Source organism: Erithacus rubecula (assembly GCF_903797595.1).
Source record: "Erithacus rubecula genome assembly, chromosome: 5".
NCBI classification, from domain to species: domain Eukaryota; kingdom Metazoa; phylum Chordata; class Aves; order Passeriformes; family Muscicapidae; genus Erithacus; species Erithacus rubecula.
Window position 1 is genome coordinate 22,189,866 of NC_136687.1, and position 144,179 is coordinate 22,334,044.

Here is a 144,179-nt window from a genome sequence, read left to right on the forward strand (position 1 = left end):
AAGACTAAAGAAGTAATTTAGGATCACAGCAGTTTATAGGAAAACTCATGTATCTTCAAAGCTTTCCAGGTTGGCAGTGTTTGCAGGATCAGTCCTGAAATCTGCCTCTGACTTATTTGGCACAAGGGACATAAATCCACTTGTGTAATTGAAATGCCATTTAGCCACACGAAAGTAAACCAACCACACACACTTGCAAACCCATACTTTAGAAACTCTTAAAAGAATTTTCCTGCAGGATGGAGAAATTTGGGATTCAAAAGAGAAGGTTAATTGTGCCCATTTGCAGGAGACCCTGCACAGCTGCCATCACCAGAGGGGAGCACAGAATAGCCTCTGTCTAAAGGAACATAAAGATGGGCATTTTTACAAACAATCCAAGCACTAGAGATGAAACAAACAAGGACAAATAAACCCAGGTCAAAGTCTTCCTAATGTCTGTGGGCTGGGAGCTGCCTCAGAGGCCCCACCCAGAACTCTGTCACTGCAGTTCCTATGGTATCTTAGGATCTGAAACATCTCTATATCTCAGAAGGCTTTTTTCAGACCACTTTTTTTATTTTTATTTTTATTTTTTTTTAAGCTGATGAATTAATTAACAAAATCAACATATGAGCTGTGAGATATTTACTCATTGAGTACCTACTCCTAAATGGGGCTCTCCTGCAAACCTGAGAGGATGGCTCTGTTGTCTCTCTTTCCTCTGCACCTGAGACAGCTAAATGCACCATGAAGACCTTACTGAGTTCCTGCTCCAAGCCTCATCCTGGTCAACACAGAGATTCCTTTTGACCTTCCTGGAAGTTGGATTAGGCCTTTAAAAGTCATACATTTTAAAACATTCCATGAAGGTTATGTTTGCTTTAAAACCACGGTGAAGTAAATGCAAAACTGTATTAATATTTAACATTGGCTTATAAAAACTAGGAACTTGTAGTCAGGACAGCTGGTAAAAGTTTAATTCACATCATCGTTTCTAAATGAAAATGCAGAGGACAGAATATCACATTTTCACTTTCAAAATATATTTGTTTTTCTTTTATATCTGTTTTTGTTGTTTCTATAGCCATATCTGTTAAATAACCATGAAAAAATATTTTTCATTTATGCAATTTTTAAATTTGCTTTTCTGATTTGGTGGTACTGGTTATACATACAGAAATCAAAACAGGGAAAAAAAAGCTCAGAGGAAAAAAAGTAGAACAGATTAGTTAAAAAAAAAAAAAAACCAAAAAAACTACTAAAAAAAATATAGTGCTTGTGGACTGTATTTAGGAGCTGGCCAGAAGTCTAATGTCTTGATAGATGGTTCTGAGTGCACAGTTTTATTGCTGGTACACAGCACACTTTGTTCCTTTTGTTTGACTAAACTTGCCAACTTCGGAAATTAGTGACATGGGCATTCAAAATGTTGGACAAGCGGTCAGACTCCGATATACATATTCATACCCCAGTGGTAAATGATGTCAGGAAGTTTCAGATGCAGGGAAAATGCATTTTTTAGTCCAGCACAGCTTTAATATAAGCTTCATAAGCACTTTCACCATTCGAGCAAGAGTGCCTCTTAGATACCACACAGGGGAGACATCATTTAAAGAAATGTTTCTTTGCTTGAACCAGAAGTCTAAATCTGCTCAGTTCATTTAAAACGTTTTTTTTCCTCAAGAATAAATGAATAAGCAGCTCCTTTTGTGGTTTTTGCTTGGTGACTTGCTATTATTCTTCCAGCAGAAAAAGGATTGGATTCTTATATGAACAGATGTGTTCCTCCTCCCTAGCCCCACACTCATTCTCTCCCTTTGGAAAACAGAGGTGACGGGCCTGGTGTTTGACTAAAAGAGGCTATAAATCTTCTGGGGATATGCTGTTATATCGTTGCACATAAAAAGTATTGAGGAAGGGAAACAGGTTAAAAAGCAAAAAGTCCTTGTAATAAATCATATGCTGTACTTGGTATTTTAACCCTTAGTAGCGCAGGGCCGCTTTAATAAATTGCCAGCGAGGAGATCCTTCTGCTTCGCGGCGGTCGGAGTCAGGGCACGGCCGGTGCGTGGGACGGGAGGTGCCCCAGCCCCGCTCAGCCCTTTCCCCGCGGGGGCCGGGCACGGCCCGCCGAGAGAAGAACCCGCGGAAAGGAAACGCGGATGTGGCCGCAACCTCACTCCCTCCGCGACCGGCCCGTCCGACCGACGGGTCCAGAGCGGCACCGGCCGGGCCGCGGGGCCGGGGCCAGCGAGGCGCGGGGGAGCGGGAGGCGGCGGCGGCCGGGGCGGCAGGTGAGCGGCTGGGGGGCGTGTGCGAGTGTGCGGGTGTGCGTGTGAGGGTATGTGTGTGTGTGAGTGTGAGGGTATGTGAGGGTGTCTGTGTGTGTGAGTGTGAGGGTATGTGAGGGTGTCTGTGTGTGTGAGTGTGAGGGTGTCTGTGTGTCTGTGTGAGGGTGTGTGTGTGAGGGTGTGTATGTGAGTGTGAATGTGAGGGTGCCTGAGGGTGTGTATGTGAGTGTGAGGGTGTCTGAGGGTGTCTGTATGTGTGTGAGGGTGTCTGTGTGTGTGCGTGAGGGTGTGCGAGGGTGTCTGTGTATGTGAGTGTGAGGGTGCCTGAGGGTGTGTGTGTGAGTGTGAGGGTGTCTGTGTGTGTGTGAGGGTGCCTGAGGGTGTCTGTGTGTCTTTGTGTGTGTGTGAGGGTGCCTGAGGGTGTCTGTGTGTGTGTCTGTGTGTGTGTGTGAGGGTGTCTGTGTGTCTGTGTGTGTGAGTGTGTGTGTGTGAGTGTGTGAGTGTGAGGGTGTCTGTGTGTCTGTGTGTGTGAGGGTGTCTGTGTATGTGAGTGTGAGGGTGTCTGTGTGTGTGTGTGTGTGCGAGTGTGAGGGTGTCTGTGTGTGTGTGTGAGTGTGAGGGTGTCTGTGTGTCTGTGTGTGTGAGGGTGTCTGTGTATGTGAGTGTGAGGGTGTCTGTGTGTGTGTGTGTGTGAGTGTGAGGGTGTCTGTGTGTGTGTGAGTGTGAGGGTGTCTGTGTGAGTGTGAGGGTGCCTGAGGGTGTGTGTGTGAGTGTGAGGGTGTCTGTGTGTCTGTGTGTGTGAGTGTGAGGGTGTCTGTGTGAGTGTGAGGGTGCCTGAGGGTGTGTGTGTGAGTGTGTCTCTGTGTGTGTGTGTGTGTGAGTGTGAGGGTGGCTGTGTGTGTGTGTGAGTGTGAGGGTGTCTGTGTGTCTGTGTGTGTGAGTGTGTGTGTGTGTGAGTGTGAGGGTGTCTGTGTGTGTGTGAGTGTGAGTGTCTGTGTGTCTGTGTGTGTGTGAGTGTGAGAGTGTCTGTGTGTCTGTGTGTGTGTGTGAGTGTGAGGGTGTCTGTGTGTATGTGTGTGAGGGTGTGTGTGCAGTGGGAGCTGCCCCCCAGCCCCCGGACGCAGCGCAGGAGGCCCCGCACCGCACCCGGGGCCGCCCCCTCGCGCCCCGTCGGGGCGGGCGGGCGGCGGTGGCGGGGAGATGGCGGGGCGGCGGCGGGCGCTGCCGCGGCTGCTGCTGCGCTGCCTCCTGCTGGGGCTGCTGGGCGGCGGCGGCGGGGGCCAGCCCGGCGGCGGCGAGTACTGCCACGGCTGGGTGGACGGGCAGGGGGGCTACCACGAGGGCTTCCAGTGCCCCGAGGGCTTCGACACGGCGGCCGCCACCATCTGCTGCGGCTCCTGCGCTCTGCGCTACTGCTGCGCCGCCGCCGAGGCTCGCCTGGAGCAGGGCGGCTGCACCAACGACCGGGAGCCCTCGGAGCCGGGAGTCACCGCCCGTGAGTGCCCGGCCGCGGGTCCCGAGGCGGGGGGAGACGGGCCCCGCGGAGCATCCTCCGGGCCCAGCCCGGTGCCGCGGCGGCTGCGGGGTCCGTGTCCCGTGCCGCGGGTGGGCTGGAGGCGGGCGCGGCTCCAGGTGCGCTCCGCGGTGGCGCCGAGACGGAGCGGGAGCTGGGGGTGCCGGGGCCGCAGCTCCGCGCTCCCGAGCGATCCCTCCTGACTGCAAGGCGCACTTGTATTTTAAGTTCGCACCGGCAGATTGTGCTGTGTCTGTCTAACTTTACTGCTGCCGGAGGTGTAAGCGGGCCCCGGTGCTCTGCGCGCACGGCCCCACCGTGCGAGTGGCCGTCAGTTTCCCAAACAAAAGAAACCCGCCAGCGCATACGGAGACTGGTTTCCCAAATCACACGTTCTGCGCTTATCTTCCACCTTAGGAAAGGAAGCAATTTAACAGCATCTGCAGCATTTGAGCTTCGCCCGCAAATTCAAGCTGTTACACTGGATAGTCCCGGCGATTTTGGGGGAGAGGGGTGAGATTCTTGAGCTATACCTAACAAAAAACAGTGAATGGGACACGATGTAGACAGGTTTTACCTTTGGTAACTATTAAAACTATCAACAGAAAGAAATTTTTACTGGAACCTACAGGGTTTAAACTGATTTTCAGTTGTGATGGTGCACTGTCTTCTGAGCAGGTTGGTATGTTACTTGGGCTGAAATGATGTGAGGCTTCATAAACACTGTGGAGAGTATTTCTGCCCAGAAGACCTGATAGTTAAGTGAGCTAATTTGCACGGTTTTTCTCCTTTCTTCTTCCAGAACCAATCTACGTTCCATTCCTCATTGTTGGATCAATATTTATTGCCTTCATTATCGTGGGCTCGCTGGTAGCAGTTTATTGTTGCACATGTTTGAGACCTAAACAGCCATCCCAGCCGATACGGTTTTCCCTGCGGAGCTATCAGACCGAGACTCTTCCCATGATCCTGGCCTCCACAAGCTTCAGGACACCATCCAGGCAGTCCAGCACCGCCACGAGCTCCAGCTCGACCGGCAGCTCGGCTCGCAGGTTCTCCTTCCCCCGGGCAGAGCCGGGCTGCCTTGTGGCATCCTCACCTCCACCATACACATCTGGCTGCTTCCAGACAGCCCACACAGTCCACCTGACCCAGCCATCAGGATTTCTGGTGTCTCCGCCGTACTTTGGGTATCCTCTCCAGCCAGAGCCTGCCCTGGCTGGGAAGAGCTGCTCTGATTTTACTCAGAGCTGAAAGGAGCTGTGGAGAAGTAATGCAGCCTTTGCAACCACAGGGACTGCTGCTGTTGGGTGCCACACTGATGTGCTCTGTGGCTGCAGAATTCAGAACTGTTCCTGTGGGTGAGTTGCCCTTGAAAAGTGAGAGGTATCACTTGAGATTGCATTTCCTAAACTTGGATCACACTTACAAAGGAATTGTAAAACACTCCAAACAGTTGCTCTAAAACCGGACTGTTCTGCCTGATTTGTGCAGAATGTGTTCAGAGACAAGTAAAAGAAGCGTGTTGGGACAAAGGTACTCAGTGTTACAAATGACATTTTACCCTAATGCAGTTAACTTAGTTAACAAACAGTGGTTGCATTCCACTGATAATAATCAGACTAGTTCTAAAGAGCGGCAATAAGTCTGAGAAGTAAGAGAGGAGTAATACTTACTAAAGACGATCCTTGAAAACATCTGACTGCTTACCACTTCCATGAGCAATGAAAGTAAGAGGAAGAATTTTATTAGATATCAAAATGCAGAGGTTTTTAAAAATACACATAATCTACCTGAATTTACACTGCATATTTGTATTAGCAAACTTAACGATGGTAGATAAAGCTAGTACTAATTAGGCTAGTTGAAGATCAGACAGTCCCACATAATCAAATTATCTGTGAGGAAAGCAGAATGTATTCAGCAGGATCACCAATAACTTCTCCACATAAATAGTGTTCTACTAAAGCATTCTTCAGAAGGAAGTATTTATTGTCAGTTTTTTGCTCAGCAAGTGTAAGTTGGACAAACTGATCATGAAGTTCTGTTTGTAAAATTAGCCATGTATAAAATGTAAAGACAAGTTTGTAATTTAAAATGTATTTACACCATTGACATCACTAATTATTTAGTAATAACTTGCAAAAAAATTACCAATAAACTGTGTGGTTGAAATGCTTGTCAGCAGTATGACTCTGTACAGGTAGTATTTGTTGAATTTGGTTGGTATTTTTTTGTATTTTTTCTGTTAAAATAGTTTATTCTGCTTTTTAAAAAAGATTTACAACTTTAAGTGCACCTGTTATGCAGATTTAATGTAATACAAAGTTCTGGCTATATAGCAAAATAACAGATTCATTGATGTCTTTTTCATGCAGCTGCATGTAAAAAGTGAAAAAGTGGTGAAAACGACACTGATTAGTTGGGTATTTTAGATTAAACATCCTGCACTAGGAATAAATTCTGTTTGCCCTTCTACATTCCTTCACCTAAGTAAACCAACAAACCAAATGGAAGAAGAAAAATAAGCATCTAAACCAAATACATGCAGTAAGCAAATGGAAAATACACAAGAAAAAAAAAATTGCAGTCATTAAAGGGCTTCTCTGTATACTTATTTTTGTGAAAAACTAAGTCATTCTGTGGGTCAGAATCTTTAGTATCAGAGGCTGAGCTTTCCTGTTTTATCAGCCTCAAACTCCCTGTGTGTACGATCTGTTGAAATACATTATAGCTGACCTATTTAACAAGTAGTTTGGAAAACCTTCATTGGTTCTTTCTCAAGAGTTGAATCATTTTTTTCATAGCAAATACCTAGTGATCAGTAGTTATGACAAAAATTTTTCAAAATAATCCTTTAAATAAGTTTCTTTACTGCACAATTAGCATTATAATCCAGCCGACATTACTGCTAGAAATGCAGTTTCTAAGCAGAAAGACAAGTTCTATATGATGATATTTTAAGTAATAGGCCCTAGCTTGAATTCTGTAATCATTAATTACAACCCAAATCATGATACACAGCTGTGTATATGGTTTGCAAGATACTCACAATTAGATTTTGCAAGATACTAAAAATTTTAGATTTTGAGTATTCAGGAAATTGATTGAAAGCTAAGTGTTCTGCCCTGTAATTTTATTGTAGAAACCATCTTCAAGGAAGGGGGCAAGAAAATTTTTGCTTGCCTTTGATGAAGTTTCATAGGACTCTTCCCTGCATATTTTGAATGGTTATGAATGGGACTGTTTGTCAAGTAACTTTTGAAAAATCATTGAATATTTTGAGAGGTATCAGCTGTCTTGCTCAGAAGCATACTCTGAGATGTGCTGATCACTCCTGTATACAGCAGAAACAGCAAACCAACTGTATTTTTTTACAAATTATAGCAAGTCTCCAATTAGAAGAAATCTTTATCTAGTAAACCAAGGCAACACAAAACCATTCTGGAAGCAGAAACTTGACTTTTAAATAAGAAGGGGCAATTTATATACCTTTAAAGAGTGATTAGTCATCAGAGCCACTGACACAGGTGCTTAGTGGCTGAAATTCAGTGTTTTCCTCAAAAAACAGACTGTACACAGCGAAGTGATGAGTTTGGCTGAGTCACTGCCCATTACCGTTTGGTGCTGTACAGGCCAGGCTGCTTCACTGCCATGGTCTCACAGGGCTCTGCAGCCAGTAAATAATGTTTTAACATAGAGACAGATTTTTGCTACACTTGCATGCAGCCTTAGATTCTAATGATTATTCAGCCAAAGGAGAGCTGTGAAGTTTGCCATGTACCAAGAAACAGCCTAGCAAGGAAGACCCCTCTGAACCACCTCCTTTCTTTCCCTGATGCTGCATAATGGATTTGTCCTGATAGAATACGTGAACTTGACACACAGGAATAATTTAATTTAATCAGACTTACATAAGTCTGTAAGTTTATAGACTGCTAAGTACTTCACAGATCAGTAGCCAGACTGCAACAAATCCTGCAGATGTGGTTCTTAGGGTGGGAAAGACCAGGTGTAGTTAAAATAGCTGTACTGGGCTAACTGTAAAAACAGCTCAGGTGGGCATTATGCACCATCTGCAAATAAACAGACAAAAAAGAAACTATAAACTAAAAAAAAAAAAAGAAAAAAACCCCAATTATTGTTCATGTAGTTACAGTAGCAGTGACCTATATAGCTGAAGGGAAAAGAGGTGGCCAGGATACAGCCCATGGATAGAAACGCTTTTGCCTGTGCCAGTAGTTTCCGACCCAGATGGATTCAGTGTGCAGATGAGAATGCTGAATTTTCTTCCTAATGGAAAGAACCTTTTGGCACTAGATACTCCTATGATTTATAGGAACAGGAAATTTTCCCAAAACTTGCAGACAGAACAGAAATGAAATTGTGATAGCACTTTAATGACTAATGAAAGTTTGAAGGGCTGGATGTATGCTTGAAGCAATTGCTTGCTGTCAGAAGTAACATTTACGGGCAGTACTTGCTTCACTGCCTTGTTAACAAAGTAGATTTAACTATTTCTTTTGGAATTCGGAACTCAGTTTGTACTCCTTTTACTAGCACTACACCAATCTAAAATAAAAATGAAAGAATATTCACACTTATTAAATTGATTACTGTCATTCACACATGATGCAACAGGTACTTTGATTGCCATTAACTGGCAATGACTTAGATGAAACCCAAGCCTTCTGTGGATAATGAGCAGTAGCAGCATGCCATTTGTTGTGTGTTTCTACAATTTGGGATTCTGAAGTGTGTATCTCCAAAACACATCAAGACTTTCCAGTGCTAGGAAAAACATTACAAGTACTTGCAAGAATGTCTGAAGGATTCTTTTTGAAACTAGGTAAGCAGTAGAGTTTGTGGCTATGTAAACTCATGGATTATTTGTAATACTAATCCCACTGGAATAAAAAAAAAGCAGCAATTTAAAAAGTATTTTGTCATTACTGCTCAGTTACAGCTTGACACAAGGACATTAAGGAACACTAAGGAGGTGAAGTTTTCTAGTCCTGTTTTGCTGCCTACTGCAATGGGCTGTCTGGACTTGAACAACTCTTAACAATGCATCTGCTTTTGAGGGAGCCACTACTCCACAACATCACTTAAAGTTTTTGATTCACAGTTACACTGAGGCTATAATTCCATACTATCCTGTTTTCATTAGCAAAGGCAGACAAGGAAGTGCTTTTCTGTTCTTTTTATTCTTTTAATCTATGACTTGTGCCAATCCAGGGGTCTGTACTGTGTATCACGTGAGTGAAATTATTTTATCTTAAACATAATGTTTTCTGTAAGAAAGAAGGGAGAGGATTTGACAGGGAGCCTGGATCACTATAAACCGATTATAAACGGAATAATTTCAATGGCCTCATGACTGCCAGTATAATAGAGGTGGTAAAATATGATGAGGTGGAATATCCTTAAACCAACTCTGCTACTACAGACTGGATTTTGTGAAACTAGCACCATCTAAAATGCATGCATTATCAAACCTGCTTGGACAGAAAACAAAACAAATTAATTGTCTAGTGTATATATAATCATCAGTCACCCATCTACTACCAAAACTCAGTTACAGTTTGGATATATTGATTTTTTTTCACAGGCAGGCTCTGTTAGAGGAAAGAAATACCAGCCTTTATCAAAGCCAAAGGACACAGTATTTACCACTGTTGTCTGAAAAAACGAGGTCACATTTCCTTATTCTTACTCTTACCATTCTTGTACTGCATACTTCTCTTTCAAAATGGGGTACAACCACCAGAGTATGTTAGTGCATGGGTGGAAGTCTCTACATTGTGGACTCCTGTGCTCCTCACTGTTTTTTTTTTTTTTTAAACTTTTCTAGACTTCACATGAGAACTGAAAAAGACACCTCAAAATAGGTGTTCAATAAAACAAAAACCCAACAAACTTTAAACCAATTTTCTACTTTTTCAGTTTACCGTAAAAAACATAACTCTATATTTGTGAAATACTATTTCTGCTATATCTCACTTTAAAGAATTAAAACCCAAGAGTGATGAGGTATGTTTTCCTTGGAAAGCAATCCCTAGCATTTCCAACCAGTCAAGTCAACAAAACTTGTTAATTTAATGGCAAAGTTTATTCATTTTTTTAACAATTAAAAGACAAAACATTTAAAATTTGCAGTTCAAAACATGCACATTCACCAAATGCCAAATGACATTTAACACTGCATAGAACCGAATGTGTTACTAAAAGAACTATTTAAAAAACACAGTGCATTTAACATCCAGTTAAAACTAAACCTGAGAAACTACCATAAACACCGAGTCAAAAAATCTTCATTCATGCAGCTTCATAATTTCCACAAGAGTTTCAGCAGTAATGGCTTAGTGGAGCTGTAAAACCTCACCTTATCTTGAATGCAAATGTTGCTGTTTCAGACTGACTGCTTTCTGCAGCGGTTCATACGTATCAAACACTGAAAATCGCAATGAAAAATTATGTTGAAGTAGAAAAACAATGCATTTATGGCTTCTATGCTACATTAAAGAAACACCATAAAATATGACTTTAAAAAACCAAAATAACTTGTTCTGGTCACAGCTTTGCAATTACAAATCACACTCTACATGGAAATACTTTCATTTCAGTATCAACCTTAAAAATTGTGCTCAACTTTGCACATCATTGCTCAGATGGGTACTCCTCATGCTCAAAAGCAGTCCAGTTGAACCCTATAGGAGTAGTGGTTTGCATAAGCAGGAACCAGGTTTGGAATGCTAAAATATTCCTTTGTTTAATAAAGATCTATTGGTTAACAGCGAGGAAACCGGGCGAGCGAGGGCACAGAGGGGGAAGGAGAAACTCATTTGTTGAGTTTTGTAACCAGTGAAAACATCCAGTACCAAGGAAGCTGAACTGACAAACTCATTTGCTCACACAGCACTAGCTTCTCAATATATTATGAGCAGACTTTGTTAACAAAGGCATTAAAAAACAGGGATCAACAACCACCATGCATCGCCTCAGAACACTTAGAAATAGTGCCTCATGCAGACAGAATGATAAATTCATCAGAACTACAACTGCTTTTACACAATACACAAGAAAAAAAGGGAAAAGACTTTTCTCCTTAAATTTAACACATATTCCAAATTACTCATCATTCAAGATGGGTTTAAATGTCATGATACACATCTCAAGACACTTAATGCTCATCTTTGTAACAAGGTGAATTTTATGGATGCATGTGGACATATAGGAATCTTCAGCTATCTCTTAGTGTTTCAAAATATTTTATTTATCATTTTATACAAATAGAATGATGACTAAGTATAAATCTGTTGAAACTGCTTTGCAAAAATATGTGTAAAATTAGGAAATGGCAAGAAAAAATTCCAGATACAAATTGTCAATAGGTTTGTTAAAATTTGTTTCCAGTTACTCTTTTGAATAATTTATATATATATATATATATGTATGTATATATTTAAAAATAATTAAGCAAAAGTATTTATATAAGATACCCGATTTTTTTAGTGGCACAGATTCATCTTTCAGATGGAAAATTTTAATAATAACTTGCAGTGCACATGAAACAGATGGAAAAATCATGTGAACTCTCTATTTAATACACTTTTGAATTTTCAAACAGTAAGAACAGAGGCATTGTTATGAGCATTTCTGCCTCAACTGTTTTTTTTCCCTCTAAACAAACACCAGCAGAATCCCCTTATTTTAACAAAGACATGACATACTAACAGGATGGAAACAGATTATGTTTCTGTGTACTTAACATGAAAATAAAGTGCATATTGTATACTTGGCCTGATTTAAAATGGGCACACAGAGCTAAGATAATCTTGTATTTAAAATGGAATTGTACAAGCATTCAAAACCCACCATTTTTTGCCACATTTGTCTTTTTTGCTATTTTTAAGAAGTGGTATCTTTCAACCACTACCAGAAAAAGTACAGAGACAGGAGAAAAATTCATCGAAAGTAGTAAAAAAATGCACTTTGTGAAATAGTACTTCAAATTCTGAAAGGATGTAAGCATGACATGCTGTGATAAGATTATCTTACAAACCTTTAAATTAATTTAAATTTAAGATCTTAGAGCTGTTTCAGTCCATTTCTTCCTTTTTAAGGTAGTTAATTTGGGATGTACTGTGTGTTGTTTTCTTCAAACTGTATTACAGTGGTAAGACAGAATTTAATTTCATAGGAAGAATAAGAGATCATGCACCTATCTCACTGTATATATTTCACAATGTATTCTAATCCATATCTGCATAATTAGCAATTCAACCAATTAGAAGAGAAAAAAAAAAAAAGCCCATGAACAGAGCATGTGTGTATTAATTTTATATGAGTTAAGTACACTGAAAGATTATAAAGGAGCAACAGTGTCATGGTTAATTTCAGAAATGTTTTGAAGTTGGTCATTGTCCCTTGGATGACAGAAAATAGGGACCCCATTTTAGAAAAGCAGCATGCCCCCAAATTTTTTCTTGCCTTAGGTCAAGTGATTTGGCCCTCCCATATTGATCCATCTATTTATCTATGCCTGCAATGGCTTTTCTGAAGGCAGTCCTTGTCTGCATGACTGACTGGCAGTCCTGTTTCCAGTGGGATACGTTCCCTTTGTCCTTGTGTCTTCTGTTTAGAGATCACTCTGGGCAAGTGAGAGGAAGACACTGTGTGACACACACGTGAAATGCAGACTGCCTTCCCTCTGGTACACCTTCCTAAATATGTACTTTCACACAGTGCCTTTTGTTGGGCTTTGTGTATTTTTAAGTTTCTCTTAGAATGGAGAATAAGAAATTTGGACAGTGAGATTAATTATATGTTAAGTGTTTAACTAGATGAAAGGCAAGGAGGCAAAGTCACATTTAGTAAGTATATGACAAATGAAGGAGGGCAGAGAAAAGATGGGACTGGATGACTTGTTATGATTTGGAGAGCAAAGAGGAAATACTTAATTTAACAGGTCACTGGGGATATAGTTGTTCTGCTTTTCCATCTGGTTGATCTCCACTGAAAGAAAAAACGTGATCATTCCTATGCAATGCATAAAAAATTTACTTAACAATAAAACCAGCTGCTACTACAGAAAATTGTATTTTTAATGTAATTATGGTGGCTTTTTAACCCAGAATTAAACATGGACTAAAGAATTGCAAGAATTAACTAAATTTCAAAGTTCAAGTAGCTTTTCTTAGTTTGAAACCTGACGGTTGTTGGATGGTAAGTTGAGAAATATCAAGTATAACTATTTAAAGAATATATCACTATGTTCTCATTTAATACCTCCCTCTTTTTTTTTCCCTCATACCAGGTGTGTATCATTCTATGCAGTCACTTCCTCTCCATTTTGATTAAAGGTGAGAGTATATAAGTATTCTGCATGACCAGTAAGTTGTAAAGAGACTGCTGCAATGTATTTCACACCCTTGTAGGAAGTGACTTTAGTGCAAATTAACCAGGATATACCACAGACTAGCGAAGGGCATGCTCTGCTCTGTATTTCAGTGTATGCATTTCAAATAATCTTAGTATAAAAATGTTGAAAATTTGATTAATTTTAAAAAATAAGTTTAAACAAACTTTCATTTCAACCTACAGTATAAGCAGATACAACTAAGCATCACAAAAATAATTAAGTTTGCTAAAGGGAAGTAAGGCAGAGAAATTCTTAAAAATTGAATAAAGTATTATGTGTACTCCATTATACAAGTTGGCAGCCATATTCAACATATGCAATACTAAATGAAAATAAGGGGAAAGCTTGTATAAGGCCAAAGGTGCAAAGACTTGCAGTTTTGAAAGCAAATGCCAAAAAGGCCACTCAAATTAGATTCATTTTACCTTCTCCTCAAGTGTGGAGACTCAAGCATGCAGTTCTGACATCAGGACCGGAGATAGTTTCCTTTCAAATTGTTTCTAACAGAAAACATTTATGGAACTTCTTTGGCAAATGTTTTTAGGTTAGTTTGACACAAACATCTATGAGAATCTTGACTCAAAATCTTTCTTAAAGAAGGTGAATTAACACCATTAAGATACTGGGTTTTTTTCAGCACTTTTTGAAATCAAAGGCTTGTTATCAACTGCATTTAAATATATTAACACTTAAAAACCTTCACAGATGCTAGTTGATCTGTCAATGTAAGGTATGTTTAGCAATCTGACCACTGCCCTTCTAGTATATGACCAGTATTGATTCAATTTCATTGTAAAATAAGCAAGCTGGCAAGATACAAGGTAATTTCCAATCTGTTTACAAAGGCTAAGCAAATACTTGTTAAAAATTTAGAGATGGTGTGTTACAGTATAGTTGCACAGTGCTTATGTCTACTGAATACACAAATCCAAACTTTATGGAACAAGACCATCATAGATCTTTCAATGTCTGATAACTGGACCATGGTCGCAGCTCACAGCCAAAGATCCAGTAGCCTGTCTCACAAAAGTAACAACTAAGGCCTAAATATCCAGCTGTGCTCCTTCACCATTCCTCAGGCCTTTGCTTTGTGGTATCATAAGCTCTTATTACTTCAGACTGGGAAACAATTCCATTTTCATCTTGAGAGAAGGCGTAGCCATCTGCAGATAGAATGCAGAAGAGAAAAAATTTAAGTTTTGATCAGTTTTATTCTTTCAAAGCTTTAATAAAAGCAACTTAACAAAGGTGAAGAGGGGAACAAACCTCTTTTTAACAGTTAGTAAAATCCTGTCCCATTTCTTACAGAGTTTTGGGGTTATAAAATAGCAGAAAAAACTCTAAGCGCAGTATCTTAGGTATGAAGGGCAACTGAATCACAGGCAAAGAACACGGTCTAATGAGTTTAGGATACTGCACTTTTACTATAAAGAAATGCAGTGAAAGGCAGAATTTTACTGCTATGTTATTAATGGATATTAATTGTTGCCAGGGAATACTCACGGAGCAAGTTTTGTTGCAAAGAGTCAGAGCGATATAAGTTCACATGGTTCTTCTTAAAAACATTCTTCAGTAGTTGGGCTCTTTCAGTTAAGCTAGAGAGAAAGTAGACACGTTAAAAATACTTACTAACTACCCTATCCCTTTATGTTTGAGTCTGCTCATTGGGAATTAATTTAAATGAGAAGTGACCACTCTCCCTTTTCTTTGTAAATTGTGCCTGATGAATTATTAAGATGACGATTAAAATCTTGTGTGAAGACAGATTATTAAGTTCTGACCACTGGTAATTATTTTGCTTGTCACAGTACAGGCAAAATATCTGTTTGAAATGGTGCTGTGTGCTGGTGACACAAATAAATGAATAATATTGTATACCTTTGAGCGTGACTCCTTTAGAAATACACAATGTAAAGGTGAAGACACTGTCTTTTCTTGATGTAGCACAGCTTGAATATTGCCAGGCTGAATTAGGTTTTTTTTGTCTTATAGAGGAAGTGTTCCCAGCCTCTATTAAAACAGTACCCCAAAGGGATGGGAAATGAGTGGAAGGAAAGCCACATTCATAGTCATCAACTGTGTGTACTGAAACATTATTTCCATCAAAAGTGTTCTAGAAAGGAGCATTCTCCAGGAAAATCCAGAAGGTGATTTACTGGAGAGCATACCCAAATAACAGCTACTATTGCTGCTAAGACTGGCCACTTCAGCCCACCTTCTTCCTTCCCAGCACTACTGAGTTTGTTGTGTTGTATGCTTATTGTGCTTTAGTGAGACTCAAGGCACTCCTCATTTCTGCCCAAATGGAAAACAGGAGCATTAGACATTTTTAAAATTGAGACTCAAGCATCAGCCAAATGCTGCAAACTGTAGCGGAAGCAGTAGCAAAGGAATTGGGTTTCCTTACACTAAAGTTCTCTCTAGTAGGAACACACATTACTACATAAATACCAGGTAGATGAGCCATAGCTCAAAAAACTGCAAAATCTGACAATTTTAGTAACATGTTAAATATGTGCAAGGGACTATACTAAAAAAAACCCCAAACAAATTCTCCAGGGTCCTCTTGATTTGATATCACTGTGAATTACAGCCTGTGTTTCAAGAAATACCAGTCTATCAGTTAAACATTTAAAATGCTGAAAAATCCATCCCTCTCTCAATGCAAACTGGTCTAAAAATCAGTTCAATTAAAAAAGAGATGTATCTTATGTTCAATCTGAGAACATAGTGATTTGTTATTGCTAAAGTTTTGCTAGATTAGCTAAGTTGTCTCTTGTGAAATGATGTAGTAAGAAAAACAGATTTCACACACCTTATGTTACCAAGTTTTGATTATTCAAATTACTTTTTAATATTATTGTCAATTAGCTCAACAGATTTACCTTCCCAGGCTAACAACCAGACTAAGTGGTGCAAGGAAGGGAACCAGGCTGATTTCCTCACCAAGATTACCACTCAAGCCATTAAATTAGAAATGTTCATTCTTTCTTAAATGACTATATACTTATATATGAAGCTGAACCACTGTTTAAGATGAACAGACTTAATGGTTTATCTTATCTTTCTGTTCCCCTCTAGTCTGGTGGTTAAGCATATGGTGAAAGCTTGACTTTTCTAAGTTGGAAAAGGAAAATAAACCTACTATTTCCATACCCATAGATGAATGTTAACTGGAAAATCTACAGGGTAAGGTGAGAGGGAGGAGAAACTGCTTCTGTGGCCACATTTTGAATGAAAAGATAGAATGAGACTTCCTTGTAAGGAAAAAATTAGGTACCAGTTCCAGGAAGGTAGCTGGCATCTGCTGAGTATATCAAGAATGGAGAGGCTGAAGTACTGAGACACATTGTATTTTCAGTGCTTCCCTAAGCTAACTAAGTGGGGAATTTTTTTTCATCCTGCTTGCCCCTCTACACACACTGTGTAGAAGCCCTCTATTTTAGTTCAGAGCTGTAAGCTGTTAAAGGGAACAACATTAATAAAAAACTAGGGACTAAAAATCTAAACTGCAAGAATATAGAGAATGAATAAATAAATCAGTATGTTAATACAAAATTGTGAATTGAAATCAGCAAATTTCTATGAAATGTTTAACAGGTGTTATTTTCTAATAAAAAAATATTTTATTTAAAACATTAGCATGCATATTATAGCATTTTTGGTACCATCACTCCTTGCTTGTGCTCCCAAATGGAATGCTCAGATTGAATCACAGCATCATTAGGCTAGAAAAGACCTTCAAGATCATCCAGTCTACTCCATACCCAAACACCTCAATTAAACCAAAGCACTGAGTACCATACCCAGTCTTTTCTTTGAACACATCCAGGGATGCTGACTCCACCACCCCCCCAGGCATTCCAGTACTTTATTACTCTGTAAAAACCTTTTCCTAACATCCAACCTGTATTTCCCTTAGCACAGCTGAAGACTCTGTCCTCTGGTTCTGTCAGTTGCTGCCTGCAGAAAGAGACAAACTCCACCTGACTACAAGCACCTTTCAGGGAGTTGTAGAGGGTGATAAAGTCACCCGAGTCTCCTTTTCTCCAGGCTAAACAGTCTGAGCTCCCTCAGCTGTTCCTCACAGGGTTTGTGCTCCAAGCCCCTCTCCAGCCTTGTTGCCCTACTCTGGATGTACTCAAGCATCTCAATGTCCTTCCTAAACTGAGGGGCCAGAATTGGACACTCAATATGTGGCCTCACCAGTGCTGAGTACAGGGTAAGAATGACCTCCCTGCTCCTGCTGGCCACACTGACACAGGCCAGGATGCCACTGGCCTTCCTGGCCACCAGGGCACACTGCTGGCTCAGGTTCAGCCAGCTGTTGACCAGTGCCCCCAGGTCCTTTCTGCCTGGACACTGTCCAGACACACCATCCTCAGCCTATAATCCTGCAGGGGGTTATTGTGGCCAAAATGTAGGACTCAGCACTTGGACTTATTAAACTTCATCTTAGTTGCCTCTGCTCATCTATCCAACTGTCCAGGTCTCTCTGCAGAGCCCTTCTACCTTCCAACAGATAAACACACACTCCCAGCTTAGTGTCGTCTGCAAATTTACTGAAATTAATTAACGAAAAACTCAATGCCCTCATCCATGTTGTAAACAGAAATATTGAACAGGACTGGCCCCAGCACAGACCCCTGGGGGACACCACTGGTGTCTGAGCCCCATCTGGATGCAGTACCATTCATCACTCTCTGGGCCAGGCCATCCAGCCAGCACAGAGTGCTCTTGTCCAAGCCATGGGCTGCAGCTTTCTCAGGAGTGTGCTGTGGGAGACAGTGTCAGACCTTGCTGAAGTCCAGGTACACAATATCCACAGCCTTTCCTGCATCCATCAGGTGGGTCACTTGGTCATAAAAGGAGATCAAGTTGGCCAAACATGACCTGCCCTCCTAAACCCCTGCTGCTGGGTCTGATCCCCTGGCCATCCTGAAAGGGCTGCATGATGACACTCAGTACAAACTGTTCCATTTACCAGGTACTGAGGTCAGGCTGACTGGCCTGTAATTACCAGGATCCTCCTTCCCCCCATTTTTGTGAATGGGAGTCACACTGGGCAGCTTCCAGTCATCTGGAACCTCACCAGTGAGCCAGGACTGCTGGTAAATGATGGAGAGTGATTTTGCAAGCTCATCTGCCAGCTCCCTCATCACCCTGGGATGGATCCTATCTGGTCCCATAGATTTATGATTCAAGCAGATTCAAGCAGCTCAGCAGTTCTCTGACTGCCTCTTCTTGGGTAACAGGGGGACCATTCTGCTCCCTGACATCATCTACCAACCCAGGAGGACAGTTGTCCTGAGGACAAGCCATCTTCCCACTGAAGATTGAGGCAAAGAAGGAGTTAAGCACTTCCACCTCCTCATCTGCACTTACTAAGTTCCCTCCTGTATCCGGTAGAAAACAAAGGTTGGTTTTACCCTTCCTTTTGCTATTAATGCATTTGTAAAAACATTTTCTATTATCCTTTGCAAAAGTTGCCAAATTAAGTTCAAGCTGAGCTTTGGCCTCTCTCATTATTTTTCCTACATGCCCTAGCAACCCCCTTAAATACTTCCTGAGAGACCTGACTCTCCTTCCAAAGATGATACATCCTCTTTTTACTCCTACGTTTCTTCAGAACCCTGTTGCCCATCCAGGCTGGATGTTTGCCTCGTTGACCCATCTTCTGGCACAGGGACAGTCCATTCCTGGGCTCTCAAGCTCTCTGTTTTGAAGCATGCCCACCTTTCCTGAACTCTTTTGTTTTAAAGGGCTGTTTACCAAGGAACTCTCTGAATAAGTCTCCTAAATAGGCCAAAATCTGCCCTCTGGATGTCCATCGTACAAGTCTTATTGATGTTCCTCCTCATTTCACCACATTTCATTGCTTAAATGCTAAGTGGTGAAAATACTACCTTAAACTTTTACAAGAACATCTAGTATGCACCTGTCTTAGTTTATGCATAATGAAGTTGTCACTGCACCTGGCAACTGATTGCTGGTAAAGAAAATACAAAATACATAGGAAATACATTTGAGAAAAGTGCTTTCAGCTATTTAAGTATTAAATTCTTTTCTGTCCTTGAAATACTGTGGCCTCTCTATTATAAATCACCCTGTTGCCATTCAAAAGCATATTTAAATATCTACACATGAAGCCAAGAAAACATGATTTCGTAATTAACAGAGTAACTAAATGCCTGTGCTCATTATGTGCACCTATATGGACAAACAGAATATTAACTACTTTTGAACATGAAATGTGTACTTTTACAGGCAATTAAACACAGTTCTAGAAAAAAATCACTACTTTATGTATTCCTGTAACCCTCACAGTAAATAATTTCTCCCTAAACTAAACTAAACCTACCCTCTTTCAGTCCTATCACTACATGCCTTTGTAAATTCTCCTGGCTTTCTTGTAGGCCCTTTTCTTAGTAAATACTCAGATACACACTGATTACCACAGCTACCCAATACAAGAATCAGTGGAAGCTGAGACTTCTATTTTGTGTTGTAGTATTTCTAAGATGGGAGTGGACAGAGTAGGAAAGTTTCTGAGTTATCTTTTTTTCACTATTTCCCAGTTACCTTTTAATCATGCAATGATTTATATATTCTTAGGTTATTTTGGCATTTAACGAGAACATATCCCTTCTGCTGCAACAGAAAAAGGTACTCCCAGAGGTGTACACCCTAGAATAAGAAAGTCTCATGTACTTATCTTCAACAGATGTAGAGGACATTCCTCACCCATTTAATTACTTACTCTGTACTGGTAACTAATTAATCCAGGCTTCTGCAATTTAGGAGAGTCAAAAACGTTTACAAAAGTTGAATCAAATATGTGTAGATCCAAGTAAGCCAGTTCATCAGACCATTTCTTTAACAATGAATAGTTTCTCTGTTTTGGCTCTGTCACCTGGATTTAAATTAATTTAAAAATAACAAAGGGAATAAAATCTTAAAGAGGTATTTTGTAACATCCAGCAATTTGTATATAAGGTGGATGTTTGTATCCTTCAGAAATACTGGTCCAAAAGTAACTTTGTGGAGAAGAATTAGATATAAGGAAGATATTCTGGCAGCTGTCATGGAGCCCTCATAACTATTCAACTATAAAAAGATAAAAAGACAATTACAAAACTGGTGGTGAAAACACCAAGTTTATTTTATCTATATAACAGGGAATCCACACTAGACTAGATGTTCCATGGGTGGTGGGAAAAGCTTCCAGGCCTCTTGGCACCTCCCCTGCTCCTTGTTACCAGGAAAGACGAACCCAACTAGAGACAAAATGTTCTTGTGAAAGCTCTCACACAAGCTGGCTACTACCCCATTAAAAATGGTGGTTATCACCTTGGTATCTGATGGAATTTGATCTCAACCTGGTAAATCCTAGTAAACTGATTCCCACTGAACTGGAGGAGAGATACAGTAAGATTGCTAAAGTATCTTTATGAATGAAAGGTACTTTCTGAAAATTGAACCTATATTAAAAGAAGTGGCTGTGTTTTTTCTGGTCTCTTTCTGTGCATAGCTTGGTAGGAAAAAAAGACTTCTTGGCTATATTTTCTGCCATGAAGATACTAAAAGAACAGCAATCCAAAGAAAAGAAAGAGCAGGAAAATCAAGTATCAGCAGTTTTAGCTTTTTTTTAGACTCCAGAAAACTCACAAAAATGAAGACAAGAGAAGAAAGCTCTAGTTCAGCCAAATAGCACTAATGAATTGGAAGAGGGGGAGAGGGGGATTTTGTCATCTCATACATTCAGCAATTCAGTGCTTGTTTCAAGTTCAGCTTAGGGTTAAAAAGTCTGAAATATTTTAATAAGTGCATACCTTTATGCTGAGTTTACATGTAGAAAATGTCTAATTATTCAGTTTTACCTTCTCCCTTTTCAAATTATCTGCCTGGTCCATAAAGGAGGATATAACAAGAGAATTCTTGTGGAGTCTCAAGTTAAAAATTTTACTTACCTCATGTAAGTTAATCAAATTAGTTTGCTCTGGACTGGAATTAAATATAAAGCCCGCTTATTATATTCAATTTAAGAAAATCCTAGACACATTTTTTGTTTGTCCCCATGCTAATGAGCAGCTTTTAAAGAATTTAATTTTTGTTTTCTATGCTTAGGCCCTGTTTACGTCTATACTGGAAAATGATGTAGGTTTAAACTCATTTTGTTCTAACCCATTTTCTTCTTAATTTGTTTGTGAATTAATTGTTAACACAGGCAAAAGTTACAGAATTAAAACTGTACCTCAAGCTTGTTCTATGCATAAGAATCAGAAACCAGTCAGCTACAAAGAAACACATCAGTTAAAGCTTTTGGTAAAAACCTCTGTGTAAGCCTATGAAAAAACACATAGGCTCAGTAGACCACAAGTCCTTCATAGATGCCTTTCATTTGTACAGCTTTTGAAAAATAACCTTTTGTCCTTGATATGTGGATAAAGCTAAAAATATACAGCTTTTTATTTTTAAGACAACGTTCTACAGGTTTTTACTGTACCTCTTGCCATGCACAACTGCCCCAGGATCCTCAGACTTTGCTTCCAACTCCTGAACTTCATCTACCAGTGTCTTGTAAGTAGCTCTCTTTACTCTGTAAGTACATAAAAAATACTGCCAGACTTACTCTTCTTTAAAGTAGAACAGATAGTTTTAATGCTTATATAAATATTCAATTTATAATCCATTTCCCCAGAGTTAAAATTAAGCTTTACAAGTAGAAATATCAAAAAACATATCTTAAGAATGTATTTCATCAACTGTTCTTGCAAATTAGAAACAAAAAATATTTATTAACAAAACACTACAATTCTAGAAACATTTAAAATAGTAATAACTCTTGTAGTAAAGTTTTTCAAAAAAAGACAGTAAAAAGTATTTACCAGAATTGATCTTACATAATCACTAGAATTGACTTTAATTTGTTTCTTATTATATTAGCAATTAGAACACACATTTAGAAGTCAGTACTTTCTCCTGTAAACCCTGGCATTTCTGTACTCACACTTTGTATACTATATCAAGAAGTAATGCTGTCATAGGAATACACAGAAGTCCCATCCAAAATACTCCAGAGCTGAACATCATAGCTGCCTGAAGAGAGAATGCACAAAATGCAATGTCATGACAAGAACTAGCAAAAAAATCTTAGAAATATCAAGTAGTTTGTTGAGGCTATCAAAAGCAAATTTAAACAAATCATTCTTGTCTGACTAATGTGAAATAGAACCTGAACTCCTTTTTAAAATCCCCTGAGTTGAAACATAAATCCAGCAAATAGTAAGCTCTATTTCATGTCGAGAAGCTGGTAGAAAGATAAACTGCTTAGCTCTTTGCATGGGGGAATCACCCCTCCACAATCCTGCTTTACACCACTGTGCTGATTACAGGCATTTCCATTAAAATCAGATTTATCAAAAATCCATCCTTCTCCAACTTTTTCACTATATTATGAGCACAATTTGCAATCTACTCTAACATGATATAACTGACCCTTCATACGGATACTGGACACTGTTACAATTATCCTGCAATGTAACTTAGATCAAAGTTATCTCCCACAGAACTCGCTGTACCACAGTCCCCACACTACCACAGACCTCTGTTAAACAGGTTGCTTAAAAATGAGATGTAAGGAAACAACCATTTATGTGATTATGAAAGTATGAAACATATTGTTAAATGAAGATCTAGCATATTAATATCTGGTAAAATATTTGAAAACTATGTAATTGTTTTTATCCGTGTATTTGTTTTTTCTATACACCACTGTATGTAATACACAGAATTTTCCTCTGTTTGTAACTTGGTCTGTAGAAATACTAAAAACTAAAACATATTGAATGGCCAAAAAACCCATCAAAATATATAGACATCAAAGGAATAAAGTCCTACCCTTGCAATTCATGCTCAAATGTCTACATCAATATTATGGATGCAAAGAGTATGATAAATAAACTCAAGCACGTTACTAGAGGTTTGATTTACAGTCAATATTCAGAATATTTTTATAATGTAATTAGATTGTACAGAGGTTGAAAGCAACATCACTAAACAACAACTGCCTTTCAAATATTTTGTTTCAATACTTGGAGACAAATTTCTTTCACAGATTAATCCTCAGTATGTAAAATAAATAAGCTGAAATTTTACTAGTTTTAATTAGCAGAAAACCAGGAGGTACCTTGCAGTAGCTGAAGTCTAATTTCTCAACATGCATACATTAATGTTTTAGAATTATAACATGTTGATATATGAAAACAGAGGTGAATTATTTTCAGAAAAAACCCTAATTCTCATATAATCAAAAAGTTCAATTTACCCTGTTTTTGTATCCAAATTCCTAATGACAATGATTCTTTGGAAACCATTAGAATGTACTTCAAAAATGTGGTAACCTTACCATGGCTATGTTAAAAGGATATAGATATTGCCCTGAGATTCTAACTACTTCTGTCTACAGCTGTCAGCAAAGGTGTAAACATGGAACAGTGGCAGGTTCAAAATAAACAATTTATATTTTCAAAGGAGAAAAAAAAAAAAAAGATTTGTCTCAGGAAATAGAGGAAAAGTGTAAGTGAAGAAAATGTATTAGCAGTCACTTTATAAGCAAAACCTGACTTGACATATTTGATTAAACACTCAGAACAGCAGCTAATAAGAAATGTCTATCACAAGTGCATTTTGCAAGACATTTTATAATGAAGCAGCAATTAGACAGACAATTCCCTTAAAAACCAGAAAAATGTATAAAAACACAACTTGAACTAATTATGATTATTACCTTCTATTATTAACAACATATTTTTATTTATAAGAACACAGCAAAGAGCTGTCCTTGTGTTAGCCAGCCGGTATTAAATGTTTGCTGGTGAAACAGCAAAAGTGATAATGTAGGTCTTAGGATGTTAATTCTGACCATTGTAATGCTAACTATGAATGAAGGAACAACTGGCGCCTACTATTCACTCTGTCCAGCCTTTGGCTTTACAAATGAACAACATGAATTGAGGTAAAAAAAAAAAAGTTTTTCTGCGTCATATTTGAAAGCCTGTCAGATTTTTTTTCTTTTACAGAGTTAATCCAAACCTAAAAGATTTAAAGCCGACATTCGCATTAAAGACAGAGGCCCTCTTTGTATTTTTTGGATGAAGAGGGGAAAAAATAAAATCCCACAGAGGTATTTCCTTCCTTTCTGTACAAGAAAGCTCCCCCCTCACTCTGTAGAAAACATTTTTGTCTCTAACTTTTCACATCTCTCTACACATAGGCAGGTCATCTGGGAAATGGCAAACCAATCCTTTTCAGACAATGGCACTAACAGGAGCAGCCTGTTCTGGGGACGGACTCTGGCTGCCTCTGTTTGTGGTTTACAAATTGTTCCTAATGTGAGAGATTTGTGGTCTATGCCAAGTCTTCCCCCTTTAGGCCTTGTGAAACCAAATGGAATCTGCCACAAAAGTGGCTCCCAGGGGAATTCAGAAGTAATCCAAAATGAGAGCTGGGAAGCCCGGTTTATTGTAGGACTTACAAATCCTGCAGGGGAGATAAATAATTTGTTCTATGTGTAGCTCATGCTCAGTATTAAGACTTTCTAAAATAAATAATTTTTTTTAAAGCTTAGATTTTTATATAGGTTCTCATTTTTTAATAAAGAAAAAAATGCTGAAAAATACTCCTTTTCATGACTTAGTGGCACATAAGAAATCTTGGCTGTAAAACATTTTTAATGCACTGTTGAAGATGTACTGTTAGGATATTACATATCAGAATGAACAGGGAATATTTGCTTTTTCCTCATTATGAAATGATCTGCCAAAAAAGCTAGCTCAGATTTTAAAAAGCCTTTTAAAACTAAGAAGAGAAAGATGAAAACAGTGGTAAAATTCTTGCTGCAGAAAAGCTTACCCTTTTCAGATTTTCTATTTCAAGTATCATCTAGGCACACATCTCATTCCTATAAACTACAAAGCTATAAAATACTTCTACATCATCAAACCAGAAAGTTTCTCAATCTACAGAAAAGACTTCATTAGTAGTAGCAATGTGCATGTGTTTGCCTTCATATATGCCAAAGTACTTACTGTTGTAGTACTAAAACAGATCTGCATTAACTTCCAGTGCAATGAAATTCCCACAAGTAAGTTCTTGTATTGCCTCCAGTCTTTCTTTGCTATGTAGAGTTTAAAAAACATCTTTTAGCTCTTTTTAATTAAGAACTGTTTTCCTCAGAATTGCAAAGAACTAAGTTCCTCTCTATTAGGATCTGTGGTATATTAACCAAGGCAGACCACTGGAAGCAGAAAAGATAAATCAGCCAGTTCAGAGACCAGCTCTGCTGTTCCTGTTTGAGAGAATAACTACTGAATCTGAAGAAGGATCTTTGAAATATATCTGGGATTAGCAGATTCTGGCTCACAAATAAACATCTGCTACTAGATCAAGTACAATTAAACCACGAAGGTTTGAGGAGTCAAAATGGAAAACTACCTATCAGGAATTAAATGGAAAAAGAAAAACCCCTTAGACAAATACTTTTGATTCCTCAAGTGAAAGATGAAAAGCAAAGTTTAAATATAAATTATAAACAGTTAAAGTATGTTAGTATCAGATTGTTAATACAATTTTAGTCTCTCAGGTGAGGACAGATGATTAAATATATATGTTTTATGGGATAAATTCTGATTAACTTAAAAAAATAATCAATAAATCACTGACCTTTTTTGAAATAATATTATCCACAAATGTACACTGAAACTTTTTTTCTCTAAACAAGAGGTTCGTATAGGTATAGAAAGGAAGACATACACATTACTGATTATTGTTTTGTAAAGACTCACAGGTCTTAAAAGACAAGTGGGGAAAACTTGGAAGGGAGATGAAAATGCGCTAAAACTGTAGGATAATGCCTACAGGAGCCTTCTGCCGAGAATGGGCTTGAGAAATATTTTGGACTATGAAGGAAAAGCATAGCTTTTATTGTTAAATTATTTCAACATCCTTGAAAATTTAGTAAAACATTTATTCCCCCTGAAATGATGACACGAAATTAATCCAGACTGGTAAGAAAAGCAGTGCAACAGGACAAAAAAAAAGAAATAAATGACAGAACAACTACCCTAGATATTAGCCACTGAAGAATGACTATATTCCACAAATTTTATGATAATGAAGTGAGAATTGATAGACATTGGTATTTGCTTACCATATAGAGCTCAAAGCAATTTTGAGAAATAGAGATTGCCAACTCAGTTGCCTGCAAAATTCCCTTAAAGCATGACACAGTAATTCTCTTGTTTGGAGGAAATTATAGAAATCATTACTTCCCAAATTTTAGGGGCATTATTTATAACTCTCCCTGCTAACTGAGGAAAAGTACCATAGCAATTTTTCTTAAATATACAACCATTTAAACTTATTTATTATGATGTATTCTGCAAAAGTTATTAAAATATTATTCACCTGTTTTTAAAAAAAACAAGAGACAACTATCCATTAATAGCACCTTTTACAGCTGGAGGGACAACACAGCAGGGTGCAAAAACTGTAAGATCCTCATAGAGAAGCTGTTGATGTATGGGCTGGATAAGCAACTGAGATACACTGAAAACTGTCTGAAGGGTAGCTAGTGATCAGTGTCAGGCTGGCTGGAGGCCAGGAACTGAAAGTACACCCCAGGGGTCAACACTGGGTCCAATTTCATTTAACATCTTCACTAAAGATGTGGATGAGAGGTGAAGTGTCCCCTCAGGAAGTCTGCTAACGACACAAAACTGGGTAGGAATGGCAAATGCAGAAGAGAGTTGTGTTGCCATCCAGAGAAACCTCAAAAGGCTGAAGAAATGGGCTGACAGGAAACTCATCCAGTTGAACAAGGAGAAATGCAAAACCCTGCACATGGAGAGAAACAACCCCCAGCAGCAGTACATCCTGGGGACCACCCAGCTCGACAGCAGCTTGGCAGAAAAGGACTTGGTCCCAATGGACACCAAGAAGAAAATGACCAGCAATGGGCTCTTGTGACAAATGAAGTGAATAGCATGTTTTGACTTCATTAGACAAAGTCCTGCCAGCAGAGGGGAAGGCAGGTCCCCTCTACTCAGCACTGGTAAGATCACACCTAGGGAAGTCTCCAATTCTGGGCTCCCCAATACAGGGAAACAGAGACTGAAATTAGTCCAGTGTCCAGAAGCATCTCTCTCTCATATGAGAGAGAAACCTGAGCTAGCTGGGACTATAGCCTAAGAGAAGGCTTAGGGGGATCTTACTGATCGAGACAGACTGCTGAACAGAGGGGGCAAAGACAGAGCCAGGCTATTTCCAGTGAAGCCCTGTCATGGCACAAGGGGAAAGGAGTGAAAACTAAACTTGGATCTGAACATCAAGAAAACCTTTCTTATTGTGAGGGTGACCAAATAGGACACAGGCTGTTCAGAAAGTTGCAGTATCTCCATTCTTGGTAATATTCAAAGGCTGTCTGGACATAGTCCAGGGCAACTTGATGTAGTGTTGGAAGCATCAGACCAGAGACCCGTTCAACTGTTCTGTCATAGTATTCTATCCTAAATACTTTGCTTTGTAGGCTTTGCTCTACATTACATTAAAACTAATTCCCACTTTTGGATCAAACTTTTATACAAACATCTTACTAGAGAAGACCTGCTCATTAGAGACTGAAGTATCTGAACAACTGCATTTTCAAAAAAATTTTTGGTGTTTTTGTGTAAAAAACCCCAACACAATAAAGCATTAAAGGATGCCTATCTAATATTTTAATAAACATGATTCCATATAAGCAGGATACTTGGCATTATACAGAGAGAAGCAATATTTAAGAAACCAATGCTGTCAATATAGTATATTCTAAAAGACCTTTTCTACACAGTGCAGCTAAATCTTCCCACAAGAAATATTACTGTACTTCACAAGACTTCTGCAAACCTCAATCAAATGATCTAAAATTCTGTAAAATACACGCTTGTACTTTAACTCCAATTTCCGTCAGTAGTTTTATAAATCCCCTGGGTCAGACAGAGCAGAAACAGATGGTGCTCTGGAGAACTTTACAGTGCATTGTCTACAGTACCACAATAAATTAAAAAGTTTTGTGGATACTGAACTTTTGCTTAGTATCAATGTCATACCTCTTATTCAAGTGAAGTATTATTATTCTAAGCTATCTGATTAATCATATAGGTGTAAAAAAAGAGGCCTAACAATTCAGAGCATGTAACAATAACAAAGAGCTTGACTAGTGTGGAATATAAAACAGATTGATTTGTTTTTCACCCCTCCTCAACTACAGGTTTGCAACTCAAACCACAACCAGACTTTTTCAAGAAAGAGATAACTATACCAGTTTAGAAATTTATCTATCATTATTATTTAAAAATCAGGTTTTTTTTTTTTTTAGTTCTGTTCAGTTCTGGTTTTTTAAAGAGGATTTAAAGGAAAAGTACACCTATTAATTGCAAGGATGGAATAGAAATAGAAATAGAAATAGAAAACTCTAGCTGCTTTACAGCCTACTGACACATGAATGGATGCTGCTCTTATTAGGTGCTGTAAGTTACAGAAATTTCATTATTTAATGCAATTATTGCAAAAGGACTACACAGATATAAAAACATAGAACAATTTATTCACAGCTTCATTTATTTGTGCAGTCATTATACACAATATGACAAAACACAGACAACAGAAAACATCCAGCAATTCCCTGAATCACAGATCAAAAATGCATTTTTTCAGTATCACAGAACAGCTTTCTGGGTTTTGAAGAGTTTCAATGAAAAAAGAAAATACACCTACAAATCAAATACCTTCTCAAATATGAACAGACATGACATTTACTTTTAAAAACTTATGCAAACTTCATCTGGCTTAAACAGAAAATACCATAATTTGTTTAAAATATTTTGAAGGTATATTTCAATTATTGATTTGTTAATTTTACACACAGAATTATCAACCTAATTTATACTAATGTAGTAGAAAAACAGACCCAGGCAGTTGTTTTTTTCAAGTGCACAATAAAAATTTTCTTCTGGTCTGTAGTGACACCTTTTTTTGAAATTAAATGCAAATTGTTTAATGCAGTGGGTCAAAACATACGGTGTTAAACCTAACCAAAAAATGCCTACAAAGTATTTTATGTTGGTTTCTCTTTTCCTTTCTTTCCTGTGCATATATTTAAAAGCACAGTCTTTACTAGTAAAATATTAAGAAAATAACCTGTCAAGTTCCTTATTCACATGCTTCCATAATAGTCAGTAGTGACAGAAAACAAATGCATGAATAAACATTTCTGCAGATGTAATGCAAATTGTAATATAATAAAGACTATGCTATAGAGGCTGCAAAGTTGTTATAAGATCAATGAAATATGGAAATGTTTTCAGCATTTCTTTCTCACAATCTGTGCATCCCCATTCCTTCCCACAGAAACAGCATTTTTCTACTACTTCCAAAATCCTCCTTGCAGAAAATGTATTTTAATATTTTGTTATAAGTACATAGAAGTTGAATTCCTAGTCTTTTAGGATCTGTGTCTAAGACTAGAAGAATATAGTCCCTAATTCTTAGAACAAACTCAAGGAAAGTAATTTTTAAATGAGTGATTTTAAAGTACAAGCCAAATAATATGAAAATAAACAGCAGGTTTCACTTAATTAATATAAATATGTATGTCTTGTTTCTACTAAAAGGCTAAACTAAATGAAACTTAGTTTTCTACTAAAAATGAAGTTGATTTGCTACAGTACCTGAATTAGCTACAGATACTATACTACATAATGAATTTCTTAGGTTATAACCCCTTTTTATCACCTAACCTTCTTCAGTTTTATGGCCTCTTCTTCCATTTCCTTTAGCTTCATAAAGCCCACTGCTTGTCTCATAGTTTTCATCCATTTTTCCTTCTAGCCTGTGTCTGCCAAAAGACAATGGTGAACTGACAGTTTTCACCTGAACACCATCAATAGGAGAAAATGAATGAAGTTTTCTTCACTTGGAACTTTATTCGTTTATGAAAAAAAACAACTGGAACAGAAACTGTTTTAAGGTTGACAAGATGTAACTGGTTTCAGAATTATAATATGGAAACACGTTTCAGCTACTATAACCCAAACTCCTACTATCAATCTCAAACAGCTACAGAACTACCAGTTATTCAGACCAGGAGAACAGTTGTGCCAGGATACCTTACTTATGTGAGTCAGAAGTCAAATTCCAGCTCTTCTCATGCACTACCTATTTGGCAACAAGTTACCACTCCTTACAAGATTTAGGATACTGTACCATGGAGAGCCATGTAGTCCCACACTGTGAGAAATAATACTCCATAGGTGGATGAGTTGGCCTAGTGCAGATCTACCAGTCTTGAAAAAACAGAAAATAAAGGTCTTGATGCCAGAATTGTCTCAGCATTCTAGAATAACTGGAACCTCAAGAGAGACCCTGTGTGTTTTTGTTCTGGGAAAACTCAGAGCAAAAGAGAGAGACAGAAAAATATACTTGATTACACTATTAGGAACATATCAAGAAGGGGGTCTAGTGGACTAGACAACAGAGAAAAAATGCTGTTACTGATATGGTTTTTAATTTTTCTGTATTTTCTTTAAAAGCAGGGCATTCTGCAATCTTTCCTTCTGTGATACCTACATACAGAAATCTATATGTATAAGCCAACTTATCTTCTGTATAACTGGAACAATACACAAAATGATGGGAACAATTAGTGTAAAAAGTCAGAAAAACTTGCAAAAATATTTGCTTCTTTGTTCAGTAAGTGACTGGATGATGCTTGGATAGTAAAGGATGAACCCAAACCAGCAACTCCTATGCTTTAACTTTGGGCCATTAGCTTTAGTGCTCAAACATTAGAGTATTAGTAGCACAAACTAACTTTCTTTTGTTACAGCTCAATTTTTTCTTGAGTCATTACCTTGCAGTGATCTCCACTGAAATATAGTTGAATATTTTATAGGAACGGACACAAAAAATGAGTTTCAAAATATTTAGATGAAAACATTCCTCTGCATCCAATGAGTTTTTCTTCACCTCCATATGCTTTTTCTCTCCCCTTCAAGAGCACTAGAATTTTATTTTCTTGGAAGAGAACCAGAAATAAGCAGGAAGAATCTTACTATTCTAATGACATTAATATGAAGAAAGAACAAATCATTATCAGAATGTTTGATTAAGCTCTTTTCCATCTCAAAGAAGACATGAAAACTATGTTTGTAGGAGACATCATCTAGCTGAAACTTAATTATTGGATGACTATTTTGTCAAGAATACAGACTGGAAAGAATATAAACCTACTAAGACACAGTTGTTAACAGCTCTAAGAAGAAGAAAGAATACCTTAAACTTTCTAAGGGCTACACTTATATAACCTACAACTATATAGCCTTATAAATTTGAAGTTTATTAAAAAGGGAGCATTTTAAATGAACACATTTGAGAAAAAAAAATGCATTAAAGTCCCCTTTAGCATAATTTCTCAGATCATACCAGCTAAAACAGACAAAAAGCTAAGAAACAGATGCCAGCTTTTGACACACTCTAACTTCTGCCAAGTATAATGGGATGAATTTTTCAAGTTTGACTCACACATTTGAAGGAATCAGGCAAGCAATAATTGCACACGGAAGCAGAGTTGCTTATACAGATTTGTTTCTGTCACATCACAATTTTTTCTACAGAATAAATCCGTGAATCTTTTAGTTTAGGCCTGACTTGCTACAGAGAAACTCAGTGAATTCTGCCCTGCCAGAGACCACTCAGCCAGCATAAGGGCTTCCAGGAAAGCACACAAAAACCCTGCTTCCAGTCTGAGCTGCAGTATGAATCAACAGGACCTTTATTCTGTCAGACTTTATTCTGACATCACAATATTGAAATATATTCTTAGAAAGAAAAAAACCCACAACCTCAGTCAACAACATCCTCCTTCAAACATCTTCATGCACGTACACACATCAAAACTGCTATATCCACATCCATGGATAAGCAAACACACTAACAAGTAAGACTGCCCATTTCAAGTACAGATAGTTTTATAGCAACAAATAAATTATTTTAGGTTCATAAGTCAGACTACTTTGGGACAATGTTGAATTCAAATCCCAAGAGTTGTTGCTGACAGCTAGATCTCTTTAATGAAGAAGCATTTCTAGAAGATCATGGGAATTACATTCCCTCAAAATCAGCTGTTTTCACAGTAACTTTGGTCTGAAAATATACTAACTAAAACATTGTTTTTCCAGTGTAGTAGCCAACTTTATGTCATACCAGGTATAACACACCATTTTGTTTCCACTGTGCTTATCACCATTAAAGTCTTAAAAATCATAGTTTCGACAAAAATCTCTAAAAACACCGATTTAAAAAAAAATCTGCTCCTTCTATAAAATATGGTGTAAGAAAAATGCTGAAGTACAATAGCTTAAATTCCTTTAATTTGCAATAATGTACAGCATTAGTTTTGAGTAGTGGAGGCAACGTGGTAATGTACAAAATCTACATATATACATAGTTTAAGACATTATGATAGAGAGGAGAAACAGCTAGAAAATGTGTAATTTCAAATTATTTTCCTTAGGTGTTCAAGTATTTAAGGTAACACCTTGTGCTTTCCATTACAATGTAGTAGTTACAGAAATGCCTATATCCTTTTTTCCCTTGTAACTGTTTAAATAGGAGATTGGATTTATCCAATTCGTTGTCTAAATTACTTTAAAGTAAGGGAGAGATATGCACCTACATTTCCCACATCCTGCATAAATTTTTAAATTGCTGAATTGCATCACAGTGGTGGTGGAATTAAAGCGACTCACTCTTTTACTGGTGTAAGGCTTGATTTAGTTGATATGCTTTGAGAACCATTAGAAGAATATTTTTCTGACACAAGAAGGTATTCTCAGTTTCTGATTCTCACTGAGAATGCACACCAAACTTCCTAGCTCAGGAGACACTGGTCATGCCCAGAAGCAGACATTTATGTCTGGGAAATTAATACTTCAGATATTTCTGAAACTGAATGGTATTGAGAATTTGGGACTGCAGTTCCAATTATATCAGATAAGGCAGCAAATAAACATCTTTTATGGATTCAATCCAATCTGGAAACTCAGAGCAGGTTATACAAATGTGATTACAAATGAATGAGAAACCACTAATTACTGTCAAAAAGTGAAAGATACATTACAATAATGCATTCCTAACAGCTTATTAATAGAAAAGGAAGTGTGCATGACAAGCAGCTCATGCAATGTTATGGCACCTAAAATTTTTTGAGGCATTTTACAGCTTCAAGTACTTGGCAAATATGTAAAATTCAAGATTAAAAACAGTATTAACCAGGCTACTACTGGTTACTTCATTATCAAAAATGCTCTAGAAAAACAAGCACTTTAATTCTGAGTACTGCATTTGGTAATATTTCTTTAGAAAACTAAAGCTTACCTAAGAACTGCAAAGCAGCTCACCTGTGTATTCTTTCTCATTAGACCACATACTCACAGCCTGTCAGCTGAGCTCCACTTTCACAAGAGTAAAAATTGATTAAATTTCAAATAAACATGGCTACCCTATTGAAGGTATAAAAGACAGAATGACATATGCACCTCTAGTTAGCAGAAGGATCCAGTAAAGATTAGGTCCATACTACATACTGAAACAGTATTTTTTTTCACACATTTGGCTGTTAGATAAAATATATTTTTACCTCTCCTGACATATCAGGTGCCATAGGAATGACTGGCCACAAAGAAGAGTAGATTCCAAAAAACACTACCCAAAGTGCAATGCTTCCCCAGATTGCTATATGGCTGAACTGTTAAAACAAAGAAAAGAAAAATTATCACAGATATATTATAGCATAAAATGACATCCTTGCTACCTAGTATTTACAATGCTATTTTGATATATGGGATTAAATTTCCATGCCATATATTAATTTAACTCTACTACTTCAGGAGCCATTTCTTAAAGGAAAATGATAGTATAAGCAGCTATATTGCTGCATTTTAAGCCAATTTAAATTCAGTTACAGTAAGTCCAGAGTAATTTGATTTTTCTAGTTTAAGTATTACATGTATCCTAATTTTCAGTGTTGAGCATTATTTTTTGTATGTGGATATTCTGTCCTTCCACACAGTAACCACAGTTTGCTATTGACAAACTGTTAAAATGTGCAATATAACAGATAAAAAGAAAACAATACAGTTATTCATCCATCACATTTCACAGAACATTTGAGAATATGGTAAAGACATTTGCTTACCAAAGTCCAGTATGAGGTCTCTAACCCAGCCTTCAAACACACAGTCAGAACCACAAACTTAAGAAGAGAAAGACAGAGAGAGGATTCTTAATATGGGAATCTTAGCATACAGAAATTATTAGTTTGGTTAAACTTTCAGGAGGAGAGAAGAAAAAGCAAATTGCCACTAGAAGATTTAAGGATGTAACTCTGTAATGAACTAATAACAGAACACCAAGAATTATTAGCATCCATAATTGACTTGATTTCCAAATCACTTGATTTGGAAAACTTCTCTTTTGCATTAGAAATCTTATCCTTGCTTCTTAGAACTCTATAAGTCTGGCTCTTACTAAGGTGTTGGCATCTTTATTGATAGTATTTTGGCTACACAGAAAGGTTTGTGAAAAGTGTAGTAGTCCTCTTCTGTGGAGTTTGAAGACCCTCTAGGTGCAGACAGGATGACTACAACTTTCTAAAGCAAGACAGGCTTAGAAGACATAGATGGTGGACTGAAAGCTTGCAATTGTTCAAGCTTACATTAGCCTAAACTTAAAAACCAACCAAAAGTTTTGTTCACTTCATCAGTAAATAAGTAATTTGCACCAAATGCTGAAAAGTTCAGGAGTTAAATGTTGGTAATATAAGACTGATGTTCTGCATACAAATAACATGTTAAGTAACCTTTTATGTAGTTGTCATTACACACCCTGATCTTTACTCTTTTCTTATCTTTACACTTTTTATGGAGCAGTCTCTGAAAAACTCAAGTTTGCAGGCCATGCTCCATTTTAACTTACACATGAGCAGCAGGAGAAAGTTTATAATCCCACTGCAAGGACTAGCTGATCCACAAAAATTGTTTATCTTTTTCCTTTGAAATTTCCTTTGCACCAAATCCTACCCAGGAAGCAAGAATTCAAACTAGTATTTTGTATAAAGACTGAGCTTTTTTTTTTTTTAATAAAAAATACCTCTCTAAAATAGTCATACAGATATTTTCACAGCACTGTATTCCTTTCTGAAATTTATATTTAAAGAAATAATTCCAGGACATATTATGAATCACTGCATATTTCTGACTTTATTTGTGGATCCAAAGAAACTAAACTATGTCAACTTCAAAATTCCTTTCTTATTGACTTTTGCAGAACTGATGACTGTAGACTTCTGAAAACCACATTGAAAACAGTATGAGGAATGAGAATTAACTTGGACTCAGAACATTTTGATATGACTGACAACTGTTACTGCTCATATGAGCATGTGAACATGCTCATATGCTCATGTGAACAGATCTAAAAAAAAACCCCAACTCTATCCTCACTTTGAAAATCTCTCAAAATTCACGTATGTTCCAGGTTTCCTTGAATTCCTGTGCAAGAGCAGGAAAACATCAATTGTAACTTCTATATTTCCCCAGGCTTTTTAACCTGAAGTGAAGGAAAACAGTTTTTTTGGGAAATTCTTAACCACTCTGTAAGTTAGTAGCAAGAAATTAACTTCTCAAGATGGTCAAGTTTCAGCTCTTCTAGCTGAAAATCAGCTGCAGAATGTGACATATGAGCAGCACTGTGACCTCTGTTTTAGCATGTGTCCAGAATATTTTCCTTTTATTTCAGTTATGATGTTTCCTTATTCCCCAAAGAAGTGATTTTTATGTGAATTCATATTACAGCCCCCATAATGGAAAAATAAATTTATTTTTGTACCTGGCAACAGTGAGGAACTTAAAAAATTATTTAAACTTTTAACATTGAAGAACAGAGGACAGTAAGCATAGAACTAATTTTGCTTCTAAGAGAGATCTTGGAAAACCTGCTATTGAATAACATTCATATCTAGTAAGTGAAAAGAATATGTTTAGTTTTACTAACTTATTCTAGGAGACAAAAGGAAAAAAACCCAATAATGACTAGTATCTATGAGAGCAACAGGACTTTACTGTTAGGTATGGATCAGGTGTACTTCTGGTGGTTTGACTGCCTCTGAAAAGGCATCCTACAACCTTTGTTCAGTATGGCTCAATGCCTCTTTTAAGGCCTCATGATAAATTAAGAGAGAGAGAAAGAGAGAAAGAACAGGATTGTATCTTCAGCAGTCCACAAAGCACTTCTATAATCAATAATCTGAGATTTCTCCAATGCAAGAACTTACACTAAATGAATATGCATGCTAATTAGGGAATTAAAATTCCCACTATTAAAAAAAAAAAAAAAGACAGTTATAGTGAAGCATAACTGTATCTTCTGCAACTTTACTATACTGCTTTGTTTGAAAAATGGGAATTAGGACCCAAAGAGCACTTCAAAACCTCTCAAAAAGTCATTCAAGAGCCATTTCTTACTCTTAAGGCACTTCTTAAGGCCCTGCACTGAATTAAGTCTTCTATGAAGAGAATTAATAATAATAGTATTAATAGCACCAAATCTTTGAAATAGTTAGAGCCAATATAAACTTACAGTGTATACAGTGTTACCCAGGAGCAGGTAATCAGAAGTTTTGCCATTGCCAAACACAGTACCTGGAAAAGGAAATGGATAAAAATAAAAACATTTAAACATCCACAAAAGCACTATATATCATCTTAATTTTGATGCAAAACAGATGGTAACACTTTCTATATTGTACTAATAGATTTCATCTTGAACAGCACTGGAGAACTATGACCTGCATTATGTTTAGTGCTCTAAAACTTCCAGTGACTTCAGGGATTATGCAGGAAACAGGAACTTTTTGTGACACCACATACCAATAAGACCAACTCTGTATTCAGTAGCAGTACAATTAAGAGTCTCTTTTAATATCAACCTTATCTTCAGAAAGATGTGAAATACTGTGGTTATAGTATATATTGATTGCAATATGTAAGTAATCAGGAAGCTTAGAGCCAGATTTCCACTAATTCTGTTATTTTTTTGTATGGAAACTTCTGTGCTCTTATCCATATTTCTGAATTCAGCTCTAGTAAAAATACAACATATACTCAGTTTAAATTCTTGAGATGCTTGTCATTCATAAGATTTTCAAAATTTACCCAACTCAAATATGTGGATTCATATAAGTACATATCCATTTGGCATATATGGAAACACACACATCAGTTACGCAGAGTCAGAGCTCTCAAGAGATGCATTTTCATAAAAAAATTGTATTTTCATAAAAACCACATGTTTCCCAAGTTTAGGATTCTAAAGCAGTGAATTTTCCATTATTTATCAGAAGTTCATGACTACTTTTACAGCATAGACTTTTCTGATCCCAGTTCTATCAAATTTCTTTTTAGACATGGGATAACTGACAACTGAATTATTATGAGGAAATTCATCATTCTCAATTAAAAGTACCAAGGTGGCTGCATTTTCACATGTTTAATTTTGAAATGTTTTTAGCATTCACATACTGTAACTAAACAAACTAAATTGCAACACTCTGCTGCAGATGTTCTAATCACCAGGATATTGCTTTTTACTCCATTATACAAAGTAATCAGATGCTGTGCATGTAACAAGTAAGGATAAAAGTAAAGGACAATAAAAAAGAAAGGAATAATAAAGAAGGATTAAAAAAAAACTGTATTGGGGGAAAGACATAAAGAATAAAGGTGATTTTCTGTGGGATGGGTTTATAAGTCCTCTGATTAGGGATAGAGAAGGGAAGGTGACAAAAATGATGATAAATGCTGATAAAAATGGCCTGTAGTTGGAAATACTTATTTTGCACTACCTCAGCTGGAATATGGCCTGTTAAACACTGATAATTAAGTATGTTTTCATATTTATGTTGAATGTTTTTCCAGCCTTCATATCATCTTTATAGATGCTTGAAATTAAATCCATTTTGGTGAATGAAGAGTGCCTTTCTCTAAAAGCTTTTCATGACTTGTGAAGACAGTTTAACACAGAAGAAAACCATCTATTTACTGATATTCTGGAAGAGCCAGCAGGGGATTACTTCACACAAAAATAGTTTAAGTGCTCAATCTAGCTGTCTCCCATTCCATGATGAGGAGCTCACAATCACATCCTTAGCTCTAGAGATACTGCTTGTCTTTCTGATACTTCAAATTTAACTTTCTCCCTTGGACAGAGTAACATACTAAGAAGGACTACAGGACCTGAAGCCTGAAAAAAATCCCTGAGCTTATTTTAAAGCATAGGTCATTTTAAAGATTATACAAAAAAAGAGAGCACCTAGTGAATTTACTAGCATATGTAGTTTGGCTTTTGCCATTTATGTTGCCAAAGTTGCATCCAAAGAAGCTTCTGTGAAGATTTATGTATTTCACATTTTATCCACAGCAGTACATGGAGTGTAAATTTTGTGTACTGTACAATTGTAAGATCCCATGGATCCAATGCTGACAAACAATTCTTACAAATTCACACTTACCCTCTGATCACTTATTTCTTGACAGACTCTACTATGATATATGGAATTTGAAATTTTCTACTTACAGATAAGAAACAGGTAGAAAAGCAATACTAAGACTAAACAGGAGAATTTGACCAAGAGAAGAGCTCCAAGAGATTTTAATCTTCTTCAAGATTTGGTTTTCAACATTCTAATAAATACCTGATAATATATGCACTGCATTGCTTTATAATATATACCTAGCAGTAAAGAGCATAATGAGAGTACGACAGAGGAACAGGCAGGCAGTCAAGTCTATTTCCACCAGCCAGAGACTCTCTCAGCACTCTAATGCACCAATCTGAGCTGTACCTTTCATATTTCAGGGCCTACCTGCATCTCTTCTTTGATAAAAGAAGGTGAAACCAGGAACCTGTTCTCAGAAGTTTCTGTCTCTGGTACTCCTTAGGAAACTAATACCATTATTTCCCTTTCCTCTTTACACACACAGACATGGGTGATTTAATTAATAGCATATCTTATTTTGCACTTTTGTCTCCTTCATGCAAAACTCTGAGCACCACCAGACCCATGCCAGGTACTGATTATATCCTCATGATGTACACAGTTCCCCCAGGTCCCAATTCTGCTCCTTACCCATCCTTACTCTAGCAATGAAAGGTGAAGGCAGCAGAGAACTTGTTCAGACTCACAGAGGGCACCTGCCAGAAAGACAGTTCTAGCCCAGGGTTTGAGGGCTGAGAAGGCTGAGCTCTCACAGGTGCTTGTACAAATATCTCACACATGAACTCTGCATCACCACAGACACTCGTTCAACACTTATCCATGGTGTACTGCATAAACCCCTCACATGGCTACAGCTTTAACAGGGATTTCAGTCTGAATTTGAGATTATGGTTTTAGAGTATGCACTGACATTTTGTGAATCTCATTGCTCCTGGGCTGTCTAAAACACTCCTCTGCTGCCACTGAACTCACAATCAGTGTGATGTGAGTGGCCTTCCAGAGAAAATAGGCTGCCAAACACGTCCCTCTACCCATTAGGAGTCACTGACTGTTTTTTTCCTCTCAACATTTTTGGGCACAAGCAGCTGTGACTGTCTCACTATCTAGTCTCAGCAGTTTCAAAATATCCATGAGAACATTTCTGTCCCCTATGCCAGGGCAGACTACTTGGCTACATTACCGAAACAGAAGAGAATAATTTTCAGAAAATGTACACACTTCTTTTTTTTTCTCCCCACATACTGGAAAAAAAACAAAACCTCATCTTCATGAGAACTTTTCCAGCCCCTAACATTCCCACAAAATCTATGCAGTGCTTTCAAGTTTCCTTTGACTAACACCACTTTCCTCTTAATCACCCCACTTCCTTCTGCAGCTCCAGTGCATATACAGCAGCTGAACTAGAAGATGGACAGGACTGAACAGTCCGAGCCATCACTGTTCCTCTGCCACAATCCTACTCACAAAAATATATACTAGCAGGTTTGTATGGCCTTGAAGCAACAGGACAGAATGTATGCATAATAAAAATAAATGCTGACAAAACGTAAGAGACAACACAAGGGATAGTAGCATTTTAGGATCTTGTAGATATTTTCTACAGTAGTGTATAAAAATTAGCATAATTAAATAGCAATCTCCTTTTCTCAATCTTGTTTCAGTTTACATAAAAACTATTGAGATAGTTAAATGTGTAAGTACATAATACTATTCCTACTTTTACACAAATCTTAAATAGAACATTTTATGTATATAGCATCTGGTTTAGTTCTAGAAATGGTATCTTGAAATTCAATCACACTGAACTGTTAGCATTTATAAATCTTCCCTTAGAAAAAAGATAATATTTAGAAATTTTGTACTTTTCAACATTTATAGTTTTATTTTTCGTAATACTTACCATGCTGGAGGGCTTTTAGTGGAAACCAAAACAGAATGAATGAGTGGAAGAGGCCATTTAAACAATGAACCCAGAAAACCTAAGAAAGAGAAAACAGAAAATCCATGAGAACCATTTGCAATAAACTAGCTCTGTGAACCCTGACCTTTCTTTTTATCTGTGTGTTAGATTCACAAAATGTGTTTTTGTTAGGCCACCACTGTGAAGTAATATAACTGACAGGCACTTTCTGCCTCTTAGCTCTTCATGGGTCATTTGTTTATTTTTATGCTTTGAAAAAAAGTGTGTATTATCTCCTTTTAATTTCAATTCAGAAGCAAAATTAAAATATAAACATATGGGAATATCAGAAATTAAACTAAAACAGCTATAAAAACTGCTACATTCTAAGTGGGAAATTAAAAAGGATTCTAGCTTTTACAATTTGCATTTAGTATAAGAATAAATTTAGGTAATTGAAAAATTAAAACCTGAGTTGCACATATGCCTAACCTATATATTCCCACACAGAAAGAAATTTAAAAAGGGACAAATACCAGCTTATTCCTTAAATTTCTCCTTATGTACTCCATTCTTGAGGAGAACAATTTGATCATTTCTGATTTAATGTATTTGCTAAAATTTGAAGTTTTCCTTTCAAATTTATTTTCATTTGTAAAAAATGCCTTCTGCAAAGAATGGTATTAAGCTTAAGGATAAAGAATCTCTTAATTCTTTCCTTAATATATTGCACAATGACATAACAAGACTCAAAATAATGATGTAGCCCATTTCCTTCAGTATTGCAATTATGCTTTTTTCACTAACAATGCTTTTGACTATTATGGCTTTTACTGTAACTGACTGATGTGTATCTTGAATGTTAAGGTGTTCAAACAATAGAAATTAAGTTGCCTGTCTCACATTTTCCACAATGTCTCAATGTCTTCTGTTAGATTATACAGCTACACTAGGTTGCATGGTCCAATTTACACTCCAATACTTTGCACATTTAAACTTGTGCTGCTCATTAACCTTTGTCTCTCCCTCTTGCTATGTCATTACCAGAAGTTTTTATTTGACAGAAAGCACAGGTGGGTGCAAGAAAAATTAGTTCTACTTTTCCATTTTCCTGACCAATTCTTTTTGTCCCATGCTAATCCTTTAACCTCTGTCATGACCTCATAACCTTTGATCCCTTTTACCATAACAAATATCTGCATCAATATTCAAGGCAGTAATGTTTCCAAATCTTTAACACCAACTATTCAACTTATATAGGTGGGAATTTTGTAGCTGGTGAGTTTGTAGACGTTTCCTCATAGCAAATGTTGTATGGGAACAGCCACAGAATTTCCAATTAAGTCAACAGTACATCTGTGCAACAAAAGTGTGTTTTAAAACAGAAAAAACAACTGTTATCTCATAGTTACATTATTTATTAAAACCATCACAATACAAAAGTGTCTGTATTTATGGGACATGAAAAACCTCATATTTTTAAAGCATTCACAGGGACAAAAGAGACTCTGTTACCTAGTTGGTAACAGGTTCCTCAGGTTGGCTTTTGTAGGTGAAGGGATGAAATGAGAAAGAGGAGAAAAATCACATCTGCTTCACTGAACAAAGATATTTTAGACAAATAATTATATATATATTGGGCTAACTCCAGTTACACAGCACAAGTGGCACAGATGTAAGAGCTCAGTAGGCTGAATCAGCTCTGCACATCTACTACAGACTATCACACTTAGGCATTGTTAATTAAAGGATATATTGAAAATGGCCCAAGTTCAACATAAAAATGACATTACTTGAAATGTCACAATTACCTTTACAAAAATAAAATCAGAAGGGACTCCTACAAAAGTCAAATACTCATGAAATCACAGATTCAGGCACAAGTTTAATATAGTTTTTTGAAAGAGATTATTTATGGTCTATGCTGTAGAAATTTTGTGTATTTTATGTATTAAAGAGTCCCACATTCTTTTACTACTACTTATGCTAGTCTCTCTAAGACAAATATCATCCATTTCCCACCAAAAGTAGCCTCAGATTCCTTTTGATCCACACTGACACATTCTTGACTCCAAGTATCTTTTCCCAAAGCTCAAAATTAAACCATAAAATCACAACTGCAAATTGACAAAGAATAGTACCATGTCCCTCCCTCTACAAAACTAGTGACAGTTCTTATTGTCCTCTGCAACACTTCTCCACAGGCTTCAGTAATCCATTTCCATATAACATTACAAATACATACAGCCCAGCAACAGTGAGGTCTAATCACTTCTCCCTACAGAAGACAGCTTTATTACCAGCAGATAAAAAAAAAAGGAAGGATTGAAAAAAATTAAATCCTTGTCCATTTCCATACTTGGTAAAAATGAACACACACACACACATACATAAATATATATACACATATACATGATTTGTACCATTTACTGACAAGTGTACACCTGGAAATGGGAGTAATAAAAATCCCCTCCATTTTTAATTATGAGCAGCATAGAACAAAAAGGGTAAATATACTGAATTCCTATGTATTTTTGCTTTATTATATTTGATTTTTACAAAGATCTACCTTAGTATTGAAGTCCAGAGCATTTTGGGAAGTCTTGTATAATTCAGGGTATTTCAGCATGTTTTCTTTTCGGCAGGATCTCTCAAATATTCCAAGAGTTAGAGGAGGCATTGCTGTAAACATCTAGTAGATGGTTTAAAAAGAAAAAATTGCAAAACTTTAGAGGTGAGGATTTGCTTAAAGATTGCTTACTCAAGAAACATTCATGGCTGAGTGCAAGCAAAGGCACACAAATTATCTTACCACATTGTAAAGACCTATACACCATCTTTCAAAAAGAATTTGTCCAGAAAAGCCATTGACAAATGCAAACCAGACCTGCAAAAGATTAGAATGTGTATTACTCCAATGTCTTGCAAGGTATAACAAACAGATTTTTCCTCAGCTTCACAAAAAGGGATATCCCTGCAACACATTTACAACACAGCCAAAAATGTTTTGGGTTAAACCCATATGAAAAACTTAATGATAAACCCAACTTTCAATCAAGAACAAATAGTGGGCAATCTAGTCAGATATGTGAGCAACTCCATGTAGATAAGAAAACATTCAAAGGAGGTAATTCTTTTCAGAAGAAATGTCAGGTTCTTTAAGGTTTTAAGAGTGATTTAAGCTCACTTAATTCTTAATGAAATAAAAATTCTGAGAAATATGGGCTGGTGGAGGTGGAACCTACAGATTAGTAGTCATCATCTTCCCATTGTTAGCAAACTTGACTAACAGGATTCATAGATTACGATGCTGTTTGGAACTTAAAACTATCAATAATCCTTACCCATGAAAGGATTAGGCTTTACCAGTGCACTAAAGTAGAACTATTAGTTAAGAAGCTCTAACTCAGATTTAAGGGCAACAAGCACAATTTTCTAACCTTTCAGACTATATACTGAAAAGAATGGAATTACATTACTTTTTTTCAGACAAATCAGATTTTTATCAGCTCTTTTGCATTTCAATTTTTCACATTCAAAATAGGAATTATGATTTAACTGTGCTGAATTTAGCAGATCTTGGCAGCAGTTTCTCAGTTGCTGAGTGTAAGGATGCAAGATGAGTACATAATCAATTATGCATTACAGAATAATCAATTATGCACTCAACATCAGTACCATTGCTGCTTTTTTCCTTGTTTGTATCAAATACTGGAGTAAATTTTAGAAATATTGATTTGAAAGGGTTAGGGTGGTAAAAAATATGTGACTCAGCAGCTGGTCATAAATACATGTACACCTCATTGCTGGTAATTTAAGACAGAGTTAAGAAAAGTATCACTCTCTAGGAAGAAAATAAAAGATCACAAGTACAAATAGATTTAACCCTTCTCAAGGAGTACATGGAAAAGACATTAACTTTCTACTGTGATTTAACCAGCAGGAAATGTGTTATAAAATGCTAATTTTAAATGGAAGGTCTACATACATACACTGAATCTATTCCACATGTTGACTGCTCTTACAGGTAAATTATGTTAAGCAACACTTGAAAATGTTATGGAGTGACTTTTAAAAAGCAGGATATTTAGGATAAAATTTTAATTTACAATGGAATGTCATTTTCAACTAATTTGGTACAGAATTTAAGTTAGAGTTTTTAAGGTATTTACACGGAAAACGGTTTTACTATAAAATCATAAAGAAATCCTTTAAGGCATAATATTGACTTCCTGAAATACTAGCATTTCCTTTCTTCTAAAGAAAGCATGCAAGTTTATAGGCATTTTAGTTCATTTTAGTGTAATAAGGGACTGGAATATATCTTGGCCAGAGGTCTAGATGCAAACTAAAGAGAGATGAAATCTGGTAGAATCTCTAACTTCTAAAGTTCTAATGGAATATATCAAAAGAAGTCCATGAAGAAGAAAACTTTCAATGTGGCTAAAAGCAGTGGTCTCTAATAGAAACACTTCTATTTACTGGAATACCAGATACATGCCTTTAAGAAAAAAAATATCTTTAGTATCTAAGCAGAAAAATTAATTTGATATTGCTTACAAGATAGTATTTGAATGTTCACATTAAGAAAAACTGGCTCAAACAACAATGGCTCAAAATTAAAATATCTAAAAGGTGGAAAAAGGAAAGACAAAGCAAAAATATAGCTCTCACCTCAAACTGTAAAAGGGGAAGAAAATAACCCACCTATTTGCCTTAACTTCTGAATCTTGGGCCCTAGAAAATTACACTCTTAACCCTATATGAAAAAAGTAATACAGAGCTGACTACATTATTAACAGTGAGAATGACAAGAAACACTTGCTCTGCAGTGGGTAGTTTATTTAGAGACAAATATGTTTCATGCCAGTTAAGATGGACAATGAAGGCAGCTGTACCCGCAAAGGAAGTTTTTAGGATCTTGTACATGATACCAATTTAGGAGCAGACACTTATCTCTTAGGGTATAGGTCCTGCTCTGATAACTCAAACTACTAATCCAGCTCCCCTTTACAGGATAGGTGATTGGTTGTTCTTAAAAAGTATTTTAGATTGTATATGTGAACAGGCAGTGAAAATTCAGACCATTCTGTAATTCAACAGCTCTTTCACTGAACTGGAGATTTAGGTCCCCAGCCTGTATAAAATGAGATGGACCTCAACACAGATCCTTGTATTTCTAAGTTTTCCAGCCATGTAATGCAAAACTGTGGCCATGAGCACAATCACCTTGTGCTGTGTGTGTTTCAAGCTGAACGTGGTGCAGTTTGCACACCTCATGCAAGCCATGGCACAGTGAGCCACAGCAGCTGAACTGTGCAGCTCAGACCCAGTGTGAGCACACACAGGAACCCTGCTCATGTTTGGGGTTGTGCATTATATGGGACTCAGTATGATCTTGGCTATTCTTCTGATATGTAAGGCAAAGGAAATCAGGAACAAAACAGCAAATCCCAGTTATGGACATGAACAGCAGAAAGTTGGTAACTCAGCAGTGAGAAGAAAAGAGCTTGAGAGAGGGAGAAAATAACCTCCCCATCATCCAAAGCTTACAAAACAAAAAAAATTATTACAGCTCTAATTACTTAATAAATTAATTATTTTCATAGTATCACTTAAATTGCTACAAGCAGCCATGTTTAAACATCTGTGACCGAACTTTAAATCTCAACTCCACCCATCTGTTTCTACTGTTTGTCTTGGTCTTTTACTCTTTCATTTGATATTTCATATTGGGTAAAAATCAAATCTTCCTCTTTTTTAAAATTGTAAATCCTTTTTATTTAATATGAACCAGTTATTTTACATGATTACTAGTTATTACAAGATCACAAAATGAGAAGTAGGATTAGAAAAAATTTGTTCCTCTGATGTCAAAAGTGTTTTGCATAACTTCATGAGTATTTTAATGATAGAATGTATAAGTAATGGTAATTATAAAACTAAAACCAATCCAAAAAGGAGTGTTCAATCATGAGATCAATCTCAATCTCAACCACAGTTATAAAGTAAAGACAGCCCCCCCAAATTAAGTATGAGACTTTGCATAGGCTTATTTTATGTGAATGTGATCCTCTGTACAGGCTTAATAAAGCACATCAGTGGTCTGTTAGAAATTCAGTTTTCTCCTGCAATTTAGACTGATACATCAGAATATAAACTCTAAAGTCATTGTGACTGGTCCTATACAAAAGATGAAGCCCATATTTAAACAGCTATTGCATCAAGACACAGAGTAGACAAAAACTGTTACAGACCACTTCTAGTTTCTTATGAATAGGAGTTTAAATATCAATAAACACTGACCACTGTGCCTGAGTATTACTATGGACCTTTACCATTTTCTGAACTAAGAAACCAATTGACATAAATTTCATATCAGCCCATGAATGCCTAGGATAAAGGCTGTATTTTAGATTAGATGGAATATTTCCCATTACTTTCTTGATTAGTACTGAGCAGGCATTTAAAAACAGGATACACATCTATTAAGGCAGGTATTTTTAGTCATTGTCAGAATAAAAGGAAAATTGTTTAAAGTAACTTCCAGACATGCCTTTCACAGTACTATTTTCTAAACTCCAAGACAGAGGAGGTGTGGCCACAAAAGCCTCACAGAAGTTTTCCTGATGTAGCATTTCTGCATATTAAGTAGCAGCTTACAAATACTCATTGAGCTCTCTGCTCCCACGCCTGATCTGTACAAAAAAACTGAAAAGAGAGACTCAAGACTGGCAGTTGTCCTTTCTGGAGACATTCAATGATGAATTTCTGCCCATTCACTCACAGTATTGACATGAGCCATTAACATCTCTGAAAAGTTTTCTGAGCTGACAAACGTTGGGTATACAGGAATTCAAGCAGAATTCATTTTGTCCTCCAGAGAAGGTGTATATGGCAAAATGCTTGCATGCATTATATATAAGGGGTCATGACAACCCATACCAAAAAGATCTCTTTGCATTTCTATCTGCTCAGGAGGAAGAGACTACCTGCTCATAAAATCAAAGCCTTTGGATCTTTAGACCACAATCTCTATCGCACATTTAACTTTCTTTCTCAAAGAAAAGAAGAAAAAATTGGGATACAAGTTTAAATTATAAATTTACAGTATGTTTGCAGGTGACAATGACAGAAATCCAAGAAAAGTAAGTTAATATGTTCTAAAGCCAACCTTTGTATGCTTTTTATAAGTGAAATATACATTGTTTTTTTCCAATACTTCTAGAGCTACTGCTAATCAGCACTTCTGGAAGTCTGGTCATGTAAGTAGATATCCAGGCTTTGAAATACAGGATCTAAAGTCCGCCACTTTGAAGCAAAAAAGGATCTTTAGTGAACTTCTTTTTTCTATAGCTTCCTACTTTGTATTTTTCTAAACAGGCTACAAACTTGCTGCTACTTAGATAGAAATCTATTTCCAGTAATAACACAGTAAGGAAAGAAAAAAGAAGAAATTTAAAAATGCAAAAATATGGTAAGAAAAATACACTCATTTGGCTACAACATTTGTATATAGAAATGATTAAAGTGTTTTCAAATATTGCAGCAAAGTCACATAAATAAATATCAAAATTGGAAATGTTAATCTAATGTTTACATACATAAGGAATTTTCTTCCAGTAAAACTGAGTATTTTTTTTCAAGATAAGACATCAATTAAAATATATATTTAAAAAAACAGTGAAAATTTAAAGAGTATCTGTTAAAGTAATTAATGTAAAAATACATAAAGCTATCCATAAAATTTATTTTGTGGTCAAGATTTTCAAAAAATTAAATAATATTTCCACATTTTTAACCCACAGTTTCATAATGAATATAAAGTTTGAATCAATAATAAATGTAATTACTATATATATATATATATATATATATATATATTTGATTGTAAAAATGCAGCAGCTATGGGAAGAAAATGAAAGGAGGAAAGAGAGAAGCTCTTAAAATTTACTTGAAAATGTGTTCAAAATTTTATGGTTGCTGTGTGGTCATGAAGGTAGTGAAAACTGTAATTATATATAATTTTATAATATAATAAATAAATATATATAATAAATATAATTATATTCTGTTCTAACCATACTTACCAATAAACATATATTTATTACAACACAATCCTCCCATATCATTGTAATTCTCACAAGATTTCACTTCTTAAAATCCCAGTTGAAAAAACTAGATCCACTAACTTTCAGGAAAGTATCTCTGTTCCTGAACAGAAACTTGAGGATGCATGGCCACTGCATTCAGCACATGAAAAGTACCCAAGAGTGGAACTAAACCAGTCTGTAAAAATCCTGGGCACTGCTCTGAACAGCAACTGCCCTGCAGTGCAGCAGAGACTTTCAAAAGACCATGAACCCTGACACCAGCAAAAAGAGTTGAAGCACACACATCTCTGGGGAGATTTGAGACAGAACTGTAACTGGATTCCTTAATTACTGAGATGATGTTACATGTACAGTATTTTAATAAGCTAGCAATACTATAAAAACATTTAATACTAATATTTATGATGAATTTTTAAAACAATGGGGTATTTTAAAGTAAAAAAATAAAAAATTAATCAGTTTATTAAAAGTTTCAAGATTCAGTATTAGTAGGTATTTATTTACAACTATCCTTCTCTAAAATCATATATAATAACCAAAAGTTCAAAATTAAGATTTTACTTTCAAGAAGTAACATTTCATGCACTGTAAAATTACCTCAATAATATAAAGGACTATATTTTTGTAGAAGCAATACAAGATGCATTTAGCTACTCTGTTATAATTCCAGGCTCCATGAACCAACAGCAAGTTCTTCAAATATTTGAACTGCAAAAAACATGAAAAATGAATAAACATACAATTAAAACACACATACACAAATATTAATCATATCTTAAAATATGTTATTGCAGTATTTTACAGTGTAATGACTTACCTGAGCAATTGAGTAGTCTGAAGAATTAGCAGCCTGTAGACCTTCATTCCCACTGATACCAACACCAACATGTGCTGTTTGTATCATACTAACATCATTTGCTCCATCACCAATTGCTAGAGTTACTACCTTAACTTGTTTTTTAACCATTTCTACAACTTCAGATTTTTGAAGTGGGGATACCCTAAGGGATGAAAAAAAGCAACAGGCTTAATACAGGAATTTCAAAATAATACTTTATATTCTGTGCAAAGGTCATAAACCCAAGCCTATTAACAGCCTGGTCAGCAATGTGGTCTTGTTATTGCCCTTGAAGGATATATGCTAAAAGCACAGCAAAATTCAAACAACATTTCTGAACTCTCGACTACTTAAAAGCTGAAAGAGGAAGTCACCAAGGTGACATAAAAGCTATGCTGAGGAAGTTACCTTACCAAGGGAGAACTATCTTAAAATGTATCATAAAAAATAAAGGAATGGAAAATAATGCAACCTTCAAATTGAAGGTGGCTATGTAATCACATTATTCTGTGGCCAGCACAACACTTGCACAACTACTGGATTTCTGAAAAACCTGTGTGGGATGAGTACAGCCTTGTGGAAAACCTGGGATGAAAGTTTCTGGGCAACAGCCCTTCTGAAAAATTCTGTGGTCCACCTATATGACAAAAATCTTTCTATGATCTTTTGGTAAATGTTTTATTTGAACTCTGCTGTTGAGGATTGTACCAAGACTAGCTTTAGCCAGCTTCTACAGAAGATTCCTGACCTGAGTACGTTTTTTTCATCTTTTCAACCTTTCAGGGAGAGTGACTTCATTCCTTTTTAGACAATGGTGTAGGGGCAGCTGGAAGATAGCACTGTCACTCAAGTTCATGGTGAAAAAGAAAATTTTCACTCATTTTGCTCACTCTTATCTGTACATTTTTACTCCAGAATAACTCATTTAGCATTCTTTTTGCATATATTACTCTGAAACCAATACAGAGTTGGAATTCAGTTTGCTAAAGTCTTTAAGCCAAACATCTGCTTGGAATTAATATCATATATGGATTTTTAGTTTTTTAAGAGAAATATCTACTGCACATCAGTCAGCATCATCTTTGCTAGTCTCTGGAAGAATCCATTGGTAATAAATGCTTCTGCACAAGTCAGTGCAGCCTGCAAACTTAAAAGAAAGTCATGTAATTTGTACTTTTAGAATAAAGGAGAGCTTAAGATGTTTACTGTCTTTATATGGATGAAGAAAGAGCTTACATTTTTGTTTAGTCTGGATTATACATATACACAGTTTTTTGTAAAAAATTTTTAAAGTGATTTACTCTAATTTAAAATTAGCATTTCAAACTTTTTACTTTCATGCTCATAAACAAAGAAAATAAGTTTTTCATTACTCAAGACAAAGCATTTAACAGAAACAAATATTTTGGCAGAATTTTGACTTTAGGGCAACATGGGATATTAAAAATGTTCACATTAAAACAGTGAGTGTTACGAGCAAGTATTTAGTTTTAAACCTGTAGCCAATTTTTAAGCAACCACAAAATATGTCAGACATATATATAATATGCATTGAAACCAACTGACCTAAGTATATTATGGAAATGTAAAATGAAGAAATGGCAGAGAGAATACTACTAGAACAGAAACTTTCATTTTTCCATTTTTGGCTCTTTACAAGAATGCTTTCTAAAAGACAGCTTTGTGTACAGAATACTCCTCAAGGGTTCCACAGTTCAACAGAAACAGAAAAATTATCTCTTTAAATGGCATAAAACATGTTTTGCAATCAAGGAAAGAGAAGAAAAAGAAATACAGCTTTAAAAGATCACTTCTACATGCATCTCCTACTATTTACTGTACTGAGAAAATTCAACTTAGAACAAACACAAAAATACTCCAACTTATCTTTCAGAAGGACTACTGCCATTAGGAAAGTGTTTATACACAATATGAACTATTCAGTTTAAAAGACAGTAAGACCCTAGTTTGAAATTCAAACTGTTTTAGGCTGAAGGATGGCTACAAAGCTTAACCACAAAAACATGAATTAAAAACCCATTGGTAGTATGACACTGCTTTTCAGAAGGGATGGAAAGACTAGAAAACCAGTAATTACTTGGATGCTGTAATATTACTTCCTTTTCCACGTTCTTTTGCAAAGCAGAAAGATATCTCCCTTTTGAACAGATTTTTCAGATGAAACTGATTTATTGTAGTAGAACAATGGAAGTTTATAACTGTAATAGGTGATATTTACAGAAAAGGATGAAAGGGTTCATTGTATAGAACAACCCTATAATAATTGGTCATGTTAATGATTTTAAAAAGTGTTTCCACCAGCTTCAGGCAATAAAAAACATCTCAAATAGTACCTTTAACACTTCTGTGCACTTCTTATACAGTGTAATCCACATCTTACAGAAAAGTAGCCTGTGGAGAAAGATCTACAGACGACTCTAAATTTGCTAAAACCTGCAGTTAACTGTAATATCAATTCAAGGTCAAGATTAGTGTCTCAACTTTACTGAGATTACTCTCAGTGGATTATGAATTATGTTTCTGGGAATATGCAATCTGAGTGACTTTGAGAGGCACACTCTGTTGTAGACTGTTCTACACTGATATTTCACTTGAATGACTACATTTCTAAACTTCAGCTTATTAATTTTCATATGTCAATAAAAATAGTATGGAGAGTGAATAATGCAAACCTTACCTGCAACAAATAACAGCTTTACATGACAAAGCCAAATCCAGGAAATACTGTCTTACTCCAAATGTCAAAGCATACTTCAGAGATTTACCATCAATGATGAGAGCAAAATCATTTTCCTTCCTTAAAGCATCACCAAGAGTACTGCAATGATGGCTAAGTGTCTCTCTTGTCCCCTGTTACATAAAAAAGTGATAAAATTATTTTTAATTCTTAGTATTTTAAATCCAAATTTTCAGTGTGATCAAAAACTCTGGCACTTTGATTTCTGAGGAAAAACACTTTTGCCTTTTGATTCTGCTATCAAATATTATCAAATGAAAATAATATTTGCAATAGTTGCTCTATTAGAAACACAGTAGAAATGTTGTGTAAGATTGCACTTGCACTCTGCCAAAAAAATAGAAAAGTGTATAAGTTATAGTGGAACTTTTAACGCTCTTTGAACAGCAACAATAGTTGCACAAATATTTCCCAAAGGACACAGATATGCAGAAAACTAATATAGTAACACAAAAGATGATTCACATATATAGAGATACTAGAATTTACTATTATACAAAATTTTCCTAAATGTTTAGAAAAAGGAGACACAGATAATTAATGATGTAAATAGAGGCATTATAACATAATTCTATCACATTAAATTCGTATTTTAACATAATTTAACAACTATTACATCAAGTCTTACATGTTTTACAAAGGAACATATTTAGTATTTTTCAATTGCTAATGACAGTTTGAATCACACCTACAGAAGTCACTATTATGTGATCTAGTACTGAGAATTTCAGATTACATTCAGTAGACAATTCATTCATATGTGTTTATTTATGCAGCAGCTGCTTTGGGAAGGCCACTGATATCTAGTCAGCTACAGTGCAGCTCTACCATGGAGGGCTATGAAGGACAAAAAATATTGCTTGCTGCCCTTCTTTCTTTTTGAAAGACCTTTACAGAGCTTGAATATGCTTTTCTTTTCTTTCTTTCTTTACAGCCCAGAAGAATAAAGTATTTTAGAGGAGAAAGGAAGATGAAATCTCTTCTGCTTGTAAAATATTGACTTTGGAAGCTAATGACATTCTATGACAACACATTCCCATATTTTTTTAAAGTTTACCAACCGAATAATTGTGCTACTTGAGTGGTGTCAGGCACACATAAACAAAATTTGGTGTAGCCACCTAAAAATAAAACACTTAACTAATTAAAAATCTCAAAACCCTATGAAATGAAATTAAAGATACTGCTTTGCCTTTCCAAATCAACTTCTTCCTTCCAGCCCCAAACACTGTTGTTAATGGTTTTTGGCTATTTTGCTTCTACTGGCCTTCTAAAGATTCATTGGTGTATCTAAAATGGGATTAGGCTGTTGCAGAATTCTTCACTCATTTCCTGGCTCTCATCTACTAGAAACTGTGACAGAAATGAAGTTCCACTGTTTAAAATTAAATGCTAAAAAGACTTTAAAATGACAACAGTTTCTGTAGCTATTTTCCAGATCATCTTCTCTAAGAAATACTGTAACAGAAAGGAAGTATAATTTTTTCTCATCTCTGTGGACTATTTAATTTTTAACAAAGTTTAAACAATACATGAAAAGTCATATTCCCCCCATCTACTGTTTCTTCCAAGTAATGAAATCCTCATAATCCAGGAGTAAATGGTCTCTGCCACTCAGACATGCAAGTGTTTAGATCCCAGTGGGATCCACCTGAGGGGGCTGAGGGAGCTGGTGGAAGAGCTCCCCAGGCTCTTCCACATCCAACATTTTTCATCAGTCCTGGTTAACCTTGTGGAGGTCCCACACAGTTGGAGGTTTGCCAGTGTGATGTCCATCTACAGGAAGGGTCAGAAGGAGGATCTGGGAGAACTACAGGGCTGTCAGCCAGGGAAGGTCATGGAAGAGATTATCCTGAGTGTTATCACAAGGCATGTGTTGGTCAGCCAGGGGATCAGCCACAGCCAGCACAGGTTTAGGGAAGGTGGATCATGCCTGATCAACCTGATCTCCTTCTACAAGGTGACACGAATAGTGGATGAGGGAAAGGCTGTGGATGTTGTCTACCTGCACTTCAGTAAAGCCTTTGAGGCTGTCTCTCAAGCCATTCTTCTGGAGAAACTGTCTTTTTGTCTTGGGTGGGTGTACTGTTTGCTGGGTAAGAACTGGGTAAGCATCTGCAGGTGCTATTTGACATCCAGCTGAACATGAGCCAGAGTGTGCCCAGCTGGCCAAGAAGGCCAGTGGCATCCTGGCCCATGTCAGCAACAGTGTGGCCAGCAGGACCAGGACAGTGATTGTCCCCCTGCATTCAGCACTGGGGAGACCACACCTCAAGTCCTGTGTTCAGTTCTGGGCCTCTCAGTACAAGAAGGACAGAGATGCCAGCACATGTCCAGAGAATGGCAATAGAGCTGGGGAAGGGTCTGGAGCAGAAGAAGGAGCTAGGATTGTGTAGTCTGGAGAAGAGGAGGCTCAGGAGGACCTTATTGCTTTCTACAACTGCATGGAAGGAGGCTGTGGTGAGATGGGGTCAGTCTCTTCCACGCAACCAGTGACAGGATAAGAGGTCACAGCCTCAAGTTTTGCCAGGGGAGGTTTAGATTGTATATAAGAAAAACTTTACTGAAAGGGTGTTCAGACATTGGAACAGGCTACCCAGGGAACTGGTGGAGTCACCACCCAAAGAATGCTGTGGATGTGGTACTTGGGGACACCGTTTACTGGTGAACTCTGTTGTTTAAACTGACCTTAATTTTTTATAAGAAGCAGACATGCCATCAGGTAGCTCCAAAAATACTACATATTTAAACAAAAAACCTCACATCCCAAGACAAAACAAAACTCCAATAGTAAAACTGTCATAGAACTGTCATTAAAATTCCTTTGTGGGCATACTCCTTGTGCTGAAATCACATGCCTCAGATTAAAAGAAGCATTAAAATGTCCCTTATTAAGTATTTTTCATATTTCAATGAAATATTTTTCAATGAAACTGAATGATAATCAAGCTATTTTCTAATTCTAATTTAAATTCACAAATAAAAGAATAAGGCTACATTATGACATCTGTCTATGATTAACAGCACTATAGGGAAATTTAGCAGTCCATTAGATTAATACGAAGGCAAATAAAATCCAGTGCTCTTGTATACAACTATAAAAACTGACTAACAAAACCCACATTTTGCTTGTGATGCTAAGCTAAGATGTTCATGGGACTAGAGCCCCAAAACAAATACTTCTCCAAAGAGTTGAGATACCTTAATACTTTCAGTTCTATACCAGCTATTACCTATTGGGGACTGGGGAGGTGGGTGGGGTTGAGGTATTTTTCTTATAATTTCATGAAAAGGGGTATTTTTTCATATAAGGGAAGATCTTTTATTTTAGCATATTCTTTGTAAGCTCAGTTTACAGAGCTGGGATACACTCTGAACAAATGTATTTTCTTATTCTAAATTCCTCTGTTAGCTTAAGTTCCTACTGCATGCTTAAGTCGTAACAATGAACAAATTGATGAGGTATTTGTTTTGTAAAATCTTTTTTTTTTGCATGTCTTAGAGACAGGGGACTCTGCCTGTCCATAAAGTGATTAGATTTGAGCAAGCTATGTTTTAGGAGAAGCCACTGGTATGCAATGGACAAATACTATTATTTTAACAGCAAGGGGAAGAAGCATCCATTTAATGCCACTGTTCTAAGTGCAAGGTTACAGTGTTTTTCAGAAGAGTGTGCAGAGATTTGCAAGCATATTTGTTTGCATATACAAATTAAGCTGGCATAAGATATTTGCATCTCCATGCACTCTGAACTTTGGGCATGTAAGCAAAGGTTCTTTAAATCTACAATCTAGACACTCCAGGGTGAAATACAGAGTACAGTGCAGTTATCATTGCAGCTACTACCTTTTATTCTTAAACAACATTTATATAAATTTACTATAAAAAGAAATTGATTGATAGATATTTATTGAACTTTTGAATCATCACACTAGAAGTGGTTCATTTGTAATGCTTGTATAATGTGAAGCTCCTGGCTTTGAGCCTGTAGGGATGAAATCTACTACATGGAATTCATTTACTCATAGTTGTGAAGTTCCTTTGTGTAGTAGCTATGCTGTGATTTCAGAAGGTGTGGACTGTTTTCCAGTTATTCAGTAACATTCTGTCACTAAGACCATATAGTCTTCCAAGCATGGAATATTAAGAAAGCAAACCCCCAAAACAAACACAAACAACATCCCCCTAAACCATGGTTCTGGCAGAGTTTGTCAAGATAAGCACACTCCAAATTAATTTTTACACCACCTTTACCATGATGTCTGGATATCTGAAGCAATAAAATAATATATCATTAACTGAGAACTTGGAAGATTTTACTTACGTCAAGAGAGCCTTCATTTATAACAATTAGTCCCATGTTCTTTCTCAAAAGTTTACAAGAGTGACCTGTTAGAAAAGATTTTGCTTTTAAAAATCAGTTTCACAAAATCCCTTATAATATAACAAGGCATTATTTTTCCTGTAAGACAACTACCGAGAGAATTAAAATTAATATTTCCCTACCTGAAATAAATGATAAAAAAAAAATTCTACTGCATTTTATAAAAGCATATACAGGCACTAAGACAGAATAGTTAGAACTTCCCATGCTGCAACTTGCAACTATTCTGCCTTATTCAGCAGTGCTTTAAAGAGAGTTGCAGAAAACAACAAATAAATCTCCCTGAGCACTGTAAATTTTCAGAATTCAACTTGTATTTCCTTCAAAATTTGCATATATACCTTTTCATTCTTTTATTTTATACTTTGATGCATTAAAAAGGATACATCTTCTGTGCTAATGATGTAGGCTGCTTGGTCAAAAATATTTACCACCCTCCTTAATAAGTGGAAATATTGGTATTATGTGTATGTAATTTGCCTCAGACCTGAAGGTATTAAGGAAAATAACCTTAGATCAACTGTATCATGTGCATGTGGAGAGTTCTTTAAGAGTAAAAATAATAACATCCTATAAAAAGGATCTGTATAACTAAAGTAAGGCTTTATTTTGGACATGTATCTACACTGCAGCTGTAAGTACTGATAAAGTCACATGCAAAGAATATAATATATATATATATAAAATAAAAGCAGCATTCATGTATAACTATTTAAAGATACAGATTTATCATTGTTGAAATTAGTCTTTTTTTTTTGCCATCCTTCATAATAATAGAAAAGAGTAAAAAGAAACCTTTGTTAAAAGGTTATAGTAATTTACTTCACCTTTCTTGTAAATAAGGAAAAACAGAGAAGGGAAACTAAGAATACTTACATTCTCTTAATATTATTTCCTCTTACTGTCAAAAGCCAATGTATTCTTTTTAATTAATTTCATATGCTATGAGAAAGTACAATTTGCTATTTTTCTGCCTCCTGTCTAATGTAACATTTTATTGCTCTTAGTATTTTAAAAAAGGCAGAATCCACTATTTCCTACTCTCCCCCTATCACTGACTAAAAAAATAAGTTCACATTCAAATTCTGGAGTGACATATAATATTGTTATTATTTACAAGACAACTTTCCATTCTGAAAGAAATTTTACTCCATCAACTGCTATAATTTTTAAACCTGTAACAAAGACATCATATAAATGCAAATATAATACCAATATTAATGGCAGTCTCTTGTTTGTCTCCAGTAAGTATCCAAATTTTTATGTCTGCTTTCATGAGTGTCTCTATGGTTTCAGGCACTTTGTCTTGCAATTTATCTTCAATTGCTGTTGCTCCAAGCAGCTGAAGATTCTGTGAATATAAAATATTTCATACATATAGGATTTTTGGTTTAAATTCAATTTCAATGTTCAATTTATCTTACTTAACTCTGTATTTACAAGACTAATGCTCTCTAAACTCACTAATCAGATTTGATATCCACAAATAAAGTACTTCCACTTTATTTCATGAGCTTTAACTTTGATATCTGTGTGGCTTGACAAAACTGCACAGTGTGACCACTCAAACTTCAATCAATTATTCATTCAGTAGCTCAGCAGTCCAGCAACAGCTACCTTTTCCTGAGGAGTACCTCTCTGATTTGAGGCTTCAGGAGTGCTAACACTACACCTTTTCTCTTTTAATGATTTCTCTTCACTTTGTAAAAAAAATCCGAAATACCCTTAGTACTTCTGTTTTATTTTAGCTTCCTATGGAGCAAATCTACACACTTTTTGTGAATACAGACATTTTTGTATCTTCTATACCTTAAAAACTAGCTAATGTTAAAGACACCATTATACATCTAAAACTGTGCAATCCTGGTAGCAGCATGGTCTGCATATTGAAGCCTAAGGAAGTACTTGTGCAGCTTACATGCAAACTTGTAAAGGTAGCAGGGTTGTCATCACATTAAAAAATAACATTGTTTCAAGACTGTTTTGTCATATCCAGATAAACTGCTAAGCAATGTTCATTAGTGACTGAAGCTATACACCCTCACTCTTCTTTTTCTTTAATTAAACACCACAGATTCATGAGGGTATGAATTTAAAGCAGTTTCATTAATATAGTATCTCTTACGCTTTCCACTCTTCCAGGGGAAAAAACCCAAAAATAACTGCCCCAAAATGTAAGTATCAAAACTTCAAACACTATTATATCATGCATTCCATTTTCTTATAAATTTAATAGTCATGGGACCTTTTTTTGTTGAGGCAGTGAAGTCTTAACCTCAAGCTTGGGCTACTCCAGAAGTTGCCAGAAAAGTAAGGCTCTACCCTTGTGATGCTGAATCTGGGTACAAGCTCACTTTATGGGCCTTCAGTAAAATAGAGGCTGATAAAGTGGAGCAAGCCCAACAGAGGGACACCAAACAGCTTAGAGCCCAGAGCATGTTATATTAAGAGCACCTGAAGAAGTAGGATGAGTTTAACAAGGGAAAAAAATAAGACTAAGGGGGAGATTCCTTCTGCTAATTGAAGCTTGCAGAGCAGCCATCCCTCTCCAAAATACATGCTGCACAGCTAAAGAACAAGAGGCATCAGTCATATTCTGCAGCAATAAAAATTTAATTGAGAAGAAGGAGAAAAGACTGAGTTTAGCATAAAAAAATTTACCTGCTGCAGCTGGGAAAATTCCTTCCTTGTGGATACTCATAACTTCATCAAAGTGTTGGGGAAGCAAAACTAGCCCTGCTCTAGCAGGGATTTGTGTCTACATGAGCTCCTGAAGCCTCTTTCAATCTTGACTACTCCACTGTTCCAAGATCATTATATAATGAAGCAGATGTTGTTTATCTGTTATTACAGTTTTTTACACACTAGAAGAACTCTGGAAAAAAGCTTTCCAGTGGTACAAGCCATAATTTACACTTTCCAGCAAGGTAGATACTTGCAACAAAACTTTGTCAAATTAATCGATTAATTTTTTATTTATTGATTATTTAAACTGCAAGGACTACACAACACATCTGTCAGTATATTGCTAGATTTTTTTTTTTTTTCTATCTAGGCATTATTTCTCTGTAGTGATTCACTTTTCATGGTATAGAAAATAAGGACAATAATTAAGAACCTGCTCTTCTGCTCATCCCTCTGCCCATCCCATCCATTCCCCCAAGCAACCCAAACCCCAGAAAGCTACATCAAGCTGCACGTACTTTTTCAATTAGTTCATAGCTCTCCTCAAGTTTGAGTACTCTGTTTTGTATAGCTGTAGAAGCACGGTGATAGACATCTAACCATTCTTGATAATCACTTTCTGAAATCTCAGCCACAGCAAAACACAGAGTTCTTAAGCCTAGAGAGAAAGCAGATAATGATTCAGTATGTGTCTGTAAAGAGTACCAAAGCTGAAATTATTCAGTATTTTATGTATGCCTATGCCTGATTTTCAAACTGCTGCTGCACATCTTGAAGAACTTTTAAAATATACATAAAGTAAAAATGAACTATAAATAGAAATTTATTCAACAGAGTAACAAAGAAGCTGAATGCAATTCAGGTGATATATTTCACTGGAAGAAAATAATAAATTTTTATGTAAGAATTGACCTAGTTTAAACTGTAAAAAAGTCATGAAGAAATCCAAACACTTGCTGAACAAGTATGTACATTGAAACATTAAAACTGTAAAACTGAATTGTATTTCTGAGAAAAGTATTTATAAGCTTAAATGTTGCTATGCTGGAAAGAAGTTAAAATATATCAGTATAATGTTACAACTGGCCTCTTCACCCCTCCTCAATATCCTTAGGAAATTTTAGTTTGCCAGAAGCCAACTTTGAATTCCCTGCATTTAACTTTGCCATCTCACAGGTTGTTTCAGCTTTCCAAATTCTTAAAATAAAATCACTATGTACCATTTGGCAATTTTACTTACCAACCTTTGAGCTGGTTGATATTATTAACAGATTTTTTCCTTCAGTAGAAATCTGAATTAAGCATTACAGCAAGAATTTGAGACTACATATTTTAAGAAATATCTATTTTTTGACAACACACATTTTACACTCAATTTAAGTAGCTAGGTGTGAATTTTCTAACAGCTCATTTTCACATATTACCAGGTTTCTAGAGAATGAAGTTGACAGAACTCTTTATATACCAGCCACAGTTTGCAGGCCAGTAGATTTAGAAGGGGGGCAGGCAGGATTAATGTGGTTACCCTTTGGTCACTTGCCCACTCTGCTCTAGGAGACAAACAGCACCACAACCAGAGATGTTTAAACTTAATTTGTTCACAGGTTTCTAGAACATACAGCTCAGCACCAGTGGCAATTTTGAAATTATAAGAGGTTGGGCATGAAATAATACATGTGTCTTAGATGTAAGATTAGTTTAGTATCTCCAGGATAAAAACCATGTGCAATGTGGATAGTCTGACAACTAAACAGCATTAGGAACATGAGTCTCACCATCTAGACTCAGAAGAATAAACTCAAGGCTGCCAGCTCAACGGATTTTTTTTTCTCTGCATAATAAGGATATGCTAACAAGCTCCAAAGCAATGAATAATATAGGTGAAGGGGAGGAAAAGAATCTATGTCTGACTAAGAGTGATACTATTTCTACAACGCTTTCAACATATTTTCTGCAGACAATAAAATGAAGAAAAGAAATCCAAATGTATGGAATGTCAGCAAATAGTTTTTTCAAGGTATTTGCTTTCTCTTTTTCAATTGCTGCCTAACCATTAAAAAGAAATAAATTAATATGCTTCTTTTCTTTGTGATTTAAAATGTGGAAAACAAAATATCATTAAGCCTGAGTCTTAACAGACTGGAACAAAACAGGAAAATTACACAGGATTTTTCTATTTATCCAAGCAGGCATTAACACTCAAACTTAATGAACGCTTACATATAAATGCCAGCCATGCTAACCACTTCATTTTTGAACAACACACCAAGAGAAGGCAGCAAATGCCAAGGACATACTGTCCTGCCACATGAAAGGATACTCATGAGAAACTTTGCAACACAGTTGGCTGCAGTTTAAATCTGAAGTAAAAATAAATACCAATTTTTTAATCGATTCCAGAGAGATGTAATTTTTTGTTAAAGATTGAATTTTATGCTTTTTAAAATATTAGAAATTCACTCTTCTGAACAGTAGATCTTTTAATTTGTTGAAAAGAAGGATACAAAAAATAGTTGAACAAACTTTTTAATCCTTTCATATATATAGTGGTTCTAAAGACAGGTGGAATTTTTCACTTTTTATGTTGATTTATGTAGTGTAACCTGATTCCTAAGCAGTTGTACTACTGAGTAATGAGAATGGCAGTTAACTACTGGATTGAAATTTTCACATCAATTCGCACAGGACAGCAGACAGTGATCTAATTTTGCCTTTTCTGTAACCAAACATATACCTTATAACCCAAACTAACTTCACACCAAGTAATTTCTTGACTAATTCTGGTTAAGTCTTTCTAGAACCCCAGTGTATATCTGAGGTTTTGTGCTGTACCATCAGCCAAATTTGTTTGGGCATAGTTCTGCTTTCAACTTCATTGCATAACTTATTCTAATTTTATTACTTTAAGATTCTTTGAGAGTAACCAAATGGTTCCTGCAGAGATCTTGATATGAAAAACTAACAAAAGAGTTTCTTCTGCTATCACAGATAGAACCAAGAGACAGAAGCTGCTTAATACACTGGTCAAAACTCTAAATTCCACGATAAACCAAAAGACAAAAACTGGAGAAGTCATATGCATGAGAGAAAAATTACCTTTCATGATAACAACAATATCTGACCAGAGATCAGTTAACAAAATATAAGCATTGTTTTCTAGTTTGCTTTTGAGTGTAAGTTTATTTCTTAAGACACATTAAAGATAATTTTCATGTTCTAGTAGCAGTGTATTAGAAAAACAAAGAGGTAAAAACTCTGCAGGTCAGATTCCCACAACTTTAATAATTTTGCTTCTAACTCCTGTCTACCAACTCTGATAAATTGTAACACTATGATACTGCACAGAACAGCAATTATCATTTCCTGAGATGCTAAGGGGGTATGGCATTGAATATCTAGGAACTGTGCAGAAACCTTTCCACAGCCTGCTTTTCTCATCACATCTGCACTGTGAAATCCACTATAATTAAATAACTAACTGGCTGCTTGTATCAATCACCCTAATTTCACAGTCTTTTAAATTTTACTTACTATTCCTACTTCACAAACCCCCACAGAGAGGTTCCCCACCTTGAGCAACTGTTTTGTAAAGGTGATTATTAAAACTGCAGACACCAAAACAAACCATATAGATGCTGGCAATTCCCCTTATTGGGACTGGTGCCAGAAACAATACAGCTAAAAGTTACCTTAAGAGCACTACACTAATAATTTCCACCCATCTTTACTTTGGCTACTTCTTCCTGTGTGCCATCCCTACAGCATTCAGTGGGTATGGGACATGAAAGCAACCATGGGAAATGAGATCTTCACAGAAACAATGTGCTATGTGTTTGCTCTCTGGAAAAATATGTTTTGGTTAAAAGATTCTACTGTGTACTCTGTGGGTGTGTGGGTTGCTTTTTAGGGTTTTTTTAAGCATGAAGTTATTACTGAATTTCTTAGGAAAAGGAAGACTTTTCTTAAACAGACATTGCTAAAACATAATTTTCAAACTTAACATGAGTGAAACACTACAAGACAAAACTGAAAAACTGGAAAGTTGAACAGTAACTGAATTTTGTATTTATTTTTATACTGAAAAATATCACCAACCTTCTGTAGCAAACTGCTCTAGATGTTTTAAGGTGATTTCTTTGTATTTTGAATTTTCAGCAAGACGGTCATAAATTACAGTATCCTACAAAACAAATAAATACAGTTCAAACCCTTTGATAGAAAAAATGATTAATTTTTTTTGGTAGAAAATACAAATCATGTAGGAAAATGCCAGAAAAACATAATTGCATTATTTAAGCATCAAAAATTAATAGACATAATCTTATTTCAGAAGTTTAACAGTCATTCTAATCCTCAGATTTTCTAATCTTACAAATTCTGATATAATGCAGTTTTTTCTTCTACATTTTTGATGTTATTTCCCCTTATTTTGAAAAGTGCCAAAATGTTGTCTTCCTCTTTTAATATTACGCCCACAAAGTAAAATTAGTGCTTCATAACTGCAATTCTCAGATGTTTTGCAGCCAGCTTAATACACAGAATATTAACAGCAGTTTTTCTTTCCTTCACTTGAGATGATAAAAAATGGACATTTATATTCAACAAACTTCCTTTTCTCAAACCATTCTGGAACTGGATTTCATCTCCTTCCCTCTCAAACTTGACTTGATATACAGACCCAGAACTACTGAGCAAGTCTACCATTCCCATATGCATTGTAATAAGGATACCTTCCCACAGGTCCTGCTTTTGGGAAAATTCACTTCTGTGTAATATCAAAGGCTGGTTGAAACTCCCATCTAGTCAGTTCTGCCAGTATACTATCTCTATCTAGTGATCCATGCCCAGCTACTCCAGCAAGTTATTTTCATCCATTTTCTTGGAATACAGAAGGAGGCAATTAATGGGAAGCATAAATGTCTTAGTCCAGTACAAAGAGTGGGATGAACAGGTCTGTCATAGCTTCAGAGGCAGTTACTAAATAAAGACATTAACTAGTTCACGACATAGAACAGCTACATAGCAAAACAATGTAAATTGGAACAGGTGCATCAACATCCCTTCCCCATCATTTTCAATGTTCTGACTGCAGTTGTTACAATCTTTGCTTTCATGTTTGTATTCTTTGCATGTAGCATGTATTCTTTGTTACAGTGAAAACAATAAAACTCACAGCTCCTTTGCAGTAGAGTCTTAACTTCCCTGATGGTGTACGAACTATCACTGACATTCTCTTCCTAGTGCTGAAAGAGAAAGAAATTCCCTATATAAGGTGGTTCATAAATACAAGCATTTAACTATATTTTACCTAATAACATCAATATATACCTTATATTACACATAGGATAAAAAGTCAGTGCTATCTATTCTGAATTATGCTCTCAGCTGACTGGGAAAATGAATGCTGTTTTTCTATGCATTCTTCTGCAAACCTTTTTCTCATCAAAATGATATTAAGAATTTTCACCTTCATCTAAATACTGTCTACTGATGACAAAAAATCACCTTAAAGCACAAACCACTTCCATCAATATCATAAAGAGGTAGATTATCATGGACTGTTTCAGTTTTTTCTTCCTTCCCAGCCAGCCAGAGTCACTCATACATTGTACTGTCCTGCAACCTCATTACTGTTATCCCAGAGTTTCTTTTATCACACAAAGTTTTCAGTATGCTACGAACTGGAAAGAGGCTGGATTAATTTTAACTGCTCTCTGGCTCTCAATTGTAAATAAAATCCAAGTTATTTTTTCTTTTTGTCCTCATAACTGAGGTAGAAATTGGAAGAAAGCATGGAGAAGACTGTCACGGTCTGCTTTCTGTCTTCCTCCCTTTGAGGTTTGCCAACAAGCATTCTTTAGGTGCAAGATCATGTCCTGTCAAGATATGTATTTATATCATAAGTCTTTCAAATTTCAACTTTATAAATAAATCTAGAGAAACTATTCAGGGAACAAAATATTTCTCATACAACAGTTCACAGTAAAACAGAGATGGAAATAAATGGTCTTTTAACAATTTTGGTTCCTGTTGGAACTGGATCCCATTTATACATCATCAAAGAGCATTACTGTATGAAGGGTTCCTGAAGTTCAGACTGCCATGGAAAACATCCTGTAAATGGAAAGTGGGCATAGGTGAAGGGAAGAAATCTATAATTATAGGTGAAGTAATGGGCTGAAGAGTATCATCAGATGAACATTTTCTGATCTCACCTGGGTGTGCATTTTGCTTCAAGTAAAAATTTCTGAACAGCAATATTAAATTATATTCTTACCATGGATATTGCATAAAAGTGCATACAGAGCCATTAACTACTGCAACTTCTCCATGTCACCTTTAAACCTCAGATAAGTAGAATTCCAAAAATTTTAACGAGTATCCAGCTGGGAATCTACTTAGACAACACTAGAGAAATTAGGATCATTTAAACTACAGATGCCTAAAATAAAAGCAAGTCTCAGATCCACATTGATTCTGGCCAGGACTATCTAGCCTACTGCTACTTGAATTCATTAGACTTGCCTGAAGAATGCTCAATTCAGAAATAGTGGAGGAATTAGTAGGTTAGGGGGTGTACAAACAATAATTTGATATATTTGCTTTTTACAGGTAAAAACTCAGCAGTTTTGTACCTGCAAAACCAGACAAAACCAGAAGATTGTAACCTTGAAGTCTTTAATGGAGCTGCATATTATTCTACAGAAGATGTACCAAAGAATAACCAGTAGCATTCTGGAACTTTAGTTATACAAACAAGATATTGAATCTTGACTGACATACACTTTCTTAGTAAAACTGCAATAAAGCTAATGACCAAGAATTACTGCCAAGGACTTCTAACTTTTTATGAGGCTTTTTATGGCAGTGGCAGTTTTATGCCCTTTTCCTGGTGAACTACAGTAAACCACTAAATTGTACTGCTACAAATAACTGTCAGTGTGAGACCACTGTTTTGTTCTGCTTGTTCTCTGTAGAAGTGATATGAGCAGCCATAAAGATGACCTAGTCACAACAGGAAAAATACTGAACAGAAGATGTTTGCTGAAATAGTGACAAAGAAAATGCCTGCAAACCTAGAAATTGGAGACATCCTGAGATACCATCAATATGCACAAAAAACCCCACCCTAACTAGAACTGGAAATGGAAGAAATTATCATAGGAAATTAGGGATTGTCAAAAATCTGGAAAAATAAAAATTAGTCTGGGAGAAAAGAACACACCATCATCTACTGGCTGCCCCAAGTGAAATACAAAACCTAGCAGCATCTACTGACTGCTGAATGTGGTGGTGTCCTGCATTCCCTTTATCTGTGCCCTACACAAATGACTTACTTGTACCCAACACAGAGCCTCTCTAAGAGCCAGTCCCAAGCAAATCATCCTCAGGGTTTGTTTGTATCTATTCCTTTGCTATCAGTAATTTTTAATAATCTGTAATAGAAAAAAAAAAGTAGGAACAAAAGCCCCCATATCCTTGTGTGCTATGGAATCCTACAAACCCACTGTTGTAATTTCCATGTACCTGCAGGCTGGGTAACCTCTTGGGCTGTTACAAAGAGGCAGAATAGGTGGCAATTCCCACAATGAGATTATAAATAAACAGAAGTATCTTAAAGGGGTAGAAATAATTCCCTCAGTCACAAGATTTGTCACTTCCAGAAGCAGCTCTTGATAGGTCCAGTTGCTTCTACAATCTAACTTAAGATTAAAAAACCACAGAAAACAACACCACCACAGAGGTTTTGGTACCTCCTCCGTCAGTCACACATTGTTTTTTTTAACTTTTAGAAGTATCAGGTCTTCAGTCACAAAATCAGTATATTCTGGAGGTCTCTGAATGATTGAGAGGAGGTATGGCCTCAAATGAGACACCTTCTGTTTGCTCAGTACAACAACCAAAACAATGTGGATTATTCATTAAACCAAGCACATAGGAGAGACTGATCAAGGTATGAATTACAGACAAATATGTTGGCATTGTAAGCCAAAAATATAGGAATTCAGACAAGAAGCTTTAAATAACCATCACAATGATTTCTAGGCTATGGAGGTATTATATCAATAGATAGTACACACTCCAGATATTGAGATATTATTACTCCATATGTACTCAATACTTGCCAGTGAAATTAACTCTGGTGCTAAAAATGCAATTCTTTCCTATAGGAAAACAAGCAGATACAAATCAAAACCCCATTCAGTAGCATTGCTAGACATGTTGGTGCAAGGACTGATGTGCAATTTGTGCACCCATAGTGGACATTGCTTATCCTTAATGACACAAGGAACCACACAGTCAAAAATCTTGCTCAGCTTTGAAACTGGCCCTGGTGAAAAGACAGTGCATGTAGTTGGCATAGGGATTAAACCAAATATAAGACTCTTTACACTTCTGGATCTCTGACACAGTGCCTTGCTTTTCCCTGCCCTGCAGACACATATCCTAGGATCTGCTCTGCAGTTTTTCCATTACAGCACCAGGTGACAGAATACAAATACAGGGACAAGACTGCACGATTCCTTCCCCACCAGTACAGGGGGGCCTGAACAGCAGAGAATGTGAACAACCCTTAACTTCCTAGAACTAAAGGTACCACAGCAGTTGTGGCATCTAAGCAGACTTTCTACTGGAGGCTACATAAACTCAGCACAAGTTATTAAGGCACTATTTGCTAATTTTAAAATTATCAATATAGTACTTTCAGTATGCTTTAAATATGCTCACCTGCCAGTTAGACTGACAGTTGCTTCCTTGCTATGAACAAACTATAATTACTATATTGTATAAATTTACTTCTCTTTTCACAGGCACAAGTGTAATCACTGAAAAAAAAGAATACCAGAAGTGACAAGTCTACCAAGTATTCCTGCAAGTTTTACTTCTGTAACATGCTTCTATGGAGGACTGCCCTATCAAATTTTGACACTGATGTACTCCACTTGCAGAAGAGTCTTCATCTAGCCCGTACTGGAAAGTGGCAAGGAATTAATTTGCATTTTTTCTGAGAAAAATCTGGAACACCTGCAAACTCTTAACTCAACAGTTTATTCAAAATTTCAGTTTATTCAGATTACTCCTCTGAAGGCACATGCTCCCACCCATACAAATAGTGTTGTTATGGAGCCAAAATTTTCTCTGGCTGTTGTACACGGGTGACCTCTAGTGCTTCCAACAAGTCAATTCCAAGCACAGCTAAATATTGCAGAATAAGAACAAAAACACCTATAACAACTGAATACTTAATAAAATTCTGGGATCAGTATCCACCAAAAAACTTACACCACCAAAGGTTCAGAGTTACAAGTGATTCTCCCACCTCCATAAAGTATAACTGTTCGAATTACAATTTTAGACTTACGTAGAATTTTAAAAAAATTCCATGAAATCAAGACAAAGATCAAAACCAGAAACAAAGTAGCAGTCTTTCACTGCTACTCCAGAAACACAGTATGGACTTTCACAGAAGTCAAATTAACAGCAATGCACTTTGCACTACATATTTGCTAACTCACAAGAAAATAAAATGGAAGCAATGCCTGCTAAAAAAATGAAACCATGACGTAAATATAGAAAATTTACGTGTTGTCCTCTACAATATATAAAACAGACATTAATTGCAAATAGACATTAAAAAACATTCAAAATTACAAAAATTACTTTCTGTTGCATCTTTCATGGTTTCATATTAGTACTGCTATTAATATAACTACAGCCAACTACTCTGATTTCACACAACTTATACAACTTCAGTCTGTTTCTCATGCACTGGACTGCTTTATTTTGTTTTGTTTTTAGCTAAGCTCAAGGGAAATATATGACAGGAAGGAAAACAACAAGTACTTTTCACAGGCACAATAATGAGTAATCATTTTAAGAAAAAAGGGAACTTCCTCTACATGCAAATCTCTTCCTTATCCTGTGCCAAAGTAAGCAATAGACCTACACAAACATCTCCACAGACAGCATACACAGATACAATATAAACAGCTCTACATAAGAATTGAAACTGCACCCATAGTTCTTATGGATACATTTATAACTCCAAGAACTATAACACAAAATTTTTACTGAAAGCAAAAGATATGATAAACTCATATCCCAAGTAAACCAACTGGTCAACACTGTAGTGATGCTGCTCAGAAGATGATGAGTCTCAGTCTAGAGTATTCAAACAAGTCATAATTCTACAAGTGTATTCAAGGTCAAATGCAAAATTTTTTTAACAGTCACAATATATACAACGACTTTTTAATAAGTCATATAGTTCCAGGGCTTCAGAAATACATTTAGAAGTTTAAGTACTTTCCTACATTATTTTTCACAGATTTTTAGAAAGTTTTGAGATCAAAGGTGTTTTTAATTTTTGAGCAAAGGCAAAAGTGAAAACTATTAGTCACAATGTAGACAATGAGAAAAACAAAGCCTCTGAAAATGTTTTACAATAAACCAGGAGGTACAATCTTAATCAGGTACTCTGTCACAGATATAAGCTACACAACTGCATACTTTACCTCTAGAAATACAAAAAATGCAAGCATTTTTATCCATGAGAGAAGTGTCTAAGTATTTTCATAAAAAGACACAAAATAAAAATTTACCTTGTAAATTCCAAGACATTTAGCAGTTCATATCGCTCTTCCTGTCCCAACTGAAGAATAAAAAAACCAAAAACAAAAGGGTAAGAATTAAAAAAAAATCTGAAGCAAAAGAACCAAAACCAACCAGCAACATGTCAATAGAAAAGTATCATAATGCAGTTATTTAGATTATTTTAACTAAAGCAGAAGCAAATACAGTAAATTATAATGTTACTCCAGTGTACTTACAGACTCAATGATTACTGAGTCAGGTGTCCTTCCAGTGAATACAAAACGAAGATTCCTGGCTGCTCTGACCAGTGCTCCTTCATCTGCAGCAAGTTAAATAGTTATTTAACAAATGTACTAGAAAACTGTTAATCATGATTTAATCAACATAGTCCACACTTTTCTACCTTTCACTTCCTGTTTCCTTTATGGATTTTAAAATTATATCTTGGGCTGAAACAAACTCTGTATTTCTCCTGTGAAAAATGATGAAATAAGTTTGAAGCTCAGAGAAAATAAACCCTGAAAGAAACACACCTCTTAGCTCAGTAATGGGAGCACCCTCTTCAAAACACCGAAGTAAGCATCTTCCTCAGTAGATCACTGGACAATGTACAATGCATTTTGTTGAATTTCTGGTTTGGAAGAGAAGAGTAACCACTCTTCTCATTTGTGTCATTTGTGTAAATAACACATAACTTCAACATCAACCTTCAGGAAACTAGCAATCACGTCTCCAAAAGTCATCACTTCTCTCCAGGTGGCTCAGGATGTCAGAAAGGAGTTTGCCTGCACTGCCATGACCTAATTAACTTTATTTAGGGCACTACCTCTGCCCTTGTCTTTCAGCTGTTGAAGGACAGGATTCAGAGAGCCACCTAGAAGCTACCAATATAGCTTAGTGAATAACCTACCAATATAGGAGCCAAGGAATAATCTCTGCACTTCAGGTAATTCTTCCCATCATAAATTGTAACACATTAGCTCAGCAGAGCTGAGCATATTTTAATCATTCTGCCTTGCTTCATCATTTCCTGAAATCAAAAGTCATCTATGAACCACAACAGGCTTGAAACAGACCTTTTGCACTATAACCCTTTCTTAATCCTTAACAGAATTTATCACAAATTGTCTCCTATTAAAAACATTTCTGTTTTGACACAGTCTTCTCTGTTTTAAATTAGAATCATGGTTACTGAGTACAGAATATGCTTATAGAATAAGTAAGGACATAAATTTATCTCCTGATTTGATTTTTATTTACTTCTGAACACTTCCTTTGGAATTCCACAGCAATCTGACAACACCTTAGTAGTGCTGTATGGTAACTGATTTTTTGCCCTTACATAATCCAGGGGACATTCAACTGTATCTTCTAACAAAAATTTAAAAAGTTGAAATCCTTTTTTACAAAGCTGATTTTAGCTAATACCAATTATCTTTTCAGGGATAAGTTTGTTTTTTCTTTCAATTTTGGAAGCTTCTTCAAAAACAACTGAATAAAATTTGGTGGTTGAGCTGATAGAGCATGTTCACTCAGTTATTTGAGTCTCACCTGGAGATGCTGCTTGATATATAATTTTATCACCTTCTCTTTCTGGAACTGCTGTATGACACACTGCCATCATTGTCAAGAACTCACATATTATAGCTGCAGTTGGCTAAGGAAAAAAAAAGAGGTCAGAGTGTGATCAATAATTTAAGCAATAAATAACCAAAATATAATAATAGATATAGACAAATAGCAGCCCAAAAAATTAATGAAAGGTACCTCTCTTCTTTAAAGACTATCTGGACACTAATTTTAGCATGCAGGATAACTTCTTTCTGCTGTGCTTACATACTGGTTATGTAAATAGAATTTAGTGGCATCTGCTACCATAACTATCAAAATTAGATAACCAGAAACATAGAACAGTCTAAACAACAATTTTCAGAGTAGGAAAGTATGAATGATGTATTGAAAGAATTTTACTTTATTCACAGAAGTCTCTTTGGATATTGTCTTTTTTACTAAAAAATAATTTCTCTTACTTCTCTCTAGTACTGCAGTTGACAACTTTTTGAGAACCTTTAGAAAGATGTAGCAACAAAAATCACATGGAATGTGTTACAAGAGCAGACTGCTTTTAAAGAAGATGTACAGATTAATATATCAGGCACAGATAATACATCTGATAAAACACCCAGAGAAAGAAGAACACAAGACTACTTCAAACTCATAACATCTGAGCCATAGTATCAAAATAAGAAAAGGAGGAGAGAAAAAAAGGGTTGGATCTAATTAACATACATCAGCAACAATTACAACACTATTCATGAGGCCATGCTGATTTTGTATAAATACACAATTTATTTATTTTCCCTCAAAGGACATACTCTTTTGAATCACTGGAAGCAATGGTTTCATCTCACAAAACAATGGTAATTGTTCCTATATAACTTACATGGTTGTTTTGAAGATTCTCCAGTAATGATACATCACTGAATGTTTTTTCTTCTCCATTTTGTGGGCCTTGCCTGGAAATAATTGAGTAAAAGAGATTATTTTTAGCCTCATTTTAACAATTTATATACAAATCATCCAAACACAAGTTTTGGGCTATAGCTGCTGCAATAAAGGCTGCAATCACATATTGTGAGAAAAAGAACTGAAAAGGTACTTGTTTCAGATTTTCAAAGTTTATTTAATTTAAAGAAACCTTGGTTTATATAAATACACTTAAATCCAACAAATCTGAATTCAGGTGAATGAAGGATGAAGGAAAAATATATCGACAATTTAAGAATAAGGCTTTCTGTCTTCTGATCTCTAGAATGAGATCAGAAAAAAAAATATGCCCAAAGAGAACACATTTCATCAAGAAATTAGCAGTTTTGGGATAGGTTTCTAAATGTTTGCAGAAAAGCAAGTCTAGTATCTGAAAGAAGTAAACAAACAAATTCAGACATCAGAGAAGTCTGCATGCAGAGGGATTGCTTTCTATTATTTATGATAAAAAAGGAACATTTGAAATTGACAGACAAAGAAGACATAATAACAATGGTGAAGTACAGACTTAGATGCAAGGAGGAGATGGTTCTGGAGAAAGAAAGTCATACACATCTTCCAAATTGCACAAATATTCTGGCTTAATGTGAGAGCTCAAAAATGCAGATACTTCTAGGAAGATTTGATACTGCACCTGACTAAAACTACAGTCTTAATATTACAGCTAAGTATTAAGACAATCTAGATGACTGAGTGAAACAAAACACTGCTGAAAAGTGAATCCAGTTGAAGGAATTTTTTATTCATTTACTTTTGGTCTTGCTTTGGATTACACAATCTTACAAAAGAATAAATACATTTAGTGATTTAAGTTGAAGAATAAGCCATATACATCAAAGGCAGTCCAAAAATTCTCTATGAAAACAAAAACTGAGCTGTTTTAGTCCTACAGTAACTACCATGGAGGAATACAAAATGCAGAACCTCCTCTGTACAGCCATGCAAGAACTACTTTTTCTAACTATAATTACAGTGAAAAATTTGAAGCATTCTTCTTCAGCAAGACTTCTTTTTAAAATGTAAAGTAAATAGATCTTGAAGTGCCAAATATTAACACCTTCAGAAACATTATGGTCAAAGCTTTAAGTTTTGTTTGTTTAAAGCTTTCTGATATATACTTTCCAGATTCTCAGTGCTAAAATACAAAATTATACTTGCAGGTGGAAGTTGTAACAAAGTAGAACACAATTCTTTCTAATACAAAAAAACCCAAAACACACGCCCCCCCAAAAAAAAACCCAACAACCAACCAAATCCCAAAAAATTGGGATTTAGTATATTAGTCATGTTAGGGCTAGAAATGCTGCTGACACAAATAGATTTTATTAATTGCAACAGATTTACGCACCAAGAAATTTCAAATGTCATATTTTATAGGTATTTCTAATACGTTCTCTGCCTATAAAAGGTTTGTGCTTTTATTCTTTTTTAAACAACTGTTCAGATAGCAGTTTTTCCATTTCAGATATGTTCATAAAGATATCTATGTGAGTTAGTCAAAACTAGTCTTTTTTCACTAATGGATTATGAGCAAGCATGCTTAATTTCATGTAAACACTGCATTGTTTTAAAGAACTTGTATGCAGTTAAGTACACATACATCTTTATAAACATTTTCCTTCTAGATCAAATGATGATATTCAGATAAGATTTTGGGGTGTGCATGTGTACTACATTTTATGTGTTCCAGGAGGAATTTTTCAGTGTTTGGTTTGTTTGGCTTTTTTCCTATCTAAACAGAAAATTATTAATTCTAATTTAGTAAAGATTTTTCCCTTCAAATGCTTTCAACAAAAGACGGCAACACATCTCAATTTTGTGTGCCATTACCTTGTTGTCACTTTCAACTAATAAAATAGTGAAAAAGACTGCAAATGGCATTTTTTTCTTTGATGTATCTGAGCTTACTTTGAATGGTATTGCAAATATTTAGTTTAAGAAAGTACAATGAAAAAGCACAGGGCTTCTTATAGATGACAACAGAAAGGAAGCCAAGACTTTTCTTTCCTGAAGTAACTGTTAAGACTTTAATGTTAGTTCCAAGTGTATTTGTGCTCTAATCTTAGTTCCAGTTAAGAACTATGTAGTTCTAATATTCTAAAGCTATCTGGAGGAAGTAAAATAGTAAAATAGCATTACATATTTTTCACTCAAATATGGATTTTTTTTTTCTAAAAATATTATTAATTATTACTATAGTAGCAAAATGTGATTAAAGTTACCATAGTACCAGATATGTAATTACAGACAAAACTTTCTCTCCAAAAAGTGATTTTGAATTGCACCAGGACTGTCAGTAGAATGACTGCACTACATTTCAGGGACCCAATTAGAGATTCTATTCCAGAGTACCAGAGTATTCTATGAGTATTCCAGAGTATTTCATGGCAACTTAATGAGACAGAATTTGGATGGCACAACTTTATGTAAGATGGCAGTTTGTGTGAAATCAATGCTGAAATAACTTCTGAGCAGCAAACTATCTCACATTTAGTTCCATCTCTAAATATATTGCTCAGTATTTTTAAGCCTGACTCTTCAAGAAAGAGCAGAAGCTAAATGACTTTCAGAGCTTACCAATCATCTGAAGGAACACTATAATCCTCAGGCTCAGGGCAATGGCTGCACAAGAAGCAAGGGAAAAATAGAATAGGGAGAAGAGAAAGAATCACAAGTGCTAAAAAATTGGATCAGGTGTTAAAAAAGTAGTTAGTTAATAAAACAAAATTACAAAAAAAAAAACCATTTTGCAACTATTTTGCTGGTGCCTAGATTGCAAAGCAGGTTGAAACAATATAGTCTTTCTATTGAGACTTCATAAACTATAACAAGTTTTTGCAAGTGTCTCTCAGGCTTTTGTTTGTAACAATATAAAATAGGTTAAACAATGGCAAAAACATGCATATTGAAGTTGCCTTACAGCAAGCAAGCCTGTGGTATTTTTGTTCCTCTTTGCAAAAAGAGATGTCATGACAGAAGTAATCCCGTCTCTTATAAGTAACATTTTATAGTCACAGGAAGCTGAGTTGTAGATATTTCCATGTATAAGTTTATTTTAACTACAGTATCAATGTATGGGTACATTTGGACAGGCAGAGGCACACAGATAAAGAAGTATATAAAAATACCTACCCATATGCAATTCCTGCTACTGTACACTTCTTAAACTGCATGACATTGCATGTCAGGGTACCCGTTTTGTCAGAAAATATGTATTTGACCTAAACAAATGATAGAATCCATTATACAGCAACATTCAGCAGTTAGTGACATATCCAGGACAATTCATGACTATCAACATATGAAGTTTTTTTACCTGTTCTGCAATTTTCACAGTTTACAGGAAAAAAGCCAACAACAAAAACAATACATAAACATGGCAGATGCACAGCCTTCATATTCTTTCCCAAAGAAAGCAATCAACTGAGATGTCAGGACACTTAGGTTTTCTTCAGTGCATGGTGGTGAATTTAACCATCCCTCACTCCACATTTTGTTGAAGCACAAGAAAGTAGTGAAAACCAATGATTTAGCCAGTAAAACACTAAATTTTGGACAGAAAGCAATATGATAAGAAAAGTATCTATATGCATTTCTAAACTGATCTTTTAAACATAGAAATATCTTCTTTAAGCCAAAATATCAATAAAAACACAACAGTCCAAAATGCCAAATTACAGGAAAAGTAGAAATACATTCCTTTCTACCTACTCAGATCTCCTATTTCTCTATCATTATAAACCCTTCTGTTCCAGAAACTACTAGGTAAAGCCTTTTAAATTTCAAAGCTGAAGTACATGAACCTGTAATATTTTTAAGGTTCTTTTTAAATCTAATCTTAAAAAAAGTAATCTGCGGTAATCTGAGGTAATCTGTGATGAACCAAAAGTTCTAGGAGTCACAGGTAAACTTAAATTAATTAAAATTTATTTCTAATTAAAAAAAATTAAGGACTCGTAATTAGGAATTAACTATGTTATACCTGGGACTAATAATGCTATGTATTAGTAAAATTGTTTCTGAGGAATTATGCCTTAGCCAAATCAGCTGCTAGAAGAAATCTTTCTGTGTCAGGTTTATGCAGCAAATTGTATTTTTTTTGTGTGTGCACACAAATAGGAAAGTGGGAACTGCAGCTAAGAAAATTCAACCTTTTTTCTCAACACCAAAGTTTTTTGCCTTTCTTTCCTGGGGGAAATCTCTTAAAAAAATCTCATGTACTTCAAAGAAGAAACCTACTCTTTTTAGTAGAGGCCTTTAATCTCCCTAGAAAAATCTGCTCAAATTAAGAATCTATCGAAAAAATTAAAGTGGAGATCCTAAGAAGCCTGACTAGCTTCTGATGGTGAAGGAGAATTTGATGAGAATCCTTAGAAATGAAGACAAAAGCTACTGAAGTCAAAAGGAAAGAATGTGTCTGGGAATGTGAATAACAAACTAACTGCAGAGATAGAAAAAACAGATATTGTAAAATGAAGCAGAAGGAAGCTAAGATCCAACAAAAACTCTTCCCCACTAGATGAGTTTGTACTCTCTCTCTAAGCCAGGAAAACAACAAAATTTTCTGCACATCCATGTTAAACCCAGCAGGTGAAGGCCCTGCACTCCTCCATGTAGAAGAGGCATAGAACATATTAACCAGTTTTTCCAAAAGGCACATCTCTTAAGTATTAGTTCCAAGGACTGCTTTGCTATATGGCTAAAACCAATATATTACTTATTGGTTTTGAAAAGCTAGAGACAACTTACACAGTCTCATGCAATAAAGAAAAGAATTAGTTATGAAAACTTCTAGGTTAGGAAATGCAAGAACATGCACACTTGTGTCCATAACACAATTCAATTAAATGAGCATGTAATTTATTTCTTGTCCATAGCAAGAGTTGCTCACCACCAGTGTACCAGACAGGTTAGCATGTTTTTAAAGCCAGACTGCAAATACAATTGAGTGAAAGAGCAAACACCATGTGAAGCTCTTCTAGAAGCACACCCTGTGTCCCAGGCACACTTGGACTGTCATACTTCCTAATCATGAACAACAGGTAAAAAGTGATGTCTTATGAAAAGTTGAACTGATTTTACAGTATTAAAAAGAGAACCCCAAAGGACAAAGAAGAATTAAGCTCAAATTTCCAGGATTTAATTCAGCCATGAGTCCCCACTCCATTCACAGCTTCCAGGCTTTAGTGGCAAGAAAAGAGGACATGTATAGAACTGTGATTCAACCCTGAGATACTCAATGTCTTTTCTGAGGAATGCAGAGTATGTGAAAAGAAATACCATACTGAAGACACACATTATCCTAAGTGTATATACTGAGACTAAATTTTATGCCACAGACAGCCTTAATCCTCAAAATTCCTTTGATTTTGTAACTTCATTGATGCACTTCAATCTTCTGTGATTACCACATGCACATTGATACAGAGATTGTTCATGTAATACTGGTTTAATTTGCTCATACTGCAAAGTATTTTTAAAAATATATGACAAAACTAAGAGAACAAAAATAAGCAAATACTAAGGCAATAATATTTTTTGAAATAAATCCTCCCATGAATAATTTCAATACAGAGTTAGAACCAGTAATTCTTTTATCTACCTGTCCAAGTTCCTCATTGAGATTGGAAGTACGAGCCATCGCAGCAGTGTCTGTAGGTTCATAGTGCATGTCTATGTCCTAGAGATAAAAAAAAGTAAATATATTTAAAAATCACTCTTGCAAAACTTCTTACAAAAAATCTAGCACATAAATAGAGAAGTTAAGTGAATAAGAAAAGACCAAACATGAACAGATCTACCTAAGATAGTTTCAACATGGGAAGCCACAGACATCATCAGATCACTTCCAAGAAATAAGATTTTTTCATGGGTGATTTTGCTCAGATTATTTCTAGTGAACAATATTACTGAAAACTGTTGACCCACACGTTTAAAATGACTTTAGCAACAAACAGAAATACTACACTGTGACTCTTAGGGAGAAGTCAGTCTTACCTACTTCTATTGTATGCACTACAAGTATTTTCTAAATAGCAAGATAAATGCATCTTGAGATAAAAACATGAAGATAAATTTGAGAGTACATAATAAATGTAAGATACAATTCACATGGTGTGAGTTCTTTTCCTCTTACTTATTAAATAGACATCAGAGTTTGTGTTTAAATGCAGTAGAAGATTACAACATTGTCAAACATGGTAACATAATACAACAGATTGCAGATGACCAATTTCTCCATACAAATATAATCTACACACAAAAAGAAATATTACTTCAGATAAAAGTCCAGAGTCCCAGATTAGGATAAATTAAAGGCAACTAATCCCTTATAATGAGAAACTGGAGCAGGAAGAGAAGTGAAAACTGCCTTTCTGATTTTTGGCAATCAGTGGCAATCTACACATTCAAGATGTGTAGAAATTTATTTTAAAATACAGACAATTAAGGAAGAATTTCATTGCATTCTCCAATTTGTTAACAGTTTGTTTTACAGCATAAAAGAAAAGAGAAAAAATTGAAACCAGCTGACTTCTCAGGGAAATATTTAGCTTTTAAAATAAAGCATATGCTTTACCTGCTACTTCACATGCATTCTTACCTATATCTTCATGATATATCTCATACATACAAATCTGCTTCACACATTTGATCAAGGAATTGGGTTAAAGTGTTTAGAATGCTACAATAAATTTACATTTGGAAAAAAATGGAAAAATGGAAGCTCTGTTTACATGGGTTCAAGGAAAACAGTTCACTCCCACCTCAAACAGAGTAAACCCTTCATTTTCCCCACTAACTCATTAAGAAAAAAAAAAAAAAAAGGATGCCAAATTGATCTTTTTATATTTCATAGGTGATAATACTAGCAGACACTACCTTTGTACAATAAATCCTACTACACTAAACTAAGGCTGTGCTTGGAAAAAAAATAATAAGCAAAATGCCAAAGTAAAATGCCAAAGTCTGGAAAGAAAATATGAAACTGGACAAAACTCCCCAGCACTGCAAAACACATTCTTCTGATCATTCTGAATGAAACTGATACCTGAATATCAATAAAGAGAAAAAGCACAAAAACACTGTCAGAGACTGAGACATAACAGTTCATGGCTTAAACATTGATGTGAAAACCTGCACCACCAAAGCCCACCTTGAATGGGCCCCCTAAATGAAACCTTGGACTGTGAGTTAAGCCCCCTAAGAGAACCTGGGATAAGACAAAGGGACACTTTTGTTCATTCATCTCAGTCTGGGAAGCAACAGATAAGGCTGGGAGAGCATCCACAGGAGGGCCAAGCCCAGCAGCTGTCCCAGAAATCACCCTAGCTTTGGGCTAGGCTCTCAATCTTATCTCCTCCTGCCAGGTTTGCACAGACTCCCACCAAGGGCAGAGGAGGAGGAGGGCCTCAAAGGATGGTTGCAAAATGGTGCAACCAATGCAGAGCCTTGCCAGAGACAGTGTCAAACTCACCCTGGGCATTTCCACGTGGCCCAAACCAGGCTGGTTAATGAAATACTCACCCTTTTAATTCTGTGCCTCTTGGAGGGGGACTCCCACCACCAAGACCAGATGGAGAGGACTGATGACACATTGTCGGGACCAAGAGAGGGGTGATAGATTTGTACTTAATCTTCTCTCACTCTACCTGTCCCCCCACCCCCTTTTTCTATTTTCTTCTTTCATTTACTGTTACATAAAATGTATCAATTTTTTGGCATCAACATTTAAACTCGTTTGGTTTTAATCATGTTTTGGGGATTACTCGAACCTGAAGTTTCTATCTGCAATCCACAGAATGTTCACTTTGCTTCTCTACAATTAAGGGATCACAACAAACATGTTCCAAATATCAATCTGGTGCAGGTATAATTTATTATTAGCTCCTCAGATTCCACCAATAACAAATAAACAAACAGAAAAAGTCTGATAAAAATACATACATAGACAAGCAATCCATCATTTCATGTACTTGTGAACCACTTGATTCTAGAAATCAATGCGTATGATAAAAATAATATTTACCCAATTTATGAAATATGCTTGGATAAATTTAACGACTTCAAGTGTAACCAACAAGCTGATTGGAATAAGATTATTGAAGAGAATGATAAAAGTCAAGAAATTCAATCCAAAGTTGCTTGCTCCACCATCTGCCAAAAAACAAAGTAATCAAATAAATATTTGAGACTGTAGTTAGAAGCATATTTATGTAGTGTATTCAAAATATTGCATTAACAGCTGAATTTTGAAGCATTAAAAGAATCTTTGGAAATAATTACAGTATGACTTGTCTATAGATAACACCTTCCTCAGAGTTAAGAATCTCTGTTATAATAGTGGAGCTCAAATTCAGTGATCTTTGCAATCATCTCCCAAATTCTGATGAACAAACTCACTAACCATTTTCTCTTTTACTAAACTTTTAGATAAAAAATTTTGGAATATCTATACAAGCAACCAAGTTATAAACTCAAAATATTAGTTTTATATGTCGAAAGGGGAAATATATAGTGGAATTAATTTTTTCTCCATCCCTCTTCACACAATCATATACTCTCCCTCAACAGAGCAAAATGCTATGGAAGAGGTAAATTCTCTCCCCATGAAAAGAAGATATGAAATTAGAGTGCTTAATGAAAGTTCTAAACAACTGGAAATGTGAATATTAACATATAAAACATATAAAAGTAGTTTTATACTACTTTTTTTTTAAAGTTCTAAGCTTTTTTTTTAAAGATGACTCCATCAGTAGCAGCTCAGAGAGGATGAGAATGGGAAAGTCTGCTGTGCACTACAGCAAAAAGGTAAAAGACAGAGCCTGCCTAGATGTACTCAAGACACCTCAAAGAAAAACTGCCTCTGATAGGTTTCCACTTCTGTTCAATGTGGATTTGGTTGTTACTCTAAGATCTAGGAAAGAAGGTTTTGGACACTTTCATTAATATAAATTTCAGCACCAAATAAAGTACTTGTCTAAAACACCAGGGAGCTAAAAAATTAGATAACTAAGGGGAAAGAGGGATAAAATGCTTCTTACATATTAAAAACATCAGCTACCAGAACAACTATATGCTGAATACAGCCTTAAAGGACATACCTTACAAAACCCAAAACAATTTCATTTAATCATGGGACATATACCAGAAAATAAACTGACAGAGATAATCAGTTGAGAACACACAGACCAAAGTATCAGTGGCCAATACTTTACGTTTCTTTTTTCAGGAATAACAACAATTTATAAACTGCTTCACTACTGTGCTAACCATAAAATAGCCACCAAATTCCTAAAACTTTTATATTTCCCAGAAAAGAAAAAAAAAAGTGCAGAAGAAGCACATCTAATGTCTTTCTTTGATATTACTGAAAATTGTCAATATTCTATGAACTAGTTCACTTTTTCTTACCTCACAAGCAAAACATGGAAGTTAAGTTTCTTAATTAAAACAAAGTTTCTGTCTCAGTATCAAAAGGAAAGGAAGCAAAATTAAAAATAAATGCAGACATAGAAACTTCAGGATTGCCTTCAAACCAGAACTTCAAGATTTTTCTTTTAGAACTTACCAAAACCCCAATAAACCCCGTTTTTGATGACTATATTCAGAAGCTTTGTACTCTGGAACTTTATTTCAGTTCTGGTTCAGCCTAAGTAAAAAAAGCCCTAAGAAATTCTGAAAATATGAATAACTGACCAAAAAGTCTATTCATGAAAATTACTTTTAAATCTTGTTCCCTCAGAGAGGGTCAGACTGTCAGTATGTTGCATGCTGCTGTGAAGGCCTGTGTAACATCACACTGCCCTGCATCTGCCTTACATACAACTGCCCCATGTTAGATGAGACCTCCTTTATCTTTTTTAGGAGGAGTCTATTAAGTTCTGATGTTAATTAGTTAAAGCCCTATACAGTAAAAATTATAAAGCCACACTATCACTTCCTAATACAAGCAAATTTAAAAATTCAGAAAAGTCACTGCAGCTTTAAATGTAATCTATTGGTAACAACTCCAAGAGATTTCAGTCTGATGTCTAGGACTGTTTATGCCAGTGGAATGCTGATGAAGACCTTGCTGAGCTGCAGAGATGGAATGCCTAAAAGAAGTAGAGACAAACAAATAATCTTGCTCTTCCTGCATTTAGCAAGAGCTAAGATGGCACAGTAAATCAAATTTTATATTTGCTTCAATATACCTAATGACTTTAGTTAACAAACAAAGAGAGATTGACAAAAAAGCCACTGTGCAAGGGAAGGTAATTATCCTTCTTTCCAAATATGAAAGGCAACCAAATATAATATAATATTTTAGATCTTACAATTTAGATCAAGATACCAGTCTCTTCCAGTATGCCTTCGGTTCCATATAGCTGAACCAATAGAGCAGATCAAAGACATAGCAATAAGGATGCAGAACAAAATCAAAATCTGAATATTCGTAATTCGTTCCACATTAGACATTTTAAGAGGTGGACTTGTTGAATTCTGCAAAAGACAAAAATCCAGTAGTGGCTATTAAATATTAAATGAGGTAACATTGTTCTTGCTTTTCAAATTACATGTTACTTTCTAAATATTCTCCCAAATATATCATAAATGCTGTCTTTTACTTTTTCAAAACCAGCAGCTAATAAATCTATGAATTGAAGCTTAAGAATTGTGTCACAAGAAGTTTAAACAATCACACAGAACACTGGTAACACCAATGGTTAACAGTAAACATTAAAAATGGATGTGCATACACCTTGTCATTGCAAGAGAAGACAGTTGTTAACACAGACACACTTTTTCAAGTAACTATTTTATAAATAAGAAAGAAATAAGGCATGAATAACAATCTGAAATTCTTTTTTCTCAACAGGTGTATTTCAATTCTGATATTTGTAAACACATTAGGCAAAGTAATTTCACTCTCCTCCCTCCTCATTTTGTTTTCTGACAAGAATGATTACCTTTGTACTTGAAAGAAAGCCCCATAAGAGAACAGTTTTAGGAGCAGTCAAAAATAAAAAAAAGAGAAACTGTGATAACAGAATTTACTAATGAAGTTTTCAAAGCACAAGTTACAAGACACAATAAATGAATAGGCTTACTAGTGGAAAATTACTTTGGGGACTAAGTGGCTAAAATAACAAGAAATTTTACTTTTATTCCTTTTAATTCATATAAAGGATGCTCTATTACTGCCATTTTAGCACTATATTGAATCAAGCCAGAATGGAATGGTAAAATAAAGTAATAAAACAGACAGGTCAGACAAAGTTCAAGTGACAAACCTGCATAAGTTTTGTGTCATGTCCAGTGTAGACAACTATCCCGTGAACCCACTGAGTATTTCTCAACTGAGCTCCTCGTAGAAGAATCTGATCAGATCCCAATGGAACAGTACTAGAAGGAAAAAAAATTATATTTTAATACTAAACCATTCTATGTCAATGAATAAATGTAATCAGCAGTTGTTAAATCTATTTTCTTAAAATTTACATGATTACTGTCAATAGGTTAGGAACCTAATGTTCACAGTTAACTTTTTGGGAGTTTTGACAGAAAAAACTTGACAGATAAAAACCAGACCAAAAATCTAAGTTTTCAAAAACACAACTTACCACTTAATTTTTATTATGTACTGCTAATTTTGATATGGTACCACTAACCAAGCATACGGAAAATAAAAGTATCTAGTTCTCCTGTGATTTATGATCATCACTTTTTTTTTCCTAAATGATCCCTTACAAAATTGATTTTCAAAGCAATTTTCAAATGAAGCAATTTTGTGAACTCTCACTCTTCTAGTGAAATAACCATTCTTCATGAACACAGTTATTTAACACTCACACTAAATTTCATTTGCCTTTTTTAAACCAGGTATATTTTGTTCTATTATTCCTTTAAAACTGTGTATCATAAAGGAGCAACATACCCTCAAAAGACATAGGAAACATTTGTCTTAAATTCAGGCAGCTGTCTTTATACATATATAATACATACAATGTAGGTAAAGTTTTTCTTAAAATACAAAAATTTCAGGTAATTATTACTCTTTTTCCATGGAGAAGCATGCCCTGGGCATATCAGCTGGCAGTTCACACCTGTCAAAAGTGCTCTAGTGCATAGAATTCTTACCTAAAACTACTGTCTCTACTTGCTTGAAAGCAACATATTATTAAGATAACAGTTTAACTGATTAAGGACAGCAGCTGCATCTTGGATATATGAAACAAAAAGTATCTGAAAAAGCCATGATACTTAGCAGTAGTTTTGGGTAGTTCAAAGAGTATAGTCAGGAAAGCCTGATCTGCCAGGTGACATGTGACAAAAACCCAACATTGTGATCACACTCTGCTCTGACAAATGGATGATGCAATGACTCGACAGAGACCTCACATGTCTTATTTCCCACCCTCCTGCATTTTGCATAACTACTAACTATCACCAACATGCTTGGGTTGCATTCAGTAAGGGATGTTCTCAATGGGGAAAGATGCTTTTAGAATACTTTCCTGGCAGAAAGTATATTAAGAGCTAGTAATTTCTGAGACACATGTGAAAACTTACACAACAAAATGTTTTTGTTAACAAGTATACTTCACTCTTATCCAAAATTTTAAGAATGTCTTCTGGAAAAACATGTATTTTAGTCCTGGATAACCAGAATTTTTTTTTGCATTATCCCCTCACCACTCACCAAACCACTGTCCAGTCATAAATTCATATAAACCAAGCTATGGAACTTTTCTCCTTTTTCTAGCTAATTGTTTTCATGGACTAAAACTGGGCAGGCATACTTCTGTATACTCATAAGTACAATAAAGAGCTGCACACTTTGGTGATAAGGGTTAGCCCACTCTAAGGCTGAGGACAGCAAGAAAACTTTTGCCTCTTTTAGTTCACAGATTTAGCCAAAAGGGAAAATATCTGTAATGGTGTTCTGTCTCCTTGAATACGGGTATCCAAAGGAAAAAAAAAAAAAAAGAAAACAATTTTTTTTGAGTAGCTCTCCCATGAAGGGAAAAAGAGAACACTGAAAGGGTCAACAAAATACATTTACAGCACTCCAATGACTTAGATTAAGTGAAAGAAGATGGAGACACATTTTCAGTATCCTCTATTGCTTTTGCAAGTATGTTAAGATGGTAATGGATAAAGTACAAACCACAACTCCTGGACCTACATAATGTGGTAGTAAGGTCTAAAGATCTGGACAAATAAATATCAATTAGACAAATTTGCACTCCCTCTGCTATGGGCAGAAAATGAACATATCCCTGACTTTTCAGGTTGAAGTAAAGCCAAGATCCAGAAAGTGTTACTTACCTGCAATTCTTTTCCTCTGAAGGTAAATATTACATTAGAGCCACACTTTTGGAACTATCCTACTGCACAGAAGTATAGGCAAAATATTCCAAAACAAAATTTCTCAAATGAAAAATTTCTTGACCAGCAGATGGCATCCTCCTACACATTCTTGAGGCATAATAGCCATCAGCATATTCAATATTTATTTTTAAATACATTTTAAAAAATTAAATTATTAGATTGAAAAGGAAAATATGTTTTTCCTTCTATCCAGAGAGGCAGAATAAATGTGTGGATCTGTTATTACTATTACCTTCAGAGAAGAATTACAGGTAAATATTTTTCTCTTTTTAATGACAAGAACAGTGGAATTATACTAGATCCACACTCTTGTGACTGAAAAATCCTGGAATACATCTGTAAGAAATCAGTAAATAAAAAATGGAATATTAAGGGGGGAAAAAAGAAGTATTCAGTAATTATTTAGTACTATATGTATCAGTCTAAAAGAACAAACATGAACAGTATTGGATATGGAGAAATAAAAACCTATCAAATATAGGTAAATCTTTGGGAATGAAGGATTCCACAATTCTGGATTTAGCAATAAATCTTTTAAGAATCCACAGAGGACTCTGAATACAGGTCTTTGGTAAGCACTTCAGTATTCTAAGAATTTTTAAGCAATTGTACAAGCATTGTAAGTGCACATTTTCTTTTTTTAAAGGAACATACTTTCAGTACACTAAGGTATTACATGTTTTTCAGCTACCAAATTAGAAGAATTTGAGGTATGTAGCAATGGACTCTGTTTCACACCACACTTACACAAACAGAAGAAAAGAACAATTAAAAAGGAAAAAAAAAAAAAGATAAATTATTTCTGTTCAGCTTCTGTAACAGATGACATGCTTAAGAAGTGAGTTACTAGGCACATATTCCAGAACTGCCAGAATTTGATTAGCAGTCTCCTTTATTATTAATACCTAATGCTTTCTGAAGGACAACTAGTAAAGCAACTCAAGTTGTAGACATTAGGAATAAGGTTTTATGCTTATAGTTTTTTCAGAGTAAAGTCTAGCAGAGAATATATAAAAAATATTTACTATTCATATTTTTCCTTCAGTAGTTTAAGAACACATAGCCATGTATGTGCAACACATACTGTTACACTGAATCTGCCAAGATCTTCTTCCTTATATTTACGTACCCATGCCCATCCAGTCTGATGTTTCCAACAAAGTCATAGAGGTGTCTGTTTGGACTCTCACACTCAATTCTGCCAGAGAGTTGCATCAAGCTTTCTGCATCCTTGATGTCTGCTGTTAGTGGCAAACCCTGTAAACAAAAGTCATTTGTCATGACATTAAAAAACATTATCCAGTAACAAATCTACTTATAAATCTAATAGCTAAACAAAAAAACAACCATCCCTATGAGAGCAGAATTGAAAAGCTACACTTTACTGTTGTAACTGGGTGCTACAGTGAAGAAGTCACCTTGGCATCTGAAAATACCAAGACAGGGTCATAATCCATCACAGAGTTCAGCAAGAATGTCCCTGCATAGTGACAGCACACTCAGTCAAAATCTGCTATTCCCTACCTGTCCCTGAAGGACAATACTGGCCCCACCAGCTGATTTCTGCAGGGCTTCTGCCTCATTATCTGTTAACAAAGCCAGTACCCAAACTATCTATGTTTCTACCTATTCTCCCAAAGAAAAATCCTAAAACAAAGCACAAAGAATGACTTAGGAATAACCACTCATTCTTCCACTTCTATGATGCCAATAATCCATAGCATTTTATTCAAAGCACTAAAATTTCAGTCTTTTAGAACATCCATTAATACAACAAAATGTTTTTATAAGCATTAATAGATAAAATATTAAAAATATCAAAAATGAAATTCCTACCTGTCGAATTTTTAAGTTTGTCTCACCATCTAAGTTAGATGTTTCAATGTAGCACATGGCCTGTGGTTCACTATTAAGAAAAAAAAAGTCTTGAATTCAAAATTTCAATGGCAAAATCCATAAACTTCCTGTAATCCTGTAATACTTATTTATACAAACACATTTGTCATATCAAATCTTCAAAACCAGAATAATTTATAGGCAAATCTATAAAATCTAACAGCACTTTACATCTTCAGAGAAGTTTGCCAAAGCTATTTTCTTAAATGAAACACTGATAAAAGCACTGCACTTACAAAACAAACCTAAATCATGGATAACATAATAGGATTTTTTGAAATTTATATTCCTTCTGCCATTTCAAAAGCTTTTTTATAAATTAAAAGTTTTAAGTTAACACAGAATATTACTACTTGAATGCATAATCTATTTGACAGATACCAAGAAATTTCTAAATTACTCCAGCTCCCTTTTCTGGGCATGAGGACAGAACATGTACTGTTTAAATTTAAGAGAGAAAGAAGTTTTGATTATGAAAAGGATCAAATAATTCGCAAAACTCCCTTAACACTTAAAAGAATAAAGGTTTACTTTCCACTCCACTTTAATGCTTCCAGTATTTTCCTTCCTTCTAGCATGAAATTCAAGCATCAATTATTTAAAAAATTTCCTTATTAACACAACAGTGGCTACAAATAAGTGACTTAATTTCAGATTATTTGCAGGATAATGTTAAGTAGGCTATTTAAAACAATTTTGTAAAGTACAAGCATTAAAATGTGAAAAATTATTATAAGGTACATTCAGACTACTGTTTTATTCCTGGCAAACTTCTCTAAAAATATAAGTAAGTTTTATTTAGCCTGCTTGGATGGAAACACCTGTGTAAGACACACAATTCCAACATTTTCATTAGTTAACAATAAAAACCAAATTATAATTTTGTAAAGCACTTTTTAAAACAAACTAAGGCAGCAAAGACATTTCAAGTGAGACTCATGCTTAATTGCAGTAACTGTAGCAGATTACAGTGACCTCCAAAGTAAGTTACAGTTAGATCAAGGCAGGCCCATTGATTGGTTAGGCAAAAAACAAAGTGTGGTAAGAGTGCAGACAATAGCATAAAGCTGACATGTCTAAGAAACATGCACTTTGTCACAATACACAAGAACAACCCTGCTTTTGCCACCACATGCAGCAGAGATTGTGCAACATCCAAGTTTGTGCAGAGGGTCCTCTACCAGTCCTAGCAATGTTAAACTGTATTCTTTGCTGAAAATAGCGAGTTGGTAGAAACATCTATATTCCTCTTAAACATATATTTAACCTGGTGTTTAACTGTGTTTATTCCATGACAACTTGTATGATAAAATTTCATGGGGGTAGTATAAAAACCAAGAAGAGTGAAACTATTTTAAATTCTTACAGTGTTATTGCGTATTTTCACTTCAATAATCTGCACTTGATAAAAAAAAACCTTTCTAATTTTATAAATACGTAAGTTTTGTTGGAGAAAGGTGAATAGCAAAATAAAGTTTATCAAAATGTCAGTTTTATTCATATTTGGTATATGAGGACCCACATACACGTATCCTGTGCAACTACTTTATTCTAACCTTGATGACAGACTGATGAGATCAGCTGGGAGATGTTCCCCATTGGTCACTTTCACTACTTCCCCTACTGCCACCTACACATCCCAGTTTGAAATGATTAGAACAGAAAAATAAGTGACAGGGAAAAAAAAAACAACAAACAAAACAAAACAAATGAACAAAGACAAAAAGACAGAGTTTGAAATTATTATTCAAACAATACATGTTAATTTAAATGTCTGATGACAATTTTTTCAAAATCTATTTTAATCAGGTCAGAAAGAAAAGAGCTAGAACAATTCAAATTTTACTCAAATGGTTTCTTTTACTGTAAGGCACAAACTTTAGGCTGCAGAACACACTGACATTGTATGTAAACATTAAACAGTGTTATGCTTACTTCTCAACTAACCAAGTTTCTAGCCACTCCATACATCAATTAAAAAAATAAAAGCCACAACAACAGATTTTACACCAACTTTTCTGAAGACAGGTAACAAGTACCTTTTTTATGAAGACATGCTGAAAATTATTTTGTATTTTTTTCCAGTTTTGTAAATTTCTGTGTTCACTAGCAAGAATCATACAGAATTAAATCTCAGAGGTTTGTGTTCTTCACTGTAAGAGATTATAGTTTCCTAAAATAATTAAGATCCTCTTGTTCTCCAGAAACTGCTACTGCTGGTAAAAACAACCCAGTATTATTAGTTTGAATTAAAACCAGGCCCACAGACTCGCACTGCTTTTGAAACCTAAAATGTAACTGGGCATCAATAAAGACCTGAAAACAAAATAGATGAAAATCTTCCTGAAGAAACATTGAGATGAGGGATGGAGGAGAGAGTAGTACAGGGTTCTCTCCTGGACACAAGGCTGAAAGAGGATCCCAGTAATGTAAGTAGGAAAGAAGATTTAGCTGGAAGAAATGCCTGAACTGGGTTTAGAAAAGCAATTGTGATTCAAATCCCCATTGCAAACTGGATCCTAGAAAAAAAGCTGACAGGAAAATCCAGCATGTGTAATGGTGATAGTTGTACACATACAGTGTGTTCTAACAAAAGCACTATAGAGGAGTTAAACAAAGTGGAAACAGTCCTGACCAAGTCCAGCAGCACCTAATTATTATTTTCACTGTCACCTTGTGACAGATTTCTTCAGGGGTACAAGGATTGCAAAATAGATTTTTCAGGCAGTTGGTGTTTTCCTGTGTGTAAACCACAACTGTGATGCAAGTGTCCTCCAAATGTGAAAGGGTAAAACTGTGGAGACACCTAGGAATAGACTCAAATTTAGGGGATACTCAGGGGGATTATGTAGAAGCTGCTTGAGAGGATGTAACCTCTTCCACCTGCAAGACACTATGGTTAGCATGACAGAAGCTATTATCAGAGCAAACAGAAAAAGTGTTCTTGCTGCATGGTGTATGGCCTGCAAAGCTCTTGGTGGAGAAGCAAAGATCTTGGTGGAGAATTTATAAATGCTTCTCAAAGTACTGAAGTAAAAGGTTTACAGAGGACACTCAACACAAGCTAAGTTATGAGTAACATTAGCACTGGAGACAGACTGTGGGGGAAATTTACAGTATTTTCTGGGAACTACTTTACACTTGATAATAATTTATTAGGAGTGTTTTAGAAACAGCTACACTTAATTTCGAGATATAATGGAAGACAGAGAAACAATGTACTAGTCTATACCACAGTCTGTCAACAGAAATGCATAGAATCCAAACTTTATTAACTGTAGGCATGAGTAGATTAATTAACTTCAGTGGGGTGATAGAGGGTTTGTACCTAAATCATATTCATACAAATAACACTTCTCCTTGTGCCAAAAAGAAACAAATTACAATGCATTCACATTTAGATAATATTCATTAAAAAAGATTCTTAGAATATGTTGTCTGTTGACCTGATCAAATAGATGTTGAAAAATGTGCATCTCCCACATAAGATGTGGATTTCTTAAATAAAACTGTCCAAGGAAATGATGATAAACAACTTCTGATTGTCCATGTAAAAACGGTCACAGTATGACATGTTAAAAATCAAGTCTTGCTTCCAACTGATGAAATTATTCATTTTATATATATATTAGATATTAAAGTGAGTGTTCAGACAGTGCTAATTTGATGATTCACACCACATGTTCACTTTTTTCCGTGATTCAATTATCAAACTGGAGACTATATAATTTAAAAAGCATTTATGTTCTCTGTAATATATCCATTTTGATTTACTTATGGGATGAAATTTGTTGGGTACACATCAAAAAGCCAAGATGGTTATATATGGCAGTTGAGGTCCAATTTTTAGACAGAGAACCAGTCTTTTTTGTATTATATCCAACAACAAAATTAACACTATATTTTTCTTAGGGGTAAATTGAATGCCAGTGTAACGTCAAAACTGCAATTTTCAGTCTTAAAAAAGAATTGCCTTAAATGATAAATGACCAAATGAATACAAGACCACACTTCAGAACAGCAGCACTTTTGTTTATTCTTTATTTCCTTGGAGCAATCACAAATAAATAGATAAATGCAGGGTAGAGAAACCAGCCTCTACACTATAAGCATCAGTGGGCATCTCTACCTTGATGAGAGCAGTACAGTGTCAGCAGGTATATACTCTTTGCCTTTTATTATAACTATATCTCCAACATCTACCTGAAAGAAAACTGGGAATTGGTTAATGGTCTCAAACAAAATGTATTATCCCCTTGTTTTAAGCACAGTAAATATTTACCTGCTGAATTTGCTATCAAGACTGTTAGAAAACACACACTTAGAAAAGCTAGATTGTACAACTGGAGTTCTGTCAAAAGTTATTGGAATTCTTTGGAAATCTAATCTTTAATAAGCCTAATTAGCCAAAAAAGCCTAGTCTTTAATAGCCTTCTCTGTGCAGTTCCTTAATTTTGCTGGTTTTGCAAAATACTTTACTGAAAGACTGAAGTTGAGTTAAAGAAGAAATTAGTTGCACCTAAGATCACAGTTTTGTTGCATCACACTATATCCATCTTCAAAGGTGTAAGCCTATTTCATCTGAACCTTGCCTCCAAATTACAGTGGGTCAAATTTTCTTCAAGTTTTCTGGTATGGAAACCATTCAAACTATGTGACTAGATTGTAGCATAACATTTAGTTCTTGAAAGATACCTTTAACCACTGCATAAAAGTCTTTGAAGTTCTCATCATTTAAGTTGATGAAATTCAACAAATACACAAAGTAACTAGTTTCCATAAAGAAGTTTCTGCCTTGGCAAACCACATTAGACTAAGGACGTGAGCAGTTTTGCCATAGCCATCATATTATTCAGCTTATTCCCACTGAACTTAACCAGTTTGGACTCATGCCATCAAAGCTGACTTGATTTCAAAGTACATTTTGAGAGACAAATATCAACAAAGTAAAAATAGAACACAAGAGATTATACATTTCCCATAATACCAGTTATTTTTTATCCTTAACAATTACAAGGAGAAATAAAACAACAACAACAACAACAAAATATGCATTATGCTCTAAAAGTGACCAATAAAGACACACACCTTTTCCCAGTGGACAATCTCCCATGCACCATTTCGTAGTACTAAAAAAAAGGGAAAAGAATAAATAATTTTCCAGTCGTACAATCTAACTGCAGTATACAGGTATGTGCTAGATTCCTTATGAAAAGCCACACAGACACACCTCACAGAATATTTTAGAGCATGCCTTGTTTCTATGAATTCAGATCAAGCATTTCAAATATATAGCACATATTCTCTATAACAGTTTTTGCACCACTGAATCCTATTACAAAGTCAATTAGAACATTTTACAGGCCTTGAGAATCAAATAAATCTGATATAGATTTTTATGATAATGTGTTTTCCAAAATAAATGAGTAATTGGAATAAAAGTTTCAAAGATAAAAAGTTTTGAAATTATTGAGGAGGCAAGAGGAACATATTCAATATTCATTAAAAGTGTCAGGAGGCTCACTGGAGATTATCTATTCTGTTGTTATTGTCATATCAGAGAATTTTAGGATCACTGTAGTCACCTCCTCCACAAATATACTGAAAATACCTCATGCTATTTAAAGTAGTATTAGTATAGTTTTTCCCTGGTAGTCACGATTACTACTGAAACCACATTCCACTATTCCAGTTTTAAGTGTTACTATTATGATAGAAAAAACATGCCTTGTTCCCAATTAACTGCCAAGATTGTATTTTCAGAGAATAATAAAGGTAACTATTTTTAGCTCCAGTTACTGAAGATAAATATATGCACCATGAAGATGAATATGCAAAAAGAAACATATGTATCAATACTCAGATAACTTTAAGAGATTGCTCCCTTTCACTGGGTTTTCCACCTTTTAAACCATCAGGAAGCTCAAGTTCCCAATCAGGACCAAGTTTCTATGCAAGAATGAGCTGACTTCAAAAAAGTGATCAAAATCTGGAACTACATAGGGCCTTTACATTTAATCCTTCCTGGAGGTTTTGTCCAGACTGACTCCTCTTCTCATCTCAATGCTATCTGCAATCATTACTTCATCTGCTTAGTAATTCTTCCCCTTCCTTCCCCCAAATTTATTAGTGTTGATATGCTCAGGGCAATGGTAGATGGGACACTCCCCCTTTCTGACAGTAAGCAAGATACTCTACTGCCTCACCAACCAGCTGATCATTACACAAAATCTATTTTGATAACCATTTCCTCCCTCTGGTAAAACTACAGGTTCAGTGTGATGACTGCTTGCAACACTGTCTTAAGGAACTCATTTGATCAAACCGTTACACTGATTTAATAAAAAATTGATTTAATAAAAAAAACCATCAAATCAAACGCCAAAGAACTCCATTAATCTTTATACACAGTTTTGAAGCAGCACAGAAAGACAGATTTATTTTTTGTTACGCTTCCTTTTTATTGCTGGCTGAAAAAAAAATTATATGTACTCAGAAATTTTAATTATAATGTAGGCCCATTAAATATACAGGTGATTATGATCTTCTAACAGCAACAGCATCACCTGTGCTAAATGAGTAAATGATCAAGTTTCTTAAGAACCTCACAACCTTAATCTATAACATATTCTATTTTGTGGGGCTAATGTCACTGCAAATTATTACTTCAACTGTTTACTTTATGAATTTTGAAGTAATCTGCACATGCAATTTTCTACTCAATTACGTCAGCAGTTCAAATGGTGTTACTACCATGCGCAAAAAATCCAACCTCCCCCTGCCAAAAAAGGTTAAATAAATTTCCTACCTTGAGTTTGTTTCTTGTTCACCGCATTATCAGCTTTATGCCTTTTCTAAATGAAAAATGCAGAATGGTTAGAGATAAAATTCAAATTCTGATGATAAAATATATAAATTATATATATAAATATATAAATACATATAAAATATAGCTTTCATACTTCTAATAAAAAACCTATCTATTAGCTCCTCCTATTCATCTGTCAATAAACCATGTAAATATTTAAACAGGACTATTAAAACACACTATTTAGGACTCAGGAACCCAGTTCTTTCTGAGCAGGAACATGTTTTAGAAAACTAATCTAAACAGAATTAAGTGGTTTAGGTACACTTTTGAAACAGATGTTCAGAATTCATGCAAACAATGCATGAATGATGCAAACAAAAAAGATACTTGAGTGATTTATTGCCAATAAAATGTTGATTTGCCTCTGAGCTAGCAGCCCTTAAAAGGCCACCTTAAAACTTTGAAAAATTGAAATATTTTTTTTCCTAGATTTTCACAGATTACCAGCAGATTCTCCTTTCAAAAAGATGGCTGACTGTACAGATAAATAAACTTTGATCAAAGGGAAAGCATAAGTTGATCAAAGAAGATGTCTATTTGCTCACAGGGTGAATCTTCTGTTTTGAAAAGGCTAATGCCCAGTGCTTTCTGAGGTATGACAGATGAAAATCACTGGAAACAGCTGACAATCTAACAGTTCATGTCACAAATCTTGCTAGCACCTTTGAAGCATATGGAAAACACATGCTGTTCATGAATAATATCCTCTGCTCTTCTTGGTATTTCATTCCAGAAAAAGAAACATTTGGGTCTTGAGCTAAAAGTGCTATTGTGACAAGTGTGTTTATTTTTATCAATATACAAGGTTCCCATCCAAAACCTTTAGTATTAGATGAAGATTACCATTTGTGGACATCCTAAATATTTCACTGTGTAAAAAATTGAAAATTAATTTAAGGGAATACACTATGAATATTTTACTATGCAGAAAGTGGCCAGCTTTCTCAGCAAAAATCAGTACAGCACTATTAGTTTTAGATACCTTTGTAGCATTTGGTAATGGGAACTTTATTTAGGTGGTATATGTGAAAGTCACTATGCCTGATCCCTGCCTTTCTCCCCTGCCACCCCAAACTGTACACTTCAAGCTACAAAGAGCAAATGGTAGAAATAAATAACAAAACAAAAGCGACTGGATAATTTTAAAAGGGACACTTTGTACAGTAACTGCAGCCTCAGTTCCATATTTGCCTAGACACAGACAGATGGTGTAAGTCTGTAAGCACTAACAGTAGAGTGGTTAAAAATATCTAAAAGAACATGAATTTATTTTATGGCTTTTTTTTTTTTTTTTTTTTTATCCAAAGAGAAAGCAACAAAGGCATTTAAGGAGAAACTGATTGCAAGGCAGTAAAAACTAAAAATGCCAAATTGAAGAAAAACATCTAATGAAAACCTCATTGTGGCTTGCAGGACCACTTAACTCTGTGACTCACAAACTTCATACAACCTAGGGAGCCTACATTTTGCCTACCATCCATTCACAGAGGCAACTGAGGAGAAAACCCATTTGAGTGTATCAATAAAGGCAGCATGTGACTAATCATCTTCCATTCCAAGCCTCCTTTACAGCTCAACACTCTTCCTCTTGGCCATGCTTCTGCATATAGGTTGTAATTCTGCTCAAACACAATAAATCTGATGTTCCCAGACAGCTTACTATTTGTGTGCAAGGAAAGACTACATACATCATCTGCAACCCTTTCCAAAACCCAAGAGAAGTGCCCACAAACAGGAACACTACTTTAGTGGACAAGACACTCTGCTGTACCACGACATCTAATTTCTTGGCCTTCTCATAACATACCTGCAGAGCTAAAACAAAAGCAGATAAAGAAATTCACAGCATCTAGAGTGATCTGGTAAATACTTAAGATTAATTTAATCCCTTAGATACAAAAACAAAAAAAAAAAAATCAATTAAAAGACCTATTTTAAGCAAGTCAGAGAGACAGGTTTCTATCACATGCTTTTAGTGAAGAGAAGGCAATAAGGTGCTCATAAAACACCAACATCTTTTGTATGAAGTGAAACAGAGACTGAAATTTCTTCCTCTACCCTCAAAATAAAATAAGTCTGAATGAGCACGTCTATGTTCACAATGCCCCAGCTCTTTAAAAGTTTTTTTTCAATGCAAGAAGAAAAGCAAAACAACCACTACCACAGGCAGTCACTGGAAAGAGCCTAGGAAAACATGGCATAGGTGGAGGCACTGCCTAACAGGGACCAACTCTATGTTTGTTCCTGGCCATCAGGAGTCAGCAGATCACATTTAGCACTAAGATATGAAATGCTAACAGCAAATTGCACTGGACTGGAGAAAGAGGAAAAACTGAAAAGACCTATTCTCTGTGCAGTCTACAAAACCATGGAAAATCACAACAGGGAAACTAAGGATTTTAAGAATGTGACATTAGAAATAAAGAGGTGCATCAAATGCTTGAACCTGGATTTGACAACTGGGAAATGTTTTTGTAATATTATAAGTGAAAAATATGATAGCTATTTACAAAATAGTGTTATTAAATACTTACAATATCCTCTATTATCTCCTTCACTGCAGCTACAGCTAAAATAAATAAGAGAGGAACCAATGTTGTGTAGCGGCCTGTTGGTGATACATCTGGTATTTGCTATTAAAAAAAAGGAGAAAGAAATATTTTGCATTGCTAGTTGAAAACATTTTTAATACAATAAACAGTACTTTCTGTGCAAATAAAGACAAGTGCATTCACTTTTTAGACGTGTTAATTATTACCAAGACAGCTTTATAGTCTTCAATTCAGAAGCGTCTGATACAATAAAAAACATTTGCATTTTAAGCAGTATAGTGTTCGATGGTTCAAAGGTTTTAGTGTTTGCAGAATATTCACCTTCTTTTTCTGTGTTTCAAATTGAATTAAAATACCTATTTATAAAATATACCTAAACTTTCCAATTTAGATTTTTGTTAAGAGTAGACACTAGCCTAAGATATTTTTTGCTTCTTTACAGTTTTAATCTCTTAAGAGATATTTTTAATCATACTATTAACTATATACTAGATATAGTTAGTAATTAACTGATATTTTTTAAATAGCTGCCAGACTGCTGTAAAAAACCCATTTTTGCTGACCAGGTATGGGCACAGATGATGGAAACAAATACATATGTAAAGTAAATTGTGAGAAAATGCAGCTGCTTGTGTGATATACATGGATAGTTACCCATAATTATCTTTATATTGACTAGAGTTCCTAATGGCAAGACTGATAATTGAAAGGACTGCTGCCTTAACAGAATTCTTATGGGTAATGCATTGTGATAACAATGAGAACTCTGCCAGAAAAAAGTACACTAACTAATGGTGCCCCAAAGTGGTTAAAAGAGATCCTCAATTTATCATAAAATGTGTTGAAAAACAGCCAGTGTTACTTATAAATTATATACATTTCTTTTTGCTACCACCATATTGTACTTCTGAAAGAAAACAGGATGGTTTAATAGGCTTATTGTAAGACCAATATAGATCTATCTTCCAGGTTACTGTAGACATTTTTCAAGGAATTAAATGGAAATGAGGCCAAAAGCTACTGTTGAGCAAGTGACTATATGCTGGCTACAGAGGAATCTATCCCTTCTCCAGCTATTCCTATCTTTTCATTCCTTTCTACATATATGCCTAAATTCCCATTCCAGCTGCATGTTAATTTGCAAGCAAAATCTGAAAGCAAAAGGGTCACCAGCCTGTACTCCAATTCCTCTATTTCCTTCTCCTGGCAATGCAGTCTCACTGATAGCCCGACACACTAGTGGGTTTTAAAGTCCTAACACTCCATTTGCTAACACTTCTGAAACCTTTTATTCTGTATCACTACCTTGAGGTGCATAGTGACACCACAAGGAACACTGCTGGACCACTGGATTAGCCTGAGATGCCAAATGGGGTTAGCAGGATGTCTATTTAGAAGCCACAGGCTTGCAGGCAGAAAACCTTAATGAAACCCTGAACTCTTCCCCCCCAGGAAACAGTTGTAAGCTACTTATCCAGGTGCATCATTAAAAACTGCCCCAAGCACTAAAAGAAGTAGCAAAGACATCAGAGTAAGGACAGAGTAATAAACTTTGACTTGCAGAAATATTTGAAGTGAGAAAGGGAAAAGTACATATTGCACTTTATGTGCCATTTTTAGTAATTTTTGTTTGGCATGTCAATCCCCAACACAATGACCTGCTCAACAAATTAACACATGGTAAACAATGCATTTGAAATCATGCAGAAAATGTGTTTTTATCAAATATTTGAAATACAGAACTAGTCAATGGTAATTATGACTGCACCTGAACACAATTCAATTTTTCATTTATCATCAGCTAATGCATTGAAAGAATAGTATACAAAAACTCCAGAATTTTTTCAACTTGAACTATCACAACACTAAAATACAGATGTGCAAAATGTTATGTACGTCTTCAAAAAAGTCTCAGTAAGCTGGGTCAGAGATTTCACTTTACAAACAGATCTAATGAAGCTGCAATGGTGATACAGATTGTGTGCTTCCTTCATAACCAGTACATTGATTAAGTGGTTTACAGGAAATAGTTGCTGTAGTACTGGACTCCATAACTGGTTTTGCTTGTCCAGCCTTGATTTCAATCTTTAAGAACAAATAATCACTTCCCCTCAGCTGCAATTCCTGTCCCTCAAAAGTTCATAGAGTTCAGGTTTTTAGACAGTACCCTCTAGAAGAAATGCCAGCTACAGGTAGGTTACAGTTTTCTGTATATGCCAGATATTTTTAAAGGGAATTTTCTTTTCACGTCTTTTTGACCCAACAGAATTTCAGCTATACTTGACCTGTTTTATAGAAAAATCTTTGTGTGCATTTTGTTCTCTCCAAGGAGCAAGAAAACCACAAACCCAAGCATTTTATTAAAGATATATCTACACGATACAGATGTTCTGATAGGACAGCTATCTTGGAAAGAACAGTACAGCAATCTCAAGTATCTCAGTATCTCTAATATAAATGGTCTCTTAACAAGTTTAAAACACTAGAATTTTATTGTTGATCTTACCTGAAGCAATGCAATAAAAAGAAAAAATGCATTAGCAGCTCTTCTGAATTGGGAATAAAGGAACCTTGGCAGGAATGTGATTATGTTGTACTTTGCAGTGCTGAGAGGAAGAGACAAAAACACATGCTATTATTACAGTACCAAAAATTCTTCAAATGTATTGTTTTCCTCTCAGTTATACAGCTTTCAAACTAAACAGTTTGCTTTTTGATTCTAAACTGATAAATACTGGATATTAAGTGTGCTTTTCCTAGGCTGGAAGAAGAGGATAAAATTTATCCTAGCAAAACAATCTATATAAAGCCAATGTTTAAATTATTAATTAATGTTTAAATTATCAGCTCTCTGTCAGCCTTGCAGATCTGTTTAAGAACAGACCACCACCATCTAAGGTTCTAAAACAATATATGCAAAAAAACAATCATGCCAGAAGTTCTAAGCAAAAGATTTGTAGGAACATTTTAACTTCTTTTTAAGTCAGTCATATCTACCTTGACCTTGCATAAAACAGACAATATAAGGGGAATGAATGTATCCTGCAAAAGACCTCTACCAAGCAAAAGACAGAAGGACAAGTTGTATGCACTAAGAAATAGCATACAAAGTTTCTCAAGATCATGGAAAATCCCACCACATTATTCTCAATGTCTACAAAATTTCTGCACATAATCAAAGGTACCTTCAGAAAACACACCTGCTTGGGACAGAGGTATCTTTGCTGTTCATTTCCTTTGAATTTTAACAACAGAAGTGAGGATATTATCAGATCGAAAACCACATTACTTACAAGTATTTACTGTATGACTTAAAATTCATCAAAAGCAAACAAAAAAAAACCCCAGTATACATCATCAGCAAAGTCCCTAAAGTCTGGACCTGAAATTGAAAACTAGTCTCATAGGCAACCACAGCATCTTTGTAACTGGGTGACTGAAAAAGCCAAGTGTTTCCAAAGCACAAACAGTGCTGTTCTCAAGTGCAGTACATCTGCATCAGAATTCATCTACCAGGAATAGGTTCAATGATGAACTGAACTGAAACCTGAAGAGCAAATCCATCCTCTAGGGACGCATTGATGGCACAGCTGTAAAGCAGATGTACCTTCCCTACTCCGTTCTTTAAAATTCAGAAGGTCAGGTTTGTAACTGAAACAGCCTACTTATCCCCACATTTCACTTCATTTCTCCCTCCAGTGTCTTAAGACTTTCATTGGTGGCCAGTGGAAATGACAGAAGCAGAAAAAAAATTTTTCAATTTTGCTATTCAGCATGAAATGTTTTAGTATTTTTGTTAATACCTGACATGATTATTGCAGAATTTGGTTAGCTGGGGCTGATTGATGAAAATAGTTCTCACTTCCTCTTGATCAGCTAGGGAAGTTTTCTCTGAAACATCCTCTGTCTTCTCATAGCCTGTAAAAACACAGCATGATTTTCCACATAAATAAATTTACTTCCACAACATTCAAGACACTTCACGAGACAAAAAGGACATTTGTTGTGAATGTGAACTCAATGTATTTGCATTTCTCACCCGTGAAAAAACAAGAAAGTTTTTTTTATATAGTCTAGATGTTCAGTAAAAATCTACACTCCCCACAGACCATCGTTATCTTACAAAGATTACTGAGAGAGAGTAACAGTGAGACCTGCCAGCTCCCTCTGCACTCCTGATTGCATCTGATTAGATCCTTTGGACTCTGGTATTGCCAGTTTGTTCAATAAATAACCACTCACCAGGTTAAACCCCAGGAAGGCCAGCTAAACCCATCTCTCTCTACTCCTCCACAACCACCTTTTGCTGCTTTGACCTCTTGTAGCTTCCCCTTTTTATATGTGAGCTGTGTCAGAGATTCCTTGCTAATTCATAGAGTCATAGAATGGTTTGGGTTGGAAGGAACCTTAAAGATGGTAGTTCCAACCCTCCTGTAATGGGCAGGGAACCTTCCAGTCAGTCAGGTTACTCAGAACACCATCCAGCCTGGTCTTGAAAACTTCCAGGGACAGGGAGTCTGCAACCTCTCCAGGCAACCTGTTCATGTCTCACACCCTTATGGTAAATATTTTCTTCCTAATAATGAATCTAATCTTACCCTCCTTCAGCTTAAGGTCACCATTCCTCACCATTCCCCCTAGACCAATCACTCCATGATCTTGTGAAAAGTTCCTCTATAACCTTCCTGCAGGTGTCCTTTAGATACTGGAAGGGGTGCTCAAAGGCCTCCTCCAAGCCTTCTCCAGGCTGAACACCCTCAACTCAGCCTGTCTTCATAAATGTGTTCCAGCCCTGTGATTAACCTAGTGGCCCTCTGGGTTTATTCCCACAGGTCCACGTCTTTCTCATGCTGGAGGCCCCAGAGTTGGATTCAGTACTCCAGATGGGGTCTCACAAGAGCAGACGGGCAGGAGCACCTCCCTTAACCTGCTGGTCGTGCCTCTTTTGATACAGCCCAGGCTGTGGCTGCCCTTCAGGGCTCCAGATGTACACTGTTGAATCCAGTGGAGCTTCTCAGACACCAATGCTCCCAAGCCCTTCTCCTCAGGGCTGCTGTCAGTCCATCCTTCACCCAATCCGTCTTTGAGCATGGGATACCATCACCCAGGTGCAGGACATTGCACCTGGCCTTGTTGAACTTCATGAGGTTCACTCAGGCTCACCTCTAAAGACTGTCAAGGTGCTTCTGGATGACATGCCCTCCCACCAGTATGTCAACTGCATCACACAGCTTGGCACTGTTAGCCAGCTTGTTGAGGGGTCACACAATCCCACTGTTCAAATCACTGACAAAGATGTTAAAAAAAGTGTCAGTTCCCATACTGACCCCTGAGGATGGCCACTTGCCACTGCTCTACACTGAACCACTGACTGCAATTCTTGGAATGCAACCATTCCGCCACTTTCTTCTCCACTGTGTGGTCCATTCATAAAATCCATGTATCTCTAGAGACAAAGATATTGTGTGGGACAGTGCCAAATGCCTTGTTTCATCCAGTCTTTCTGCCACCTTGGCTTGATTTGTTCCTCATTGCTGTGGACCAGCCTTGAGCTGGAAGGGCATGATCACTGGAAGCCAAGGCCATTAAGCTGGCTAATCTTAGCTGGTTGGTCTCATTGGTCAATGAGGTACCATTCCTTCATTTGCTCTAGGTTTTCTTTGTGACACTAGCCAGATTATTCCCAGAGAAATGGCATCAGTATTCTGGTATCAGTATTCTTCATTTTGTGTGTGCTTAACTTAAAATAGTATTATTAGATTCACTGACATTCCCAGCACCTGCCTCCACTAGCCAGTGAAAGTTGAGCTTCCTGCATATTCTCCTATGGACTGTGAAGAATCTTGTGCCAGCCTGCATCCCAACTTCCATTTGTAAAAAGGGACATCAAATATATCTTTCTCTTCCAAGGCTTTTCACTAATGTTTTGCCAACAGTCAGCCACTGCATTGCTAAAAACAGGCCTAAGCTGTCTTCAGGCTGGAGCTTGTAAAGTACCAACAGGTATAGCATAAAGCAATCACCATAAAGCTTTAACATGATAACAATAATGTGCATTTATAGCTGCTCGTTAAATAGCTGTTCATTCTGTATGAGAATAAGAAAAGGACACTGAAAACCCCTATGTTATAATACAACTGAATACACCAGAATGTACAGCATTTTAAGAATAATTAGGGCTGCACATGGAAACTTAATGCTTGTTTCTAGCACATTCTATAAATGCTTGCAAACACGTTAGGCAAAATCCAAACCATTCTCCAGTCCACCGGCTCAGTACATTGCCTCTTACCTACTCAAAATACAGTTCAGACACTACATTGCAAAGTCAAGTATCAACACATTGAGAAAAGGCTCAGCAGAAACTCTTAATTTTATCCTATTTGCCATTCACAATACACAAACTCTACTATGACACAGGAATTCCCCACTAGTACATTCATGCTCTGCAATTTCTCTGTTTCTTTCCTTGCCTGATGAAAGGCACACACATTCAAACATCAGTATTTATCTCAAGAAGTCTCCTCAGAAGAAGGGCAGCCAGCCTAACAGACTGGCCCACCTTAACAGGTGCCAAAAAAATACCCCTCAAGGAACCACACAGGCTCATTTGGCAGCCTTACCCAGCAAAAAAAAAAAAAAAAAAAAAAAAGAACATCTTCAATAACAACAAATTGCAAATAAATAAGTAACCAGTGAAACAAACAAACACAGCCCCCAAAACAATTACAGCTTCTTTCCACAAGAGGAATCACTGAAGACCGTATTTTGATACAAACAATAAATTTGAAAGAAGCATCAATGTTCAAACACACCGTATTTAGAGGGACATTTCCTAAACCAGACTTGATTAAAAAGTTTCAACATTAGTAAAACAACAACAGTAAATTCCATACCCTTAATTTTTTCCTTTAGGTCAGGTAGTTTAAAACTTTCAGCTTTCATTCCTTAGAACAGTCTCATTTTCATTACAAGAATGGGACAATATTACATACACATATACTACAATATGGAAATAAAGGTAAGGAAAGAAAACCCTCAACCCCTACCTGGAAGTAACCTGGAAAGCCGGAAGTAACTAGTCTTCCAAAGACAATCTGATGACCACTACAGAATTTCAAAACACATTCCTTCTTCATGTGAAAGTCACCTCATCTTAGCTAAGTTCAGCTTCACCTAGGTTTTGTAGAGGTATTTACCTCCACCAAGAAGAACTAGTTATTACCTACTAGTTTTGGTAGGCAGCATCATGGCATCTCAACTCTTTACCCTTTCTCAATATAGTTCACTGAACTCCACCAACACACAGAGGAGAAGGATTAATGCTTCAATCTTCAGAGAACTCCAATAAGAACTGCGAAGAACAATTCCACTGTCCCAGAATCTCTCAAAAGAGATAAAATTATTCAATTTAATATTATTTAATAGGTGCATATATTAACAGTGAAGCTACATATAGCTAAAATAACCACAATTAGTTACTGTATTTAATAAAGCTTTATGTAGGCCACACTATTTAAAAGATTCCCCGTGTGTTTTGTAATTGCAGAATACACGACACAAATTTCCTAAATTTGTTTAAGAGGGGCAGATCTGTGCCTTGAGACTTTATTGATACACATACCACTTTAGAAAGGTAAGTAGCACCTGTTCTTTGCAACAAAATAATTGACACAAAAATCTATTAAAACATGGTGTTGGGGGTTGAGTGTTTTTCTATTACTGAGTTAACTGAAAGAATTTTTCCCATTATCATGCCAATGGAGCTGGCCAGGTTACACCCAGGGCCTCTGATGACTCCAGACAAAAGGGGTCGCTGGCAGCGGCTCCCGGAGGGGCCTCTGGGCTTCTGGAAGGGACTCGTGTTCCCAAGGAGCTCGGAGCAGGACGCCCCGTCTGCAGCCCCCGCTGTGGAGCACAGCAGAGCCAGACCCTCTGCGATCACCTGCCCTGCATCTGCCCCGTTCCAGCCTCCTGCCTCTGCGGACACAGCTGATCCCCCGGACACACACGGTGAGCGAGGAGCCGCCGCTCCAGCCCATTCCCACCCGGGACCGGCGTGGCCGCTGCCGCCCCTCCCGCCTGCCCTCGGCAGCTCCGGGTTTTGTTCCAGCTGCAGGACCAGGACCGAGCACAGAGAGCATGACTGCAGCTTGAGAAAGGACTGGAACCGAGTTATCTGTCCTGTTTTGTTGGTAATTTTAACAACTGCTGTTGTTTCTGCTTGTACGGTTAGACACATTAGTAAAAGAGCTGTTATTTCCTACCCCCTTATCCCTTCCTCAGAGTCCTTGATTCAAACAATTATAATATTTGGGGGGAGTGGAATTAAAGTCTTTATTTCAAGGGAAACTTCTGCCTTTGTCAGCAGATACCTGTCCTTCAAACCAGAACACATGGGTTATAAGCATGCGCAGCTATCCTCCATCAGCCATGAAGAACTTGCAGAGGTTTGGAAAAATGTCACAAAATCAGTTGTTTCTTTTAGTTCAAATTAATTTCTCTATGCAGGTAACATATTGGCTTACAAACCCTAAAACACCCACAATTTTTATTTTGCAATAATTTACAGACAGTAGTGTTAATTCTTCTGTGCAACTGTTGACCACTTCTTGGAATGCTACACACGTGCACATCATTCTGACAGTTCTGATTCAGTTTGTTTCATGTGAGCACAACAGTTGATTTTTTCTAATAACACTATCACTTTCTGTTTATGTGTGAGAGAGCTTAGTTCTTTCTGAGATGGTATCCAAGACAGTCCAGCCTGGTAAGGTAGCTCATAATCCATGGAAAAGATCGCTGAAGCAGAAATTAATTGCTGCAGTGACAGGAGAGAAAAGTGAGATTTTAAACCCAAAGACATAATACAAAAATTCTAGAATAAGGGAAGTAATACTGTCTGTCAGACCCCCACAAGTCTTAGGCTAAGGAGTGATACACACCATGACAGAAGACCTGGAAGCTGCTCTTTGTGATTACAGTATTACTAGTGTTCCAAGAACACAGAGGGATCCTGCCAGTAACAACTCTGCACGGGAGGTAAGGCTTTGGTGGAGTTCTCTGAAAGCAGCCTTATCATCATTTGGCATAGTGCTTATCCAAGAGACTTGGGTGATTGCCAGAACCAGGGTTTGCCAGCTCCTTTATGTCCCTGAAAAATACTGAGACCCACATGGAAGAGTGCTGGAGTTCCCTATTTCAGAAAACAGTGGCATTCAAAAAGAGCTGTTTAGAAATGCCAACTATGTATTCTAAATGTATGGACTAACTGGACTTGGAAGTGCTCATCTCAAAGAAAAAAAAAAAAGAGACTAATTGATGTTAGTTTCATTGTGAGTTATACCTAAACAAAGAGTATAGAGTATAGATCAAATTAACTAGTAAGTTTCACATTAATATAAGACTATGAAAACAGTAACAGATTTCAAATTTGAGTAGTACTATATATAAAGTACAGTTAAGATCATATAGAATCAATTCCACTGGTGTCATGAAAAAACTACCATGTCATTTTGCAAAAGTTACGTTTCTTAAAAGATGTTTTATACCTATTGTCAGTTGCAAAAGAAGTGGTTTTGGTAAGCTTCTTAAACACAGTATTTAACTGCTTCACAGTCATTCAACCTTGAAATATACTCTTATTTTTTTCCTTTTACTGCTATTGTAAATCTTAGATAGCCAGTTACCTTTAAAGCACACCACATTTATTCAGTTAATAACCATTAAGAGTTCTGTAACTAGATAATTTTAAATAGAACATCAATTCTCCCAATTTATTTATGCAACACTCAGCTTGCAGTGAAAACCAATTGTCTGGAACAAGAGTAAGTGGAAAAGAACTGAAATTAAGCACTGAAAAATTGGACATTTAACTAGTCTCATTATATGCATCTACTAATCACTGTGAGTATATAGGATTGCTGGTCTGGTTGTAAACACATTTCAGAAATGTTTCTGAAAGGAGTCACTTTCTCCCTTTCTTCTTAGAAAGACGCATTCTTCTGTTTCTTTGCCACTACCATTTCCTAGGCAGAGGCAGAGCCAGACTCCTGTGAACCTTCTTTTGATGGAGGAAGGCATATAACATGGTGAAACTGGAAAAGAGCATCAATCTAACAGCCCACATCTAATCTATGTTTCTTTGTGCTTTTTCTTGCACAAAAATTAAATAAAATATTCTTCGTTTGGAAAAAGGAAGAAAGACACAGGGAGGAAGTTTCTGCTTCCCTATACCAAGCAAAGGAAAAGAAAGCAAAAAAGAAAAAAATTAAAAATCAACTGGACATATGATTTAAGCTAGGAAACTTTCAGACAAGGGGATAAATCCCTCATATGTGCTTCAATACTTCTTATGCTATTACCAGGACACTGTTGTTACCTACAGCAACCAAAAATCACAGGCTGTCTCAATATACTGCTCTTTTGGGATCCCCAATTTCAAATTTTACTCTGGCATGCAATAAATCTTGTAGTAATGCAATTCCACTGCAGTGATTCTTTTCACAAGGCAGCTGCTGACACCTGACCCGAGGTTAAACAAATGCACTTAGGCACGAGACCTCAGCAGCGTCCGAAGCTTCCTGGCACAAGCCTTGCATCAGAAACGCTTATTTCCGATGATGATGCTACACACAAAAGAGGGATTCCGGCTTATTCCCGGGCCGAGGACCCCAGGCCACGAGCCCCCGCTGCCGCTTGGGGCCGGCGGCCGAGCAGCCCCACGCCGCGGGGAAAACGAAACCACCGCAGCCATCGCAGAGGGGCAAACGCGGCGCGGCAAAAACCGGACACCCCCAGCCATAAACACGACGCCTCCCCGAGAACGCCCCGCCGCTCACGCCCCAGCAGGGGTCGGTGCCGCCGCAGCCCCGCCGGGGGCGCACGGCACGGCAGGAGCCACAGCGGCTCCCACCGCCCCCTCCCGGCCAGGCGGCGGCCGGGCTGCCCCGCCGCTCCCTGCCCGAGCGGAGAGGCGGGCGGCTCTTACCCTCTGCGCGGGAGCGGATCTCGGACACCGTTTTCTGCACCGTCGGCATCGCCGGGGCGGTGGCGCGGCCGCCTCCCTCCAACGGCGCGCCCTGCACCTGCCGCGCTCCGCAGCGCGCCCCGCGCCGCCGCGGGGCCCGGGGCGAGGGCGGCGGGTCCCGACGGCGACGGCTCCGGCAACGGGAGGCAGCGGCTGTTCCCGGCTGTGGCTGTCCCCGGCTGCAGCTCTCCCCGCTAGCGGCGCCGCTGCTCACTGACAGCCGCGGCGCCCGCGCTCCGCTCTCGCCGGCCCCCTCTGGAACCTACCAACTCCGCCCTCCCCCTCCGCGCCTGCCTGTCCCGAGGCGTCCCGCCGCCATCTCCCGTTCACCCGAGCTCGGGCTTGTCGGGTGACTGCGCCTAACCAGGCACGGGCACTCCGGCGGTGTGTGTCCGCCCCTGGAGCGAGCGCAGGGCTCCCGATGCGCCCCCCACCCCGTGGCGCGGGGGGAATGGAACGCGCCAGCCCTGGGCCGCTGCCCGGCGCTGGGGGCGGGCGGGGGAAGCCCCGGGCAAGGTCGGCCGCTGTCTCCGGGCCGGGGCCGGGGCCAGGCGGGGTGAGCGGGGCCCGCCACGCGTGTGCGGCCCGCCGGCCTTGCCAGGGGCCGGAGGGCAGCAGGCCCGATGGCGAGCCGGCAGAGCTGTGATTGTGTGCGGAGCGGACTCCGTCACCGCTGGGCGAGGGGCGCCGCGGGGGCCGGGAGGCGTTCGTGCGGAGAGGGAATTTGAAACGGTGTTTCACGGCCCTCATTCAGGCGAGGAGCGTGTTGGTGCCACGCTCCGTTTGACAGGCTTCAAACTCTGGCCCGGCTTTTTATTTTTAATCTCAGGCAGGATGCCGCAGTTTGACAGGCGTGAGTCAGTGTGAATCCAAGCGCCGCTCCTGTGTGGGCTGTTGGAAAGGAGGTCCCAGCCTGGGACAGCAGCAGCAGCAGCAGCAGCAGCAGCTTCCCTTGGTGACAGTGAGCGCGACACTGGGGTGGCTGCAACAGGCTGAGCAGTGCGCCTGCGGCACGCTGCCCCTATCCGCCACAGTGAAAAACAGCCACAGTGGAAACAGGATGCACAACAAAATGGGAAAGGTGATGGGATTGGGAGGCAGGTCTACTTGGCATGATTATGTCGTGCATCTGCTTCAGTCAGGCATAAAGCATACTGACTGCCTAGAGGATGATGGAAGTTATGAAATGGAATAAAGCTACTATTGTCCCATGAATCTTGAGAGGATTTGAGGCTGACGTGTCCACTAAAAGCCACCATTGTGTCCTCCAGAAAGTACATAACACACATAACACAGATTACAGATGTAGGATTGCTGCTGTTTTCACTACATACAGACCCACTATAAGAAAATAAAAGATATATATGTAGTCTTTCTTGACTGCAACAGAGTGGATATTTGATACAGTTATATAAATTTAATCTCTGTAAATGGATCAAGCAAAACATGTAGATGTTGTTGGTGCTTAGGATTTACCAATGGACCTGGCAGTATTACATTAATGGTTGGACTCCGTGGTTGTAGAGGTCTTTTTCAGCATTAATGGTTTTATGATTCTATGAAGCAGTGCTTCATTCATGGAAGAAAGTGAACCAAGAATTTGTTTTTCTCAAATGCTGAGCTCAGATATCAAGGAAGAGGAATACTTTGCTTCAGAGAAGACTGCATTAGAAAATAAATACTGTGGGTTTATTTCAAGTCACAGGCCAGAAAACCTGCTTGAGAGTGTCCTTCAAAAGAGAATGCTCTTCTGCATCGTCCTATGCAGCAATCTGTGTGGGTTGTTTGTGTTTTTGTGGGTTTTGGGGTGTTTTTTTTTTTCTGAACCAGAAACAAGGATTGTAAAAAGATGTCTCTTCATGCATTTTTCTGGTAAAAAACAAAATGCCTGGAAACAGCATGCATTGCTCATCCAGATCCAAGAAATACCCAGTGTGGGTCAGTCAGCTGTGGGCACTCTTGGCTGGTGCAAATTACTTTTTTTACACCTTACATATATTCCCATATATACACCTCCCAGCATAAATAGGGCCTTTTTGTGAAAGGATCTTGAAGGGGGTGGGAGTAGTGATTAGCTACTTCTAGCAGCTTTAACTATTGTTAAAAGGCTGCAATGAAATTGTGAAATTCACTATAAATCGATATATGTGCCAGTCAACATCCATTTCCCCCCAGATTACTGCAGGGATGGTGACAAATAGGATTGTCACTTAAATCCACATTTGGATGCTATTTTGTGTCTAAACTGGGTTTTTTGGCCATAATATCCCTGGCAAGTGGTGCTTATTGCTGATACCTTTGGGCAGCTGGAAGTGTACTCTCTTGAGAACAGAAGATATTATAACAATGCTGCCAAATGTTATTTAAAATTATGAATAATTATTTTACAAATAGGGCCACTAGCGATCTCACAAAAAGCCCAGCAACAAAATTACTAGCTTTATTCTTGATATACTTTAGTGTACCCTGATTACTATGAAACCTTAATAGTCTTTTAAAAGGAAAAATCCCTTTTTTAAGTTACAGCATAAGTAATATTTGAAAGAATGAGTAAGGTTTTTTAAGTATTGCCATCACGTAAGAAATTCTTCATTTTGCCAGGTTTTATTCTCAGTGGTAAGATAAACACGTTTAACCATTTAGTTATACAAGAGACAGTTCATCCAGACGTCATCCAAATGAATGCAACTCAGCCACTGTATTTCCTAACAGTCCCCATCCACTTGCAGCATTACTCCAGGAGAAGCACACTAGTGTTTTTTTTTTTCTTTTACATTTCCCCCACAAGATCTGCCAGCAGAACCAACTGACCCTTGTATTTATTTCTTTCCTTTGGAAGACAACTGTATGAGCTCCATCCTTTCACTTCTCGACGTAAATGGAATCTGTGTTACTCAAGTTGTTTCCATCTCCACATGACACACTTCTTGTTTTAATATGAGTAGGTCAGAAAAGGCTTCTGCAGCTTTTTAAGCTGAGAGTATAGTTAGTTTGTGCACTTGAAAATCTGCTCTATATATAAGGAATCCAATATTTAGCTTTGGATCATCACTTCTTTGGAATGTACATGACAGGACTGCAAAACAGAAGCAACTCAGTCTGCTTTCCAACATGCTATAAATTAAACAATATGCTTTAAAGATTAGATGACACTCTTGATTTTTCAGTTTCAATGTGTATTTTGAAATATGTGGAAGCTCTGGCGGGACAGATAGAAATGTATTAGCATTAATTTATTAGCATGCACTACCTTTTGGGACAAAGGCAATTGAAACCTCATTTTAAAAATATATGCAGAAAAATTGCATATTCTTGAGAAGAATAAATTATTTCAGATGTAAAATGTCTTGCAATGACAGCTGAAATGTTGAGCTAGTAAAAGAAAATTGTGAAAGGGTGCACGTTTATATATATGTCAAAAATGTCACCTCCACTATTCCAAACTATTCCATAGTTTGTGATTTTACTGAGCTATGATGATCCAGTCTTATAACACCATTTCATCTCTATTGGCTTTCAGGGGTATAGACTACTTAACCCAACTCAGATCTGATCTTGCAAGTGGTATAAACACTTACTTTATTAGAAAATATAGATGGTTCCATTCTTTCTGGTGCTCTAACTATGCACTATAGTAGCCTACCAGAACAATAAATACTCTAGATAAAATGACTGCATATATAAAGCAGGATAAATTAAGCCTGCAGACTTGAATTTTCACAAACTTGACATAGAAAAAATTTTAGTCTTGCTATTAATTAGCTATTAATGCTATTAATTCATGCTATTAATGCTATTATTTCATATGAATTTTCAGGGTGGAATTTCCCTTTGTGATATATTGAGAGAAAACAAGTGGCCAGGTTTCTTACAGTAATGGAAGGGAAAATTAATACTGTAACTTTTGCTTCTTTTCCAGAGCTTTGTGGGAAGAATTTCTGGTATATGGCTTTTTCTGCTTCATAGGATAGTACAGCAACCTGTGGCTGTTCAATCAATCTCAAACTCTGATAATTTTGAACCATTACTCTTGTAATTGAATATACAAGATACTCCCATAGCATGGGAAGTGTCTAATGAAATTTTATAAGGAACTTCATCTAAAATTTAAAAAGGTGTGGGGAAGCAACCATTTTAGCACAGATGAGTCTAATTTACTAGCAGGCTATGTATGGTATTGCTGAAGACAACTAGTTCTGTGCTCAATGGAGGAATAGCATATTTTTTCTTTGTTTGCTTGCTTTGACCCTCTGGAAAGGTAATACAGGCTTTGTGTATGAATTTTTAAATCCATTGTGCATATGTCTAAGCATAAGCTTCTGCTAACTATTTTATAAGCAGATCAGATTAAGTGCTTTAAATTTCTTCCTGAAACATTAAAATGGTAATAAGTTTTATTTACAAAATTACATGTTAGCTCATTATTTTCTAAACTTTGGGATTTCTCATGTTAGGGTTTTAATCTTCTCAGATAAATATATCTACAAAGCAAGTTTTTAAACAATGTCTGTTTTCTTTGTTGATATTTCAAATCTTTCTAGTGAAATTTCTGACAGTTATTTTGGTGGTTTAAAAGAAAACAGCAAATCTTCTGTTTGCCTACATGTTACATCTGTGAAATTTTTATTATAGAATGTGCTTGTTTCATACAAGATTGTGTAAATGTATATTGAGCATACCCTTTAGGATTATGAAATACAAAACTTCTCCTGCCCTGAGGCAAGACATGTTAATAAAAGAAACTTCAACCCCCTGAAGGAGATATTTAGACATATAGAACATGCCACAAAAGACATTAAATAATTCAATCTCTAGACTGATTTATAGACACTTGTGAAGGTATTCCTGTTAGTTTGTCCCTCAGCTGCTGTAACAGTGCCTGAGTGCATAAACAAATCCTAGGAAAGCAAGAAAACCCCAGACAAACAGAAACAAAGCAGATCCAGAGTATAACAAATAGATGCTACATCTGTATATCCTGTTCTTTGTAGATCAAGCTCCATACCTGAGCCTAAACATCATTTATTAAAATTCTCTTTATACTCTTTTTGATTCACATTCAGGGCACTGAAGGAAAAAAATACTCATGTATATGTAATTCCATAGCATAAAACCCAACTCATGGTTGCTTGCAGTGGAAGTCTGCCAGAACATCTTCTCTGGTGTGCATCCTATAACACTGTGTGGCAGCATCATTTGTCCCACATCAGACTTACAAGTTCCTGAAAAGTTGTGCTCTCACATGCTAAAAGGAATTGTGGTAGTTGGAAGCAGTCTGTGGGAGCCCAGGGCATACCCCTGGCCTCCTTGGGGGTCTCAAAACCCCCCTGGCAAAGGTCTCAAAGACCTCTGAGCGAGACCCTGGTGTCACAGGTTCTGAATTCTAACCCCTGGGGAAAGTTGTCAGCACAAGGAGAATGGAAACAAGCTACCAAAATTAGTGAAGTGTAAATTAGATTGTTAGAATGTAGATAAATAGACTTTTGGGAATGTTTATGAAAAGGGACATGTGGCCAAGATGGAGAATTTGGGGGGTGGACACCTTTTCCTCCTTCTTCTCCCTGTCATCCATATTGGGTGACATGTTGGCACTTTTGCATTGGATGGGGTCAGGGCTGGACCATTTAATAAAATTGTATTGTATTGGGAAAAATTTGTAAACATGTAATATGTATTACAAACTATGTAAGATAAGCCCTGCCTTGACCAGGCAGATTCCACCATGGATGCCAGGCTGAGCAGACTGCTGCTGGCCAGGCAAAAGGTGCCTGAGATATGAAACAATAAACAGTCCTTGGAAAAAGAGAAAACCGTCTCCAGCAATCTCTCTTCAGCTGCTTCAGAGAAAACCAGGGTTTGAACCACCAGACTGGGACAGCAGTCAACCAACAGATGTCTGCAATTGTGGTGCAATACAGCTGTGGTCAGTTCTTAGTCTGTTTTGTAGCTTGGCCTTGCAAAGACAGTACAGACACTATTAGATGTGCCATCAGAAGCATTCCTTTTGGTCAATAAAGTAAGTGTATCAGTATTTATTGAAATCTACCTCATTATCCTTTTCTTTCATATCTTCTTTTTTACATGTGGAGGGAAGTTACTCTTTTCCCAAAAGAAATTCTGCTAGAACTCAATTTGCAAGAATGAGAGATGGATATAGACAGAGAGAGAGGTTATGTAGGAAGAGATCTCTGGAGACCTCTGCTGTCTTCATTGTGCCATATACTTCTTTAGGAGTTGTCACACGACACATGACTTCCAAATTCTCAACTTTGGAAGCCATTGGCCTTAGTCAAGAGAGTAGGTTTAGTTTAGATATGAGGAAGAAATTATTTTCTGTAATGATGGTAAAGCTCTGGAATAGGATGCCCAGGGAGGTTGTGGACTCTTCATCCCTGGAGGTGGTTAAGATCAGATCGGATTAGGCTCTGAGCAACCTGGTTTAGTGGAAGATTCCCTGCCCATGGCAGGGGGTCTGGAACAACAATATCCTTAAGATCCCTTACTATTCTCTTTTGATATTAACATGAATAATGTCACCCCTATTACAGTGAGGTCCTGGCCTCAGTAATGCTAAGAACAGTGCTTAGCCTTTCAGAGGAAGTCACAGAATCATAGAATCAGAGAGTAAGTTGAGTTGGAAGGGACCCACAAAGATTAATGAGTCCAATTTCTGGCTCTCCCTCCCCAAGAGTCACATCATGTGCCTGAAAGCATTGTTCAAATGCTTCTTGAACTTTGTAAGGCTTGGTACTGTGACCACTTCTCTGGAAAGCCTGTTCCACTGCCCAGCTGAAAAACCTTTTTCTAATATCCAACCTAAATCTCCCCTAATACAACTGCCATTCCCTTGGGTCCTGGGAGGTTTCCCATGCGTCTCCTCCAGGCTGGACAGTCCAAGTGGCCTCAGCTGCTGTTCATATGGCTTCTGCTCAAGGCCCTTCACCATCTCAGTTACTCTCCTTTGGATACTCCCTAATATTTTAATGTCTTTCTTATATTGACCAAAGTTGAGCACAGGACTTGCGGTGAGGCTGCCCCAGTGCAGAGCAGAGTGGGACAATCCCCTCCCTTGCCCTGCTGGCCATGCTGTGCCTGATGCCTCCAGGACAGGGTTGTCCCTCCTGGCTCCAAGGTCAGTGCTGGCTCATGTTTAACTTTCTGTTGACCAGGACACCCAGGTCTCTTCCTGTGGCACTGCTCTCCAGCATCTCATTCCCCAGTCTGTCTGTACACCAAAAGTTACCCCATTCCAGTTACAAAGTCTGGCACTTTCCATGTTGAACTTAATTTGGGTGATGACAGCCCAGTCAATACTTTGAAATGGTGGGTGATGGCCCAGTTTGTCAAGGACTCTCTGCAGGTGTTCAAGACCATGCAAGGCTGGGCTGAAATGATCATCATCTTGAGTTTTCATGATCTTAAGTCGTAAATATGGGTTCACAGTAGAGACAGTTTCTTACAGGACTGCCAGCCCCTATCTGCTGGACCCACAGGAACATGTAAACAGGAAGAGCAGTCATACAAGAGCAGAGAGTTAAATGGGAACATGAAAGTCGAGGTCTGTATGTGACTCTCGTGATAGTCACAGCTGTAGAAAATAAGGGGAAATTCATCATGCTTGAGATAAAAATGAAACCAGTAAGACAAAGATTTGAACTCCTGTGAGACTACTTGGCTTTGCAGTGGGTTCAAGGCTGTTGAAGCATTCTGCAGGCATTGCTGTTTGTGGAGCTGTGGCAAACACAGAAGTACTGATTGCTGAGCAGACAGAAACTGAAACAGTCGTGCTGGTAGTTTGGGTGTAGTGTTGCAGCGAGCGGATTTATCCACGAGGAAGATGGCACAGGAGCAAGCACTGCTGGCACATAAAGAAAATGGATCAGGGAGAGTGTGGCCAGCCAGATGGCCTCTGTGGCTGATCACATGCTTATGCAAATACTAGATTAAAACCACAGAAGAGAAACGAAATGCAGATGTTTATACTAGATTGGTTTCTTCTGTGAGGGTGAATCATATAAGAAAATGCTAAAAGGGTAATAACTGGTGGCACACACAGGTCTTAATTACACAGCATGACCACTTAATTCTTCTCTTCAGTGATTACTTTCACTTTAAGAAATCAGTGCAAATTAAAGTTATATAATTTTATGTTGATAAAAATAGTGGAATTCACTGCTGTTTTCCTCAGCAGTGGATTTTATGCTGGCTTTAATACTTCCAATTTTAAAGAGGTTGTAACACTGCATATGGAATAACAGGATGGTGAGGAAGGCTGCTGAAGTTTAAATAGAAACAGCTGGGATACTTTTCCAAAAAACACTCTTAAAATACTCATATCCAAATCAATACATGTTTCTGAGGGGAGAGGGAATAAGGAGAACCTCTATCAAAATAAATGCTTTCAGTTTTACAGTTAGCCAGTTACAGAAAGCACTGATAAGAGATTTAAGTATCTATCCTAGTATATAGCTAGAGATTGCAAAGACCTATGATAGTAGGAATATTCAAATATGAGTAAAGCGCTTATTATCAAACTGAAATCCACTCATAAAAAATCCATTAAACAAAGCAATATAGTGCATGAGTCAGCTCCATGTTTTGAGGAAAGTGAGCAGGTGTCACCCTCTGTAGTAGTAGGGCAGTACAAGTGTAGTGCTGTCCTGCAGTGTAGCAAATTTGAGATTGGAAACTGATCTCTGTGCCTTGTCTTTTCCTGATTTCACTGCACCCAAATATGAGCAGCCAGCCTTTTGGGAGAGAGAAAATGGTGCGGTGAGGGACTCCTATGTTAAATTTTAAGTGATTGTTTTCTTGAGAAACTGCAAAACCTTTGCAGATGTGCAGCTGAACTGCCTAATTGTTAGAGGAGCTTTTTATGACATTGCTGAAAAGAGGCTGAGAATAAAGTCAACTTGAAATTGGGCGAGTCATGACTCCAAACATCTGAGCTTGCAGATTCTCAGTGCAGGCAGTATTTGACAGCCAAATCTCTGAAGGTTACACCATTTGCTCAGACTTGAAGGACAGAGCAGGATTCTCCTCTGTACTAGCTTTTCACAGTGTCTTTCCAAGATCTGGAGAGAATGTATTAGATTAACATTGAGCAACTAAAAAAATTGAACTTCCAGGGTTTTCCAGTGTCACTTTTGGAGACAATTGCATGCCAAGGAGGATAAGGGGTGATTGCAGCACTGAGGGCTGGAGTCAGGAAATAGTTGTACATAGGGAAGGAGTAATGGAACATTGTGCAAGGCAAAGGAAGAAACAGAAGTTAAAATAATGAGTAAAGTGTCTTAGGCTACCAAAGTACACCTCTTTTAGGACATCAAGAAGCTCCTGCTTTCTTACACACTCATGGGCAAATGTCTTGTATTTGACATTGGGGTGGGTACTTGTCCTGGTCCTTGGTTAAGAGTTTCAGCTCTTGGGCTGTGGGTAATGACCAAATGTCCAATTCTTATGAAAGGTAAGATTTGAAACTCAAGAGTGTCAGAATTTGCATGATGTTGATGGCACGCTTCATCAAGCCATTCCAGGACAATGTCTGCCTGTAAAAAAATAACTTTGACGTTAAAGATATCAGATAGTTTAGATTGAAATCTAACATTTTTAATGAAAACTGAAAATAACATGCATTATTATTTTCTTATCTTTGGCTCTAGAATGCCTTTTAAAATCTAAAGGGTTACAGAGTCAGGTTGTCCTAAGTTGAAAGTCACAGTATCCTGGCTGCCTGTTGAACCTTACAGGCATTAATGCTCACGTGAAGCCCTGCTCAATTTAGACTTTGGTCACAAGCCACTTTTCCCAACTTCCCAAAGAAGTTTTGTTTTCATATGCTTTTGTGAAAAATTTCTTCTGGTATATTCCACGTCCTTCAGTAAAAAAAAACCCTCAGAATTAAATCCTAGACATGGTAAACTTGACAGTTCTTTTTGCTATTAACCTTAGAAGTACAAGGATACTGCCCAGATCTTTTTTTCCAGTAATTTCAAACCCATCATGTTACCATCTAGTCAGTAGAAAAAACTAAAAACCTGCTTCTGCCTAAAAGATACAGCGCCAAATAATACGATGCTATAATATAGTAATATTCCTCAATGATGTGACCTATTGCACTACCCATTTTCTTTCTGTCTTCTCTGGAGTAAGGTAATGTGGCACGATTAAAAAAAAGATGGAGAGCAGAAGGGCATTCTCGTGTAATTATTAAAAGAATGGCACTCTTAAGTGAAGAATGTAATTATTCCTAGTCTATGTTAGATGCTCATGACATGGTATTTCACTTTCTAATAAAATCTGTCTTCAGCATTCATTTAGTTCTGCAATATTGGAATGAAGAGGAATATAAAACTACCTAGACAGAAAGGCAGCTGCAATGCATTTTAAAAAAAAAAGAAGGTTCTGTTTTATCTTGTTTCAGGAACTTTAGACCAGCCAATGTAAGGAACTAAAACATGCAACTTTCAGGTAATTGAACAGTATCTAATTGTTCACACACACTATATCTAGCCTATACCTAGTAGCCCAAAGGTTATATCTACCATTATAGCACAAGATTATTTTGATCTATGCTGATGTATTTGTAATTGACATTTACAATGTCTATTTCCTTTTATGTAGGTGATAAATACAGACAAATCTGGGGAATAAAGTCATTGCTCATATACTCAAAACCTTGCAACACTGGGCCCTTATGAAATATTCTAATCATGTGTATTTATGAAATAGTTTTGTTTAAGAGTGTACTCAGCCAACATTTGTATGACCTTTCAACAAAATAATGTCCTTGTGCTAGGTTCATTGCAAAATGAAAACATGCAGCATGGTAGGAATCTCTGAAAAGCTTTGAAGGAGGTTCTGATACAGAGCGAGTGAATATGCAACATGACAGATGCCCCTCCCTTTGTATTAGGTAGTGAGAATTCATGTTTTATCTTTGAGATGTTTGACACATCAAAAATATCTTTTTTGGGTAATCAGCAATGTAAAAAATTATTTAGCTCATTCTTCTATCCCTTTTTTTTGTGTATCTTCATACCATAGCACTTTTGAACCATTCTATTTCAGATTTTCAGAAATATTATTTGTTAATATTAGATCTCTATATGTACGTCCTCTATTACTTTATCTTCACAAACCAGATTAACTACAGATATACTCAAATAAAGGCAGTGGAATAAAATCAAATTAAATGAGCATTGACTAGCAAGTGTAATGTCAGAAATGTATGCAAGAAGCCAGGTGTGTATCTTCCATTAATCCAATGCAATGCCTCCTACCTGACTGGATGACTTGGCAGAAAAAAGTGATCACAGCTGTTATTTGCTGGGTCCTTAGGACGACTGGCTGTACTTCATGTACCTATCCCCAGGTGTAGCAGGTTATCTGCTCTAAATCTGAATTTAGCTGAGTGTGACAGTTTTAACATAAAAGACCTTAGAGGTAAATATGGGATTAATATTCCTGTGCAGATGGCATCACTCAAGGGTGGAAGCTTAGCAGAGTTCTTGGCATTGAAGCTGGAAATGTCAAGCATTACCTGGGTCTATGCTTATGATAACCCTTCCACAGAACTCTGAATTTTATAATGGTGTTTGGAATATATAAGATGCTTTCCAATCCTCTGCAGACATTCAGCTAAATTCCTGACCAGATTTCTGGTATCAAATGAGATCTATTTCTTTCTGTAGTACAATTGTGCACTTTTTCAGCAGGACCTCTAAAAGCTCTTAGAGACATTAATTGTCTGTAGTGAGTCTGCAGAGACATTTTACTGTGAGCAAGGAAATAGGACTTTTTATAATCATCAGCAAAGAGGTATTTATTTAAAATTTTTGGGTTTTGTATTTTTTTTTATTGCTATGAGCAAGGAAGCATTTTGTTTGGTTATTTTTTGTTGTTTGAGTTTGTGGGTTTTTTCCCCCTTGTTTGTTTCACTGGCTTTTTTGGGGTTTTGGGTTTCGGTTTTTCTTTTACTGAGTTAGGAAATGTTTTGTTTTGGTTTCTTTTTTACCATGATGTAGGAGGTGAATCTTTTTTGACGGGTCACAGCTGCAAAATTCTGCAAGTAAATGTTCCTCATCTTCTGCAGTGTTTTTCCATATAAGATCTGAAAAGGTCACAAAACTTGTAAAGTGCTTGTTGTGTGCATTATGCCTGCAGGATATGCTCTACATCAACATTTATTTGATAGTCTCCCATCTTCTTGAAGGGCTTCTGTGTTGTAGAAATCACTACTGAGAGGGTAACCATAGTACCTCAATGCACATCTCACTCAGAGTCAGGACATAATGGCATTACAAGGTCTGCAACAGCTGCTGCAGAGATATATCCATGACTCATCTGAAATCCTACTATGAATAAAGCACTAATCCAGCATCATAACCTCTTTTGCTAGCCAAAGAAAAATGCTAAATATAAATAAATCTGTTATAGAATGCAAATGTAGTGGAAAGTTGGTAAGATTTCAAAGAAGTCAGAAAGCTCTATTATCCTAGAAAAGAGAGATTGAAGGAGAAATTAAAAGAAAGTTTTCTCTAAGTCTTATATTTCCATTTCTCTTCCAGATCTTTAAAAATACTTGCATCAATTTAGGCACCAGGAGACTAATCTAATGTTTATCTGAGAGAAAAGGATCATAAAAGGTAGACTCCAAGTGAAATCACTATTACATCAGATGACTGAAATTAAAACAGATGATTATTCAGGTTTTGAAACACAGAACAGTATTTACCATGATGGGAGTTTAACTAGTTCATCTAGTTGCTAAACCTCTACCAGTGCCAGCAACACCTGTTGGACATAATACTTTTCTTACCAAATTGAATTTGATGCATGGGAAAAAAAATAAACAACTTAAAAATCTTTATACATTCTTTTAATTCTCAAACAGCCTTCTGAAAAGTGGCTATTCCTACTCAGAAAAATATGTACTGAAAGCTTAGATCCAGAGACATCACTTTGACTGTCATCTTTCCATGCAGTGTTACGGAATAACTGAATTCAGTGCCTGAATGGAAGGATAATCGTTAATAGAACTGAATGCAGTATGTACAATGTCTCAATTTTAATAAGCTTATTTGTAGCTTTAAAACCTGCAGAGATGTAGATCTATTTATATCTCAGCAGTACTGCACACAGCTGCAGTGTACTTAGGACCCAGAGAACAGAGTGGTCTTGAACCCAAATGGAACTCTATGCAGAGCTGTTTTAAGCCAAAGCAAAATACAAGAAAAACAGGGGAAAAACCCCACGGTTTTTCTAAACCAGATGCTTTTCTTGGACATAAAAGGGAGAAAAGTAAGGATGCTTCATCCTCCGTGATGGAAGAGCAGCATGTGTCCAATTGACAGGATTCCTGTTTTATTAATTGTTTCCTTCAGTGAGCTAGAAGACAAACATTAATTTAGCTCCAGATAGTGCCTCTGGTTTCCTGCAATGATTTCCACAATTGTTTCATTACCAGTAAACTGTAACTGATAACAGATTTTGGAAACAATTATAAAATTCTTAGTTTAGAAAAAAATGAATGGTATTGCTTATTTTTCATTCTTCTCTTGTAAAGGATCAAATATAGAAAACTAAGTAAAAGAAGTTTTAAGTATAACAATCCATGAAATTATGTGTTATTTTATAGTCATGCTAAGTGTTTCCTGTATATTTATGGAGAATTATTTTAATTGTGGAGATAAGTTGACTCTAGTGTTTGGCAATGCCACGTGATTACTCAACATGCAGGAATAAAACACAAACTGCAATGGGTGCATAAATCAAGGCAGTGACTCAGCATTCAGCACATGACCTTTACCTTTGTTTCCTAAAGGAAACCTGGCAATGAAAACAAATTGATTCCTTTCTCTCATAGGGAAGGGAAAAAGAGAAACAGAAATCTGTTCAAGTTCCTGCAGGTGTTCTACCCTGTTCTCAGTTCTTGTGTGACTGGCCAGCAGTTTCATTCCCAGAACTTTTGCTCTTAGTTCCTTCCTCTTCCCAATGGGAACTGCCTGGAAAGAAAACTGGAGCCTCTACTAACAATGGCCACAGAGGGTGTAAAATATACTTGGGTAGTATGATCTCAGGCCACTTGTAGAAGGCAAAGAAGGAGAGCCCATCTGAAAGGGAAGCAAAAGGGGTGTGCAAAAGCTCTGCACTGTGCAAGTGTGTAGGCCAGGGCAAAACTCCTCTGCTCCAAGAAATGTTTGCTTGCACAAGGCTGAGAGAGGCTGCATCCCTGTAGTAATGCCTGAAGAGTGGAGATAAAGCCAAGGAGACACATGCACTAATTGGATTCCTGTTGATTGCACAAGAACATTATCTTTACTAGGCTTTGAGATTAGATCATTCTGGGGATGCTGTCACTGAAAAAATACCTGCTATAAACTACATTTGACAGGTAATAAAACTGATATTATCAGTTGACGTCTCTGCCTTTGTACACACAGTTGAGAGTAAAAGCAGCAGTCCTGAGCCTAAACACAATCTCTAACCCAATCAACAGCTTTAGCATGCTCTTTTTTCTGTAAAATGAGAGCTTGGTTTCAGTGCATGAAAATCTTCTGCTTCCATGGAAGACAAATGCCCAATTGTGATGCTGCACTATTTTTGAAAATAATACGAACTGCAAGACCAAAAGAAAAAAAAAAAATCGCTGGTAACAGTCTATGTTCCATACATAATGATGGCACAGAAGGAAAAATGCCCTTGTGAGTGTTTATTTATGAAACTGAAGTAAAACATCCATTCATAGTGTAAAAGGGAGTACTGGGAACCCCATGCAATGCTGGTAATCACTTTCACAAAGATTAGTATAGGAAACTCATTCATTCCCCATCTGCAGCACTTATGAATTATTCAGTTAATTCTGTTTGAGAAGATAATTGTTGGATGCTATAGGAGCATATGCTATGATATTTTAAAATTTATTTTGATAGTTGTCAGTCCTCGTCAGTCTTTACTTTTCCAGAGTGCCAAATATTATTACTTTAGTTCCTGTATTTTCCTTCTTACCAAAGAGTTTACAAGAACCCCCATATGTGTTTCTACTTGACAAGACCTCTAAAATGAATAAATTAAGAAATGTTTTATACTTTAAAAAGTTACTGTAGACATTCTGTCTCAGATATTAAGAGTATTTGTCAGCCACCAAATAAACACAGATTATCTGGACTTTTTTCCAGGCCTTGGAACACTTTCATTAGGTTTTAAACATTTTTAATCTAGGTACTATGTCAAGAGTGAGGTGAAGTTCAAACTGAGGTATGTTTATGGACTGATGAAAATCAATACAATTTAATGAACAGTCTGGCAAAATACTGAATAAATACTCTTTATTTGTTTGGATGAAGAAAGTTTGGGCTGATTTTAAAGTGCTTGCTGGATTACCATGCAGTGACTTATGGCACAGGTTACTTCTACCTTGTGCTTTGTCCCAGGGCTGCAGTCCTGAGACTCAATGCATTGGACATTCTTTTAAAACAGTCCAAGTATTTTATAGAATACCCATTTCAGTTCTTATTTCAGCACATAATGCATAGTATATTTGTTCAAAGCCACTATTTCTATGGTTAAAGTGAAGATATCACTGCTCTGTTGAGTGCCTTGATTACAGTGGGGACAAAAGAGTTGCAGTGAAGAACTTTTATTACGGAATTGAAAGTAGAGGTGCCCTTCCCCTGGTGTGATATTTTCCCTTTTGCAGCCCTGTGTTCTGCAGCAGAGAGCTGAGGAGCAATGCTGCCATGCTGGGAGTCCTCTGCTCCACCGCAGCGCCGCGACTGCGCTGCCGCTGCAGCCACAGCCAGCCAAGCCCTCACTGCTGCCAGCTGCATACTGGCATCCAGAGCTACCCTGATGACAGGAGCACAGTAGTTTTCCTAAGCACTTGCCTTCCAAGAAGAAAGCTGGCCTTTTCTCCCCTCTGGAAACATCTCTCATTCTCAGTGCTCATTCTCAGTGTGTGCTTAATCTGTCATCGTCCTCTTGTCAGAAAAATGTGAGGGTTGTTTGACCTGACACAAATCCTGTCTCTGGAACAGCGAGTGAATTGGCTGAAAGAATCCCTGTCAAAAAGAGTTTTTTGATAGCATCACAATGTGAATGCACCTGATTATTCTGAAAATATATGGGAGAGCATGCATCTGAGGAAAGTGCTTGATAATTCTGCCACAGATTTAACTATATAGGAGTATTCAGTATGTAGCTGAAAATCCACCTGAAAATAACGTAAGTGGAAAAATAGTATATGTGCATTAATCAATTTTAGCAATCACAGAGATGACTGTTGTGTTAATAGCAGACCAACAGAGTTTCTCCACAATCCGTTGCTTGGCAGGGCAGCTAAGTTCCCACCCAGGGAACCACTGCACATACACCACAGCAGTCCCTGCCCTGCCACGCCTCCCCAGCCCCATTTCCAAATTCACATTGTTCTTCTCAAGAGCTTCTTCTGTGTCCATAGGAGACAAAAGGCAATGCCTGATTTCTCAAAGAGTGGTATAAAATGGCTTTTGTGTGTGTATATGCACATGTGTGGGGGACACATGGGACAAACAGGCCCAAATTTTTTCATTATAATGAAGAAGGAAATAATTTCAGATTATTTTGTGTGCCCAGGACCCAGATGTGTTAATTAATAGAGATATGTCAAGAAGTACAGCTTCAAGTAAAGTACTTTTGTCAGAGATATATTTTGTATTAATTGCTGTAACTTCATCTGTAATGCTATCCTTATATGTTTTTCTTTGGAAATTCTCATTTCTGTGGAGAAGAGGAAGGGAATGATGGATGCTTTAATAGAGTGATAGCTCTCCCTTTAGTGTTCATGGGTAGGCCTTGAATTCTACTTCTGGGGTTTACATCATTAGAATTCTACTTGACCTGAATCTTCCTTGCATACTTTGATTTTAAGACACGATTAAGTTTATTTGGCAATGGAATTACTTTGTTCTAATTACTGATCTAGTCTAGTGTTGTTTTCACAAAATGAGACAGGGACTGGAAAGTAAAAAATGTAACCATAGAAGTGCTAAAAATTTCCTAAAGTTTTATTTCATTTGGTCTAGCAACTCTCTGCTGTGAGGTGTGCTGTTGAACAGTGTAGGACCTGGCTGGAAAAAAATCTGAGTTACAAGTTATGTGACACATTAACAATTCTGCTTTAAGAATGCAAGAATGCAAGACTGCACAGGATCCATGTAGACCCAACCATACTTTTCATAGAAGGACTGAAATACTCTTAGGCTTTTTCTTACTTGATTAATTTTTCCCCACCAGAACAACATCTTGATGAATGTGTGACTTTTACAGGAATGCATTGCTTCAGTTACCTTTCTTTGTCTTTTCCTCCCATCCTGAGCAATATTGGACACTACTCTTGTGTTAAATATTTTGAACATGATGTTGATCCTGCATTTTCTAACCTTGCCAAATTTTTATTTATCTCTGTTTTCTTAAGAAAATTTTCTTTTTTGCCCCTTCTTCTAGAACACAGGGAAAATAGCTGGTCAAACAAGCCAGTTGTTTTGCTTGGGTGATTGATTCTGCCTCCTTTGCAGGACACATTTGAAATTTATATACAATTGGATATTTTTTTTTTCTCATTTCCTGTATTTATGTGGGAACTTTTCTTTGCTCTGAAGAAGTATTTATTGTTCTTAAGTTTCCTCTTTCTTGAAGCATAGTTACACACTATACAGAAAGGGAAAGAAAAAAGATAAGAGACAGTGGTAAGTGAAAAATGTAAGTGCCAGTCTAGAAATTCAGGATCAACCTAAATTCAAGCTTTATCTCCTGGCTTTGCCTGCTTTGCTCTTTTATGACCCAAGAAGCTAAGATAGTATAGCAGCACAAGTTTGTCTCTCAAACACGATGGTAATAGCCATAGCAATGAAATTCCATTGCAATTTAAACTTTTTCTTTTAAATCAGCTACTAAATGACCTTATAAAAGCAATATCCAGGGAACTCTGGGTATCTGGCTGTGCCAATTAGCTGACCAAATTAACTGCACTCAACAGTTCCAGTTTGAAACATTTGCTTCTTCTTCCTTCCTCCTTCACCCCTCCTGCCCCTGACTTAACCACTCTTGAACTTATTTTAGCAACTCAAAACCATCTGACATAAATAATTATGAACAGAGGTTGTAAGAGTTATATCTGATATTTTCTTCTCCTCTTTCTTTCTAGAAAGTAAATTTATTTGCACTCCTTCTGTTTAGAGTGTCTAGCAAGTGATTATTTTACTTTTGTGAATTTCAAAAAGGAATAGGATATAATCTGAATTCTATTGTACGTTGTTACATCAAGACATATTCCAATTGGTGAATGGCAGTATAAAACAATAAAAGAAGAAATATTTTAGAAAAGTTTAAAAAGTCTGATTAAACTGGTTTTGTAATGGCTTATATGTCAAGAAAGCAGAGTAATATTAGACTTACTCTTCTATTTTTGGCTGCCCAGTTTCTAAAAATAGAGAAAACTCTCTTGATTATATGACAAAGAGTTGCTATTATATTTAAATACCACCCTTGAAAATGTGGGGGTTGATTTTGGGGTGACTTTTTTTAAAAATTGTCTTGCCTTAGGAAGGGTCATGCTACAAAGCACTGCTTTCATAGATCCATGGTAAGCATGTACAGTACAGAAGATGTTGTGATGGGATTGTTGATGCCCAGCAGAACAGAAGAACGCAGGATTGTACATTGCACAGGCTCTCCTGAGAATAGAAGAGAAACATTTCACTGCATGTCACAGTAGTGTATTGATTGTAGAAGTGCTTGTACATGATTGTAGAAGTGCTGAGCCTTCTTCATTCTTTTGGTCTTATTTTGTTTTCAGGGAGAGTGGTGGAATTTGGCTGTGGTGTCCAAACTTCCTCAGGGTCTGTGTATCACATGCAGTGCTGCTCATCTCTGCTGTGGAGATAATCGGAATCATTCAGTTCTCTTGGGTAAAACCAGCACAGGCAGAACTATCCACAGAGAAAATTATATTTAAGCCTTTGTATCTATATTCCAGATGAAGGGACTGCTGCAGATGTATAAACCTGGTGACCAGCCTATCATTCTGCAGTCTGTTTCTCTGATAAATCCTGCAGAGGAAACAGGGTAAAAACTGGTATGAGCTGTTTTACTTCCACTTCCTTTCAGTCTTTTCTCTTCAGTATCCCACCTGCAGCAACACGGTTACAAATTTTTTTTTTTTTACCTTCAGAGCAATTTAATACTGCTGGTTCATTTAGATAATTCTTTACATCTGGAAGATGGCAATCTGCTTCAATTGGTTCTTGAGGGGATAATAAATCTATGTTACAATCATAACTAGAAAGACTGGAAGAATTTTTGGTTTGTTCCCCTCTTTTTTATTGTACCTTTATTTTTGTTTTTAAGAGCCTTTTCTCTGCTATTTGCCTCCTGGTTTTGCTATAGCTCTAATAAAAACAGAGACATGATGTTCTAGGAGTAGGATCTCAGTTGCTAAGAAAATTAGGATTATACAGCTTGGGTGCAGAGTGATACCACTCTACCTTCTGACCAAGCAATAAGGTTTTTGACATTCAATTCAGCAATTGTATTTCAAAACAGTAGAATCATCTGTGTGATTTTTCCACTTGAGCCAGTAAGAACAGTTGCATGTAAATTCTGTCTTCTATATTGCTTTGACTTTCTAGATTAGCTGTTTCATTCTAACCATCCAGTCATTGGCATCACAGTCACACTTCCACCATCTCCCCTTCCCTGAAGAGACTTATATCTAAATATTAAATTAGTGTTAAGTGAAGAATAATTTGAAATGTCTAGGAAATTAAAGCATTGGGCACACAGCTCCTGGCACATCTCAGAGCAAAAGCACGCTGGTAATTGTGCAAACCCAGCATCCTTGAGCACTGAGGTTGTGAACTCCTTGATGGACAAAGTAAAAGAGTGCTGTGATGTAGTTGGTAAGAGCTTTATACCAAATCATGGCAAGGAGGAGAATATTATATTGTAATATTACTTACTTAAGTGTTTGCAAGAGTGGCAAACAAAGCCATTATGTGGTGTACACTACTTTGGAGATGGGGAAAATGTTGAAGGAATTTTTATTTCCTCTCTAAAATTCACTTTTATATATATATATATATATATATATATATATATATATATATACTAAGAAAGGAGGGGAAAAAGTAATAAAAAGGCTGTAATTCATTATGATATTCATTTTTCAGTAGCTGGACAGAAAAAATCTGGTCACTGACTTTCAAAGTGGATTTATGGTGTCAGCCCATATTAATATGTACAAAATGAATTCAATACTGACAAAAATTATTCATGTAGAAAGAAGTTTTGCAATTTCAGAGAGTGGACTACATTCAAAGAAACTTCACAATCTCTTCTATTTCCAGCCTTGAGTGAATTACTTTTCTTTTATTTGCAATTGAGTGTACTCCCTTGATAACCACAAGATAGAATTAGGTTCAAGTCCACTAGGAAAAAAAAAGTGTTTACTTAAAAAAATTGTTTTTGGGGGAGGGAAATTAAAATTGCTCAGTTTACTTACAATGATACACACTTATTAATTTCCATCTCTCTTTTCCTCTGCTGTATCCCCTTATGCTTAGCTAAAAGAAAAGGGAATGAATATCTCACTAGCTAGTTCACTGCAGCTTGAAAATCTCTGTGGTAAGGAACTTAATGAAGAAAAGAATGTTTTGACTTTGCCTGTTTGTCCATGTACTGATTGAGCTTAGGAAAAAATTGATGACTGTTTTTGAAAGATTAACCTAGGTAGTTTCATTATTGATTTAAGTCATTAATTAAATTCTGCTCAAATTTTATTGGGTTCATTTAGGCTGCTAAACATATTTGTCATTTACATGGCTAAGGCAAATGAGAGCTTTATGTGCTGCATTACATGATAAAACACTTCTGTGCTTCTGCTAAGCATGCAGTAGCACATCAGAGCACACCTTCTGCAGTTTGTTGCTTCAGAGAGGACTGTCTTTTTCTGTGGGTTTTCAGTGTCTGGAAGACACTCATGCGCATCATGGAAAGAAAGGAAGAAAGAAAAACTGATTAAACCATTTTCTACAAAAAAATATAATTCCAAATTCCCTTCATCATTCTTTTCTGAGATGTTTTTAGGTCAGATATTGTTTTTAGGTCAGAAATCTCTCTCTCACCCGTAGTTCAAGGAAATGAGTGCTTGCAGGGAATCAGATGGAAATTACATTAGAGGAAGAAATGTTCCTATAAGACTGCAAAACAACTGCAGTCCCAGAATAGCAATGAGCTGCACGAAGCCCTTTCTTAGTTACCAGAATTGCTCACTTTCCTACACTACTCTCCTGCAAGTCCTGTGTATGCCAATTGCTGTCTCACACCCCAGAGATGCTCCCTGTGTAGTTAAAAAGGGGCCTTCCTGGACAGGGACAGCTAAACTTCACCACCAGAAGTTTTTAATACAGATATATTCTGTTCCTTAGCTATCCATCATAAGGAAAGAGCTGCAGAATTCTAACATCAGCTTATCATGGCTCTGTGGTTTCTGATGGGAAAACAAATATATCACGTAAAGGGAATAAAGTGCTTTTCTCTGGTTATCATTCCACTCCAGGCTTTTGTGTCACAGATTGTCTGGCAGACTCACAATTATTTCTTCCTGCAGCTTCTGGAAATGATCTCTGCGCTAAAGAGAAATATGCCCACAGCAGAGATGGGTTTTATTTGTGGTATTCTTTTATATTTTTCCATTTTACCATTAACTGATTTTTAGCTCTCAATCTTTTTAATGTGTAAGAACTTAATTTCTGTCAAGACTTGTGCTGTGCTCCAGGTAATTGTTGATATGCCCGAAATCTGTGTCCTATTAATGCATTCATATTGTTGTTTTTGATGAGCACATTAGACCTGAGTCACCTCACAGGCTGCACTGAAAAAATGACATTGCACTTCAGTAGAGCAGATTTGTTTGCCAGTGAGGAGCTGCAGGAATGGATGGAGCAGGTCCCAAAGATGCTCTGATGCAAAGGTGCAAAAACAGCTGAAACTGATACTGCCTAGATGGACATTCCTGTTTGGTTTGTTAAATCCCATCTCTTCAGGCTATCACAAAATCAGTTTGGGGTGGGTTATGAAATAAAAAGATCAACACAACCCCGTTTGACTTGGAGTCTGATTATCTTTCTAATGAACGGGAGCAGCAGGCACTGCAATAGGAGCTGGCTGGCTGGTCCAGCTCTGGGAGTGCTCTTCCCCCTCCCCCAGCCCTCCTCCTTGGTACTGAGGCAGTGGCAGCTCCCTCTCCTAGTGCCAGGCTTTGGGGCAGCCATCTGGCTCCCTGCTCCTGCCCAGCACTGTCACCTCCCAGACACCAAGTCCCCACCTGCCACACTTGGCCTCAGGGTTGCCTGCTGGCCTCTGAATGGCCAGAAATCTGAGTGATTCAAATGGATATCACTAAAAATAAACCTTTTTTTTTTTCCCCTCCCCTTAACCAATGTGACTGCAGAGCACATTTCCTTGAGAGCTGGGGAAGAGCACATTGAGCCTGACGTCTGATGAAGTGGTTAGTCTCTGGCTGGCATCCTTCATTTGATGTAAAACATCCCTTGGAAGGTAGAATTGCTAGCTGTTTTCCTTGCAAAGCCTCAAATAACTCAGAGTGAACAGGTTCAGAAATGAGCATTTGCCTCTCCACCACTTCCAGCACCACCACAGAACACGTTTATTTTTTCCAGTTACTTTTTTGAGTGATTTCTGTTGCTTCCTGTGAATGTATTATGTCTGTTCTTGTGATTCATTGCATTGCTTATGGTTGTTTAGAGTCTGGAAGTCTCCTGTAAAACATGATTTGTAAACACATCCTCCATGTGAGGGAGGGAGGAAGAAAGGAAAGGAGGAGAAAGGATTCTAGTATTCATTGCCTGCTGCACTGATCAAATACGAAAGTAGAAATAAAAAGTCTGTCCAAAGAAATTTGTTTTTCATTGATAGAGCTTAAAAAGGAGGTTTGAAATTAAAAACAAATAGTAAATTATATATGCACATGCATTTAACAGTAATGTTACCAATTGTTTGGTTTTAAATCATAGTTGCAAACTCAATTCTTCCCATACTTTTGAGGGGGAGCAAGAGCCAGGCAAACTGAGAAATGTCCATGCTCTTCCCCTCAGCCCTTCTGCCCATTCTAGACCATTGGTCACTGTTTGTCTCTGTTCCAAGCATGTAAGCAGAATTTGGCAGCTAACTGCGGTGAGAAATTGAGTTGATCAGTCCCATGTGGCATGTGATGAGAAATACAGAATCAATCTTTAATCAAGTTTTATATATCTGACTTTGAAATTTATCCTTACTTTTTTCCTGCACATTTTTCAGATCGAATCACTCCAAGAACTGAAGAAACCAATGCTGCTATAGAGGAATTATATTGATTATATTAACATGGCAGGGTTAATCAACAGTATTGAGTATTTCAGTTCCAATAGACTAATCTCCATCACTGGGTGAGATAACAATTTGTCATTCTGTTCTCAGAGCAGCCATATGATGACAATATAAGCTTCTGCTACCAGGGAAAGGGTAGGCAACCTGGTGATCTCTGTCTCCATCAGGGTCTGAAATAGAGAGTGCTGTCTGGTGCAAGCTGTGTTATCCACCTCCCTTTGTCTCTTCCCTCCCTTTTTCTCTTTCTCCTTTCTCCCTCAAGTACATATTCCTTCTGTCTCATCTCAATGCTGTGCCCTCCTTCTCTGCTGTGAGATACTGATTTCTCTCTAAATGGTTAGAGCTAGCCTCTTTTTCCAGCTGGGAATAGTTTCACTGGAACAAAAATGGAGATCTGAAACCTGTCTTACTCAAACACATCTGTTCCACTGCAGTTTTCATCACCCAGGTGTTTTTTTCCATAGTCACACAGATCCAGCCACTTGATCAGCTGCAGCACCTTGCAAGGGCTGAGAAAAACAGTGGTAAGCAGATTCCAGTTTAGGTATTCAAACTGTTTTGGTAATGTGGAAAAAGCAATGCATTCCCCTCCTCCAACTCTGCTTTCTGACACAGCAGAGTATTTTTTCCCTGCAATGCTTCCAATAAAACTCAGCCTCAGGCACAGAACTTGGCATAGAACATTTTAGTCCAAGTAATTAGGCAGACACAACCAAAATAGGGTCTTTCAATGGAAATGTCAGGAGACTGACAATAGGTGATGTTGCCTAGCTTTGTCTACTGCTGTGTATATCCAGCTTTCCAGTGCACACTGTACTCACAGGGCAAACTCTGAGGACAGGAAGATTTGAACAAAGGGGTTGAAGTTTTTCTCTGTAAGTTGCCTAGAGCTATTCATCTGTTCCATTTTATCAGCATCTGTGGCAGAATGTAGCATAATGAATGCATAATTATTATTAAACAATTACCAGGTGACATTTTTGGATTTTATATTACCCTCTAGTAAACCTGTAACACTCATACATTGGTAAGTGATTGAGTGTTCTGCTGGAGCTTAGACTGTAAGTAATTATGTGCCATTTTAAAACAGCCAAAGAAACTATGTAAAATGCTTAAATTAAATGGGAAAAAGTAGACAAAGACGGAAAATTCCCAAGAAGACAAGAAAAAAGTCATACCAATTACCTGCACAAGCTTAGGCTTAGAAAATATTGAGGCAGCATAATGGGCCTATAATTCATCAGCATCTGATATGAAAAAATAATTATCCTTTTAGTTTAAATCAAAAAGAAAATTCTAATGTTTGATGGATACACAAATTCTTTCAAACGTCTTACACAAGTATTTCAGAGTTTAATCACATAAACTGTCATGACCAAACCTTAAATAGAAGTGACCTTCTTTACAGACCAAGTGGCAATTAGTCTCTCTCACCTTTTACTCAAACAAATACAATTTGTAATTACTCCATTGTACCAGCTCAGCCTTTTTTCTTTTTTAGACTGGAATTTTATTCCAAAACACCTCTTTCCCTTCCCCAAAGTACTCACAGTTAGGAAAATTATTCTTGTTTGTTGAGACTGAAGCAGAACTGCCCTCTTGCCCTCTACCAGCCATTTGAGCCTGTGCCATGTCAAACTAAGTAGATTAAGTGAAAAAGTGTACATAAGAGTAGAAAACAAGTAGTGCATTGCTCTAAGAATGAGTGCTTTTTACCTTTCACTGTTTGATAGTGGTGAAGAGAGATGGAAGCCAGTTCCATCACAGGCAGTTAAGGGATTAACAATAGCAGCAACTATGAGAAGAAATACAGCTGGTCTTGTCTTGTATTACCTCTGTTCTTCAGGTAGCTTACATGTTCATGAGAACATCCTGGAAGATGATTGAGATTATCTAGGAATTATATGGGACTCCATAGACCTTTCTCAGTGACATAAGGCTGGCAGTCCCAAAAAACAGCTTTCAGAGAGGCCAGGTAGCAACAGGAGTTTCAAGAACTTACCAATTTTGTGCAACAGCTGAACCGATTTCAGTCCTAATGGGATAATAAAAGCAAGGCTTCCCTGCTTGGTGCAGACTGTGGGAGATGCTCTTCTGCAGTTGGATCTCCTCACCTTTCCTGGGCTGCCTGGCCTCTGATCAATCTTCCTTGCATACCAATACACAGGGGAAGAATGATCCCATGGCACTTTCAGCAAACAAAGAACAGGCTTGGCTGAAAGAGTTTCCAATAAATTTCAAGGTGGATGTTTTTAAAATGTTGACTGGAGGAGGCTGTGTAATTGATCTGTACAGTAAAATGGGTCCTGAGAACATTTCAATTTGGAAATGATACTTAGCTGGCAATCTAATGTTATTGCTTCAGTGCTGCAGGTAGGAGGAAGATTGGCATTTGCCTTGCTCTTTGTGCCCTGTATGTCCAATCCCACCTGTGGACTGCTTAAAGTAATTTTTCAAGCAACACTAAGCCAGACTCCTGGAAACTGATCCTTGATGGATGATGTAATTTGGATGATGGATTCTTGTATCTCCTTCTAGAGCAAGAGGCACTTTAGCTGTTCTTCCTTCAGATATTTTACAACCAGAAATAATAATAAAAGAAAGCAAGCAAAGACCTCGTAAACTGGTCACAGTTTTCCCATTGCTATGGAGATGAAATGTTTTTGGTTTTTTTTCCACCCATCAGTATATACTATTATGCTTTATTTAATATTCTGCTAAGGCTTATCTTCTTATAGTGAAGAGCTTTATGTAGCTTGTGTAACCATGGTTAAATTGTTGCAGAAGTGGTAAGTCTAGACAATGAATATGTTCTACAGCACAATTTTAATTTTATATACTTTGCATACCAGTCTCTGTGGTCATGATGACAAGGGTTTCTCTGCCTGCCTGAGAGAAACTTTTTGTGGGTTATTTGAAGGCAGGAGAAAAACATCTATAAGTGATGTCTCCAGGCAGCCACTGGAAGTACAAGACAGAGATCTGAAAGACATCTCACTATATCCAGTGAAGACACTGCTATAGGTATCTCCTTAGGGGCAGGCATCCCTCTGGAGATCCCGTTACATCCTGTTAATCTCACTTCTCTGATCTATCATGCAGACTTTTATGCTGTGCTGGGAGTTCTCTTAGTTTGTTTCCTAAGACTGTATGCCTCTGCTTTTTTTAATATCCATATGTAGACTGTCTGTGGAAGCAAAAAATCTTTTGCCCTATAGTGTTCTAGGTGTTATGTCCTGTTACACACTGCATGAATAGGTATTTTGGAAAAATCTTTAAATTAATTTATCTGTGTCTTTTCCATGCTTTAAGTGCTGACTTGTCTAAAGTCCTACAAATCCTTGCCATATGAGGCAGCTCTAATGGCTCTGGTGCCATTCTTTGAGCTAGTCAAGTCCATGTATATTTGGTGCTCATGGAAAGGTGTGCATAGTGGGTGGGATGCAGAGTGGTCTCTGAGGAGGAGCTGAGCCTGACATCCAAGCTGGTGATGCCTTGATGAAAACAAATCTAAGAAAAACCTTATTTTCTGCTGGACAGAAAAAGACAAACTGAAAAAAGCTGCCTCCTTTTCCTGTGTACAATACTCATCAGAAGAAACACACAACATCCACTATTAACCCCAGCATCTCCCAGGAATGTTTAAGAATATATCTTGAGAGCTTTAATGTGTCAAATCCCAAGTACTGGCTGGATGCTCAGCTGAATCCTGCTTACTCACCTGCCCTGGAGGAGTTTCCAATCTAATTTAGGCTCTTTCTTAGAACCTGAGAGGTGAGAAATTTGCCAGAGAGGTCACTCCAGCTCCACTTCCCCCTGAGACAGCTAGGTTTGCCCAGAATGTATGTCATTTTCTTCCACTGTAAATAGCATAAAGTAAGGGGAGGCTCAGGATCAGACCAAATACTCCTGACAAATAGCTCTCACAGCTGCTGTCCATCCAGCTCTCCCTCAGGGCTCATAAACCAGAAACTACTGTTGCAGGGTGCCTGCTGAGAAAGAACTATTTCCCACTTCTGGCTCTAGATTAATCTCATCTCTCTGTTACTGGTGCCAGGCATGCTGAGTCAGCTCCTTTCTCTGTTGGACCAGCATCTGTATCTCCTGACTTTGCAACTCCTGCATTATAGGTTTATCAATTTTCCAGCACCTTAAAGCACATAGAGAGTGGGGGCCAAACTAGAGACAATATCTTTGTCTTGCATATCTGGAAGTCTTTTGCAAAGCTGTATTGGTGAGAAAATAAAACAATCAGCTCATCACAGCTTCCTGGACTTCATGCAGAAACTGCCATGCAGCCCATCCATCTACTGCCAGCAGATGCAAGTGCAACTGATGGCTGGGGTTTTTCTTAGATGGTGAATATACTTGCTGAACTGGTGTTTACTGATTATATCAGCTGTCACTGAAGTCTTTTCATATGCCTCTTGGAATCCATAAGGGAGCATGCAACCAGGAGGTTGCACTCCTTCCTCTGCCATGGCAATTATGGTCTCCAAAATCTAGATTTCCAGAAGGCTCAGCATGCTCACAAGGAGATTGCTTCCTGACCTGTCTCTATCACCCTCAGTTCTGTCTATCATGGAAATGAATGGCCTTGCAAACCAGTATCTGCAATTCTGCTTGGGGGTGGACTCTCTGTGGGTTTTTAAATACTAGGAATAAGCCATATTATCTGTGCCATAACTATGTGTGTCTGTCATCTAGCATAATATATGTACTGGGACCATGATTCTGGCTTGGAGACAGCATTACAGAAAAGAAATTATAGGGTAGATATGCCTATATGTATACTATCATAGGAAAAAACACTTCAGATAGTTCATATTTGGGGTGGAATTGCCAAATTCTGGGCAGTTCTGAGGCAGAGTGAGAAAGAGAGGGACATAGTGCTATGGAAGTGTAGCTGGAAAATCTTCTGGGGAGAGCTCAATCCAGGCCATCAGGCTGAAATTTTAGAGAAGCTGATTGAAAATGAAACATACAGCAGGGGTTTTAAAGAGTTGCCTATTTAATGTAAATTTCTACTCAAATTTCTCTTTTTTGTTTAATGGGGAAAAGACCAGTTCATTAAAACCACTGACTAATTTCTCATAATACTTGGTGACTAATTTTAGCATACTAAAAATTTTATGGTGCTATTGAAGTAGAAAACTTTGAACACTAACCATTTTGATTTGTCAAAATATTGTAATTTCACAGTCCTTAACTTAAATGTAGTTCCTTAAATCTCAGCTACACATAAGAAATGAGTCATGAATTTAAATGGAACAGATTAAAGTCTAACCAAAAATATGCATAATTTACACAGAAGATACTGATCTTGTCAGTCCTTTATACTGTGGCTATATGTAATACAACATGGCCATAACTCTCAACAGGGCATGCTCACATGAAAGAGATTCCAGTAAAAATACTGTGTTTCATGATGAAAGCCCATACACCTGCAGAGAATGTATTCTTTTCATATTATCTGTGGTTCCAGTTTCCATGTTTTCTGTGGCATTTCAAGGAAGGAGTCACTTTGTATTCTTTGCCAAGTATACATAGCCTGGGCATTTCTGAAAGATGCATTAAAGTAAAACGTATTAGGTTTGTGCTAGGTAGGAACATAGAAGCAAACAAAAGGATATTGTTTCAAGGGAGAAGATGTACCTAAACTTAGGTGCCTGAAATTGCATACTTACCTGGACATGCCTAGCTCTGACAAATCTTTCTCTTCCATCTCTGTTACTAGAAGTACCTCTTTGTACAGACCTTCCACCTATTTCAAATTTGTCAAGATCTCCACTACCTGGCTAGCTCCATGCTCCATGGGTTTGTTTGGTAATGGTGATAGTTTACAGTATATGTAAATATATGTATGCTCCTGGTGTGTGTAAATATATGTATGTATATATATATATATATATATATAAGTTTCAAAATCCTGCCTTTTGGAGGTTTCAGTAATACACTGCCAGGATACTGGCTATGGAGAAGAAAAATGTGGGTGTTTGAGGGATCCTTCCCAGAAATCTCATACTTGCCTTTACTCTTCCATGGTGGAGCATGTCTCAGTTCCTAATAGCTGGTCTCCAGTGTCTGCACATGCCCTGGGGACATGGAGAAGCAATAGGCAGGGTTTCAGTTGCACCAGGTTAAGCAGACCTTGCCACACAGAAACAATCTGCTTGCACATTCATTCCTACACTTACTTTAAAAAAATGCTTAGAATATTGCAGAAATGCTTATGTATAATTCATTGCCTTCTTTCCTCAGGTCTGCTTCCATTGTTGGGATAGTACTTATAGACAGGAGATTTATTGTTGAGCTCTGACCCATTGGTTCTATATTTCATACAGTGAATCATAAGCTTTGTTTCTCTATATAAGAAGGGATTATCACACTTGTTTTTCCAGGACTTGGCACCCTCTGAGCAAATTATCATTTTGCCACTGACCTGCTGTCATCCTAAGATCTTTATATGGTAGAATATTCTTCTCACACAACTCCCATGCTGTTCCCAGAAGAGTCATGTTTGCATATGTGTATGAGCTTTGGGGGATTTAAGTTGATTCTCATAGTCTGTTTTAACTTTGATGCTGAGCTTTCTTTTTATAGGTTATTTGTTTTTTACCCCCTCTTTACTTTTTTTTCCCTATTTTCCTTAATCTGAAATATTTTCTCTGTAATGTGCCTTATTTTGACTATAAATTTTTGTAGTCTTTGTTGATCCTCATCTCTTTCCCCCACCCATTTCACCCTTGGCTAGTCTTTTCTATTGGCCAGTTTCTCTCTTGTTGGCCTGAGATAAAGTCTGCTGATGTGAGAGTCTAAGAAAAGAAAGAATGCTTATCATAAAATGGCAGAGTTAACGCTGGTTGGAAAAAGCCACAGGGATGAGGAAAGACAAGATAAGAATCTGTATATAGGGCAAGACTGAGAAGATTCACTACTCATGAAATCACCAAAACAATGTTGTAGCAGATGAAATCATACAGAGAATGATTTTAATTCCCACTCTAAGGTGATCTCCTACTAGGTAAAGATATTAAGATGAGCAACTGAAAAACATATGAGAGAAACCTGCTGAGCTTTTCACTTCAAGACAAAAACACATTCTTGTAGAATATCCAACTGTTTTGTTTTGTTTTTTAAAGTATAGTTTCTGTTTACTGTTGCTCTTTTACAGCTTGTATCTCCTGTACAGTGCAGTAGTTAGACTTGTACAGTTTTCTTCCAGCATGTTTGTAGACAGTGAAGAAAGGCAAAGTGAAATAGCAGAACCAGCCTTGAGGTGCAATAGAAGGTGATGTTGGATTATTCCAGCTGAGCTGCAAGGATGCAGTCAGGAAGGCACTGAAGTGAGGTAGGAAAGTGCTCTAAGAAAATAGTAATACTGAAAGTAGAGCTAGAGACACGCATGATGCTTATTTGGCCTGAAGCAAAGTTGATATTTTATGGTGGTGACCTTTTACTTTTTTATGAAAGGAGGGGTAGAGCAGCAGCTTTCAGTGAGACAGGTAATTTAGTGAAGAAAATGTACCAGACTTGTAATGCTGAGACATGCCCTGTGAAATGAATGTCAGGTGAAAACTGGAACTGGAAAGAGATCTAGTAAGTTGGTACATCAGCTTAATATGTTTTTAACAGAGAACAGAACTGGTGAATGGTTATTGATGGCAACAGCAGATGTAAGTTTAAGGGTCTAACAGGCATCTGTCTTCTGGTATGTTTAGTAAGTTATTCTCTTATTCTCCAGGTAACATTGAAATCCAAGTGCCTGTCCATAAAAAGTAAGAAGCAGTATTTTCATACCACCTACCCTGGTACCTGAATTTATTTACTGTGGATTTTAAATCTGAAGGAGAATTCAGATTAATCAATTAGGACTCATAGACGTTCAGTCTTTGCATAATCTTTGAAGAATGGCAACAAATAATTGCCATTTTCAGGTTTCATAAGAGACATATTAATGAACATTTACAAGTTCAGGTGCTGGATGGTGTGATCTTACAAAGCCTGCCTTGTCCTAAGGCATGTCTCCATCCATTTCTGTGTTGTTCATGCCATTTGCTATACTTTCTTTTTCCTTGTGCAAGTGCATTTTTAGAACAAATAGGAGCCTTCATGGATGGCATTTCCTGGTACTTCTATGAGCAGAACAACCATGCTTTAAAAGTAAAGTTAAAAACAGTGCCTGTGGTAACTGAAAACCCAAGAATAGACTTCGATTTTGTTTAGGTAGGACCTCAGCCCTGGTTTAGCAGGTGTCTGTCATGACAGAAATGCATGAAGGACAAAGTAAACAGGGGTATGCACACCTTGTGTGGCTCCTTGCAGAAATGTGGTATGGACACACCTGAGGCATCTTCAATGGAGGTGCAGCTGGGTTGGGTGGAAGAGCATCACTGAGCCTGGGGAACTGGCAGAAAGCTGTGTTATCCTGCCAAAATGCAATATATACACAGTTTATGGCCAGTTCTGGTGCCTTCATAGATCACTGAGTCAGAACGAGCTGATCTTTAATATGGCATTTAACTTCCCTTGAGTTTCTAATAGGAGGATGAATATGATGCTTAAGTAAAAAATGAGCAACAAAGCTGTTGGTAAAGAAACAAAGCCAGTCTTAAAGCGCTATTAATCTTTCATGGACTACCTGATAAAAAAAAAAGATTAAATGTATATATTAGCTGCAAGAGGATGCAGTGTTAAAATGTGTCTCACTCTAACTTAAGGACTCATATTAACCCTTAGAAAACAAGTTTTTGTTGTTCAATGACTAGAGGAAGAGCAGCAATAGGGGCAATAAGTTGGATGACTAGAAAGTTCTGATTAAGAGTTCTTCCCATACTTGGAGAAAACTCTGTAGATCCCTCTCTGTAGTGCTCACTGGGGGAAGTAGTGGTTGAGGAACTGGTGAGTTATTACGGTGAGAAGTAATCTTTTGTCTAAATTTGGGACTTTGAGTTGTCCTTGCTTTCTTTGATTATAAACACAGAAGATTGTCATTAATTTGGTGGCAAGCAGAGGCTTTACATCAAGGGCTTTAAAAAAGTATGCTTATCCCAATTAATTTTGAATTCAATATTCATCTCCAGAAGACCCTCCAAATAGTAATAGGAGAACAAGATCAAATGAGCATTCCAGATGGAGGATTGCCCCATAGGCATGCATCACTTCCCTCTTCACCTTGTTTATTTTCACTTCAACTAAAGGAACAAATTCAATGATTTCAGACAGTAAGGTCTCACTACAAGAATGAAAGCAGATCAGACACTACAGATATACATTTAAAATCAAATCAAAATCTTATTCTGTTTGAGGTCACAGTGCAAGTATTTTCTGTAACAACATCTCTGTTTAACTACTTTTCAAACCTAAAATTATATACCAAGAAATAGTATAGCAATCATGGGTTCTTTCTGGACATGAACAAGTGACCCTTGTACAAAACCCTTTTCTTCAAATCATTGTTATTGTACTTTCATTTTTATTATGGCTAAATGAACAGCTTTAGGAAAAACATTCACCTGGGAGATGTACAGCATGTGTTAATGCTCTCATCTCCAGGCAGCTGCTTTTTCTTACATCCTCATCTTATTTTTGGACAAATATGCCAATTTTGAAGAATTCAAAGGACTCAGACCTCCACTTTGAATTTTAAAAATCCAAAACATGAAAAAAACTCCAAAAGATGAAAAAACCCAGCCCAAAACATTTGCTTTTGTCACTTTTCTGGAAACAGCCTAGGATTGTTTGCTGTCCTGTTGGGAAACTTAAGGTATTACCTTATTGTCAAGTATCAATTTTGTGCTAAAGTTTTAGCTGGACGTATGGTTGAAATACATTTAAGTTGGACATATAGAGAAATTCTGTCATCTATATGAGAAGCAGTTATCTGTATTGTGTTAAAAGTCTCATAAATAGAAATTTGCAATTTCTGTGAATCCTTTAAAGGGTGAGTAAATGACACAGAGCACTTTGGACTGACAATCAGAATTATTCCATATTCAGCCTACATAATCTGGCTTTTGATCAAAATTTTTTCCATAAATATGAGAAATATATGTTATATTAGACTAAAACAGCTAGCTTTACATTAATTGTATTCCAAAACATTTTATGTTTTTGGATAACATAATTAAGGGGGGATATTTACTATAAATGGATGATTTGCAAAAAAAAATTTCATAACTGTAGTTTAAAACTAGATGCATTTATTCACAGCAGTTAGGAATGCAATGAAATAAATTCTTAAACTTTAATTTTTTTGGGGTTTTTTTAGATTTTTTGAAAATTTGAAAAGTAAAGAGGGATATCCCTAGGCTTCCATTATTGGTTACTGCTTGAACCCAAATATCAGCTTAGAAGGACTTTTGGTCCCTTGACTTGGTACCTCCCTTTATAAGGTTTAAAAAAGCAGTTTCAAAAAACTGATTTTTTTTCTCTTTTATGAAATATTAAATCAATTTCACTTTGCAAGGAAGTAGCCACTCTTTCAGTGTAGAAACACTTGGGAGGTATAATAATGCTCTGGTATAAAGAAGAGTGAGTTGCAGACTTAGGTTGTAAATACCTGGACTCATTTTATAGTGATTTTTGCTCTTATACAATAAAGATAATCTAGCTGCTATTATACAATAAAGATAATGGAGCCCCTATTCTCAGTGCATCTGAAATGCATTAATTTTTGAACTTGGGTGTTCAAAATTTACTGTATTATTGTGCTGTAAATTTGACTGCAGAAGGAATGAAACATTTTCTCATGTGTGTCACTACTGTATTTCTTTTTCCTGACTGCAAAAATCCTAAAACATTCTTTTAATCTCTGGAGGACTGCAAAGATTAAGTAAAGTAATAATGCATGATGTGCTTGAAAACTTGGTTAAGTAAAAGTAGCATTGAGTTATTTATTTTTTTACAGTGCTGTTGATGTATTTGCCATACTAGGATTTACAACAAATAGCCCGCTTCTGGAGTTTTAATTAAATGTGGCTGGCTTAAAATGTGGAAGTGCTAAACAGGAATTACAAATTGTTTTTTTGCCTGAGGATGGGATTTAGAACTTGTCACTTAGAGACACATTTTTAACTTTAGATTGGCTGTTTCAATACATAGAATATGAACTAAACCCAGGAAAGCTACTCAGTCATTTGTGGACTCATGGAGCTGAATAAATGTTGAAGGACACATATTAAAAATTTTTGACAAGCATTACAGATTTTTTTTGCAGTCTATAAAGATCTTGCTTATAAAGCAAGAGGTGGCCTCTGTGCACCAGTTTCCATTTTGAAGACAGCCAGCTCTGCCAATGAAACATATTAGCATTTTATCATCATTTATCATTATTATCATATTAGCATTGTCAGAGAGCTTTACATTGGAAATGTTTCACAAACCTTGTGGTAATGAGTTTTGTTTGCCAGAAGTGGGGTTCATCTTATTGTTAAAACAAGGTTAAAACTGTGCATGGGTGACTTGCTGCTCAGCATTGTGTCCTCATTAGTTCATCTGGTAAACACCTTATTTTTGTTTCTGTGGATACAGAGAAGTTTTTATTCATTTTTTCTGCTACTCAAGCAAAGGGAAGGAAAGAAAGGTGCAATATTTCTTGTAATCTCATGCCTGAGAACTGTGTGCTACTATTTATCATCTCTTCCACCTGCCATATAAGTATTTTTTTCTTCTACATCAATGTCAACTTTATTCTACAAAAACAGATAGAAATACAATTTGCTTTCTTAGAGTTGGAGGGACTCCCCATAATGACCAACATTGTACTTACAGGTCTGAGCAAGTAGGCACTTGTGTGCCATCAAGGTGTTTAGTTTTTCCCTCAGATAAACAGCTGTGTTTCTGTCAATTCATAGTAGTGAAAAAAGTAATGTGAGGTGTTCAGTATCTCCTACAGCAGTGGCTACTGGAACACTGTGAATGTACAAAATAGGCAGATATACTGTCGGAGGAATATTGCCATACAGTCTGAGACTTCTGTTTGCAAGTTTGCCCTATCTTTTTGTTCTTGTTTTGGTTTGGAGATTTTGTTTGTTTTTGTGGGTTTTTTAAAATTTTACTTTTTGTTTTGCCTCTCTTTCCTTTTCAAGTTCTGGTTTCTTGGTAGGCATATACTCAAATTCCTATTGTTATCATAAAAATTTAAAAGTTCATAAAAAATGGGAAATATTTTCAGGAAATACTTCAATAGTTGCATTACCACTTTTTTGTTTGTTTGTTTTTGTTTCTGGGAAAACAGTTGATTTCACATGTTTCTTCTTCACAAACTTGTGAATTTAATTTAATTTCTTTTGAATGATCCTTAATATTCTTGATGCATTTTAAAAATTACTTCTTACATCTGCTGC

The 144,179-nt window shown here is 36.8% G+C and overlaps 2 protein-coding genes across 6 annotated transcripts; one reads left to right on the top strand and one right to left on the bottom strand.

The window, feature by feature from the left end:
- The first annotated feature begins 3,439 nt into the window (after positions 1–3,439).
- SHISA3 (shisa family member 3) lies at positions 3,440–6,403 on the top strand. The gene is made up of 2 exons (XM_079305916.1): positions 3,440–3,768; positions 4,589–6,403. Exons 1-2 carry the CDS (start codon positions 3,474–3,476, stop codon positions 5,038–5,040), a joined length of 747 nt encoding a protein of 248 aa, XP_079162042.1. The 5' UTR covers positions 3,440–3,473; the 3' UTR covers positions 5,041–6,403.
- Positions 6,404–9,867: 3,464 nt separating this feature from the next.
- Positions 9,868–108,624, bottom strand: ATP8A1 (ATPase phospholipid transporting 8A1). Of its 5 annotated transcripts, none has more exons than XM_079306883.1 (36): positions 108,370–108,624; positions 101,183–101,297; positions 99,886–99,985; positions 97,362–97,460; positions 94,765–94,810; positions 93,045–93,085; positions 89,513–89,586; positions 87,897–87,966; positions 87,190–87,317; positions 83,960–84,071; positions 83,003–83,168; positions 80,713–80,840; positions 78,289–78,366; positions 75,819–75,907; positions 72,583–72,655; positions 71,691–71,796; positions 70,376–70,458; positions 70,148–70,197; positions 64,717–64,786; positions 63,639–63,723; positions 60,062–60,201; positions 58,071–58,209; positions 56,799–56,863; positions 52,415–52,587; positions 49,696–49,879; positions 49,476–49,586; positions 43,577–43,651; positions 43,334–43,456; positions 40,765–40,843; positions 36,947–37,008; positions 34,506–34,562; positions 33,948–34,055; positions 22,221–22,309; positions 21,717–21,809; positions 14,714–14,805; positions 9,868–14,373 (listed from the first exon to the last, which is right to left on the bottom strand). In XM_079306883.1, exons 1-36 carry the CDS (start codon positions 108,416–108,418, stop codon positions 14,276–14,278), a joined length of 3,450 nt encoding a protein of 1,149 aa, XP_079163009.1. In that variant the 5' UTR covers positions 108,419–108,624; the 3' UTR covers positions 9,868–14,275. The 5 variants fall into 5 exon arrangements, with proteins under 5 accessions (XP_079163009.1, XP_079163008.1, XP_079163010.1 ...); XM_079306882.1 differs by lacking the exon at positions 89,513–89,586 and adding an exon at positions 92,086–92,159 and having other exon boundaries at positions 108,370–108,623; XM_079306884.1 differs by lacking the exons at positions 89,513–89,586; positions 99,886–99,985; positions 101,183–101,297; positions 108,370–108,624 and adding an exon at positions 92,086–92,155 and having other exon boundaries at positions 97,362–97,455.
- Positions 108,625–144,179: the final 35,555 nt, after the last annotated feature.

Bases quoted from the DNA above. Each gene is read 5' to 3' on its own strand.
- ATP8A1 (XM_079306883.1), bottom strand. From the start codon at position 108,418: ATGCCGACGGTGCAGAAAACGGTGTCCGAGATCCGCTCCCGCGCAGAG. The intron at 49,880-52,414 runs GTAAGGTTTGCA...TTCATCCCTTAG, and splicing joins AAAGCTGTTATTTGTTGCAG to GGTATCCCCACTTCAAAAAT. The intron at 34,056-34,505 runs GTAAGCAAATGT...TTGTTTTAACAG, and splicing joins AGACCTCATACTGGACTTTG to TTCAGCCATATAGCAATCTG.
- SHISA3 (XM_079305916.1), top strand. From the start codon at position 3,474: ATGGCGGGGCGGCGGCGGGCGCTGCCGCGGCTGCTGCTGCGCTGCCTC. The intron at 3,769-4,588 runs GTGAGTGCCCGG...TTCTTCTTCCAG, and splicing joins GGAGCCGGGAGTCACCGCCC to AACCAATCTACGTTCCATTC.